The 142,141-nt window shown below is 46.3% G+C and overlaps 8 protein-coding genes across 11 annotated transcripts in view; 3 read left to right on the top strand and 5 right to left on the bottom strand.

The window, feature by feature from the left end:
• The window catches only part of LORICRIN (loricrin cornified envelope precursor protein), a 5,008-nt gene extending 2,305 nt beyond the window's left edge, over positions 1–2,703 (top strand). The window contains exons 1-2 of one of the 2 annotated variants that reach the window (XM_070367074.1): positions 1–1,049; positions 1,263–2,703. The exon at positions 1–1,049 is cut by the window's left edge and continues 2,305 nt beyond it. In XM_070367074.1, coding sequence (XP_070223175.1) covers positions 1,286–2,191 — 906 coding nt within the window. In that variant the 5' untranslated portion in view covers positions 1–1,049; positions 1,263–1,285 and the 3' untranslated portion in view covers positions 2,192–2,703. The remainder of the gene's footprint in view (positions 1,050–1,262) is intronic. The other variant, XM_005909575.3, reaches the window with a different exon arrangement.
• A 48,996-nt stretch (positions 2,704–51,699) lies between these two features.
• Positions 51,700–64,052, bottom strand: PGLYRP3 (peptidoglycan recognition protein 3). Its single transcript, XM_005909580.2, has 8 exons — positions 64,004–64,052; positions 62,490–62,597; positions 61,621–61,822; positions 59,406–59,524; positions 57,820–57,972; positions 56,400–56,598; positions 52,513–52,631; positions 51,700–51,878 (listed from the first exon to the last, which is right to left on the bottom strand). Exons 1-8 carry the CDS (start codon positions 64,050–64,052, stop codon positions 51,700–51,702), a joined length of 1,128 nt encoding a protein of 375 aa, XP_005909642.1.
• Positions 64,053–72,225: 8,173 nt separating this feature from the next.
• PGLYRP4 (peptidoglycan recognition protein 4) lies at positions 72,226–88,635 on the bottom strand. Of its 2 annotated transcripts, none has more exons than XM_005909573.2 (8): positions 88,587–88,635; positions 87,575–87,682; positions 86,613–86,811; positions 85,105–85,223; positions 83,228–83,380; positions 79,472–79,670; positions 73,558–73,676; positions 72,226–72,404 (listed from the first exon to the last, which is right to left on the bottom strand). In XM_005909573.2, exons 1-8 carry the CDS (start codon positions 88,633–88,635, stop codon positions 72,226–72,228), a joined length of 1,125 nt encoding a protein of 374 aa, XP_005909635.2. The 2 variants fall into 2 exon arrangements, with proteins under 2 accessions (XP_005909635.2, XP_005909636.2); XM_005909574.2 differs by having other exon boundaries at positions 86,613–86,824; positions 87,594–87,682.
• A 3,395-nt stretch (positions 88,636–92,030) lies between these two features.
• Positions 92,031–93,627, top strand: LOC102272431 (nucleosome assembly protein 1-like 1). Its single transcript, XM_005909572.2, has one exon. The coding sequence runs from the start codon at positions 92,153–92,155 to the stop codon at positions 93,326–93,328; it is 1,176 nt and encodes a 391-aa protein (XP_005909634.2). The 5' UTR covers positions 92,031–92,152; the 3' UTR covers positions 93,329–93,627.
• A 4,595-nt stretch (positions 93,628–98,222) lies between these two features.
• S100A9 (S100 calcium binding protein A9) lies at positions 98,223–101,044 on the top strand. Of its 2 annotated transcripts, none has more exons than XM_070363232.1 (3): positions 98,223–98,371; positions 98,676–98,895; positions 100,631–101,044. In XM_070363232.1, the coding sequence occupies exons 2-3, from the start codon at positions 98,746–98,748 to the stop codon at positions 100,949–100,951; spliced, it is 471 nt and encodes a 156-aa protein (XP_070219333.1). In that variant the 5' UTR covers positions 98,223–98,371; positions 98,676–98,745; the 3' UTR covers positions 100,952–101,044. The 2 variants fall into 2 exon arrangements, with proteins under 2 accessions (XP_070219333.1, XP_070219334.1); XM_070363233.1 differs by having other exon boundaries at positions 98,243–98,371; positions 98,679–98,895.
• A 10,972-nt stretch (positions 101,045–112,016) lies between these two features.
• LOC102271967 (protein S100-A12) lies at positions 112,017–113,481 on the bottom strand. The gene is made up of 3 exons (XM_005909570.3): positions 113,408–113,481; positions 112,720–112,876; positions 112,017–112,260 (listed from the first exon to the last, which is right to left on the bottom strand). The coding sequence occupies exons 2-3, from the start codon at positions 112,855–112,857 to the stop codon at positions 112,120–112,122; spliced, it is 279 nt and encodes a 92-aa protein (XP_005909632.1). The 5' UTR covers positions 112,858–112,876; positions 113,408–113,481; the 3' UTR covers positions 112,017–112,119.
• Positions 113,482–129,378: 15,897 nt separating this feature from the next.
• Positions 129,379–130,480, bottom strand: S100A8 (S100 calcium binding protein A8). The gene is made up of 3 exons (XM_005909569.3): positions 130,327–130,480; positions 129,728–129,890; positions 129,379–129,577 (listed from the first exon to the last, which is right to left on the bottom strand). Exons 2-3 carry the CDS (start codon positions 129,866–129,868, stop codon positions 129,449–129,451), a joined length of 270 nt encoding a protein of 89 aa, XP_005909631.1. The 5' UTR covers positions 129,869–129,890; positions 130,327–130,480; the 3' UTR covers positions 129,379–129,448.
• A 6,200-nt stretch (positions 130,481–136,680) lies between these two features.
• On the bottom strand, positions 136,681–139,237 carry LOC102274352 (protein S100-A15A). Its single transcript, XM_005909578.1, has 2 exons — positions 139,088–139,237; positions 136,681–136,857 (listed from the first exon to the last, which is right to left on the bottom strand). Exons 1-2 carry the CDS (start codon positions 139,235–139,237, stop codon positions 136,681–136,683), a joined length of 327 nt encoding a protein of 108 aa, XP_005909640.1.
• Positions 139,238–142,141: the final 2,904 nt, after the last annotated feature.

The raw sequence follows: 142,141 nt of genomic DNA, 5'->3' as shown, positions 1-142,141 counted from the left end.
AGCATCTCCTCTCCTCACTCATCCTTCCTGGTGCTTTGGGTAAGTGTGAGTTCTACTGGCTCTCATCTTCCAAGTCGGTCTCGCCCAGGCTTGCATGGGCTAGGTGGACCAGGGGACAGGTGGGCAAGGCCTCTCTCCCCTTTAGGACCTACAGGACCTCTGCTCTTCCAACTGCATCCATGTTCAGAGGGGCTTCAGGCAGGAAAGAGAGCTGAGCTACTGCTGTACAGATGGTGTTTCTGATCTGGCCAAAATGTAAATGCCACAAAGACAAGACTATCTTCCTGTCTCTCTGGCACCCCTATAAGAGACATGGCCTGTCCCTGGCATAGAAGTGCATTCTGCAGAGACTGTCCCAGCAGCCTGTGGATGGGCTGGATGGACTTTGTGGATTTGTAAGGAAGAGAGGTTGAGTGTACTTTCAGAGAACAGGAAGAATGATTCAGAGGATGCTGCAGATGGGGAGATGTTAGCAGTCATAAGAACCCATTGCTTGTTTTACACAAGATGTTCTGAGAGGGAAATGACTTGTGAGATGCTGGACACAATTCCTGCTAGTTTGGTCCCCTCAACCCAGCTTGCCTCCTTGGCAAGCATTGCTTGATATCTCCTAGTCAGAGATGTTGGTCCAAAGGATCACTGGGATCCTTTCTCCTGTTTCCAGACAGGAAAATGGGGAAGACTGCCTTTTCTGGTAACTGGTGGGTGATCCTGGCTGAGGTCAGTGGAACAGACCAAGAGTTTAAACTAATTCTGTTTTGCAAAGAATGGGGTGCAACAGCCCTCTAGCATTGGAACAAACCTCCCTCTGTTGTCCCAGGAGTGGATAAAATCCCCTACCCTAGGTGAGGTTTGTGGTAATTTTCCATTTGCACTCAGTGTTGGGATCAGAGAACAAGGAGTGAAATACTCGACCCATCTCATTTTACAGGAAATGAGGAAACAGAAAATGTGTGGGTCATTTGCCGGGAGATCACACAGCAGAGGCCTGAAGCAAAGCTGGGAAAGAAAGAGAAATGGGTACCACTAAGTGGGCTATTTAAAACTTGGTAAAGACTTTCTCAAGAGAAACACAACCCTTTTCTAAAAGCACTAATCCAGGAGTCCCAGCTGAATGCTCTTCCCAATCCGATCAGAAAGAGCATCAAGCCTGGCGGAGGCAGTGCTGCTCAGAGGATGATGGACGTTTCCATGGATGCAGCTGCCTCTGCCGCCGCATCCTTTTGCAGCTGGCCCACTGATGCTCTCTGCTCTCCTTCCAGGGTTCTGTTCCTCCTTAGACAAGATGTCTCACCAGAAAAAGCAGCCCACCCCTCAGCCCCCAGTGGGCTGTGGGAAAACCTCTGGCGGCAGCGGCGGCGTCTTCTATAGCGGCGGCGGCGGTGGCTCTGGTAGCTGCGGCAGCTCCGGGGGTGGTGGCGGCGGCGGCTGCTCAGGTGGAAGTATCAAGTATTCCGGGGGCGGCGGCAGCTCCGGCTGCGAAGGCTACTCCTCCGGCGGCGGCTCCTCCGGTACCGTCTGCTACCCCAGCGGCGGCGGCTCCTCCGGTACCGTCTGCCACTCCAGCGGCGGCGGCTCCTCCGGTACCGTCTGCTACCCCAGCGGCGGCGTCTCCTCCGGTACCGTCTGCCACTCCAGCGGCGGCGGCTCCTCCGGTACCGTCTGCTACTCCAGCGGCGGCGGTGGCTCCTCCGGCCAGCAGGTCCAGTGCCAGAGCTACGGAGGCGTCTCTAGTGGGGGCGGCTCCGGCTGCGGCGGAGTCTCCTCCGGGGGCGGCTCTGCCTGCGGCGGCATCTCCTCCGGGGGCGGCTGCGGGGCCATCTCCTCTGGGGGCGGCTCCGGCTGCGGCGGGATCTCCTCCGGGGGTGGCTCCGGATACTTCTCGTCCTCCCAGACCTCCCAGACCCCGTGCTTGCCCCAGCAGAGCTACGGAGGAGGCTCATCCGGCGCCGGCTGCGGCGGCGGTTCCTCCGGGGGCAGCGGCTGCTTTTCCAGCGGTGGCGGCGGCAGTGGATCCGTCTGCCTGGGAGGCTCCTCCGGGGGCGGCGGCGGCTGCATCTCTAGCGGTGGGGGCGGCAGCGGTTCCGGCTGCGGCGGCGGCTCCTCCGGGGGTGCTTCCGGGGGCGGCAAGGGCGTCCCAGTCTGCCATCAGACCCAGCAGAAGCAGGCGCCTACCTGGCCAGGCAAGTAAGGCCCCCCCGGACTCCACGGAGACGAAGAGGCTGGAGGTGTTCTCCGTGGGCGTCGATGGGCTTACCGCTCTCATGATATTGCCCTGAGGTTTCTCAGCCCTTCACATCTGAATCCACCATAAGAAGCCACTGAGCTCTGGAGCTGCGTCTTGTTCTGCAGTTTTCCCTCCCTAGTTTCTGTACAACTACCTCCTAATTCCAGTACCTTCTCAGTCAATAAATTTGCAATTCATGAGAATTTCTGCGTTTCCAGGCATCTTTGCAGCTTCTAAGTTCATTCATTCCATCCCATTCTCCTTTTATCCACTCCATTCATCCATAGGGACGTTCACGCAATATTTATTCTGTTGGGGGAGAGTGGGTGGTTAGATGGGAGTCAGCAGGAGAGGGGAGAATGGCTGGCAACCAAGGACCAAAGGCATGAATTATCTGATTTATGGTGTAAAATCATGAGGTGATCCCAAAGCACAAAAATCCTGGGAAGAGACTTCAGTAAACGGTACCCGGTAGGTTCGGTAGCAATCATGGGTCTCTTCTTTGAGCTCAGTGATTTTTTTTTTTTTTTTTAAGACAAGGCTGCCCTATTCCCAAAGCAACTAGAAAAAGAAGAACAACGAAAATCCTAAAATGGTAGAAGGAAAGAAATTATACAGATCAGAGCAGAAATAAATGAAATAAAAATTTTAAAAAAGAGAGAAAAGATCAATGAAACTAAAAGCTGGTTCTTTGAAAAGAACAAAATTCATAAACCTTTAACCAAACTCACCAAGAAAAAAAAAGAGAGAGAGAGCCCAAGTCAATAAAATCAGAAATGAAAAAGGAGAAGTTACAACTGACACCACAGAAATACACGACATCACAGGAGGGACTCCCTAGTGGTCCAGTGGTTAAGACTCTGCCTTGCAATGCGAGGGACTCAGGTCCCATCCCTGGTAGATCCCTCATGCCACATGTGCCACGGCTGAAGACCGAATGCAGCCAAATAAATATATATTTTTTTTAAGTAAGGAAAATTTGGGGGCAAAAAGATCATAAGAGACTACTATGGGCAATGATATGCCAATAAAATGGACAACCTCCAGGAAACTGGACAAAGATATAATTTCTGAAGACTGAACCAAGAAGAAGTAGAAAATATCAACAGACCAATTACCAGTACTGAAATTGAATCAGCAATTTTAAAACTCCCAACAAACAGAAGTCCAGGACCAGATATCTTCACAGGTAAATTCTATAAAACATTCAAAGAGTTAACACCTATTCCTCTGAAAAGTGAAAGTCACTCAGTTGTGTCTGACTTTATGTGACCCCATGGTCTATACAATCCATAGAATTCTCCAGGCCAGAATACTGGAGTGGGTAGCCGTTCCCTTCTCCAGGGGATCTTTCCAACCCAGGGGTCGAACCCAGGTCTCCCACATTGCAGGCAGATTCTTTACCAGCTGAGCCACAAGGGAAGCCCATCTATTCCAAAATATTGCAGAGGAAAGAATACTTCCGAACTAATTCTCTGAGGCCACCATCACCTTAATATGAAAACCAAACAAAGATATCACCAAAAAAAAATTGTAGATCAGTATCACTAATGAACATAGATGCAAAATTCCTCAACAAAATACTACCAAAACAACTCCAACAATATATTAAAAGGATCATATGCCACAATCAAGTGGGATTTATCTCAGGAATGCAAGAATTTTTCAACATCTATAAGTCAAACAATGTGATACACCACATTAACAAATTGAAGAATAAAAACCATATGATCATCTCAATAGATATAGAAAAAGGCTTCTGATAAAATTTAACACGAAAAATCCCATGGACAGAAGAGGCTGGCAGGCCACAGTCCAAAGGGTTGCAAAGAGTTGGCACTATTTACAATAGCTAAGATTTGGAAGCAACCTAAGTGTCCATTGACAGAACAATGGATAAAGAAGATGTAATATATATATATCTCATACACACACACACACACACATATATATATATATATGTGTGTGTGATGGACTATTACTCAGCCATAGAAAAGAATAATTCCATTTACAATGAGCATGCACACAATCTACAACAATGGAGGGAAGAATATACAGTGGAGAAGAGACAGTCTCTTCAACAAGTGTGGTGCTGGGAAAACTGGACAGCTACATGTGAAATAATGAAACCAGAACATTCTCTAACATCATATGCAAAAATAAACTCAAAACTGATTAAAGATCTAAATGTAAGACTGAGTACTCTAAAACTCCTGGGAAAATATAGGCAGAACCCTCTTTGACATAAGTCACAATGATCTTTTTTTGGAACCGTCTCCTCAGTTCAGTTCAGTTGCTCAGTTGTGTCCGACTCTTTGTGACCCCCATGGACTGCAGCATACCAGGCTTCCCTGTCCATCACCAACTCCCAGAGCTTGCTGAAACTCATGTCCATCAAATCAGTGATGCCATCCAACCATCTCATCCTCTGTCATCTCCTTCTCATCCTGCCTTCAGTCTTTTCCAGCATCAGGGTCTTTTCCAGTGAGTCAGTTCTTCACATCAGGTAGCCAAAGTATTGGAGTTTCAGCTTCAGCATCAGTCCTTCCAATGAATATTCAGGACTTACTTCCTTGAGGATTGACTGGTTGGATCTCCTTGCAGTCCAAGAGACTCTCCAACACCACAGTTCAAAGGTATCAATTCTTTGGCACTCAGCTTTCTTTATGGTCCAACTCTCACATTCATACATGACTATTGGAAAAACCATAGTTTTGACTAGACAGACCTTTGTCGGCAAAGTAATGTCTCTGCTTTTTAATATGCTGTCTAGGTTGGTCATAACTTTTCTCCCAAAGAGCAAGCATCTTTTAATTTCATGGCTGCAGTCACCATCTGCAGTGATTTTTAGAGCCCAAGAAAATAGTCTGTCACTGTTTCCATTGTTTTTCCATCTATTTGCCATGAAGTGATGGGACTGGATGCCATGATCTTAGTTTTTTGAATGTTGAGTTTTAACCATCTCCTAGAGTAATGGAAATAAAAACAAATGTAAACAAATGGGACCTAATTGAACTTAAAAGCTTTTGCACAGCAAAGGAAAGCATAAACAAAACAAAAAATAACCTACAGACTGTGAGGAAGTATTTGTAAACTATGCGACCAACAAGGAATTAATTTCCAAAATGTACAAACAGCTCATACAGCTCAATATCAAAAAAAAAAAAAGCCCAATCAAAAATGGACAGAAGATCTAATCAGACATTTCTCCCAAGCAGGCATACTGATGGTCAACAGGCACATGAAAAGGTGCTCAGCATCATTAATTAGTAAAGAAATACAAATCAAAACTACCAGGAGGTAACACCTCATACAGTCAGAAGGGCCATCATCAAAAATTCTACAAATAAATGCTGGGGTCAGTGCAGAAAAATGAACCTTTTTACAGTGTGTGTGGGAATGTAAATTGGTACAGCCACTATGGAGAACAGTATGGAAGCTCCTTTAAAAAGTAAAATTGGAATTACTGCATGATCCAATGATCCCATTCTTGGGACTATATCCAGAGAAAACTATAATTTGAAAAGATACATGCATCCCAGTGTTCATAGCAGCACTATTTACAATAGCTAAAACTTGGAAGAAACCTAAGTATCCCTTGACAGATGAATCCATAAAGAAGATGTGATATATGTACTTGTCAGAATATTACTGTCATAAAAAAGAATGAAATAATTCCATTTACAGCAACATGAATGGACCTAGAGATTATCATACTAACTGAAATAAGCCGGAAAGAGAAAGACAAATATCATATGATATCACCTATATATGGAATCTTTAAAAACGATACAAATGAACTTATTTACAAAACAGAAATAGACTCACAGACATAGAAAACAAACTTATGGTTACCACAGGGGAAAGAGGGAGATAAATCAGGAATTTTGGATTAAAATATATATACACTACAATATATGGAGTAGACAACCAACAAGGACCTACTGTATAGCACAGGGAATAGATTCAATAGCTTGTAATAACCTATAATGGAAAATAATCTAAACATGAATGTATATATATATACATATAACTGAATCACTTTGCTATACACCTGAAACTAATACAACATTGTATACAAACTATATCTCAATTTAAAAAATTTTTACAGACAGGACTGCCCTGAGAAGATGCCGTCTCTCATAATCTGTAGCCTAGTCTTCAAGGTCTAAAAGTAGGTGTCTGCACATTAGAAGCAACTCAAGTCACCCCGACTCACAGCAGAAAAAGCAGTCCTATCAGATATTTATGAGCCTCTACAGTGTGTAAGACCATTTACTAAGTACGTGTAGGGGCCGCAGGAAGTAGAGGAGCTATTTCTTGCTCTCATAGAGCTTTAGCCAACTTAAGAAAATATAACGTAAGCATGTGTTACATTATATTAAAATGTTAAATACCAGCACCAGAGAGATCATGAGGAAGCACAGGATGCATTCCCATTAACAAGGAAGAAGCTACTGTTGCTCTGTTGATTGTATAGCCCTCAAAAGAGATGTAAAACATCAGTCTGGTCAGGAACTCTGCAGGCCCTATTTCGTATCCTAAGTCTACCAGCTCAAGGCAAAAGCTAACACTGATTTACTCAAAGCAACATATCTGCTGCCTCAAGAAGCCAAGGTATCCTCCCTACCCAGTCACTGCTAGGGACAAAAAGACAGATTATCCCTCTTCAGCTCTTCTATTTATAGAGTCACTGTCATGGTCTTTATAGACCAGGACCTGGGGACTGGAGTTGACAAGAAGAGGGATGCAGGGGACTCAAGTCTCGAGTGAAACAAAGGTGCTTTATTTGCAGAAATGCATGTTTATATATCTTCATACAAGGCAGCTTTAGGCAGTAAAAAAAAAAAAAAACAGCAAAAACAAAGCCAAGCAAATAACAGTCTTCAAAGGGCCGGAAAGCATTCCATGTCCTGAGTAAGAGGGGCATAACTGAATAGATTACATTTAAGTAAGGTCACTGAAGGGAGTCATTGAAAGGAATCCAAGCATGTGCCCTCTCTCATGACCTCAGTCCTGAGAATTCCACACAACTCTGCTCGTTCCTGTTTTCAAGGAACTGACAAGGAATAGAGAATCCTTGAGAAACAGCACACAAAAGAAAAGAATAACATATTGGATCCCTTAAAGCTGAACATCCCCTGACAATTCCCTGTTTTTTATTTTTTCACAATTGGGGGTGACTGTAGATACTTTTGTGAAGAAGGCCCTCACCAATTTTAGTTTGAACAATTTTAGTTGAAAGGCATCGGATCAGATCAGATCAGATTAGTTGCTCAGTCGTGTCCGACTCTTTGCAACCCCATGAATCGCAGCACACCAGGCCTCCCTGTCCATCACCAACTCCCGGAGTTCACCCAGACTCACGTCCATCGAGTCAGTGATGCCATCCAGCCATCTCATCCTCTGTCGTCCCCTTCTCCTCCTGCCCCCAATCCCTCCCAGCATCAGAGTCTTTTCCAATGAGTCAACTCTTCACATGAGGTGGCCAAAGTACTGGAGTTTCAGCTTTAGCATCATTCCTTCCAAAGAAATCCCAGGGCTGATCTCCTTCACAATGGACTGGTTGGATGTCCTGGCAGTCCAAGGGACGCTCAAGAGTCTTCTCAACACCACACTTCAAAAGCATCAATTCTTGGCGCTCAGCCTTCTTCACAGTCCAACTCTCACATCCATACATGATCACAGGAAAAACCATAGCCTTGACTAGACGGACCTTTATTGGCAAAGTAATGTCTCTGCTTTTGAATATGCTATCTAGGTTGGTCATAACTTTCCTTCCAAGGAGTAAGCGTCTTTTAATTTCATGGCTGCAGTCACCATCTGCAGTGATTTTGGAGCCCAGAAAAATAAAGTCTGACACTGTTTCCACTGTTTCCCCATCTATTTGCCATGAAGTGATGGGACCAGATGCCATGATCTTCGTTTTCTGAATGTTGAGCTTTAAGCCAACTTTTTCACTCTCCACTTTCACTTTCATCAAGAGGCTTTTGAGTTCCTCTTCACTTTCTGCCATAAGGGTGGTGTCATCTGCATATCTGAGGTTACTGATATTTCTCCCGGCAATCTTGATTCCAGCTTGTGTTTCTTCCAGTCCAGCGTTTCTCATGATGTACTCTGCATATAAGTTAAATAAGCAGGGTGACAATATACAGCCTTGACGAACACCTTTTCCTATTTGGAACCAGTCTGTTGTTCCATGTCCAGTTCTAACTGTTGCTTCCTGACCTGCATACAAATTTCTCAAGAGGTCTGGTATTCCCATCTCTTTCAGAATTTTCCACAGTTGATTGTGATCCACACAGTCAAAGGTTTTGGCATAGTCAATAAAGCAGAAATAGATGCTTTTATGGAACTCTCTTGCTTTTTCCATGATCCAGTGGATGTTGGCAATTTGATCTCTGGTTCCTCTGCCTTTTCTAAAACCAGCTTGAACATCTGGAAGTTCACGGTTCACGTATTGCTGAAGCCTGGCTTGGAGAATTTTGAGCGTTTCTTTACTAGCATGAGAGATGACTGCAACTGTGCGGTAGTTTGAGCATTCTTTGGCATTGCCTTTCTTTGGGATTGGAATGAAAACTGCCCTTTTCCAGTCCTGTGGCCACTGCTGAGTTTTCCCAATTTGCTGGCATATTGAGTGCAGCACTTTCACAGCATCATTTTTCAGGATTTGGAATAGCTCAACTGGAATTCCATCACCTCCACTAGCTTTGTTTGTAGTGATGCTTTCTAAGGCCCACTTGACTTCACATTCCAGGATGTCTGGCTCTAGGTGAGTGATCACACCATCGTGATTATCTGGGTCATGAAGATCTTTTTTGTAAAGTTCTTCTGTGTATTCTTTCCATCTCTTCTTAATATCTTCTGCTTCTATTAGGTCCATACCATTTCTGTCCTTTATTGAGCCCATCTTTGCATGAAATATTCCTTTGGTATCTCTGATTTTCTTGAAAGGCATCAGTATACTACAAATATAATCACCGGGACAATTGTCAGCATTATAGTTCCAGATCCAATACTATGTGTAATGCTTTGAAACCATCCTTGAGGGTCCAGCCCAGATAATTGATCACTTAGCTGTTCAGCTAAGATTTCCAAATAGTTGGAAGAGGGTAGAGTCTTAGAAAAGGTTTCAAAACTTTCCTTTTGCAACAATTGTACATTTAAGGAAGTTTTATTATGTATATCTTGCAGATGAAATATGATTTGTTCCCAATTGTAAGCACTATGGTTGAATCGAACAGGAGTGATACAAAATTGAGTAGAATTCCAATCACAATTTAATAATATTTGTTTTTGTAAATCTATTAATTGGTCTCCAACCCAATGGATATTTTTAATTTCTGAATTTTATCCTGAACTTTATCTATCTGAGCCTGAGTGGCCCACATACTATGAGCATCTGTAGTCCAATTTTGAATAAAGTTTTGTGTTTGAATTGAAGTTTATAAAGCAATGCCTTTGACAGCAGCAGTGGTGCAAATGGCTATTAACCCCAAATGCCAAGAATTAACCATCCAATGAATCGTTTAGATCGTCAGAGTAATTTAGTGAGTAACCGGGAAGCAAGTCCTGCCATGGGACCCTCTTCCCAGGGTCGTTGGAGATCTACTGGTAACCACAGACTACGTCGAGATCAAAGGATCAAAAGGAATTTGTTTTTTAGAGAAATAGAGGAATTAAGACAAGTATACAATATGCAATCTATACAGGTCACACAACGTAAAGTTTATTAAATTGTAAGTTTCCTATGGCTATAACAAAAGGAAGGGGAACACAAGCTTGTATAAAGTATATGACTATAACGGAAGGAATAATTACTATGACTACGACTGGTCTCTCTGAAATATCTAGTCCAAGTTCCAAGTTTTTCAGTACTTGCAGCAAGTTTTCAGATGTCCCGTTGTTCAGGCCCAATTTGTTTACTGAGAATGATTTGAGGGCGAGAAGGTGCCATTTCACCATCAAGCCAGCCAAGGAGTCTTTTGTCATGGAAGTGTTTCATTGAACTGTTGGTAATCTTCTATGCTACTTGAGTAACATAATCACATATAGTACTATTAATGTCATCTGAGCAGTTAGATAGCCATATACCATGTGGTCCCCAATCAACAATGGTGTAATTGGCTACAAACATTTATTTCCCTGATTTAGACTGACATCTATCCCAATAAAGAGGAGTATATTTAAAGTCCTTGTAAGTAAACCCCTTACATTCCAACTTTTGTTCTTTTCCTAGAGTTTTGGTAGTATTGACATGGTTCTTATAAATGGACAAGGCAGTAAACAGTCCAAGCAATGTGCAGAAGTTCTTTTTTGGAGGCAGGACGAAAGCCCATGATTGTCGACTAACATTAATACATAATTCTACTGGGCCCATGCATAAAGGAAGGATTTCATAGCCTGCTGCTCCTGCTGCTCAGTCGCTTCAGTCGTGTCCAACTCTGTGTGACCACATAGACTACAGCCCACCAGGCTCCCCCGTCCCTGGGATTCTCCAGGCAAGAACATTAGAGAAATGTTAGTCTTCCTTCTTCCTCAGGATGAGAGGGCCCCTCCAAGCTCCAAAGAGGGAGCATATGTGTTCAGTCATTAATGGATACGAACAGTCCTATATCTGTCCATTCTGCAACCTGCAATAAAGCGGGGGGGGGTAGGTATATAAGCCCAATAAGTGTGATTAATCAAGTCAGCCTGAGTGGAGTAAGCAAAAGCAAGCAAAGCAAGCATAGCGACAAAAATATTTTCAGGATTCCGAGGTATTCCCTATTGAGAAACCAGATTTTCAGCTTGATTAGTAAGGGTTTTTATCTGTCCCCAAGTAGGGAGATCATAAGGTTGATGACGTCGAGTGTGGCGTTTCTTGGAAATTTTTAAAGCCGCCATGGCTTGTACTGGAAACTCCTCCTCCTGGGGATTTTGCTGTTTCTTCTCTATCTTGAATGTCGCTGGCTCCCCTGGGGCGGATTTTCCGAAGAGGGAGCCAACTGATTTCGTTGGATCCATCTGGAGAAATACAAGCATACCCTTTTCCCTGTAATGTTAATTTTCCAGATTTCCATTGTTTGGTCAACCCATCTTGATACCAAATGGGCAGAGGAAGGGAGGTGTCCTTCAGTGCCTCAAAATATTTTTCTGCTTTTGTCAAAATATCTCCTTGTGGTAAGTTTAAAAAAATTAAAGCGAATAAAGCTGTATTAACAATAGTTAAAGGCTTAAATGGTGAATGCAGCCATGAAATTAAAAGACACTCCTTGGAAGGAAAGTTATGACCAACCTAGATAGCATATTCAAAAGCAGAGACATTACTTTGCCAACAAAGGTCCTTCTAGTCAAGGCTATGGTTTTCCCTGTGGTCATGTATGGATGTGAGAGCTGGACTGTGAAGAAAGCTGAATGCCGAAGAATTGATGCTTTTGAATTGTGGTGTTGGAGAAGACTCTTGAGAGTCCCTTGGACTGCAAGGAGATCCAACCAGTCCATTCTAAAGGAGATCAGCCCTGGGTGTTCTTTGGAAGGAATGATGCTAAAGCTGAAACTCCAGTACTTTGGCCACCTCATGCGAAGAGTTGATTCATTGGAAAAGACTCTGATGCTGGGAGGGATTGGGGGCAGGAGGAAAAGGGGACAACAGAAGATGAGATGGCTGGATGGCATCACCGACTCGATGGACATGAGTTTGAGTGAACTCTGGGAGTTGGTGACGGACAGGGAGGCCTGGCGTGCTGTGATTCATGGGGTTGCAAAGAGTCGGACACGACTGAGCGACTGAACTGAACTGAATTGAACTGATAGGCTTAAAGAATATATTGCGTTGGAATCTAGTAAAGTCTGCTCTGGATAAGGAAGATAGAAGTGTTCCTGTGTATTCCCCCTTTTTTAAATTTTTTTTATTTGTAGTTTCAGTGTGTGATGTGCTTGTTTAACTATGTCTTGTATTTGTGGATTATAAGGAATGTCTGTAATCTGTCTAATAGAGAATGAATGTAAAATTGTTTGAATTGCCTAGAAATATAGGCAAGGCCATTGTCTTTTGATAGAATTAGGTGTTCCCATTACTGCAAAGCAAGCGAACAGGTGGGTTATAAAATGTCGTGTAGCTTCTTCACCTCAGAGAGGTGTGGCCCATATAAAAGAAGAATTTGTATCAATCGAGACATGTAAGAAGGAAGAGAAAGAAAGTTCAGAGCAATGAGTTACATCCATTTGCCATAGTTCATTGGGGGGGTTGTAATCTTTGAGGATTGATATCTTGTGTAATGGGTCGAAGATGTATGGGCCTATAAGTAGAGCAATTATTAATGATTGTTTTAGCATGTCGGTGTGGAATTTTCTAAATTTTATGTAATGAGCCAACATTATTGTTTAATAGAGCATGTTGGTCTTTAGGAGTAGCGAAAGAGACAACTTTATCAGCTTGTTCATTGCCATGGGCCATAGGGCCAGGAAGACAAGAATGTGCTCGAATATGGGTAATATAAATTGGGGAAGTACAGTTCCTAATAATAGATTGTCGTTCAAGAAAAAGGTGTTGGATAATAGATTGATTAGAATTTATGGTAGAAGTTTCTATATTTCTTAATACAAAACTGAATATAAGGAGTCAGAAACTATATCAATAGGATAAGAACGTAAGTGAATAACATGAATGAGAGGATATAATTCATTTTGTTGAGCAGAGTGAAATTTAGTATAAAAGACTTTGTATTCTTTGAGAGACCAGAATGAGGCTTTGGAGTTTTTAGTCCCATCTATATAGAAAATATCAGCTTGAGGTAATGGAGATTGCAGCTATGAAATTAAAAGATGCTTACTCCTTGGAAGGAACGTTATGACCAACCTAGATAGCATATTCAAAAGCAGAGACATTACTTTGCCAACAAAGGTCCGTCTAGTCAAGGCTATGGTTTTTCCAGTGGTCATGTATGGATGTGAGAGTTGGACTGTGAAGAAAGCTGAGTGCCGAAGAATTGATGCTTTTGAACTGTGGTGTTGGAGAAGGCTCTTGAGGGTCCCTTGGACTGCAAGGAGATCCAACCAGTCCATTCTAAAGGAGATCAGCCCTGGGATTTCTTTGGAAGGAATGATGCTAAAGCTGAAACTCCAGTACTTTGGCCACCTCATGTGAAGAGTTGACTCATTGGAAAAGACTCTGATGCTGGGAGGGATTGGGGGTAGGAGGAGAAGGGGACAGCAGAGGATGAGATGGCTGGATGGCATCACCGACTGGATGCACATGAGTTTGGGTGAACTTCAGGAGTTGGTGATGGACAGGGAGGCCGGGCGTGCTGCAATTCATGGGGTCGAAAAGAGTTGGACATGACTGAGTGACTGAACTGAACTGAACTGAACTGAGGTATAGGTCGTGATGTGACAATGTGAGAGATAATAAATTCAGTATTTTTAAGAAATTCCAGAGTTTGTTAGAAGGATAGTGAAATGAAATTTCTCTAAAATATTCCAGAGAGGCTATTTGGAAATCGCTATAAGTTTGTAATGCATTCTCGAATTGAAATTTATTAATAGATATTACAATTTTATGAGGATAGGAGCCTGTTAGAGTCTTAGCTCTATTTCTTCCATTGATAATGATTAGAGTGATCAAATCAAGATAGGATGTAAGTGATCTTGTCTCTCTAAAATGGGTATAGATCCATTCTATCGGGTATTCTTGTTGGGTAAGAAGTCCTGTGGGAGAATGGAGAGAGGGGAGTATAAATAACTCTAGAGGTAAATCAAGACTAATACGAGTAAGAAACTGCTTTTGCAATTTATTTTGCACCAGAGTTCTTCTCGTGTCTCTTGTGAAAGTGAACAAGGGCTATTTAAATCGGGATCTCCTTTTAAAGTGTTAAATAAATTAGTTGATAATTTGCAATGTCTAAAGAGGGTCTAATCCAATTTATGTCATCTAAAAGTTTTTGAAAATCATTTAAGGTTGATAATTTATCAACACGAATCTGTGTTAGTTGGGGAGTGATATGTTGTCTATTAACAATAAATCTCAAGTAATGGTAAGGTGTAGAGGTTTGAAACTTTTCAGGGGCAATGATTAATCTAGAATCTCTTAAGCATTTTTGAGCTACGTCAAACATTTGTTGAGTTTCTAAAACAGATGGAGCCGAAAACAATATATCATCCATGTAATGAATAACAAGAAAGTCAGGAAATTGTTTTCTCACAGGTTCAAGGGCTTTGGCTATATAATATTGACATATGGTGGGAGAATTCATCACTTTTTGAGGCAACACAGTCTGTTGATACCGTTTATGAGGCCCGACTGATTAGGATAAAGAAGAGAGAACGAAAATCTCTCTCACTCTAGAGGGTGTAAAGGTATAGTAAACAGCACTCTTTTAAATCTATAATAATAATATGTCAGTTTTGAGGAATAGTGGTAGGTGATGGAATTTCTGGTTGTAATGTACCCATAGGTTTCATAGATGTATTAACTTTTTGAAGATCTGTTAAAAGACACCATTTGCTAGATTTCCTTTTTTTTTAATTACAAAAATGGGAGAATTTCAAGGGGAATAAGATTCCTCAATATGTTTTAATTTCAATTGTTTATCTATAAGTTCTTTAGTAGCCTCTAATTTCTCTTTTGTAAGTTATTTTAATAGTTGTATCATTTGTTAAATGAGCAGTGGCCCCTAGGGAAAATGTGGAGTATATATTTGAGTTTGCCATTGCATAAGTAAATCTCTTCCTATTAAATTAAAGGATGCATCTATCACATAGGTCATAATGTTGTAGGCTGGCCTTCTGGTCCCTCACGTGGATATATCTGGACACTTTGATAAACCTCTTGTACTTTGGTTTGAAAAACTCCTGCAATTCGGCAATAAATTCTCTATATAGGCCAACATTTGGGCCATAAATGTTTGGAAATAATAGTAAGATCAGATCCAGTATCAAGAAGACCAGAAAATCTTTTGTCATTAATTTTGATATTTATATTTGGTCGTACATATTTAGATACTATTGATGTCCATAAGGATTGTTTTTTATTCTGCTGCTGCTAAGTCGCTTCAGTTGTGTCCGACTCTGTGCGACCCCATAAACGCAGCCCACCAGGCTCCCCCGTCCCTGGGATTCTCCAGGCAAGAACACTGGAGTGGGTTGCCATTTCCTTCTCCAATGCATGAAAGTGAAAAGTGAAAGTGAAGTCGCTCAGTCGTGTCCGACTCTTAGCGACTCCATGGACTGCAGCCCACCAGGCTCCTCAGTCCATGGGATTTTCCAGGCAAGAGTACTGGAGTGGGGTGCCATTGCCTTCTCCGTGTTTTTTTATTAGTATTACCAAATCCATCTATCTGTATATCATTAGAGGAGTTAATAGAAATGTAAGGTAAAAGAAGTAATTGGGCAATCCTTTTTTAAATGGCTCTTATCCCTACAAACAAAATATCTTTCATTTTTCTTTTTAAAGATAGCAGCCATTGCTTCAGTAACATTTGCATTTTCTAAGTTTTTGATCCTAAATTGTGACAAGCCTTTAAATAATCAATAACATTTCTGGTCTCATGCATTGGAGCGATGGCTCTCTGACATTCCTGATTCGCATTTTCATATGTAAGCAGTTTTTCTAATTGTACTTTTGCTTCCTCTCCGACAACATTATGGGAGATAATAACTCCCAGTCTAGCTAAAAAATCAGCACAGGCTTCATTAGGCCCTTGTAATATCTTTGTGTAGCTATCTTCAGGTTTTCTTTGAGGAGTAATTTGATCCCATGCTTCAAGGGCAATTTCTTTCAATTGTTCACGTAACAAAGGAGGGCACTGTATCTGAGCTTCCATTGAATTAAATTGCCCTGTATCGGTTAACATTTTAAAAGTAATTCAGTTTGGGGGAGTGCCAGCTTGAGCATTAGAACTGGCATGATCTCGGGCTACATCATGAAACCACATTATCTATTGAAGATATTCTCTTGGTTTAAGAAGAGCTTTTATCAAAATTTGCCAATCATAAGGAATAAAATTTTTAATAGAAGATGTCATAGCATTTAGAAGTTCTTTAGTGAAAGGTGACTGAGGGCCATACATAGTTACAGACTTTTTCATTTATTGTATGTGAGAAAAATCAATGTCTCCATATTGAGGTATTAGTTATCTTTGAGCATTAACATTTTTTAACATAGGAAAGGCAAAAAGATCATCTGCCTCAGAGACTTGAGATTGCAAATGCAGTAAATCAGAAAGCTTTTGTCGTGAAGTGGATCATCTGTATTCACAAATATGAGTGTGTGTTAGTGGCTTATCATTGTCATCAAAAAAAGTATTCCTGGCTTTAGTGTCAAAGAGAGCATCAGAAGAATCATCATCAGATTTATCTTGTCCTCAAATCGAGGGTGCCTTTGATTTCATGCCCATTATAAGAGGAGGAGAAGCGCTTGGGACAGCCGGAGCAGGGATGGTGGGAAAGTTTTGAAACATTTTATGTTGCTCTAATTGGGCTTTTTGTAAAGTCTTATCATTTAATTTATGTTTGTATAATGAGCATTCTGCTTATTGACAAATATCAGGGGGGGCTAGAATTGCCTTGAAATAGCAAGATCATGGCTTTAATGAGGGCCCACAAGGGCCAGAAATCTATTGGAATATTTTTTCCCCGTCTGTGGCTCTTTTTTTTTTTTTTAAACCCGGTTCCAAATTTTTAAATCGAAACTGTCTTCATCAGGGAACCAGGAATTATATTCAACCACTGTTTGGAGACAAGCCCTTATCCATTGACGTGAAACCAAAAGTCCTTGAACCTTAAATAAATGATGAAGTAAAGTAGAAAAGTGGTGGGGCTTTCCAGCCATTTGTCCCATAACCCCGCACTTACCAAACTCCGTAGGTCCTAACAGTCACTCCATCCGCTTGCCAAGGGCTTCCACCAGGTCCCTGTTTTGGGTGCCACTTGTCACAGTCTTTGTAGACTGGGACCTGGGGACTAGAGTCAACGAGAAGAGGGACGCAGGGGACCCAAGTCTCGAGTGAAACAAGGGTGCTTTATTTGTAGAAACGCATGTTTACATATCTTCATACACGGCAGCTTTAGGCAGCAAAAAAAACTGAGCAAAAACAAAGCCAAGCAGATAACAATCTTCAAAAGGCCAGAAAGCATTCCATATCCTGAGTAAGAGGGGCATAACTGGATAGATTACATTTAAGTAAGGTCACTGAAGGGAGTCACTGAAAGGAATCCAAGCAGGTGCCCCTTCTCATGATCTCAGTCCCGAGAACTTCATGCAGCTCTGCTTGTTCCTGTTTTCCATGAACTGATAAGGAATAGAGAATCCCTGAGAAATGGCAACAAAAGAAAAGAATATCATATTGGATCCCTTAAAGCTGAACGTCCCCTGACAAGTCACCATCACCTTTACCATTTAAAACAATAACTTACAGAAATCCAAAGAGGGAGCAATTTTCAAGGTTTTATTCTAATGGCACTCCACTCCAGTACTCTTTTTTTTTTTTTATTTTTAAACTTTACAATATTGTATTAGTTTTGCCAAATATCGAAATGAATCCGCCACAGGTATACCCGCGTTCCCCATCCTGAACCCTCCTCCCTCCTCCCTCCCCTACCCTCCCTCTGGGTCGTCCCAGTGCACCAGCCCCAAGCATCCAGTACCGTGCATCGAACCTGGACTGGCGACTCGTTTCCTACATGATATTTTACATGTTTCAATGCCATTCTCCCAAATCTCCCCACCTCTCCCTCTCCCACAGAGTCCATAAGACTGTTCTATACATCGGTGTCTCTTTTGCTGTCTCGTACACAGGGTTATTGTTACCATCTTTCTAAATTCCATATATATGCGTTAGTATACTGTATTGGTGTTTTTCTTTCTGGCTTACTTCACTCTGTATAATAGGTTCCAGTTTCATCCACCTCATTAGAACTGATTCAAATGTATTCTTTTTAATGGCTGAGTAATACTCCATTGTGTATATGTACCATGGCTTTCTTATCCATTCATCTGCTGATGGACATCTAGGTTGCTTCCATGTCCTGGCTATTATAAACAGTGCTGCGATGAACATTGGGGTACACGTGTCTCTTTCCCTTCTGGTTTCCTCAGTGTGTATGCCCAGCAGTGGGATTGCTGGATCATAAGGCAGTTCTATTTCCAGTTTTTTAAGGAATCTCCACACTGTTCTCCATAGTGGCTGTACTAGTTTGCATTCCCACCAACAGTGTAAGAGAGTTTCTCTTCTCCACACCCTCTCCAGCATTTATTGCTTGTAGACTCTTGGATCGCAGCCATTCTGACTGGCGTGAAATGGTACCTCACTGTGGTTTTGATTTGCATTTCTCTGATAATGAGTGATGTTGAGCATCTTTTCATGTGTTTGTTAGCCATCTGTATGTCTTCTTTGGAGAAATGTCTATTTAGTTCTTTGGCCCATTTTTTGATTGGGTCATTTATTTTTCTGGAGTTGAGCTGTAGGAGTTGCTTGTATATTTTTGAGATTAGTTGTTTGTCAGTTGCTTCATTTGCTATTATTTTCTCCCATTCTGAAGGCTGCCTTTTCACCTTGCTAATAGTTTCCTTTGTTGTGCAGAAGCTCCACTCCAGCACTCTTGCCTGGAAAATCCCATGGATGGAGGAGCCTGGTAGGCTGCAGTCCATGGGGTCGCTAGGAGTCGGACACGACTAAGCGACTTCAATTTCACTTCTCACTTTCATGCATTGGAGAAGGAAATGGCAACCCACTCCAGTGTTCTTGCCTGGAGAATCCCAAGGATGGGGGAGCCTGGTGGGCTGCTGTCTCTGGGGTCGCACACAGTCGGACACGACTGAAGCGACTTAGCAGCAACAGCAGCATAGTCCGTCTACTATATTATTTTTGTTTCTTGTCATGAAAGTAGGACTTTTAGTTTTGTACAGATAGAATAGATGCATTTCACCCTATTGCTCCTGCTTAGCATAACTAAAATATCTAGGCACAATATAGAACCCAAATATAAGCAGAGTCTGAAAGGTGGGGAGAAGAAAGCAGAGTAGCTAGAGTCCTCAGAACTTTAGGACTCGTACTGTGGTAAGTTCCTGACTGGGGAGGTGGGGAGTGGTCTAGAAAGTCTGCAACCAAGAAATGCCAATAGATGCAGGCAGAAAATAACCCCAAGAAAATCTGATTTCTCCATTCAAAGGACTGAATTAGAGGTGACCTCTCACAAAGCAAAAATCTTTTTTGACAATATCCACCCTACTTTAACCAACAATCTCAAAAAAAAAAAAAAAAGATTGGAAATATTAGACTTTAAACTATACCTAGTAGCAAGGAAATAACACTCCCCCATAACTCACTGGTACAGTATTAGCAGAGGAAGGCATGCTATAACAGAAGATTTGAATAAGATCCAGAGTCGTATAGCACAATGCCAAAAATGTCTAGCACACAATAAAAACTGACTCATCATACCAAGAACTAGGAAAAGCTCAACTTGAACAAGAAAAGATACTATTGATACTAACACTGAAATGGTACCAATTGAGGGATTATCTGACAGGGATTTTTTAAAGACATTATGAAAATACTTCAATGGGAAGTTACAAGCACACTTGAAACAAATGAAAAAAATGGAAAGTCTTGCCAAAGAAATAGATAATACCCAATGGCTCAGTGGTAAAGAATTTACCTGCAATGCAGGAGACCCGGGTTTGATCCCTGGGTCAGAAAGACCCTTTGGAGGAGGACAAAGCTACCCACTCCAGTATTCTTGCCTGGAAAATCCTATGGACAGAGGAGCCTGGCGGGCTACAGTCCATAGGGTCGCAAAGAGTTGGACACGAGTGAGCATGCATGCATACGCATACACAGAAATTTTTAGAACTAAAAAAACATAATAACCAATTGTAGAATGAATTTTAGAATTGAAAAATATAAACCTCACTGGATAGGCTCAATAACAAAATGAGATGACAAAGTAAAAGAATCAGTGATTGTTCTCCCTGAGTGTAATGCCTTTCTTTTCTCTGACTGACTTTTGAAAATATGTTCTTTTCATCTTTGGTTTTCAGTACTTTTGACTAAAATAGGCTAAATGCCATCTCTTTTGTATTTGTCCTGATTGGCATTCTCTGAGTTTCTTTGGTCTGTGGTTTGATGTGTTTCATTAACTTTTAAATATTTATTAGCCCATCTATCACCTGAAAGGTTTATTCTTCCCCTTATCCTCTGCCTCTTTTCCCTTCTTTCTGGGCCTCGACATATTTGTTGGCTAATCCCACAGGTCTTAAGCACTCTGTTATGTTTTATTCATTCTCTCTCCTTCATCTATTTCAGTTTGAGGAATTTCTATTGATTTTTTTTTTTTTTTTTTTTTTAGTCGCTCAGTCGTGATTACTTTTTGAGACCCTGTGGACTATAGCCTGCCAGGCTCCTCTGCCCATGGAATTTCCAAGGCAAGAATACTGGAGTGGGTAGCCATTTCCTTCTCCTTCTATTGATCTTTAAGTTCCCTGATTCTCCTGCTGAATTCAGTAAAGCTGATCTGCTGGATTTTTTCATTTAAATATTGTACTTTTTATTTTAGAATGTCCATTTGTTTCTTTTGTAAGAAGTCCATCTTACTGCTGAGAATTTACATCTAATTACCTATTTTGACCATTTTTTCCTATCAATTCTTTATCATATTGTTAACTTGTTTTAAAGTCTGCTAACTCTACCTGCTGGTTAATTCTTGATATACTTTTTTAGGGGGCTGTGCATGGAGCTACGTCTAGTAATGTTGGGACTTTTGGTTTTACTTTCTTTCTCTAGAAGACTGTTAATTTTTGCTCTGGCAGGCAATTACATTATTAGCAGATCACCTAAATTTTATGAAGCTGTTTTCCTTGCATTATAGTTATTTTTATGGGGAAAATATGTATTTTTGTTTTCTTTTATAAGAATTGTTAAATGCCTCACATATTTGAGGGGCAGTATTGTGTAGTTACAGTCTTAAAATAATAATGAAACAAATAGCTCAACAATTAAAATCTACTCAACACACATCTTAAGAAATAGATAATAACCAGTAGTTTGGAAACCTGTTGGGTACCTCTTTCCAGTAGCAACCTCTATTTCCACTTCACTTTGAATTTATGAAAATCATTTCAGTAAATATTGACAATATGTGTGATAGCATGTTCAAAAGCAGACACATTACTTTGCCAACAAAGATCCATCTAGTCAAGGCTATGGTTTCTCCAGTGGTCATGTATGGATGTGAGAGTTGGACTGTGAAGAAGGCTGAGCGCTGAAGAATTGATGCTTTTGAACTGTGGTGTTGGAGAAGACTCTTGAGAGTCCCTTGGACTGCAAGGAGATCCAACCAGCCCATTCTGAAGGAGATCAGCCCTGGGATTTCTTTGGAAGGAATGATGCTAAAGCTGAAACTCCAGTACTTTGGCCACCTCATGTGAAGTGTTGACTCATTGGAAAAGACTCTGATGCTGGGAGGGATTGGGGGCAGGAGGAGAAGGGGACGACAGAGGATGAGATGGTTGGATGGCATCACTGGCTCGATGGACGTGAGTCTGAGTGAACTCCAGGAGTTGGTGATGGACAGGGAGGCCTGGCGTGCTGCGATTCATGGGGTCGCAAAGAGTCGGACACGACTGAGTGACTGATCTGATCTGATCTGATGTGTAACATATACCTAAATCATATGTTTCATTTTGACCACATTTTTATGTTTACATAAATGGATTCATACTTTCTTATCTTCTATGATATGCTTATTTCACTCAATATTAAGTTTTGAGATACACCAATTTTAAAGCATAAAACTAATTTTCATTGATTTTCACTGCTGTATAGTATTCTGTGTTGTGCTGTGCTTAGTCACTCAGTCACTCTGCGACCCCATGGACTGTAGCCTGTTAGGCTCCTCTGTCCATGGGGATTCTCCAGGCAAGAACACTGGAGTGAGCTGCCATGCCCTCCTCCAGGGGTTTAATAGTCTACATTTGGCTATAGCACAGTATATTTTATTTATTCACGGTACTGTTGATGATATTGAATTATTTTCAAGTTTTAGAATGCTACTGTAACATTTTATTATATATTTATTTGTTACATGTGTAAGAGTTTTTCTAGAATTGGCAGAATTGCCAGATTTTAGACTACATACCTCTTCAACTTTATTCTTACCAATGCCATTTGTTCTTCAAAGTGGTTGTTACAATTTAAATCTCCATTAGGAGAAGGAAATGGCAACCCACTCCAGGACTCTTGCCTGGAAAATCTCATGGACGGAGGAGCCTGGTAGGCTACAGTCCATGGGATCATGAAGAGTTGGACACGACTGAGCGACTTCACTTTCACTTTTCACTTTCATGCATTGGAGAAGGAAATGGCAACCCACTCCAGTGTTCTTGCCTGGAGAATCCCGGGGACGGGGAAGCCTGGTGGGCTGCCGTCTATGTGGTTGCACAGAGTCAGACACGACTGAAGCAACTTAGCAGCAGCAGCAGCAGTGCTACATAAGAGTTCCAGTTCTTCCACGTCCTTATCAGTCCTTGATATTGTCAGATATTTTAACTGTTACTAATTTAGGCATGCGTGCTAAGTCACTTTAGTCATGTCTGACTCTTTGTAATCCTGTGGACCATGGCCTGCCAAGCTCCTTTGTCCATGGGATTCTCCAGGCAAGAATACTGGAGTGGGTATCTGTGTCCTCCTCCAGGGGATCTTCCCGACCCAGGGATCAAACCTGAGTCTCTTGCAGCTCTTATCTTGGCAGGCAGGCTTCTTTACCACAAGGGCCACCTGGGAAGTCCAATTTATGCATATCTTAAGGTTTTAACTTTAGGTTAATTCTGCTGTTGCTTTTTAAATGTCTCAAATTATATAGTTAGCTGATTATCAGCATAATAACTAATAAGACTAAGTTTCTTCATATATTTATTGGCCAGTGACATTTTCTGTTACAAAATGCCTACTCATATATTTTGCCCATTTTTCTACTAGGTTGACTGCTTTTTCTAGTTGAATCATAAGAGTTCTCTATATTCATGAACAGGGAGTTGTATTCCTGGAGTGAAAGTCAGGTTATTGCATATGATTTTTGTGCACTTAGAATACTAATAATTATCTTTAGGATTTTTGTATCTGTATACAATAAAGAAACTGGCTTTCAATTTTGTTTTATTGCCTATCTCTGGTTTTGATGTCAAGAATAACCTGGCTTTACAAAATGCATTCACATAAATGCATCACAATAAACTATAAGCATTTTTATACATCTAGAAATTTCTGGAACACCAGTAGAACATGCTAATACTAATACCATACATCTCTTCTGAGGCAATGACCTCTGACTCCATCTATTTTGCCCCCATTCTCTGCTGAAAGGAAAATCTGACTTAATTGACTACAATTAAAAGAGGGTCATGCACACATTCATAATGCTAAAGATTAGCCTTTCTGGTCAGTTTCTTGTCTTTTCTGGATTTATCTATTATGAATGCTTTTACTTCTTTGGCTACTCTTCTCCTGGTCTTTTGCTCCATATTCAGAGCTCTGATTTCATATGCACAACAATGCAATAACAAAGACAAAATGTACAAAGCACTTTCACAGCTATATCCCTCTTTGACTCCTGTGATGTACACAGAGTGGAAACTGTTGCCATTTTATAAATGACACTGAAGTCCAAAGTAGTCTAACTCATTTATCTAAGGTTACTCCTCAAGGCTGCATTTGGACCTAGAGCACTGGCTTGGATGACTTAAGATCCAAATCCCAATGCAAATTCAAGAGAAAGCTGTGTGTGCTTATACAAGTTACTCAGTATCATCTCTGAACCTAAATTTCTCAAGTGTAAAAAAGAAGCGATGAACTAGATCTGCACTTCTAACTCTTTGTGTGCACATAAAACTTTGTTGTTCAGTCACTCAGCCATGTCCTACTCTTTGTGACCCCGTAGATTACAGCATGCCAGGCTTCTCTGTCCATCACCATCTCCCATAGTATGCTCAGACTAATGTCCACTGAGTTGGTGATGCCGTCCAACTGTCTTCATCCTCTGTCATCTCCTTCTCCTCCTGCCTTCAGTCTTTCTCAGCATCAAGGTCTTTTCTAATGAATCAACTCTTTGCATCATGTGGCCAAAGTATAGGTGCTTCAGTTTCAGAATCAGTCCTTCCAATGAATTGTTGATTTCATTTAGGACTGATTGGTTGGATCTCCTTGCAGTCCAAGGGACTCTCAAGAGCTTTCTCCAACACCACAGTTCAAAAGCATCCATTCTTTGGCACTCAGCTTTCTTTATGATCCAATTCTCATGTCCATACATGACTACTGGAAAAATCATAGCTTTGACTATAAGGACTTTTGTCGGCAAAGTAATGTTTCTGCTTCCTAATATGCTGTCTAGGTTTGTCACAGCTTTTCTTCCAAGGAGCAAGCATCTTTTGATTTCATGGTTGCAGTTGATTTCACTAGCTGCAGTGATTTTGGAGCCCAAGAAAGTAAAGTCTATCACTGTTTGCATTGTTTCAAAGTCTGTCATCTATTTGCCATGGAGTGATGGTACCAGATGCCATGATCTTTGTTTTTTGAATGTTGAGTTTTAAGCCAGCTTTTTCCACTCTCCTCTTTCACTTTCATCAAAACTTAACCAAAGTGATAATAATAAACACAGATTTTCAACCTTTACCTCTCAGAGAGTCTGGAGTGGAACTTAGGAATTTAAATTTTAAAGATTACCCACAGTATTGTTGATATGTATTGACTTAAAACAAATAGAAAGCCAATTATTTGTCCAGGAAAAATGGGTTTATTCAGGATCAGCAAAGAATTGTCATTTGGAGGTTGCAACCACAGCAAGTTACGTGCATGTCCCCACATGAAGAAGAGGAAAATGCTTTTCTAGAGGGGGAAAAGGAATTTGGGAGGGCTGTAGTAGAAAAGAATCCACTGGAGAAACTGAGAGTTAAAAATATAGTGACTTTTCATTGGCTAAGTTATGACAGTCTCTCATTGGCTGAACTCTTGCCAGGCAAGAAGAGGAAGTTTTTCTTTTTCCAGTGGGGTGCCACTGTTGTTGTAAGGCCTAGGAGCTCCCCGTTCTGGTCTCATAACTTTATTTTAAGTTTCTCTTTATTAATTTTCACACTCAGATGATCCAAGGTGCGTTCTTTAAAAAACACAGTTGATTTTACCTCAGAGTGCCTCCATCTCTGACAATGGCTTGTTCTAAGATTTGACCTTCATAGGGCAGGGATGTTGGTTAATCTAGTGTTTTGTATCTTGGTGGCCAGGGGGTGAGACACAGCAAAAAGTTTTCTCAATGTGGTGTGAGAGAACTGCACTTAATTTCCCCAAAGGTCCTTTTCAATCACAAAATGCAGATAATCACTCAAATATAAAGGAAAATATGATATGAAATAATGTAGGTACAAGTACCCAGCTCATTGTTGGTGCTCAAAAAATATTAATTTATCAAAAGAGTTTAAACGTGTGTTTTCACTTCTATTGTGAGCTATCCCTTCCTTTAATCCCAAGTCTTCAGCTTCTCTCAGAAGGCCATCCACACCTTTCACCTGCTTGCCCCATCTCACACTAATCCCACTCACACTCTTTGCTCCCCAATCATGTCAAATGCTACCCATTCCAAGATACTCAATGGTTTTTCTTGATGGTTTCATATGAACCCTTCTCATCCTTCACCTGGTTACTTCCTGTTCTTCTAGGTTGACTTTCTCAATGTCCCAATCCCTCACCTATGTTACCTTAGGGCTTCATATACCTCCATGGTAGCACTTACCAGTCTGCATTGCTTGCCTATTGATATGTTTGCTGTATTCAACAGTCACATATTAGTGTTGGATTATCACTTAGAATAACCCTGACTGACAGATTAGTAAGAGTCCACACTGACCGATACCAGACTTGCCAGGAGTGACAAGCCAATCTTTGTTGCATTAAGACTCTGTAATTTGGAGGGCTTTGTTAGCTAGTGATGGAGAAGGCAATGGCACCCCACTCCAGTACTCTTGCCTGGAAAATCCCATGGACAGAGGAGCCTGGTAGGCTGCAGACCATGGGGTCGTGAAGAGTCGGACATGATGGGGCAACTTCACTTTCACTTTTCCCTTTCAACATTGGAGAAGGAAATGGCAACCCACTCCAGTGTTCTTGCCTGGAGAATCCCAGGGATGGGGGAGCCTGATGCGCTGCCGTCTATGGGGTTGCACAGAGTCAGACATGACTGAAGCGACTTAGCAGCAGTAGCAGCAGTTAGCTAGTGAAGTCTATCCTGACTAATTCAATTTCCAACCAACAGCATAGCAGAAAATGTCCAAACATATATGGTGGAAAGTTCAAATTCATACAAAGAAGAGAAGGGAGTTAATATCTGACATCAATTCTGATGTGTGAGTTTTCCAACACCACCAAGTGATTATCTGACACCAGAGCGTCCTAACAATTCAACTCAATTCTGACACTGATTGTGTGAAAGTCACTCAATTGTGTCCGACTCTTTGTGACCCAGGCCAGAATACTGGAGTGGGTAGCCATTCCCTTCTCCAGGGGAATCTTTCCAACCCAGGGATTGTACCCAGATATTCCACATTGCAGGCAGATTCTTTACCATCTGAGCCACCAGGGAAGCTTCTGACACCATCTATCTGGAAATGGCATCAGAGCTCACTGGTTAAGAGTCAGTCCTACAAGACTGCCATACTACCACCACTTCAGATGCCAATCACACATGCAGATTGTTGCCTACGCTATAGATTGGAGGTTCCAATGACCTCCAGTTGGATTCAATTACTAATATCTTGCTAGAGTGGCTCCCAGAACTCAGAGAAGCATTTTATTTACTAGATTACAGGTTGATTCAAAAAGGTGTAACTCAGAAGAGCCAGATAGAGGAGATGCACAGGGCAAGGTATGGGGAAAGGGTACAGAGCTCCCGTGCCCTCTCCAGGGTGCCACTCTCTGAAATCCCCACATGTTCACCCATCCAGAAGTTCTCCAAAGCCCAGTACTTCTGGGGATTTTATTTTATTGGAGTATAGTTGATTTACTTCCCTGATGGCTCAATGATAAAGAATCCACCTGGCAATGCAGGAGAGATGGGTTCAACCCCGGGTCAGAAAGATGACCTTGAGAAGGAAATGGCAACCCACTCCAGTATTCTTAGAATGAGAAAGACTAGAAATCTCTTCAAGAAAATTAGAGATACCCAGGGAACATTTCATGCAAAGATTGGCACAATAAAGGACAGAAATGGTATGGACCTAACAGAGGCAGAAGATATAAAGAAGAGGTGGCAAGAATACACAGAAGAACTACACAAAAGGATCTTAATGACTCAAATAACCACGATGGTGCAATCACTCACCTAGAGCCAGACATCTCGGAGTGCGAAGGCAAGTGGACTTCAGGAAACATCATTATGAACAAAGATAGTGGAGGTGATGGAATTTCAGTTGAGTATTTAAAATCTTAAAAGATGATGCTGTTAAAGTGCTGCAGTAAATATGTCAGCAAATTTGAAAAACTCAGCAGGAACCACAGGACTAGAAAAGGTCAGTTTTCATTCCATCCCAAAGAAGAGCAATGCCAAAAACTGTTTAAACTACCACACAATTGCACTCATTTCACATGCTAGCAAAGTAATGCTCAAAATTCTCCAAGCCAGGCTTCAACAGTATGTGAATGGAAAACTCCTAGATGTTCAAGCTGGATTTATAAAAGGAAAATGGAACCAGAGATCAAATTCCCAACATCTGTTGGATCATAGAAAAAGCAAGGGAATTCCAGAAAAACATCTACTTCTGCTTCATTGATTATGCCAAAGCCCTTGACTGTGTGGACCACAACAAACTATGGAAAATTCTCCAAGAGATGGGAATACCAGACCACCTTACCTGGCTCTTGAGAAACCTGTGTGCAGGTCAAGAAACAACAGTTAGAACCAGACATGGAACAACAGACTGGTTCCAAATTGGGTAAGAAGTACATCAGGGTGGTATATTGTCACCCTGCTTATTTAATTCATATGCAGAGTACATCATGTGAAATTCTGGGCTGGATGAAGCATAAGCTGGAATCAAGATTGCCAGGAGAAATACGAATAACCTCAGATATGCAGATAACACCACCCTTATGGCAGAAAGTGAAGAGGAATTAAATATCCTCTTGATGAAGGTGAAAGAGGAAATTGAAAAAGCTGGTTTAAAACTCAACATTCAAAAAAACAAAGATCATGGTACCTGGTCCTATCACTTCATGGTCAATAGATGGGGAAACAATGGAAACAGTGACAGACTTTATTTTCTTGGACTCCCAAATCGCTGCAGATGGTGACTGCAGCTATGAAATTAAAAGATGCTTGCTTCTTGGAAGAAAAGCTGTGACAAACCTAGATAGTGTATTAAAAAGCAGAGACGTTACTTTGCTGATGATGGTCCACATAGTCAAAGCAATGGTTTTTCCAGTAGTCATGTATGGATGTGAGAGTTGTACCATAAAGAAGGCTGAGCACCAAAAAATTAATGCTTTTGAACTACGGTGTTGGAGAAGACTCTTGAGAGTACCTTGAACTGCAAGGAGATCCTAAAGGAAATCAACCCTAAATGTTCTTTGGAAGGACTGATGCTGATGCTGAACCTCCAATACTCTGGCCACCTGATGCAAAGAGCCGACTCATTAGAAAAGACCCTGATGCTGAGAAAGATTGAAGGTTATAGAAAAAGGGGACAACAGAGGATGAGGTGGTTGGGTGGCACCACGAACTCAATAGACATGAGTTTGAGCAAGCTCCAAGAGATGGTGAAGGACAGGGAAACCTGGCATGCTGCAGTCCATAGGGTCGTAAAGAGTCGGACACAACTGAGCAACTGAACAACAACAACCAATATACTTCCTAGGAAATCCCATGGACAAAGGAGCCTGCTGGGCTATATAGTACATGGGGTTGCAAAAGAGTCAGACGGGACTTAGCAACTTAAGAACAACAATAGGATTGATTTATAGTGCTGTGGTGGTTTTTAGGTGTTCAACAAAGTGATTCAGTTATACATATAGTCATTATTTTTCAGACTCTTTAGCCATGTAGGTTATTATAGAATACTGAGGAGAGTTACCTGTGCTATATAATATGCCCTGGGAGGTTATCTATTTTGTATATAGTGGTGTATGTATGTTAATCTCAAGCTCCTCATTTATTCTTCCCTCTCATGTTTCCCCTTTAGTTCAATTCAGTTCAGTTCAGTCGCTCAGTCGTGTCTGACTCTTTGCGACCCCATGAATCACAGCAGGCCAGGCCTCCCTGTCCATCACCATCTTCCGGAGTTCACTCAGACTCACGTCCATCGAGTCAGTGATGCCATCCAGCCATCTCATCCTCTGTCGTCCCCTTCTCCTCCTGCCCCCAATCCCTCCCAGCATCAGTCTTTTCCAATGAGTCAACACTTCACATGAGGTGGCCAAAGTACTGGAGTTTCAGCTTTAGCATCATTCCTTCCAAAGAAATCCCAGGGCTGATCTTCAGAACGGACTGGTTGGATCTCCTTGCAGTCCAAGGGACTCTCAAGAGTCTTCTCCAACACCATAGTTCAAAAGCATCAATTCTTCGGCGCTCAGCCTTCTTCACAGTCCAACTCTCACATCCATACATGACTACTGGAAAAACCATAGCCTTGACTAGATGGACCTTTGTTGGCAAAGTAATGTCTCTGCTTTCAATATGCTATCTAGTTTGGTCATAACTTTCCTTCCAAGGAGTAAGCGTCTTTTTTCCCCTTTATTAACCATAAATCTCTTTTTGTAATCCGTAAGTCTGTTTCTGTTTTGTAAATAAGTCCATCTGTATAATTTTTATTAGATTTCACTCATAAATGATAGCATATATTTGTCTTTGACATGTCACTTAGTATGATAATCTCTAATTCTATCCATGTTGCTGAAAATGACATCATTTCATACTATTTTATGGCTAAGTAATATTATATTATATATATGTACCACATCTTTATCCATTTCTCTGTCAATGGACACTTAGGTTACTTCCATATCTTGGCTATTGTAAATAGTGATGTGTATGTATCAGAGTGCATGTATCTTTCTTAATTATGTTTTCTCTGGATATATACTCAGAAGTGAGATCGGTGGATCTTATGGTAGTTCTATTTTTAGAAATATCAAATGTGTAATGGACACTTTATTACACAGGCTTGGTTGGTTAAACATTAGCCATTGGTGACTGAACTCATTTTCCAGCCCCTCTACCCTCCCTAGAGATGGGGGCAGCACTGAAAGTTTGTTGGTTTTTTTTTTTTTTATGGGGGGGCCTGGGCCCGCCCTCGACCCCGCCCCCTCCTGCTTTAGGTCCCTGTAAAAGGCCAGCACTGAAAGTTTTAACTCTTTAATTACATGGTTTGCTCCACTGGCAAGCAAACCCCAACCTTAGGTGCTTTCTGCAAGTCCCCTAATTAATATAGCAAAAACACTTTTAAAGCTCTCATCACAGGAAATTCTGAAGCTTTTAGGAGCTCTGTGTCAGAATCAGAGATGAAGAACAAACACATATCTTATAAATCACAATGTTACAGAATATAACTTTATACTAATTGGTATCTGAACAGCTGTGGACTTAATTAAGTCCTCCTCTCCAAATTCAAATGTCGAAACCCTAACTCCCAATGTGACAGTATTTGGAGATGGGACCTTTGGGAAATAATTAAGTTTAGATGAGGTCATGAGGATGGGGCCTTTGTGATGGGATTAGTGCCCTTATAAGAAGAGGTGGGCTCTCTCTTCCTCTCTCTACCATGAGAGGACAAAGCAAGAAGGTAGCTGTCTGAAAGCCAGGAAGAGAGTTCTCCCCAGAACCTGATCGTGGTGGCACTGTTAGGGGAAGCACACTGACTGAAACCCACCCACCTTGCCCAGGCACAGTAGTAACCATTTGTGTGAGTTATTCTATTACAGGAGGTCCTGGTAAGGAACACAGAACTAATAAGTCGTCACTAACCAGGAGAGTTCAGGAAAGGTCAAAAGGAGACAGCATGTGTCCAACCACCTCCCAGAATCCTTCTCGCTGGCATCCATCTTGGCTGAGCAATCTGTGCACCACCAGGAAGAACTCTGAATCAGAATGATTGGTCAAAGATAACCCAGAAACTAATCCCGTTACCATAAAACCCAAGACTGTGAGCCATGTGGCAGAACAGTCCTTCTGGGTTCCTTTACCCTAATGCTCTCCACCTGGGCACCCCTTCCCAATAAAGTCTGTCTCCTTGGACAATTCATTTTTGAGTGTTAGCCCACTCTTGAGCCCTGGAAGGGGTCCCGCCTCCTGCAACAGCACCATTACTTCAGACTTCCAGCCTCCAAAACTGTGAGAAAAAAAAAAAATCTGTTGGCTAAGTCACCCAGTCTGTGGTATTTTGTTATGGCAGCCCAAATTGACTAAGACATGGACTTTGTAACTACTTAATAAATATCTCATATTATTTGATAAATGAATAAATAAAACCTTCCCTAAATTCTACAACTATCAGGAGAAGCAACACCAGAAAGTTCCCTACAAAACTGTTCCATCCGCTACTGAAGAAAGCATTTGGAGGTAATAAGCTCCTGATCACTGGGGATGTCAAATAAGGCCACTTCTGTGGTGGATTGTACAGGTAAATGAGTAAGTTGTGTCCAACTCTTTGTGACCCCATGGACTGTAGCCCACCAGACTCCTCTGTCCATGGGATTTCCCAGGCAAGAATACTGGAGTGGGTTGCTATTTCCTACTTCAGGGGATCTTCCTAACCCAGGGATCAAACCCATAACTCTTTACGTCTCCTACATTAGCAGACCAGTTCTTTACCACCAGCACCACTTGTATGTGGAAATGTCATATACACATTTGTAAAATTGTCAGATGTACCAAAGAGCCAGTATGATGTGCCAGAAACAGCCCAAGATGTGCAGCAAAAATTATTCTATTTGGGGACTCAGGATATGCAAGGCTATGTGACCTATGTGACCTATGCAAGGACAGATCACTCAACCTATCTCAGTCTCTGTAACATAGAGCAACAAAGTCCACCTCACATGGCCACTGTGGATCTCGCCTGACCCCTGCTGGTGAATGGCGGTACTGCACATTATTTTCCTCTTGGAGCCTCTGGCGGGCTACACAGTCCATGGGGGTCACAAAAGAGCTAGGTCACTGAAGAAGACCTAGCGACCAAACAACAACCCCAAGTTTGAGGTCTCCTTCCCACTCTAGCAAGTATTTGCCTCATTCAGTCTCAGGGTTGCACAGGCAGCCTCATGGGTGATTAGCATTCTCTGACAAAGGCTCAGTGGGATCAGTCACATTTTCCACACACATAAAAAAAGGGGCTGGGGGGTACAGTGTCCCCTGTGTCCGTAAGACTAGAGGATATTATACTAAGGAAAGTGCACTGGCTTTGAAGTCAGCCAGGCTTGAGTCTGCAGAGCTGTGCCTTTTCCAGCTGAGCCACTTTGGGTTCTTCATTGGCACTTATTGAGAGCCACTTGGTTACCTACTTTCTGAGGCCACTTGGTCTTTTAAGAAAATATCAAAATATTAAGAGAAATAGAAATTCATTAGCTGAGACTTTTGAGTTCAGTGGGAGAAGGAAAGGGTGGGATGATTTGAGAGAATAGCATTGAAAGATAGGTTCAGTTCAGTTCCGTCGCTCAGTAGTGTCCGACTCTTTGCGACCCCATGAATCGTAGCACGCCAGGCCTCCCTGTCCATCACCAACTCCCGGAGTTTACTCAAATTCACGTCCATCGAGTCAGTGATGCCATCCAGCCATCTCATCCTCTGTCGTCCCCTTTTCCTCCTGCCCCCAATCCCTCCCAGCATCAGAGTCTTTTCCAATGAGTCAACTCTTCGCATGAGGTGGCCAAAGTACTGGAGTTTCAGCTTTAGCATCATTCCTTCCAAAGAATACCTAGGACTGATCTTCAGAATGGACTGGTTGGATCTCCTTGCAGTCCAAGGGACTCTCAAGAGTCTTCTCCAACACCACAGTTCAAAAGCATCAATTCTTCAGCGCTCAGCTTTCTTCACAGTCCAACTCTCGCATCCATACATGACCACTGGAAAAACCATAGCCTTGACTAAACGGACCTTTGTTAAAATAGATAACCAGGGGTAGTTTGATGTATGAGCCAGAGCATCCAAAGCTGGTGCTCTGTGACAGCCTAGAGGGAGGGAGGTGGGAGGAGGGTTACAGGATGGAGGGGAACCATGTATGCCTATGACTGATTCATACTGATATATGGCAAAAACCATCACAATATTGTAAAGTAATTATCCTCCAATTAAAATAAATAAATTTTAAATAAATTATGTGTGTGTGTGTGTGTGTGTGTGTGTGTACTAAGACCAAAAAACAATTTCCTTTTGCTAAGAAGGTTGTCACTCCATCATTGTGGAAAACAGAGCAAATTTCTCACAGCCATGTTATAGACACAAATGAAGTTAAGGCCTGGAGAGACTAGCTAAACTATCCGAAATCACCAGGTTTACTTTTATTTCTATTGTTATTGTTGTTAAACTGTGGGCATCACCTTAAACTCAAGGAAAAACCCATAATGTTAGAGGAGGGGATGGTAGGTGCAGAAACAGGAAGCCGAAGGAAAAGCCAGGAAGCTGTTTCCCATAGAAGAAGATAATTCTATTCCAAGGAACCCCCATGAGAGTCTCTAGTTAGGGACTAACACAGACTGAGCCCCCACCCACAAAGTATCAGCCAAGCAGTTTTAGTCTGAGGGTAGCCCTGTGTCTTTATCCATGGTGACATTCAGCTCTCATTTTCCCACTCACTCACACAAGCTAATAAGCAACTATGACATTCAGGAACTCAGCTAGACACGGAAGACACAGAAATGAATGGCGCACAGGTCTTAGCCCTTTCTAAGTTCAGCTTCCAGTGGGAATACAATCAAGTCGACCAACAATGCTTTTAGTTCATTAATCATGCGGCAAATGTTTATTGATCCCTTAAAAATTGAGGCTGTATTATGAAATATAACAGAATGTAGTCTGTCCTCAAAAGCTCACAGGGAAATTAGAGAAATAAGTCAAAATCCAACACAACTCAAAAAACAATAGCTCCCAGGGTGTCAGATGAGGGAATTTCTGTCTTGGATGACTGAGGAGGGATGAACAGAAGACGTGATGTTTGTGCTGGATTTTTAAGAACATTTATGTTACCAGGCAGAAGAGCAACGGGAAGAACGCCCAAAGAGACAGAACAGCACATGCAAAGCACAATTAAAGGCACTGACCTGAAGGGTCTGGTAAGTTCAGGGAACAGCTATGTTGGCTGAGTCAGGAGAGAAACAAGGGAATGAGGAAGGGAGTAGATAGGACTAGGGGAGCTGAGCATGCAGAGAGAAGGGCCTGGTGTGCCAGAACAAGAAGTTTCGACTGTATCCTGTGGGTAGAAGGAAACAGCAAGGCCTGACAGAGAGTTTTTTGTTCCTTTGCTTTCCTTTTGTTTTTAAGAAAGGTTATATCATCCGTAGGATGAGAAATGAATAGCCAATAATATGACTCATGAAGTACTTGGGTGAGCAATGATGACATTAACTCAGGCCTTGGCATGAGAAAGAAAGGGAGTAGAATGAGGGGATGTTTCTGAGCTCAAAACCAGAAGACTTCCAGCTCATTGCTTGTAAATAATAGTTCATATTTGCTGAGGCTTCTTATGCTCTTGGTTGATATTAGCACTCCATCTGCATTATCCCATTCAGTCCTCACAGTAGCTTAGACGTCGTGCACTAGTATATTCTATTTTGCAGATCTGAGAACAGAGGCTTAGATTTGGCTCTGTCCAGCGTATAAGTATTGAACCAGTAACAATACTGCCTTCCACAGTGGATGTGGGTGGAAAAGAGGAGGGAAAAGGGATAAGGAGTTTTCCAGCTTGTAAAAGGCTTTTGGGAAGGAAGGTGCATTCACTGTTGGGCATAGGCACCGGGACAGCGGCCACACCGGCCACTGCATGTGTGACATAGGCGCCGGGACAGCAGCCACACCGGCCACTGCATGTGTGCACCTGGGGCTCAGCAAAGAATCGTGGCTGGACCCACAGAATTAGGCTTTCTCAATAGACAAGAGAGTAAAACTATGACAACAGGTGAGCTGGTCTGTGCACCAAGAGAGGAGACCGACAAGAAGGACAAGGACAGAACTCTGGAGAGTGCTGACACTCCAAGCAGCGAGAGGAAAGGGCCCTGTGGGGGAGGATGATCAGAGGCAGTCAGCGAAGCAAGAGGACAGCAGCAGAAGCGCGCCCCCTCACTGGGGCGCCTGTCCCTTTGGGTTTTCTCTGCCAAGGAAGTTTGTTATAATCTGCAAACCTGGATTTCAGAATACAATTCCAACTATCAATCAAGTGAACAAAAAAACACCCATGGCCTGTAAGCCCCTTGATGTTTCTCTGTTACTCCCAAGGTAAAATTTCAATGAAAACATTGAAATTACACCATTGTAGGGCTGATCTCTCAGAAATGCCACCTTTCATACCTCCCCTTTCATAAGAGCTTTGATTTCTGTTCTTAGGACCAACCCCAGCAAATGACAAAAAATAAGTCTCCCCTGATGCCACATTGAGCCGTTGGTGTAGAATGCTGTCAATATGTGCTTCAAAATCAGAAATACAATGTTTTCTTCAAACACAGGAAAAAAAAAAAGGTCTGTGTTCACAAATGGTGGGACTGTCTATGTAGAAAATCCCAAAGAATTGACCCAAGAAAATAAATAAATAAATAAGCATAGCATAGTCACAGAATATAAGGTTAATATACAAAAGTTAATTGTTTTCCTATATACCAGAAATGAAATGAAAATTGAATTATACAATTTACAATAGCAGCAAAACTGATAAATCATTTAAATATAAATCTAACTACATAGGCATAGGATGTACATGCAGAAAACTGCACAATTCTGATGAAATAAATCAAAAAATGACCTCAGTAAATGGAGAGATATTCTGTGTTTGTAGATTAAAATTTTGTTAAGATGTCCATTCTTCCCAACTTGATCTATAGATTTAATGCAATCCCAGTCAATATTCAGCAAGCTAATTTAGAAGTATTGCCAAACTGATTCTAAGGTTTAAACAGAAAGGCAGAAGACCCAGAATAGCCAACATAATAGTGAAGACTGTGTGGTACTTGCAAAAGAATGGATACATAGATCAATAGAACAGAAGAGGGAGCCTGGAAATAGACCCACGCAGGTAAAGTCAGCTTACTTTTAACAAAAGAATAAAGACAATTCAATTAACAAGAGATTGTCTTTTAAAGAAATTGGGCTGGAACCATTAGATAGTCTATATGCAAAAAAAAAAAAACCTAACCTAAATACAGACTTTACACCTTTCACAAAAATAACTCAATATGAATCCTTGACCTAAATGTAAAATGCAAAGCTATAAACCATCTGGAATAAGATAAAGAAAACAATCTATGTGACCTTGGGTTTAGCAATTTATTTAGGCATGACATCCAAAGCACAATTCACAGAAAAAAACTTAAAAACTGGACTACATTAAAATTAAAAATTTCTACTCTAAGAAATGGGCTTCCCAGGTGGCGTTAGTGGTAAAGAACCTGCTTGTCAGTGCAGGAGACCTAAGAGACGAAGGTTCAATCCCTGGGTTGGGAAGATCCCCTGGAGAAGGGCATGGCAACCCACTCCAGTATTCTTGCCTGGAGAATCCCGTGGACAGAGAAGCCTGGGGAGCTACAGTCCATACAAAGAGTTGAAAAGACGCTTACTCCTTGGAAGGAAAGTTATGACCAATCTAGATAGCATATTCAAAAGCAGAGACATTACTTTGCCAACAAAGTTTCATCTAGTCAAGGCTATGGTTTTTCCTGTGGTCATGTACGGATGTGAGAGTTGGACTGTGAAGAAGGCTGAGCGCCGAAGAATTGATGCTTTTGAACTGTGGTGTTGGAGAAGACTCTTGAGAGTCCCTTGGACTGCAAGGAGATCCAACCAGTCCATTCGGAAGGAGATCAGCCCTGGGATTTCTTTGGAAGGAATGATACTAAAGCTGAAACTCCAGTACTTTGGCCACCTCATGCGAAGAGTTGACTCATTGGAAAAGACTCTGATGCTGGGAGGGATTGGGGGCAGGAGGAGAAGGGGACGACAGAGGATGAGATGGCTGGATGGCATCACTGACTCGATGGACGTGAGTCTGAGTGAACTCCGGGAGTTGGCGATGGACAGGGAGGCCTGGCGTGCTGCGATTCATGGGGTTGCAAAGAGTCGGACATGACTGAGCGACTGAACTGAACTGAACTGAACTGAGTGTCTTAGCACTCTGTGAATGACAATGATAAGAGAATGAAAAGACAAATCCCACACTGGGAGAAAACATTTGCAAACCATGTATCTAATAAAGGACTTGTACCCAAAATAAGCAAAGAACTCTTAAAACTCAACAAGAAAACAAACAATCCAATTTTCAAATGGACAAAGTACCTAAACAGACATTGCATGCACTAAAAAAGAGATACAGATGATGAATAAGCATATGAAAAGATGCTATCATTTGTCACTAGGGAATGACAAGCTAAAATAATAACAAGATACCATTACACATCTAATGGAATGCCTAGAATCCAAAAAACTAAACTGATGAGGATGTGGAGCAATGGAAACTTTCACTCATTGTTCAATGTATCGGGAACACAAAATGATACAGCTCTTCCGTCACAAAGTCAGGGCTTCCCTTGTGGCTCAGCTGGTAAAGAATCTGCCTGTAATGCGGGAGACTTGGGTTTGATCCCTGGGTTGGGAAGATCCCCTGGAGGAGGAAAAGGCTACCCACTCCAGTATTCTGGCTTGGAGAATTCCATGGACTCTGTAGTCCATGGGGTCGCAAAGAGTTGGACATGACTGAGTGACTTTCACTCACTCACTCACTCACAAAATTAAGCTTGGGCTTACCATATTATCTGGCACTCATTCATCTAGGGATCCAACTGATTTGAAAACATATCCAAACAAAAACTTTCATGGAAATATTTATAGCAGTTTTGCTCGTAATCAGCAAAAACTAGAAGAAACCAAGATATCCTTCAATAGGTGAATAGTTAAACAAAATGTGGTATGTCCATACAATGGAATATTATTCAGCAATTAAAAAGAAATGAGCTATCAAGCCAGGAGAAAACATGAGTGACCCTTAAATGTATATTAATAAGGGAAAGAAGCCAGTCTGCAAGAGCTATATCCTATATGCTCATATGACATTCTGAAAAAGGCAAAACTACAGAGACAGTAAAAAGATCGGTGGCTGCCCTGGGTCCAGGGTTTTGGAAGAGAAGTTGAATAAGTTAACTACAAAGGATTTTCAGGGAAGTGAAACAATTCTGCATGATCTGCATTTATAAATTATGACTGTGCATTTGGCAAAATTCATTGTATTGTTCAGCACAACGAATGCTCCTAAATGCATGCAAACCTTTTTTTTTTTTTAATCATTTAGGCACAATTCCAAGATAGAACACATGTATTTTCTTTAACCTAACGGTGTCCTTTGGAAGGACTGATGCTAAAGCTGAAGCTCCATTACTTTGGCCACCTCATGCAAAGAGTTGACTCATTGGAAAAGACTCTGATGCTGGGAGGGATTGGGGGCAGGAGGAGAAGGGGATGACAGAGGATGAGATGGCTGGATGGCACCACTGACTCGATGGACATGAGTCTGAGTGAACTCCGGGAGTTGGTGATGGACAGGGAGGCCCGGTGTGCTGCGATTCATGGGGTCGCAAAGAGTCAGACACGACTGAGTGACTGAACTGAGTTGAACTGAACTGTATCACAAATGTATGAAACAGCCTAAAGTTGGAGTATGAAACACTCCTGAAGGGAGTGTCTGCTGGGTGCAAAAGCAGGTGAGCGAGGCTGGAGTGCAGTGAGAAAGGGGAGAAAGAGTAGGAGATGTGGTCAGAGGCAAAACTAGGAGTGAGGTTAAGTAGGACCTTTCAGGTCATAGTAAAAGGACATTGGCTCTTACTTTGAGTGACATGGGAGAGAAACCATCAGGGGGTCTTGAGTAGAGGAGAGACAGATCTGACCTGGTTGTATCTTAACAGGTTCTCTCTGGCTCCTGTGTTGAGAATAGACTCCAGGGCTAGGGGACGGGCTTCCCCAGTGGCTCAGCAGTAAAGAATCTGCCTGAAGTGCAGGAGACACAGGTTCAATCCCTGGGTCAGGAAGATCCCCTGGAGGAGGGCACAGCAACCCACTCCAGTATTATTGCCTGGAGAATCCCATGGACAGGACAGCCTAGCAGGCTACAGTCCATAAGTGTCACAAAGAGTCAGATACAACTGAAGCGACTGAGTATGCATACTGGGGGGCAGCAGGGTCAGGGAAACCAATTAGAAAGTGGAGAGTGAAAAAGTTGGCTTAAAGCTCAACATTCAGAAAACGAAGATCATGGCATCTGGTCCCATCACTTCATGAGAAATAGATGGGGAAACAGTGGAAACAGTGTCAGACTTTATTTTTCTGGGCTCCAAAATCACTGCAGATGGTGACTGAAGCCATGAAATTAAAAGACACTTACTCCTTGGAAGGAAAGTTATGACCAACCTAGATAGCATATTCAAAAGCAGAGACATTACTTTGCCAATAAAGGTCCATCTAGTCAAGGCTATGGTTTTTCCAGTGGTCATGTATGGATGTGAGAGTTGGACTGTGAAGAAGGCTGAGCACCGAAGAATTGATGCTTTTAAACTGTGGTGTTGGAGAAGACTCTTGAGAGTCCCTTGGACTACAAGGAGATCCAACCAGTCCATTCTGAAGGAAATCAGCCCTGGGATTTCTTTGGAGGGAATGATGCTAAAGCTGAAACTCCAGTACTTTGGCCACCTCATGCGAAGAGTTGACTCATTGGAAAAGACTCTGATGCTGGGAGGGATTGGGGGCAGGAGGAGAAGGGGACGACAGAGGATGAGATGGCTGGATGGCATCACTGACTCAATGGAGGTGAGTCTGGGTGAACTCTGGGAGTTGGTGATGGACAGGGAGGCCTGGCGTGCTGCGATTCATGGGGTTGCAAAGAGTCGGACACAACTGATCGACTGATCTGATCTGATCTGATAGCATTTCGAGTGATAGGGGATGCTGACTAGAACCAGAGTGTAAACCAGGGAGGTGCTGAGAAGTGGCTGAATTTAGAATTGTAATCCTAAATATATTTTGAAGGGAGAACCAATCAGATGAGGGAAATGAGAGAAAGAAAGGAGTCAGTGATGGCCCCGAGAATCTTCAGCCGTGGCAGCTAGAAACAGGACATTGACTTGCTGAGCTGGGGGAGATAGCAGTGGGAACAGTTTCAGAGGAAAGAGCAGAGAGTTCAGATTTAGACATCAAAGTTGTCGATGCTACTAGAGATTCAAGTGGAGATACACGCAGTTAGAATTTGAACCTAGTCTTAAGGAAAGGTGTTTAGTCTATAAATTATAAATTCAGCAGGTATAGGTGATGAGTTAAAAGAAGGATTCCAAAAGAGCATTAACAGGAGGAGACAGAGGAGAAGCAGAGAGCTGGATTTTGATAGCAGAGGGGACTCAGCACCTTCTGAGGCTGATGTGAAGGAAGAAAAAATGTGAAGAACAGCGGGTGGGAATGTGGCTGCAATTTCGAGGTCACAGGAAGTTGAAAGATGTCTTGCAGGATGGGTCCCAGTTTTCTCTGCTGAGAGTAAGAGGGGATGGAAGCCTGGGGAAGGAAGTGAAACATGGGAGCATTTGTGACGACAGTGGGAGCAGAAGCTGACCAAGAGCAAGTAGGAAATTTGTCTCAGGACAGTGCTGGAAACCCCTCCAGGAGCTTGGGTGGGGCTCCTCTCCGACCTCCAAGTCTCAGGACGCGCTGTCTTGCCACTCCACACCCTGATGTGCTGATTGGTCTTAAAACCAGAAGTACCAGGACTCCAACACCCAACACACCTCTGCAGCCAGCACTTGCATTTCTAGCCCTTTTCCCTTCCTTCCTGCACCTGTGCCAGCTGGGCAACCTGCCTCCTCACCCAGCAGGTCCAGACATTCAGCCCTGGCCAAAATGCACCAACTACACACACACCAGGGACTTCCCATGCCCCGGCCCCAACCAGGAAGTCACCTACTGGCCCAACCAGAGCAGAACTCCAGTTTCCTTCTGTTGCTGTTTCCTCATGTACCTTCCTCCACCAAGAGCCTCTGGAATTAGAGCCCTTACTGGGACCCTTAGACCCCAAAATATCTCAGATCTGGAAAATGCCCAGGTCACCTGATTTAACCCCACAGTCACAAAAAAAGATACTGAGGACATTCATTCAGTCCCCAAGTATTTATTAGGCTACTATTATGTGTCAGGGGTACACCAGGGAGGTCCCTGTCCTCATAAAGCTAACATCCATTGAGGAAGATGGGTACAAATCAAATAACAATAGAATTAAAGATTCAGTTCTGAATCGTGCAGTGCTGGGAAAAGGCAAGTTTCTGAATGAGTCTATAGCTCACGGGAACAGGGGTGGAGGAGGGTTTCTCTCTGAAGGCATGATATTTAGACTGGGAACTGAAGGATGAATAGAACTTGATGGAGGGGTGGAATGGAGAGGGCAGGGAGGGCATTTCAGACAGGGTTAAGCCCTGAGGTCCATACCCCATGACCACCTGACATCAGTTCCCTGGTGGGTGTCCTCCCTTACCTTGTTCCCACCTATCCCCTGATGAAGACCTCCCTAAGCTGAGGGTGGGGGTGGCAGGAAGGCAATATTGGTTGCCTTTAGCTTGCTCAGTGTGAGAGATGAGATTAGTCACTAAGTCGTGTCTGACTCTTTTGCAACCCTGTGGACTGTAGCCCACCAGGCTCCTCTGTCCATGGGATTTTCCAGGCAAGAATACTGGAGTGGGTTGCCATTTCCTTCTCCAGGGGATCTTCCTGATCCAGGGATCAAACCTGCATTTCCTGCATTGCAGGTGGATTCTTTACCACTGGTAAAGAATGGGTATTTTATACTTCAGCTTATGTGTAACATTGCAACTTCTCCCTCTCATTTTCCTTTAAATACTAATCTAGAAAATTTCATTATTACCTAAACTTGACAGAGTAGAAAACCAAGATGATTAAATAAGTATTGTTGGATTCACAGGAACTAGAATCTAAGCCAAGATTTCCTGTGATTTTTAAGCAACAGCCTGCCTTTAACTTCCTCAAACACTAGAAGCATACAGATCATGAAGCTCCATCAACCCTCTACATGCCATGCATTCATCAGAAAAGTCCTTGTACATGTCATATTTAGCTTATTATATAAATAAATGCTATGCCCATGTGCCTGCTTCAGTAACAGGCGAGTGTGCCCATAGTTAACTTGAAGAATTAAGGAGCCATGGTACTTACAATGTGAACCCCATCACATGCACACGAAAGCACTAACAGAGGGAAGCTAATTAAGAATGGAGTTAAGGCATATGCTTGCCTTTAGTGAAAAACAAAAATAAAAATTCCAAATTTGGGATGCATGAGAATATTGGTGGTTTTTGAAATGATGCCTGTGGGTGCTCAAAAATGAAAATAGGCTAATGATAGCAATGAACAATAGTATCTGCACACCACACATACACACACACCCCCCCCCACATACACACACATTCACACATTTCAGCCATAATTCCTCTCTCCCTCCAGCAGAGATTGAACGAGAGTATCTGTCACCGTGTTTGTGGTTGTCGTAATGAACAGCAGAGACTTGTAGCCAGTGGAGGTGGATTCCTGGAAAGACCATACAAGGCAGTAGTGTGCATGCAAGTGGGCACTCAGTTTAGTTCTGTTGCAGGAAAGGGGACCCCTTCCAAGGCCCGAAACTGGGCTCTTGTCTAACACTCAGAAAAGAATTGTCCAAGGAGACACATGCTGACAAAGCAAGAGATTTTATTGGGAAGGGCACCCGGGTGGAGAGCAGTAGGGTAAGGGGACCCAGGAGAACTGCTCTGCCGCATGGCTCGCAGTCTCAGGTTTTATGGTGATGGGATTAGGTTTTGGGTGGTCTTTGGCCAATCACTCTAATTCAGAGTCTTTCCTCGTGGTGCATGCATCGTTCTTGGGGCGAGGGGCAGAGTTGTTAGGGGAAGCACACTGATTGAAACCTCCCACCCTGGCCAGGCACCATAGTAACCATTTGCATGAGTTGTTTTATGACAGGAGATCCTGATAAGGAATGTGGAACTAATAAGCCACCACCAACCGGAAGAGTTCCAGAAAGGTCGAAAGGAGACACCATGTGTCCGTCCACTTCCCAGAATCCCTCTCGCTAGCATCCATCTTGGCTGAGCGATGCGTGCGCCACCAGGAAAGACTCTGAATTAGAATGATTGGCCAAAGACCACCCGGAAACTAATCCCATCACCATAAAACCCGAGACTGCGAGCCACACGGCAGAGCAGTTCTCCTGGGTTCCCTTACCCTACTGCTCTCCACCCGGGTGCCCTTTCCCAATAAAATCTCTTGCTTTGTCAGCACATGTGTCTCCTCGGACAATTCATTTCCGAGTCTTAGACAAGAGCCCAGTTTCGGGCCCTGGAAGGGGTCCCCTTTCCCGCAACAGTTCTGGAGCATGTCTTCTCAGTCACTCATCTATGAAATGGGGATCACAGTGCCCCCCTCACAGGTTCGAATGGGGCACTGTATGTAGGAGGGCCTGGGGCTCATTGCCCAATATATGTGGATGTTTGGGGAATGATACTGAAGGATTTGAATAAAAATGCTGATGATGAAGAAGTAAATGATGACTCACAGAGGATGATAACATTAAAATTCAAAAAGATTTCAACAGAATTTTACTATGAAGAAACACTATTAAGAGCACACTAAATCAAAACACACTAGAGTCCTGCATTTAGGTTGAAAAAATGTGCCTGCTGAGGGAATAATGGGGTGAGAGATGGGTTAACAGCAGTTACGATGGAACAACCCACTGGGTCAGTGGGGCTGTCAATGTGACCGAAAGGTAATACAATCTTGGACTGCAATGCTATTATTATTGATGTTGCTACAACATGAATTCAGAACTACATCATTTATATAGTTTTACATGTATCACCTTATTAATTGAAGAATATTGTTAGATCAAGGGAAGTAACTTCTCCAGTGAACCCTGAGTCAAGGGATCCTTGGGTGTTCTGTCCACTTCTAGTCACTAGCTGTAAAAATAGTATGAGTAACCAGAGGATAGCCTGATTTGTGCAGACAAAGGAACAGAAACTCAGCTCAGCAGCACCATGCATTAGCCTTGTAATCTTAAGAAAGTGACAGTCTCTCCAAGCTAAGCCTCAGCTCCTTCAGCTGTCAAATAGGAATGACGGCTCCTATCCTACTAACCTGTCTTGGGGATTAAATGAAATCACGTGTATCAGGTACCTAGCAGAGTCCAGAGAAAGGACCACTGAATGTTATTGGGAACCCAGCCCTCTCTATCAGCCATGTTTGGGTATCTGTTTCCAGGGTCTACTGCAATCTGGTTTGATTCCAGGCAAGTTGCCTCCTGGTCCCTCCATCTTCACACTCTGCATCCCCACCCCAATGTGATGAACCAGTGAGAGCTCAGTGGGGCCTGCAGAGAAACCAGCTACACTGGCCACCTGCTGTAAGACAAGTCAATAGACAACCACACCTCCTGTCCCCCCAGACCTTGGGATTCCACGTGTCTGGATGTTTCCTGAGCATCTGTTGCAGGGATAAAGTCAATTCTGACTCCATGTTGGAAACTGTTTCTTTGACTTGCTTTTATTGTTATAATTATACTCAATGGCTTGCCTGGAGGACCCTGCCCCTCTGCTTGACTGTAAACTAAAGCCTTTGTCAGGCTTATGGAGAGATAGTTTGTCCCTGCCCACCTGTGAATAGAAGAGACTAACACACCGCTTCTGAAGGCTGGACATCCCTTGGAGATGTTTTGCAAGACTGAAGACCCTTTCACTTTATTTCCCCACTGCATCTCCCTCTCTATTCTGCCTTTTGACTTTAGTTCCTCATTGTTTCTATCTCTCTGATCGATAAAAGAAGCTGGCATTCAGATCCCAATAAGATGGTTATTTTGAGGTGCTAGCCTGCCATCTTCTCAGTCTGCCAGCTCCCCAATGAAAGTCCCTTCTTTGCCGCAACACGTCGTCTCTCAGATTCATTGGCCTATCGTGCGGCAAGCAGAAAGAGCATGGACGCGATAAAACTACTATGCACCAGGAGCAGACAGACATGAACGCAGTGAGCATGATCTCCACTCTCGCGGCCCTTGTAATCTGGTGGGGAAGAAAGACAGATAATAAGATATGCACCTACACAAAGAGAAACACATGAAATAAATAAGGACAGAGTGCCAAAGAAGAAGAGAAGAGATTACTAATTTGGGGGCCTCGAGAGATGGACTCTCAGAAGAAGGGACATGTGAGCAGAGTGCTGAGGGTGCGTAAGAGATGCCCCAGCTCCCCTCTGTTGACTAAAAAAAATATAGTCACAACCTGAAAGTAGAGAGTTATTTTATTTTGTGGGATGTTTAGGACTCCAAGCCAGGGAGACAGCATCTCTGTAGCTCTGAGAAAACTGCTCCAAGGAGGCAGGGGGGGACGTCTGGCTATATATAAAAGTTGGCTACAATGGGAGCAGGCAGTCTGAACATCAAATATCAGGTATCAAGTTAAGGAATTTAGCATTCTATATGGAAAGATGCAGTCCTCTGGGCTCACAGAATCCATTCCTTTCATATGCTTCTCAGCTATCTGGGGCCAAATCCTGTTTCCTTGTTTACCTTGCTTCTTGAAATCAGGGTGGAAGAGATGGGAGTGGGCAGGGTGGCAGCATCCACTGGATCACAGTTTGGGGAGCTCTCATTCACATTTGAAGGCCAGAAATCGCTAATGGCTATGCCATTTCTTGTTTATTAATATGGCAAGAGATATTTTCATTTCACACCTCTCAGCAGGCAGCTTCATCAACCTTGGGTGCAAAGGCTCTTGGCCACCCTGAGAGAGAACCCCCAGCTTCCCACCTTGGGGATGCACTTCTTAATCCAGCCCACTGCAGAAAGTCCCCCCAGAGTCCCTGCCACCCCTCTCAGGGTCTCACACCCCTGCCCACCACTCCTCCCAGCTAATCACACCTTCCTCACCGAGCTGGCTCCTCTAATTAAAGCCCTGTCCTAAATCAGCTGCCCCAGCAGAACCTGCTGGGCCAGAAACACACCTGTCCATTCTTTGTGGCTCTAAGCTTCCAAAAAATGTGTGCCTTCCCCAGAGCCACCCCACCCCGGCCTTCCACCCCGACTTCCTCCTTTCCAGCAGGCCTGGCAGCCCTGGGACAGAGCAGAGCTTGGTGGAGGGCAGGGTCTACAGTACTCCAGCACCGAGCCCATCATCTCCTCCACGCCACCGCAGCCTAGAGGTTGATGAGAGCAAAAGAGAAAGGGCGAAGGCAGAGAGATACAGCAGTAGAAGGGTGTCAGAGAGAAAATGAGAGGTGTTGAGAGATGAAGAGGAAGGCAGCATTTGAAAAAGAGAGAGGGGGGAGGCAGGAGGGAGACAGCGGGACACTAGTGAGACACACAAGTGTGGGAAGAAAGAAGCCAGCGAGACGGAGGAAGAGCCAGGGAGCACAGGAGAGGCTGGGCAGAGACCTCGGGGAGGGAGCCTTTCCTGAAGGGCCAGCTCGTGGGGAGCAGCCTCAAGGCCCCACAGCGAAAAGGTTACAGAAGCCTCCAAGGGCTGGGGGAGCACTGGGGCTGGAGAAACTCTTCCCCCCAATCTCACACCAGTGGAGAGGCCACGAGAGTGCGGAAGCCACAGAGGTTGGGAATTAAGATGGAATTAATCTGTGGCCTCTGATGTGTTACAAAAGTGGGTGGTTCCTGGCAGCAGGCAGACACTGGAATTTTCCACTCTGTGACAAACATCCCAAGACCAGCCCGGGGATGGGCTGCCGCCCTTCTGGGCTGGGAACGCTGCCTCTGCTTGCCCTGCCCTGTACAGATGGGGCTCTTCCCTTTCCATTCCACAGACAGGCAGGTGCCACACCCCCACCCCAGTGCACCAGCTCTGGGCCAGGGAGGTGCAGGCACAGGTTCAGAAATCCAGGTCAGAAGGGAGAAGAGAGGGGAACAGCAATGAGCCACCAAGAGGAACATGCAAACGCCCCGGGCACCCAGTGGAGGGAGATGTCATCTCTGGTCTGGAGAAACAGGAAGCATCTGGAAAACTGGTGGAACTGGGGGAGTCACAAGGAGTGCAGGGACAGGTGGGCAAAGGCCCCAAGGTGGGCAATTGCGGGAGGAGAATCTGCAAATTGCCACCTAAGTCTCATTCTGTGCAAAAGGGTAGGTTGGAGTGATTGTGGAAAGCCCTAAATGCTGTGCATGCTAAGATGCTTTACTTTATTCTGTCGGAAAGGAGGGGTCATATGTGATTTCAACCAGAGAGGTGCAAGAATGGGGCTGTGCTCAGAATCTGAGGATTCCTAGGAATTCCCTGGTGGTACTGTTGTAGCCACACTTCCAGGAAACAAACTCAATCAGAAAGACAATGCAGATAGTGGAGTGCACTTTATTACACCGGAGGGCCCAAGGCAGAGTCTCTCTTAGCCAAGGACGCTGATCAGTCTTTGTAAAAACCTTGTATACCCTAAGTGTATAAGGTTCACTGAAACTAGTCTGAACAAAGGAAAAAGAAAGATACAATCAAAGTTAACCCTGATTCATATGCCTTAAGCCTAGGTAGTTAACAAGACAATTATCAATAGGCTTGTGGTCATACCCCAATAAGCATAATAGAATGTATGATTTATTCGGTTACACAGATAATTAGGGTATTCTTTTAGGCGATGGAGAGCCCTGGGGCTCTTCCTTCCGGGGGCCTGGTTTTCCAGTTGGTATGTTTTTTCCATAGATACTGGGCATATAGCTCAAAGTCCACAGTCTGGCCCAAGATGGAGTCCTGCTTTCAAGATAGAGCCTGTTCTGTTTCCTCCTTCAGTACAGGGATTAAGACTCTGTAATCCCAGTGCAAGGGGCCCAGATTCAATCCCTGGTCAGGCAACTAGATCCCACATGCTCTAACCAAAGATTCTGCATGATGCAGCTAAGACCTGGCACAGCCAAACAAATAATCTCATCCCTTAAAGAAAGATCAACAAAGTTAAAAAAAAAAAGAAGAAGAAGAAGAATCTGAGGGTTCCTCTTTTATTTAACTCACTGAATGAACTTAAGTCATCTGCCCTCTTTGGTTTCAGTTTTCTGGAAAATAGGCTTAAATCGAATTAGTATCCCAGAATCAGATAAAAGTTTTTGTGGCTTTTTTTTTTCTTTCTGAGCTTACAGTTGTGGAAAACAACTAACAGATGGGCTTAGAGGCCCTCCAGCCCTGAAAGTCCAGGGTCGTGAAGCCACTGTGTCCTTCCCGTACCAAGGGCTCCTTCACCTGTGCCCGACCTGTGGGGCTCCTCCCTGCTCTCACCAGCCTTTGCCAACTCCCCAGGAGGCTGAGACTGATGCCCACAAGGGTGTATCCCTCCTGCCAGAGTCAAACAGCAGTAACAGATTGCAACCACCACAACAGCAGCAACAAGAATACCATGATACAACCACTCAACTTTGGCAGGATCACATTATATCCAACCATGAGTCATAGGACTCTAAATTCACTTAATCCTCACAGCTAACCTCTGAGGAGGGATGTTAGTATGAACTCCACTTTTTTTTGGCCACCCCTCATGGTTTGCAGGATCTTAGTTCCCTCACCAGGGATCAAACCTGGGTCCCAGTAGTGAGAGCTAAACATCAGACTACCGGGGAGTTCTCTGAATCCCACTTTAAATAATTAAAGGGGAGCTGGAAAGAATTTCTGCACACAAAGGACTCTGAAGAGGCAACTGAGTGGAATTGGCTGCCTCAGGATTGACCTTGAAAAAGCATTTTCCTACTGAGTGCTCTGGTTTCACCTAGATTATGTGTATTTAAGACTAATAAAAGTAAATAATCCTGAAAAGACAATAATTCAGACCCTGCAATAATGCTGATTTGAGGAGGCCTTGATGAGCACTGATGGAGATGGGGGTGTCTGCAACCCACCACCACTCCCACCCCCAGGAAAGCCTGCCTGGGGCAGGGGCTGGGGAGGCTAGTGAGACCCTCAGGCCAGGAATGTGCTTTGAATCAAAGGCCAGAGACCTTTGGAGGGTGGTAAGAAAGGCAGAGAAAGCTGGAGGGCAGCTCTTTTCTTGGGATCATTTCTCATCACACATCCACCTTTTTGGCCACTCCCTGTAGGAAGGGCTCTGAAACTCACCCTGGAAGTTGTAAGAGAAGGGGAGACACACTTCCTGGCAAGTTGGGGAGGTTTCACCCCTAAGAAAGGACTGGGTTGACCAGAGCTTCTGGTCCAGTGACTCCCATCCCAAGGGGGTCTCCTCCTAGAGCAGCCTTCCCTCTCCCCCTGGCTCTGTAAATCAGAAAGGGGCATTGAGACCCCCCAGGCCTACTTGACTCTCTAGATAAACAATTCCTTCCCCTGCTTCTGTGCCCAGGTGGCCTGAGGATAAAGTGAATCCAGTGAGATTGGGGGACAGTCTTTGAAAAGCATGAACAGCTGTGAAAATGCAAGGTTGAACCTGCTTTGTTCTAAGAGCTGTGAAACACTCTAAAAGCAAAGACTCGTGTGAATACCGAAGGAGGGGGTGGGGAGTCCATGTTTCTCCCCTTCTTCCTCCTTTCCTTGTTTCCAGATCAGGAAAAACTAACCACTAGCAGGGAGTTTCCAGTTCCTGTGCTTCTAGTAAAGAGCAGTCAGTGTTTCCCCCACCTGAAAGGATGAGGCTTCACTTGGGGCAGAAGGAGCCCAGGGAGGGAGGCTGCAGAGCCCCCAAGCTCTGAGTCCCCACTCAGCTTGATGCCTAGCGGACCCGACCAGGGAAGGACAGAGAGCAGCGCTGTGTGGACACAGCCTCTGCCCTCAGGGAGCTCTGGGAGGATGGGGACACGGGACTCTGGAGACACAATAACCACTGCAGTTGAGCAACCAGAGCAGCTCTGAGTCTCAGACTGGGAGGCAACAGAACAGAGAGAATGCTGGTGGGATGAGGTATCATCCAGCAAGTCTTCCCCAAAAGGGGGATGATAAGCACATTGGAAAGGGGAGCAAGGACTTGGTCCACTCATTCATTTATTCATCCATTTCTCCAATAAATACTTGTAGCACCTTCCCTGAGAGCTCAGTTGGTAAAGAATCCACCTGCAATGCAGGAGACCCCGGTTCGATCCCTGGGTTGGGAAGATCCCCTGGAGAAGGGAAAGGCTACTCACTCCAATATTCTGGCCTGGAGAATTCCATGAACTGTGTAGTTCTTGGGGTCACTAAGAGCAGGACATGACTGAGTGACTTTCACTTTTCAGACACTGCTGAAGAACTGAGGACACAGACACAAATGAAACTGGACAAACTCACAACCCAGTGGAGAGAATTTCTATAAACAATCACTGCCCTGAAATAAGGGCTGCATCCGAATATGGACAAGGTCGTGTGTGAACAGAGAGGAGGGGCTGGGATGTTGACCTGGGTCACGTGTGAGGCTGGGAGCTGCCAGGCAGACGGTGAGCGAGGAAAGGAACAGGCCGAGCTGACTCCATCTTGAAAAAACAGGAACCTCCATCTTGCATTTTCAGTGAGCTTTGGACTATGTGCCTGGTAGCCATGGGGCTAACATACCTATGGCCGAACTGGCCTCCTGGACTGATAAACACCAGATTCCATACCAAGATTTCCCGTCACCAAAAAGAATGTAATAATCCCCTATGTAGTCAATCACCTTAATCTTTATGGAATCCATTGGTGTAGGCTTTAATGCATAACCAGCTGACCCTTCTGATGGTGAATCATGGCTGTAACCTGATTGTATCTCCCTTTAACAGTTTACAGGCTAGGTTTAAGGAATCTGGGGGTGTGGACTTGAGTAGTAGACTTAAGGTATATAAGGTTTTCACAAAAGTCGGTCAGCATCCTTGGCTAAGAGGAGACTTTGCCTTGAGCCGGCTGGTGTAATGAAACAGCACTCCACTATCTGCATTGTCATTCTGAGTGAGTTTGTTTCCCGGAATGCATGGCTACAACATCGGCAGGGGAAGGCACACCAGGAGAGGGGTGTGTACAAAGGGACAAGAAGGCTCAGCTGGGTGAGGAGGTGGGTACTGGGGAGAGGAAGGTGAGGAGGGAAGGAGGCTGGGTGCAGACTCAGAGGGCCGGAATGCCCCACTATGGAGTTTGATCATATGGAACTGACCCTACTAGTTAGGAAATGATCATACTAACCTGAAGCAGAAGAAACAGGATGGGGCTGGCAGGGAGGGGTTGCAGGTATTGAGCCAGGATGGAAGGTGAAGAAGGGGAGGCTCAGAAGCCAGGGTTGGGGAGGGGGTGGTATTGGAAGGAACTGGGGTTCCCTCATTGTCTGAAATGAGGCCAAGTCTTAATGATGTTGTACAAAGCCCGTCCAGGAGACAGAATATCGGTCACATCGCTGTGCCCCACCAACAGGTAGTTGGGGACCAGATACCCCTTGACCACGGAACAGTGGATCAGGCTCTGAGCTGCCTCCAGCGCTGCAGCATTCGGTGGTTTTTCTGCAAAACACATTTAGCCAAGCAATCACTAGGGTCTCAAGGTTACTTGCTTTGGGCAGGGACAAGCACCTAGCCCAGTCTCCCTCTATCCCCGACAACACCATAGCCAACAAATTCCTGTAAGTTTCTGCAGCCAGGCACATTGGGAAAGCAAGGTCATTGTGCTCCCTGATTCTGCCTTCTAGCAAGTTCAAAACCTCTCTGAAAAATAACTGCAGCTCAACACACCACTTCTCAACAGTCACCACAGGGCAGACATGGCAGCACCAGACCGTCCATTGCTTGTCCATAAGAGATAGTGGTGCTCCCCAATGCTGTGCCATGGCTACCAAGGAAGAAGCTACATTTGCCACCAGTGCTATGAAAACACCAAAGTTTGCAAAAGATTTTTTTTTCTCTCTTGCTCCATGCTTGCATTGGGCATGGCTCTAAAGACAGATAGAACCGGGTATTGGTACAGGTGAATTTGGAGGAAATGTTCTGCCTGAGAGGGACTCCTGGGGACCTGCCTCTTGCACTGAGAGTCCCACTGACACTGTCGGGCACCACAATGCATCTTATCCCCATTGCTTCCCAGATATTTCACATAATACTTCATCATCCAGAGTCCCTCTGCTCCATGTTGACCCCTTACCTACAAAGTTGCCTATGAAGGCAATTCCTAGGCCAATATCGTTGTATCCGTATGTGTGTGAGCCTTCCGTATGCCAGCCAACTCCTTCATACACACCACCATCCTGGCCCACCAGGAAGCTAAGGTCAGGGAAAGGAAAAGGAGAAAATTACTCTGGGGAGAACTGGCTTCATTCACTCCTTGAATCATCAATTCATCCTTTCATCCACTTACTATTATTACTATTACCATTTCTATACTCTTACCGTGTGTGCCAATGTGAACAGAGACAAAAAGGCAAAAGAAAAAAAAATAAATAGTCCCTGAACCTAAGAAATGAAGACAGACAGTGTCAAGCAATGATGAGAGCAGCATCAGTCCACTGCCACATGGTTACACTAGTAATGAAAACTGATTTTTATTCTGATCCTGTTGGCCACTAATTTCTTGATGTTTTCTCTTCCCTGGTTCTCCTCCCCTGGGACTCTGGTCTCATCCCTTCTCTCTTCTCACTCAACATATTCTCCCTGGACAACCATCCAGTCTGATAATTCCAATTGTTGTTGTTTTTTAGTCACTTAAGTTATGTCCAACACTTTTGACTGCTTTTGACTCATATCCGCTCATGGCCTGTAGCCCCCCAGGCTCCTCTGTCCTTGGGATTCCCCAGCCAAGAATACTGGAGTAGGTTTCCGTTTCCTTCTCCAGGGGATCTTCCCAACTCAGGGACTGAACCTGCGTCTCCTGTGTCTCCTGTTTGGCTGGCAGATTCTTTACCACTGAGCCAGATGGGAACCCATAGTTCAATTACAAGCTCTAAAAGCCAACATGTCCAAACAGACCCATCTTCTTCCACAACTTCCTTAGCCAGAAAATTGGGCATCAGACTGAATGCCTCACTCTCCCTCTCCCAGCCCCATCCAATCAACACTCAACTATTTCTCCTGTTTTAAATTTCTCCACTTACCTCTATGCCGACAGCTGGTATGCTGTTCCAGGTCACCATCACCTGTTGTCTGAATTACTGCAAAAGCTGTCTGCCCAGAGTTTTACCTCCTGGCAATCCATGCTTAAAACAGCCCCCAGAGTGGTTTTGCTAAATACAGATACCATCATAGGGCATGGATTTCCAGTTGCCTTTCAAGTAGAGTCAGCCTGTCAGGATCAATGCCCAGGCCCCTGTGCTGTGGCTCCTGTCAGCCCCTCCAGCCTTCCCTCTCACCAGTCCCCTCTTTGTAGTCTGTTTTAGGTAGGAGTTAAGCTTCTTTGTGGGCATCCCAGGGGGTGCTAATGGTAAAGAACACGCCTGTCAACGCAAGAGATATAAGAGACACGGGTTTGATCCCTGGATCAGGAAGATCCCTTAGAGGAGGCCATGGCAACCCACTCCAGGATCCTTGCCCGGAGAATCCCACGGACACAGGAGCCTGGTAGGCTACAGTCCATAGAGTCGCAAAGAGTCGGACGCGACTGGAGCAACTTAGCACGCAAGCTTCTTTCATTTGTGCTCTGTCTGGACTCCAGGCCCTTGTATATGCTGCTCCCTCTTGCCTGGAACACTCCGTATCCTTCTTTGCCTGACTGACCCCCACTCTGTACCCATGTCCCAGGGTGGATGCCTCTCCCTGCTGAAGCCCTGCTGTGATACCGTTCAGTCCTCCAAAGTCTTGCTAGAGGTCCATCCTGGGCACATTCTGTTACTCATGCATCCCAGTGCCAACACTCACAATGTCATGACCTGTTTATCCTCTCTCCTCCACAAGGGAAGGAGCCAATTCACCTCGCTGAGCACCAAGCACATAGCGTGCGTACATGCTCAGTTGCTTCAGTTCTGTCTGACTCTTTGAGAACCCATGGACTGTAGCCCACCAGTCTCCTCTATCCATGGGTTTTTTCAGGCAGGAATACTGGAGTGGGCTGCCATTTCCTTCTCCAGGGATTGTACCTGCATCTTCTGCATTGCAGGCAGATTCTTTATTGCTGAGCCACCAGGGATACCCCAATAAATATTGGTGAAAAAGTAAGAAATGATGAATGGGAGGGCCCTTTGTCCATTCTGAGCACAGTTGGTGCCAGAGCAACAGATGCTGTATCCTGAGGCTGCAGTGGGAGTGAGCATCAAAACAGGCTTCCAAAGTCAAGGGACAGGAATCAAGCCAGTCCCCAAAGGATGAATGTGAAAGGAAACTAACATTCCCTCAGATCCTGGCATTTTCCATTTGGAATTTCCACATTTAATTTTTTGTTAACTAAGCTTAATAACCATAGCAAGGCTGTGGAAAACCCTGTAAAATGCAGCCATAGTTTTCTCCTATTTACAAAGGCTGTTTTTAAAATGGGAGTTCAGAGGAGAAAGGCAGCCAGCCCAGAATGAGACATGTGCTTACTCAGTCATGTCCAACTCTTTGCAACCCCAAGGACTAGAGCCCACCAGGCTCCTCTGTCCATGGGGATTCTCAGGCAAGAATATTGGAGTAGGTTCCCATGCCCTCCTCCAGGGGATCTTCCCAACCCAGGGATCGAAGCCAAGTCTCCTTCATTGCAGGTGGGTTCTTTACCATCTGAGCCACCAGGATATATACAAAAGTAAACCCACCTGAGACTTCATAAAATTTGTTGTGATTAACTCACAGCTTCCCTATAGCTCAGTGGTAAAGAATCCACCTGCCAATGCAGGAGACACAGGTTTGACCTTGATTCGGGAAGATCTCACACACTGTGGAGAAACTAAGCCCATGAGCCATAACCATTGAGGCTGTGCCCCACAGCAAGAGAAGCCACCACAAAGAGAAGCCTGCATTGCAACTAGAGAATAGGCACCCCCCTGCCCCCCACAACTAGAGAAAACCAGCACAGCAAGGAAGACCCAGAAAGTGAAGTCACTCAGTCATGTCCGACTCTTTGCGACCCCATGGACTGTAGCCTACCAGGCTCCTCAGTCCATGGAATTTTCCAGGCAAGAGTACTGAAGTGGGTTGCCATTTCCTTCTCCAGGGGATCTTCCCAACCCAGGGCTCTAACCCGGGTCTCCTGCACTGCAGGCAGACGCTTTACCATCTGAGCCACCAGGGAAGCCCATGAAGACCCAGACCAGCCAGTAAATGAATCAATAAATTTTTTTAAATTTATTCTTTTATAGGTTATCACTGAATCACTTTGCTGTATACCTGAAACTAACACAACATTGTAAATCAACTAGATGCCAATAAAATTAAAATTAGTACTAATAATTAAAAGTTATCAGACTTTTATCTAACCCTAAACTTCTTCAAGAAAATTCCAAGGGAATGCCTAAGAAGCTTCCCACTGTTCTACTAGCTTACTGTGTTTCTTAATTATAGACTTGGCATTAAAGGAACCGAAAGAGAACATTTTTTTTCACTTTGTATTATCAAACAGATAAGGTATTGTTGCCCTACTGCAGAGAGGAGGCAAAAGAAGTCCAGAGAAGTTAAAGTTTCCTGTGTCTATAAATGGAGTAAGCAATACCAGAGGTATTGCAGGATTCTAACATCAGAGAGAGCAAGTTTGGGGTTTGGCTCAAGGGCAGCAGGGGGTGAACAGGGTCTGGGTTTCTGGCTGGTTGGAAGGGATTTCATTTAAAAGGCATGGTCCATTGACAGCCTCCCATAAGGGTCTCACAGTCTTGGTTTATCGTTATTGTTTTAACATCTTCCTTTCAGAGTCTTCCCAACCACTCATGGAGAACATGCCCAGGGGAGATAACTAAACCTTGGCTAGGCTCTGAAGAATGCTCAGGCCAGAATCCTGCACAAATAAAAAGATGATGTCTAATGTAAAGCGCCTGGCACAAAGGAAGAGCTTGGTAAACACCAGCTCCCTCCCCAAGCCTTCCTTCCAATAGCCCTGAAGAAAAGGAGGGTCAAGTGTGTACCAGTCGCACTTACTGATATCCGATGTCACAGAAGTCCTTTGCGTCAATGTGGTAAGATTGTATATCTCGGACGCGGATCCGACAGTCCATGGATACATTGCAGGTTGCCCCAGCGGTGTGGATGATGACAACATATTTGGCTGGGAGGCTCATTGTAGGGCAGTGTGTCTGTCTGGCTTCCCAAGCTGACCTTGTGATGATGTTGGGGCAAGCTGTGGTGAGGGGAAAAAACAATGAGATGCGAATTTGCCTGTTCCCACATGTGGACAATCTCACAACTGCAGGCTGGTAACTCCTCAGAATCCCCAACCTGTGTTAGTGGCACCCACTAACACAGCTTAACATGTGAGATTTTGTGGGATTCTGGGAAAGTCTAGATAGGGATTGTCTGGGTCAGGCAGCTGGAGCCAAGGGACAGAGGCAAAAGTCAGGTTCTGATAACAACTATGGAAATCAGCATGTGAGCAGAAGGGAAAAGACTACTGATATCTACATGCTTGAATATGCACTGCAGATAAATGCAGATATGTGTACTTATATGACAAGACCAGTGTGCAGAAATCAGCTGACTTTCTGAACTGATCACATGCATATGGTAATTTAAAATCTCTAAAGAATTCTACACACGTAAAACTGTTATTAATGAAGACAACACCAGTCTGAAAGCAAGACAAATTTTAAAGATTTGCAACTTGAAAAGCTTAATGAAAAACATTCTTGAGTCCTAGGCAAGACCCACTCTAGCAGAGAGTGTTAAACTATTGAAAGTGCTTGTAATTGTACTGGGTTTAGGTTGCTGCTTGTCTTTCCAAAATAGTGCATGATTTTTATTATCCAACTTCTTGGACTATTCACACTCATGGCAGTGTAATCTGTGAACCCAAGTTTTTCTCAGTGTGTTGTGGTCATGTGGAAGGTTGGCTTGTTTTGCTTTTAAAAGGTGCGTGTGAGCGAGGGAGAGTATGAGACAGAGATTGTGTGTGTATGTGTATTCATGTAATATACACAAATATATATATTTTACCCCACTCCATTTCCATGCTTTATTCTTCTCCATAACCCTGATGTTACATCTAACATCATATACCTTTTACTTATTGATTCTTCATTTTCTATCTTTCTCTACTTAAATGTGCAGTTTCATCGGTTTTGTTCACAGCTGCATCCTCAGTACCTAGAAGAGTGCCTGGTATTCAGTAAACATTCGTTGAGTGAAAACATGTGTACATATATATTTATGTCAAGAATGGTTCCATGGCTATATGGTTCCAGTGGAAAGGAGAGGCCAGAAAGGTGCCCTCTTAGAATTTTCCAGATCTCAGCAAGAGATGTTCTTGGTCTGAGAAACCAATGAATATCAATAAGAAAAGGCATTCCCTACTGTTGCTGGGTGGTAACTGGGAGGAGGATGAGGCAGAACGGAGAGGCTTTACCTTTCCTGGGCATCAGTGGCTGATGAGGGACCAGGCAGCTCTCTGCTTTCAAGAGAAGTGGCTGAATGTACCTGGGGGATAGGTGACCATTTTTTATGGCATAGAAGATCAGGTCCTCTGCGGCTGATAAGGCAGTGGGGCTGGGACTGCTGCCTGAGAGAGGACGACATGGAGCACAGAACTATTAGCAGAAAGTTCCAACCTGGTCTAGATGTAGAGGGAGGATAAGTTGACCCCTTGAGCCTAAATGACTGATGGATGAGAAGAGAAAAAACCAGTCCAGTAGCCAGGACAAAGAGGCTAAGAGACAAAGAAGTACTTACACACAGCTCTTAGAAACCAAGTTGGTGACTTCTTCCAAGTGCCTTATTTATCCACTCTATCACTATGTGGAGTCACTCGGAGACAGTGAAAGCTACATGTAGGAGGCCCACCTGACCAAGTCAGGAATGCCCTCGCTTGGAGGAAAAGGTGACTGTATTTATTTAATAGCTTCCACAATCAGACATGAGGCCAAGTGCTCTTCACATCCATTAACTCATGTAATCCTCACAGAAAACCTCTGATATAAATGCTATTACTAGCCCTACTACTTGGAAGATGAGGATCCTGGCAGATGCCAGTTAGTTGTTGTTGGCTCCTTTTTTTTTTTAATTGATTTGTTTTAATTAGAGGCTAATTACAATATTGTAGTGGCTTTTGCCATACATTAACATGAATCAGCCATGGCCTACTCTGTGCTCTCCTGTGCTTTGCAGAGGACTAGAAACCTGCAATGGCACCCCACTCCAGTACTCTTACCTGGAAAATCCCATGGATGGAGGAGCCTGGTGGGCTGCAGTCCATGGGATTGCTAAGAGTCAGACACGACTGAGCGACTTCACTTTCACTTTTCACTTTCAGGCATTGGAGAAGGAAATGGCAACCCACTCCAGTATTCTTGCCTGGAGAATCCCAGGGACAGGGGAGCCTAGTAGGCTGCCATCTATGGGGTCGCACAGAGTCGGACACGACTGAAGCGACTTAGCAGCAGCAGCAGCAGCAGCAGAAACCTGCAAACTACATTTCCCAGACTTCCTTGCTTGCTGGCCACTGGTTGGGCTCTACCAATGGGAGACACTGGAGGCAGAGAGAAGCCATGTTTTTCTGCCTCTGCCAGTTCCTAATTATCAACTTCAAGGCTTCCCTGATAGCTCAGTTGGTAAAGAATCCGCCTGCAATGCAGGAGACCCTGGCTCAATTCCTGGGTCGAGAAGATCCCCTGGAGAAAGGAAGTATTCTGGCCTGGAGACAAAGAGCCGAAGACGACTGAGCGACTTCCACTTTTTTCAGACTCTCAGAGTGATGGCAGTAACTATGAGCTCAAGCAGTATCAGTGGTGGCTTCAGCAGCCTCATGGGAGTACAGACCAGAGAGGAGAAAGAGAACTCCAAAAATGCCCCATCATAGAATCCAAGGGAGAAAAGAACTTCAAGAGAGGGGCCATCATCAGAGAGAACAACATGATGTAGGCTGAAAAGACAAGAGTCGGTGATGGAAGACAGTGTAGACAACTCTTGGTAGAGGGCCAGAGGGGTGACCATTACCTAGATTATTCCCAAAGAATGCGAGGCCCAGGGAGATGTTGTTGTAGCCCTGGGTGTGCATGCCTTGGATGTTCCAGCCAACACCTTCATACACCCTGCCATCGTTCCCAACCAGGAAGCTGCCAGGCAAGGAAACATGATTAAATGGAAAATTTCTGTAACAGAAAACTTCTCACCCATCGTCAGAATGCAAAAAGTTCTAGAGGCTCATATGTTACAGTGACCTAACAGTGAGACCGAGTGGAATAATGCATTTTAAACTTCCAAGAGATGCAGGAATATGTCTTTAATTTTCTTGTGACTTAGTTTACCTGTGTTTCCCAGAATCTCAATTTAAAAAGACTCATTTGGTTCAAAGTAGAATTTCAATGTGTGACTCTCAAGAACCTGAGAACTTTAGTTCAACATTTTTCAAGGGCATGAGAATCCATTCGTCATGTTTTTAAATTATAGGACCAAGCACTTGTACATTGAAAACAGTTGACCAGAATTTAGGGATTCCTTTAAGTTAACGTTTTCTTCAGTTTCTCCTTAGGAATCCCTAAGCTCTTTTTTATCACAGAAATTTGGTTAGGATGTTCCTTTTCCCAGTTTAGTTTTTGAGGCCAAAGTATTTTTTTTTCCTTCTACCTCCTCTTCTCTTTATAACTTTCTTGTCTTCCACATTCCAGTTGCAGTCTTAAAAACTTTATTTTCACAACTCTTACGTGTTCAGCTTTTAACAGGTCATGAATTTCCACAGCAAACTGAGCACAGAAAGAACATTTCCCCGAAGTCACCAAAGACCCCGAATGGAGTGGAACAGACCTCCTAGCCTGCAGTGACATCAGCCTGAGAACCAGGTGGGGGCCTCACTGTGTCCACTGTGTCCCTGGCTTTGCCACAGTACTTTCAGCTACTAAGGTACTCTGTCCCTGCAGCCTTTGGTCAGCCCAAAGTGAATAGTCCCTATGGCTACAGCAACTGCAAATCGTACAAACTAGAGACTGCTGCACTGTCACCCCAGAAACCTGGCTGCGAGATGTAGTGGCTGAAGCAGGCAACCCAGCAGTGCCACACCGGCAGAGTTGCGGGGGCACTCGTGGTAGGCTCAGCAGCTGAGCTGTAGTGAACACGGCACCCACAGAGGGCAGACGGGAAGACTCCAACCCTGGCCCTCGGGGGCTCTGGTGACCACAGTGGGGCTTCCAGCTGCTCTTACTTATTTGCAATCTCAATAAATCAAGGATAGGATGTGGGTTACCCTTTCCAAAGTGGATAATTCAGAAAGCATTTATACTTGTCCTTAGAATTCAGGCAAGAAGAGAAGGGGATGATAGAAGATGAGATGGTTGGATGGCATCACCAACTCAATGGACATGGGTTTGGGTGGACTCCAGGAGTTGGTGATGGACAGGGAGGCCTGGCGTGCTGGGGTTCGTGGGGTCGCAAAGAGTCGGACATGACTGAGCAACTGAACTGAACTGAACTTAGAATCAGGGAGGAGAGCACCATTCCCTCTCTCTCTCTCCTTCTATAAAGAAAAAGGGGAAAAGAGGAGGTTGTGGGCATCCACTCCACTGATAATCCTCAGAGAGCATACTCAGTACACAACACAAGCCTCTCCTCGCCTCACACACTTGCAGGCCCTCCTCCCTGCATCCCCAGTGGTACATCTCCTGTGGGATCCCAGTCTCACTGTGAGGGGGCCCTTCAGGGTACCTGGTGGAGAAAGCCCTGTCTGTGAGCAGAAGTGGAACAAGGCAGGACTAGCAGGCAGCCTGGGAAGAGTTCTGAGTTCACACTCCTTCTCTGAGTGACTTTCAGCAAATTCTCTAACTTCTCCAGACAGCATCCTCACCTACGACACAGGGGTGGTAATATTTCTCCAGCCCATTCCTCAGTGTGGCAGGGAGAGCCTACTTGAGTAATACCTGTAAAGACCTTCGTAAATTGAAATGTTCTTCGAGCGTCAAGAGGGAGACTGTACTTATCACACAACCTCCCTCGCTTCTTTCCTGGAACTCCTAGCAGCCAAGACCACATCTGAATATGTGGCTCACGGCGGTCCTCCTCATGACCCCTGGGAGACTTGGATTCTGTTTATATTATCATTTTTTATTCATTAGAAAAGCAACATGAATGGGAAATTAAGAAATGCAGAGAAGGGGGAACAGGAGACCCCCTCAAAGGGAGAACTCAAACGTGAGCTCCAGGGACCCCCCCAGCCTCTTACTTGTAGGCCACATCACACCAGCCTTTGGTGTAGACGGAACGGGACTGCAGGCCCCTCAGCTTTTGACTGCACGCGTTTTGCTCCTCACATTCCATCCCTGTGATCTGGTCCGTGATGACATAGGCCACGGGCCGGGTCAGCTGGGCCCTGCAGGTCAGGGATCTCGCTCCCCACTCCTTGCGGGAGACAATGGTGGGCACACCTGGGGGGAGGGGAGAGGGGAAATAGGCTGGCATGCTGAGGCCCTGCCATGCCCTCCATAGGCTGTCCAGGCCATCCTGAATCCTCTGTGATGGGAGAGGCCCCAGAAGGAGGCCTGCACCACCTCAGCCTCCCCTTCCCTTCTCCATCTCTTGTTTGAAAGTGAAAGTAAAAGTGTTAGTTACTCAGTCCTGTCCAGCTCTTTGCGACCCATGGACTGTAGACCACCAGACCAGGCTCCTGAGGAAAGTTCTGCCACTCTCCTCAAACCAGCAGCTCCCCAGCCAGTGCCTGCAGGAAGCCCCATGAACACTGGGGTGGGGGCTTCCCTCTTCCAGATGAACATGCACTGTGGGCAAGGCTGTGAGAGCCCCACCCAGGACCCCAGGACCCCCGAGGGTGCCCTCAGTATCCTTACTTGGGAGCTCCTGGGAACTGCCTGAGCGAAGTGGTATCTCTACCCTGAGAGCTAGAGACTGGGATCCTTGTCTTTTTTCCCTGGCTTTCCTCCCCCTTCTGGAACTCACCTTTGCCCAAGGACTCAGGACAATCCATGGGAGGAGTTGTGGTTCTACCCTACCCCATCCACCCCACCCAGCCATAGTGATGTTCTAAGAAACACTTCTGTCTCCCTAAAAAGCCTCAGGCAGCCCCTCCAAATGCCTCACCATTGCGACCTGTGTGAATGAGCTGTGAGATGCCAATAAACAGGTCCAGAAGCTCCTGTGACAGCCCCCTGGCTTGGGTCTCATTCCAGGACAACTCCAGGGAATCCCCTGCAAAGGAACACTGCGCTTGGTGCTGGTCCTTGGAAAATACCTGGACCAGCTCAGAAGCACAGGCTCCATGTTCCTCCTGTGACCCCACAGCCCACAGCCTCTCGGTCTCCCCAGATAACTTCCCACCTGACCCACCTGACTTCCTCTAGGAGACAAGAAAGAGGAAAACCACAGATGCATCTGGCCTCATCCTGCCTCTCACATCTGCCCCAGTGAGGCCTTTCCCTCTCCCACCCTCCCCAGCCTCCCCAAGCCTCCCTTCATTTCCAGTTCAATGCAGTCTCTCTTGTCTTCTCAGCTGGCCAGCTCATTCCCAGTTCACCTGTATATGTATTAATAGACCAGAGGGTCACATACCAAGACGGTCATCTTGGTATGTATTCATATGTTAAGCACCTAGTGATCCAGGCAAGGTTCTTGAAATACAGAAATTTACAGATCATTGTGACTGCCCTACCAACTTAATTTTTTTTTAAGATAGGATTAATGGAGGATTAATCACCACAAATGGGCTTCCCAGATGCCTCAGTGAGTAAAGAATTCCCCTGCAATCCAGGAGCCTCAGGTTCGATCCCTGGGTCTGGAAGATCCCTGGAGGAGGGCACGGCAACCCCCTCCAGTATTCTTGCCTGGAGAATCCCATGGACAGAGGAGCCTGGTAGGCTACAGTCCATGGGGCAGCAAAGAGTTAGTGCACAACTGAAGCGACTGAGTGCACACACACACACACACACTCATCACAAACATGCCTCATTCCCCTCTGTCTGTTCAGTACCCGAGGTCATGGGGGCACTGTCACTGGGACAACAGTGTCGCCCACAGACCAGTCTGTAGTTAACAAAGCATGTTCAAGGGCTCTATCACATTTGTGGCTTAAAAAATCTTTGTGAAATAAACAAAGCAAATTAACTACTCCCTCTATACAAATGAGAAACTGAGGCTCAGAGAGGTTATTTGTCTAAAATGCTATGGGTTTTAAGCTGTGGACTTGGATTCCAAGCCAGGCTGTCTGACCCCAGACCCATGTTCATAACCACTGGACTCTGCATCCACCCCCAAATTGTCAGATGACCAAGAGCAAGTCACTGCCACAATGGGGCCTGTTGCCCTGTCTACAAGACTAAGTTGTTAAGGGTCTCCATCGTGGTTCTGAGATTCTGTCCTTCTGTGAAATCATCAGGAGCAAATGCCTGACCATGACGCTGATACCAAGCTGTACCGGGCAGGCTGGAGAGGCTGCTGAGGACTGGAGCCCGTCTCAGCTGGGGTGGGGGCACCTGAGCTGGGCTCCGATAGGGAACACAGCTGATGGGGAGGACTTACCCTGGAGAGGATAGTTTACAAACAAAACCAGGCTGGAGCTGATGCCAAAAGCACTTGTGACCTAGTAAAAGAAAACTCACCCCAGGCTGCGAGATCCAAAGCAGACAAGACAAGAAACCATAGCAGCATCCTCATGAGGTCCTAGGTCACCAACAGGGAGAGTATGGATCACAGCCCTGGGAGAGACACCGATAGTCAGACTAATCATCCTCACCCTTCAAACAAAGCACCTACCAGTTGCATGGCCCCCGTCTGCCTCCTTGCCAAACTGAGAACCTCCTAAGGACCAGCACCTGGTGAGGCTTCTTAAGGTCCTCAGGACAAGGCTGACCCTTAGCAGATGCTCAGCAAAGGTGAGCTAACACCTCTGTCTAGCCACCAGCCTACTATTACCCTGAGAAGTCATGGTCCCTCCTAGGAGCCCGGTGCCTCATCTACAGATTTCCAGCACAGATAATAACAATTTCTAAAACTCTTGAGTAGCTATTTGAATAAACTCTGTGTGGACATTTTTACATCTTAGTGCTGCTATTTTATATTTAATTCTTATAAAATTCCCGTAAGATATTAGTAATCCTATTTTTAAATTTTTTTTAATTACGAAAGTATGATAACAGATTTACAGGAGGCTTGGAAAATACAGAACAAGGTTACATATAGTTCCACTATATATTAAATTATTTTTTAAGTAAATAAATTAAGACTTTTAGTTGGAGTTTCAATATCAAACTCTCAAAAATTAACAGACTGAATATACAGAGACAGAGAAGGTTATAATAGGCCTGAAAAGCCCTGTGAATCAACTGAACATAATTGAAATTTATACAATTTTCACACAACAGTAGGACACAAATTATATTCAAGTTCTCTTAGACTGTAAGCTAGGAGAAATACCCAGGGACATAAACAAGGTGCAAAAATTTCATGGTCTTGAAATCATATGGAGTCTGTTCTCTTATTACTGTGAAATTATCATAATCTCATTTTCACATGTGAGAACACTGAGGCTCAGAAAAAGCAAACTACAGTAGAGGCAGGGGGCTTCATTCGCAAAGATTCCTGACAGACGCTCACCTAACTTCTTCTCAAGAGAGAACGATACTAATAGCAGCATTTGCCAATTACTGATCACATCCTATATTCCAAGTATTTGCTGAGGTAGTGGTGGTAGTTTAATCACTAATTCATGTCCAACTCATGACCCCATGGACTGTACAGCCTGCCAGACTCCTCTGTCCATGGGCTTTTCCAGGCAGGAATATGGAGTGGGTTTCCATTTCCTTCTCCAGGAGGACTTCACAGTTATTCATTAAGTGACTTCACAGTTATTCATTAAGTATCTTCACAATGACTTATGAGACCTGTACTTATCATCAGGAAACTGGACTTCAGAGAGGTTAAGTCACTAGCCCAAAGTTACCCAGTTAGAAAGGGCAGATCTGTCTGATTTGAAAGCCTCTGCCTGGAATTTCTCCACAATCTACTTGAGTTTCTGATGATGGAGATTCACAACAAGGGCCCAGGAGGTTAACCTCCAGGATTATTATGTCCTTTCCATTGCAGAAATATTTTCTGCTGTGTCAGGCAGAAATGAACTGCTTGCTTAAACTCAATCCAAATAAAATATCGACTCCCAGTGATGTCAACCAAAACATCAACAGTTCTCCCAATTATCCTACTAAGAAACTGTAGAGGGAGGTTTGAGATCAAATGGGGTAGATGACTGCCCTCAAGAGATTTTATGTTATCATCAGTAATTCCCAGATGGAAAATGTTTAGAACCCCAGTTTAAAATGAGCATCCAAGAGCTTCCTGGATCAGGACAAGCAACCTCTCAGCCATTAACACCCAGGAATCCATTCATTCAAGAAAACTGTGTCCTGAAGACAAATGAGCCCTCCACAAAGGAAGGCAGTCACCTAATGTGGGAAAGTGTTGAGATTTCCTCTTTGGTCAAACAAGAGGCATGGATTCACTTGCCCAAAATGGAAGCCCCATAGGCTGGCCTCCCAGGAAAGAAGCTGGCATCTTGCAAAACTGCCTAGACACCAGCAATCAATTCTGGTCAACAGGAGGTCTAGACTCTGGTCATTTGATCATGGTGCTTCCCCAGCCATGAATGATAATGTAGTGAATGCTGTCCCGAGCTTGTCACATCACACAGCCGAAGTAGAAAGGCTTGAGCCCAACCCCTGATCATGCCAAGGCAGGAATTTCTGGTGTCTCCCACCCCTACCTCTAATTGCAAACATGGAGCCAGCAGGACAGGCTGCAGCCACAATTCGCCCACCATGGCTCACATTGCTATGTATTCTCTGTACTTAAAATGAAGATGAAATATTAGAACAGGAGACAAGTGAGATATAATAGATAAGGATTCCAGGCTAGTCAGAAAGGAAAGAAATTGGGTAGAGGTGATCCCAGGATCCACAGCCTGGGCAAGAAAGATCCAGGCATGGTGGAACCAAACCCATTTAGAACAATTTAGGTAGAGAGTTTTCTTATTTGGAGGAAGAGTTCAAGAGTAGAGATCAGGGGAACTTTCTCCACCATGTTAACTTTGTAACCTGACAGAGTCCAATCCCTCGGATAATAGAGGGGGTTCTCAAGAAGACACACACACACACACACTCAGAAATACCTGTGGATCCCTTGCTGTCCCAGTCCCACAGTCAAGCTGCAGCCGGCTCACCCCTCATTGGCTGGCAGGGCCTCCTTTCAGACTTGGCCTCTGGCCCTGCCCTCCTCCTTGGCCTTCACCCTCCCAGGCACTAGAGGGCACTCTCTCCCTGGGAACAGGGGATGGGCCCTAGCTTTCCAGAGAGAAGAGAAAGACCAGGAGCCCTAACAAAAGGGGGGTGGGGGGGTAGGAAGAGGAGGGCCAGGCTCTGCTCAGTCCACAGTCTACAGCAGGGAGAGGGAATCAGTGAGACCAGACAGGTGCTGACAGCAGGGGCCCGCCCTGTGAATAATCCCAGGTACCTCCTCCCTGGGAAAGGGTGCGGCTGCCCGAGGCTCCCCAGCTGCTTCCTCAGCCCCAGCCTCCAGGAAGCCCTGCCAGTCGGCTATCCCTTGCACGGGCTAGGTGTGTGGAATCCAGAGAGGAAGAAGACAGGGTCCCCACCCTCAAGGACCTCAAAGTCACAAGTGGGAGGCTAGGCCAGCACACCAACAACCACCCTACAAGCAGAGGCTGCACCTGACTGCTTGGAGACATGCTTTATTGGGTTTGCATATTATTTTTAGTTTCGTATTTCAATTAAGATAGACACTATTATTTTAAAATCTAGAGATTTAAAATAAAATATTGAGATATATAGGAGTCTTAGCTTGGGGTGCCATAAAATACCCTAGACTGAATGACTTAGACAGAAATTTATTTTCTCACAATTTTGGAGTCTAGAGTCCACAATCAAGACTCCAGCATGGTCAGTTTGGGGTGAGGGCTCTCTTCCTGGCTTGGAACTGTTAGGGGGAAAACTGGTTGAAACCACCCACCCTAGCCAGGCACCATAGCAACCCATTTGCGTGAGTTATTTTATGACAGGAGGTCCTGGTAAGAAACACAGAACTAACAAGTCATCACCAACCAGAAGAATTTGGGAAAGGTCAAAAGGAGACGCCACGTGTCCTACCAACCTCCCAGAATCCTACTTGCTAGAATCCATCTTGGCTGAGCAATGTGTGAGCCACCAGGAAGGACCCTGAGTCAGAATAATTGGCCAGAGACAGCCTGGAAACTAATCCCATCACCATAAAACCTGAGACTGTGAGCCACATGGCAGAGCAGTCCTCCTGGCTTCCCTTACCCTCCCACTCTCTGCCCAGGCACCCCTTCCCAATAGAGTCTTTTGCTTTGTCAGTACATGTGTCTCTTCGGACAATTCATTTCCAACTGTTAGACAAGAGAGCACTCTCGGGCCCTGGGATCTTCTCACTGTGTCCTGACCTAGTCAGGGGAAAGAGAGAGTGAGAAAGCTTGCTGATGTCTTTTCTTATAAGGACCCTAATCTCTTCATGAGGGCCCCACCCTCATGATCTCATCTAGCTCTACCTCCCAAAGGTCCTATCTCCAAATACCATCACCTTGGAGGTTAAGGCTTCAACACATGAATTTTCAGGGAGACACAATTCAATCTATTTTGTTGTTCAATTGCTCAGTCGTGCCTGACTCTTTGTGACCCCATGGACTGCAGCACGCCAGGCTTCCCTGTCCTTCTCCATCTCCTGGAGCTTGCTCAAACTCACATCCATTGAGTCACTGATGCATTACAACCATCTTATCCTCTGTCGTCCCCTTCTCCTCCTGCCTTCAATCTTTCCCAGCATCAGGGTCTTTTTCAATGAGTCCGTTCTACACATCAGGTGGCCAAAGTATTGGAGTTTCAGCTTCAGCATCAGGCCTTCCAGTGAATATTCAGGACTGATTTCCTTTAGGATTGACTGGTTGAATCTCCTTGCAGTCCGAGGGACACTCAAGAGTCTTCTCCAACACCACAGTTCAAAAGCACCAATTCTTTGGCTTTCAGCCTTCCTTATAGTCCAGCTCTCACATTCATACAGACTACTAGAAAAACCAGTCTATAGCAAAATTCAATCTATGGTAACTGGAATATGAGGAGATCCTTCTCACAATCCAGAAATCGAGAACATATATACATTGATTGATGAAACAAACATTGAGCTACCAGGGTGACCCAGTGCTCCTGACACCGTATTAGGAACTGGGGATATGCCAGGGAGAGAAACACACCCTGTGTCTGCCCCATGAGGTCTATATCCTAGGGGGAAAGAGAGACACAAAGCAATCGAATGAACACATCTCTAATGATGATGGCGCTGTGCTGAAAAAGCAGGGCACTGAGCACGTTTGTGAGAAAGTGATGCTGGATTGGGACATAAAAGATGAACAGATGTCTCCCAAAACTAGAGGGGAAGAGTGAGTGCATATGAGCAGACCCTGAGGTTCACAGCTCCATGACTCTTAGAGCACAAACCACCTCCCTCCAGCCCTCTTCTTCTCGCAAGGAAGGGTCTCTCCTCTTGAGGAAGGGAGGAACTTGGTGAATCCGTATATCAGTTCCCTGGCAAGTTCTCCCCACTCCAGAGCACCTACAGATGAAACAACCATGTACTATGTGAAAGCAAGAGCTTCACCTTTAGTCTAAACAGCCTAAAGATATGTGGACATTTGATTCTTTATCTTATTATATCCACAGTCTTCTAAGTTCTTACAATGTAAGTTCCCATCCCTTCTCAACTAGCCTTGCCCAAGGTATTTCAATATCATCATCATTTGATGTGAAAGTAAAAATAGAATGTATAAATTTGGCCTCACAGTAACTAAGATCTAAGCCGAGCTTCCCCAACATTTCTGCAGTGATAGGCACACTCTGAACTGTCCATAGATCACATATGTATCTTGTATATTTCTTATCCCAGACTTGGAATCAATTATTTCTCCAAGAACCTCTGTCCTCCCATCACAAGTAATGATCACCCGACAGTATCCTTTACAAGCGTCATGTTATAAGGGTAATACTAAAGGAAACACACACGGCTCAGGAACTGGTTAGTGTCTGACATTACTTTGAGGGCCTTTTCACCAACCACCAGGAAATTCACACTTGACATGTGAACATCTGGTGAAGTTTGGTGAAGTTTCTCTACCATTTGGTTATTCACTTGTGTTCTTTGTATAGGAAGAGCAGAATGGGGGCTTTTTTCTTTCCCCTTTTTACAGCTTTTCAAATAAATAAGTGGATTCAGGTTTTCCAAAGGTGATCGGTTAGGCATTTTGTATCATTATGAACTTATGAATTTAAATTTAATGAGCTCAGACCCATAGAAATTATTGTTGCTCTCAAAGCTCAGTTTGTCCCATTGGGTAGATAGTAGACATTGGAATTCTCCCATTAGGCAGCAATCTCCCAAGACCTTTTGACCCAAACTGAGAAAATGTTTTTTGGCTTCATTGTTATCTGATATGAGAAAATGTTTCACACTTATCTTGCACATTTTCTATCCCCAGACACAAAATCAGTTGTTTCTCCAAGAACTTTTGATTTCTTTTATTGGGATATTGTAATTTCAGCTCACAATCTGGTGCTAACTTATTGCTACTGGATTGATCATAGTTTCCAGACCTTTCACCAGACAGTGGTTAAAAACGTTAAGATGAAACACTTCATGAGTTCATAAGTACCTCGTGAGTTTATCCTTATATTTCAATTCAAATCCAGGGCTCTGGTATATTACTTAACCTCTTCTTTTTCCACCCTGAGAATCTTACTTTCAAAAACACTGGGGATGATGGAATTAGAATATCACATATTTACTCATTTGTTTGATCCCACATCTCACAGTAAACTTTCATGCAAAAACAATACAAAGATTAGCACCAACAATATAATTACTAAAATAGCTTAAAAGCAAATTTTCAGACACTCTTCTCATTCCCTCCACATTTTTTTTCAGTTCTATAATCTGCTGCATTGTTAGCACTCACAACCATTACATACTATACTCTCACTTTGATAATCTTCATTTAGTCTTAATTTACAAATACACATACATTAATATTTATCTCTGGTCATTATGTTAATGTCTTATTTTGGTTGTTTGAGGTCATTATCTTGTAGATTCCTAAGGAAGGGCTCATGAGACTATATTCCCAGAGTTCTTACATGTTGATGAGACTGTATCTGTGACCTTTGTATTTGAAGCTCAATTTTATTGACTATAAAACCCTTGGATCACATTATCACATTTTTTCCTTACATTTTAAATATATTCTTCCATTTTTTCCCTAGCTGAAAATGTTGTCATAAGTCTGATGACATTTTTCTCTTATTTGTCACATTTTTGGTTTTTATCCTGAATGCCCAAAGGAAATCTTTTATTGAAAACCCGTTAGTTTAATACACCCTGTAATTCATCTTTTTAATACATTCTTTTTAAATCATTTTTTTTAAATACAAAGCAAAGTAAAAACAAATTTTCAAAACTTTTTTTTCAGGAAGGTTTTCTAGAATTACAGTTTTTGTATTTGTCCTATTCCCTTATTTTCATTTTCTTGTTTAGGGACTTCAATTATACATACCTTGTAACTTCTTTGCTTATCAACTATATTGGTTACTTTCCATCTAGTTGTTTTACTCTCGTTTTTTATTTCTTTTGGATTTTTAATTTTTTTCCTTTATTTGATTTTCGTTTTCTTCTAAGGTATTATCTGTTATGTGCATTTACTTTTTATTTTCCTTATTTTGCCTGGTCATTTCTGAAATGGTTATTATATTTCTTACTCTCTCATGAGTTCTATTACCCAATTTCTCATATTTTACACTTGTAGTTAATTTTTCTTTCCTATCTTACATGATTTTCTTGATATTTTTAGCTGGATCTGAAATGCTAGTTTATAAATTTTTATCTCTGAGCATCTCCTGTGTGGGGAGGTGCTGGGTGGCCTGTGTGGACACAGCCTAGGCCTGGGTCTGGAGTAGTGCATGGTCCTGTCCTCACAGGGGTATGGGAGGATGGGGACATGGGACCCTAGAGACAAGCAACCAGAGCCGATTCTGAGCCTCAGATTGGAAAAGAATGGAACAGAGAGAGTGCTGGCAGGATGAGGGACTGCCCAAGGTCCAGCAAATGTTGCCCAAAGAGGGTATGTCCAGCAAATTGGAAAGGGGAGCAGGGACTTGGCCCACTCCCCTTTATTCATCCATTTCTCCAAAAAATATCTGTCTCATCTTCTGAATTCTAGACACTGCTGAAGAACTGAAGACACAGACATGAATGAAACTGGACAACCTCACAGCCCATTGGAGAGAATATCTATAAACAATTACTGCCCTGAAATAAGGGCTGCATTCAGATTCGGGCAAGGCAGCGTGTGAACAGAGAGGAGGGGCTGGGACATTGACCTGGGTCACACTTCATGAAGCTGGGGGCTGCCAGGCAGACGGCAGGGGAAGGCACACCAGGAGAGGGGTGTGCACCAGGGCACAAGAAAGCTCACCTGGCTGAAGACACAGGTGGCAGGGAGAGGAAGGTGAGAAAAGAGGAAGACTGGCCCAGGCTCAGAGGGCTGGGAACATCCAACCACAGGGTTTAAGGGGCTCTGGGAGATGCTGGCAGGAAATGATCATACTAACCTGAGGCAGGAGGGACAGGATGCGGCTGGCAAGGAGAGGATACAGGTGTTGAATCAGAATGGAGAGGAAGGGGAGGACCAGCAGGTGGGGTTGGGGAAGGGGATGGGGGTGGGGACGGGAATGGTCTTGGGCAGAAAAGGGGCTCCCTAGTGTCTGAAATGAGGCCAAGTCTTAATGATGTTGTACAAAGCCCGCCCAGGAGACAGAACGTTGGTCACATCACTGTGCCCCACCAGCAGGTAGTCGGGGACCAGGTGCCCCTTGACCACGGAACACCGGATCAGGTTCTGGGCTGCCTCCAGCGCTGCGGCATTGGGCGGGGAACCTGCAAAACACAGCAGACTCATCAGTTATAGGATTCCCAAGCTTGTTCCAGGGCAGGACACACTCCCAGATCCCCTAACCCACCTTTACCACCAAACTGGTACATTTCACCTTGCAGACAGATAGAAACCAAGTCAAGACTTTAGATTCCTCAGCATCAAAGTTCTTCCTGAGCCTCAAGAGCAGAGCCTGAGATACAATATGCAATCATTCTGGGGCTGTACAAAGCCTTTAGCCTGGTAGTTCTACAGGGGACAGTCTAACCCCCCAGGGGACCTTTGGCAATTTCTAGAAACACTTTTGGTTGTCACAGTGAGGGGGATGTTGTAGGTATCCAGTAGTTAGAGGCCAGGGATGTTGCTAAGTACGCTACAGTGCACAGGGCAGCCCCAATGAATTATCTGACCTGAAATGTTGATAATGCTGTGGTTGAGCAACCCTGCATTAGCCATGGAGTGTTTTCTTCACCTTCACATTCCCAGCATCATCCCCAGGCATATTCCTGGCTCACCCCTTCCCCTATCCAACGCCCGATTTAGTATTAGCCCCCAGGGACATAGCCTTCTCTTCCCAGAGATTCCACAAAAGGCCCCTGAGCTTAAACAGACTCTGATCAAATCTCTGAGCAATGGCAATTCTCAGCGTGCACTCTGGATGCAGATACGGGGCTCGTCTGTGTGTTTGGCAAATAAGGCAAGTGTCCACATGTGGATGTCATGGTAAAAATTTATCAGAAACATACACAAAAATCTTCTTTCCTTGTCTAATGTGTCTTGGATATCAGAAGAGAGAGGCATTTACTTGGGTGTGAAAGATGTAAATTTAGGGTGGAATTCTGTCTCAGAGGCCACCTCTCACACTGAACTTAGTTCAACATCAGATCTGAGGCGGGCAAGTCCAGCACTGCTTGCTGCTGCTGCTACTGCTAAGTCGCTTCAGTCGTGTCCGACTCTGTGCGACCCCAGAGATGGTAGCCCACCAGGCTCCTCCGTCCCTGGGATTCTCCAGGCAAGAACACTGGAGTGGGTTGCCATTTAAATCCAGCACACACAGCCACTAAAATGATACCTGTGTCTGACACCACTGTCTTTCATGCCAGATGCTTTCCCTCAAATACCACACAATGACCACTACTGCCATAAGCATCCACTTACCAGAGAAGGTGCCCATAAAGGCGAGGCCCAGGGCAATGTCATTGTAGCCAGAGGTGTGGGAACCTTGGACACTCCAGCCTACTCCTTCATAGATGATGCCATCCTGGCCCACAAGGAAGCTAGAGGACAGCCAGGGGAGATGGAGAAGGGCATGAAAGAGAGGCACTCTGAGACTGTTCCATTCATTCATTCATTCTTGTCTACTCATCAGACATTGATTAGCTTATCAAGTTTTAAACACTGTAACAAAAAAGGAGTCCTTGCCAGTGTCATGCTGGTCAGCCAGCTCTCATGGGCATTGATCTCCCACCATGGTTGATCTCAGCCTACCAATGATTTGACAAAAGTCTTAACAACAATCCTCTCTCATGAGCCCATGGGCCTCAGCACAGCACCACTGTCGCAGGTAGCTCACAGACTAGGAAGAGTGACAGCTTTCAACCCCTGCAGCCCTACCTCACCAGTGAAACTGCTGCCCCCAGATGACCTACACCTCCCCTCGACTAAGGTCACACAAAGAACACTTCCCCAACCTTGCCTTCCCTGGCCTCTCTGTTCAGGAGGTCCTGCCAATCCCTGCCTCTTCAAACACTCTTAGTTTCCATCACACCACACTCTCCCAGTTGCTTCTTCTCTGGCTGCTCCTCATCATCTCATCTTCCTGTGTCCTTCCCTGCACCTAGGGGGTTCCTTGGGATGCAGCCTTAACCCCCCTCTTCTCACTTGACACACTGTCCCAGGACTAACCCATCTACTTCCTTGGCTTCAGCTGCCATCCGGAAAGACCATGAACCCACACCTGGACCCACCTACTCCCCTTGCTGGGCTCCTGATCTTGGTGAGAAATCCCACCATTCCCTCCTCCTACTGGGAATAATTCTGCATAGCAGGGCCCAGCAAAACACATCCTGATGGGCAACAGATGTTGGAGGAAAAGTTTCCTCCTGTCTTGAAAACGGTGTTACTACCAGGGATTGGAGAGAGGAGAGGCAGTCAGCCCAGGAGTACATATCAAGCAGTGGTAAACCCATCTAAGGCAGGGTCCCTGCACATAGCTGTTCTGGGCTTGGGGACAAGTAAGGACTAAAATCCAGCTCCACTAGGGCTCCTTTGATTCACATGCACAAATATGCCATCTGGGTTACTAGAGACCCACCCTAAGATTTAAAATTCTGTGCAGTTGTTTCTGATAGGACTTGTTGTTGTTTTTCAGATGCTAAGTCCAAGATATTAGATAGTATCTAACCCCAAACATCTTATCTTCAGTCTCTGAAAGCATCCTTCAAAAAGTCTCCACTCTTCTGTTAGGTCAGTGTGTTCTTTATAAAAGGATTATAGACTTTGCCGTTAGAGAAATCCAAAGGTACTGTCTGGACAGGAGAACACTTCCCCGACCTTGCCTTCCCTCACCTTTCTGTTCCAGAAAGAAACAAAATGGAGTCACTCAGTCGTGTCCGACTCTTTGTGACCCCATGGACTGTAGCCTACCACGCTACTCCATCCATGGGATTTTCCAGGCAATAGTACTGGAGTGGGCTGCCATTTCCTTCTCCAGGGATCTTCCCGACCCAGGGATTGAACCTGGGTCTCCCACATTGTAGACAGATGCTTTACCATCTGAGCCACCAGGGAAGCAGCTATGCTATGCTATGCTAAGTCACTTCAGTCGTGTCTGACTCTGTGCGACCCCATAGACGGCAGCCAACCAGGCTCCCCCGTCCCTGGGATTCTCCAGGCAAGAACACTGGAGTGGGTTGCCATTTCCTTCTCCAATGCATGAAAGTGAAAAGTGAAAGTGAAGTTGCTCAGTCGTGTTCGACTCTTAGCAACCCCATGGATTGCAGCCCACCAGGCTCCTCCATCCATGGGATTTTCCAGGCAAGAGTACTGGAGTGGGGTGCCATTGCCTTCTCCGACCAGGGAAGCAGAGGTCCTGCCAATTCCCACCTCTTCAAACATTCTTAGCTTCCATTGCACCACACTCTCCCAGTTGCTTCTTCTCTGGCTGCTCCCCGTCACCTCATCTTCCTGTGTAAGGAAAGATGTCCTCCCCAAGGAGGCTGATACTTTCCAGATGCAAAGGAGAGTCTAACATGAGGGAGACAAACTTCAGGTTGGTGCTGAACTGAGAGACAGAGCCTAAGCTGAGGAGTGGGAGGTGATTATGTGAAAAAGGCATAATCTTTAGATGCTCCTTTCTACGGGTTTTACAATCTTCCCTGCATTTGATGTTCTATAGTACCTTTTCAGCAGAGCCTTGGTCTCCATCATGTCAATATCTGACCTTTCAAAAGGACACACAGTCACACTACTGTCCATAAAGGAGATAACCAACAACGACCTACTGTATAGCACAGGGAACTATACTTAATATTGTGTGGTCATAACAGACATCCTCTCCAACAACACAAGTGATGACTCTACACATGGACATCACCAGATGGTCAATACCAAAATCAGATTGATTATAGTCTTTGTAGCCAAAGACGGAAAAGCTCTATACAGTCAGCAAAAACAAGACCAGGAGCTGACTGTGGCTCACACTATGAACTCCTATTGCCAAATTCAGACTTAAATTGAAGAAAGTAGGGAAAACCACTAGAACATTCAGACATGACCTAAATCAAATCCCTTACGATTATACAGTGGAAGTGACAAATAGATTCAAGGGATTAGATTTGCTAGATAGAGTGCCTGAAGAACTATGGATGGAGGTTTGTGACACTATACAGGAGGTGGTGATCAAGACCATCCCCAAGAGAAAGAAATACAAAAAAGGTGGAATGGTTGTCTGAGGAGGCCTTACAAATAGCTGGAAAAGAAAAGAGGCTAAAGTCAAAGGAGAAAAGGAAAAATATACTCATCCAAATGCAGAGTTCCAACGAATAGCAAGGAGAGATAAGAAAGCCTTCCTCAGTGATCAGTGCAAAGAAATAGAGGAAAACAATAGAATGGGAAAGACTAGAGATCTCTTCAAGAAAATTAGAGATACCAAGGGAACAATTCATGCAAATATGGGCATAATAAAGGACAGAAATCATATGGACCTAATAGATAGCATAAGCAGAAGATATTAAGAAGAGGTGGCAAGAATACACAGAAGAACTATACCAAAAAAAAGATCTTCATGACCCAAATAACCACGATGGTGTGATCACTCACATACAGCCAGACATCCTGGAGTCAAAAATCAAGTGGGCCTTCAGTTCAGTTCAGTTCAGTCACTCAGTTATGTCCGACTCTTTGCAACCCCATGAATCACAGCACACCAGGCCTCCCTGTCCATCACCAACTCCTGGAGTTCACTCAGACTCACATCCGTCGCGTCGGTGATGCCATACAGCCATCTCATCCTCTGTCATCCCCTTCTCCTCCTGCCCCCAATCCCTCCCAGCATCAGAGTCTTTTCCAATGAGTCAACTCTTCACATGAGGTGGCCAAAGTACTGGAGTTTCAGCTTTAGCATCATTCCTTCCAAAGAACACCCAGGACTGATCTCCTTTAGAATGGACTGGTTGGATCTCCTTGCAGTCCAAGGGACTCTCAAGAGTCTTCTCCAACACCACAGTTCAAAAGCATCAATTCTTCGGCACTCAGCTTTCTTCACAGTCCAACTCTCACATCCATACATGACCACTGGAAAAAACCACAGCCTTGACTAGATGGACCTTTTTTGGCAAAGTAATGTCTCTGCTTTTGAATATGCTATCTAGGTTGGTCATAACTTTCCTTCCAAGGAGTAAGCGTCTTTTAATTTCATGGCTGCAGTCACCATCTGCAGTGATTTTGGAGCCCAAAAAAATAAAGTCTGACACTGTTTCCACTGTTTCCCCATCTATTTCCCATGAAGTGATGGGACCAGATGCCATGATTTTCATTTTCTGAATGTTGAGCTTTAAGCCAACTTTTTCCACTCTCCTCTTTCACTCTCATCAAGAGGCTTTTTATTTCCTCTTCACTTTTTGCCATAAGGGTGGTGTCATCTGCATATCTGAGGTTATTGATATGTCTCCCAGCAATCTTGATTCCAGCTTGTGCTTCCTCCAGCCCAGAGTTTCTCATGATGTACTCTGCATATAAGTTAAATAGGAAGCATCAATACGAACAAAGCCAGTGGAGGTGATGGAATTCCTGTAGAGCTATTTCAAATCTTAAAAGATGATGCTGTTAAAGTGCTGCAGTAAATATGTCAGCAAATTTGAAAAACTCAGCAGTGGCCACAGGACTGGAAAAGGTCAGTTTTCATTCCAATCCAAAAAAAGGCAATGCCAAAGAATGCTCAGACTACCACACAATTGCACACATCTCATACATTAGCAAACTGATGCTCAAAATTCCCCAAGCGAGGCTTCAACAATATGTGAACTGAGAACTTCCAGATGTTCAAGCTGGATTTATAAAAATCAGAGGAACCAGAGATCAAATTGCCAACATCTGTTGAATCACAGAAAAAGCAAGAGAGTTCCAGAAAAATATCTACTTCTGCTTCATTGACTATGCTAAAGCTTTTGACTGTGTGGATTACAACAAACTGGAAAATTCTTACAGAGATGGGAATACCAGACCACGTTGCCTGCCTCCTGAGAAATCTGTATGCAGGTCAAGAAGCAACAGTTAGAACCGGACATGAAAAAATTGACTGGTTCCAAATTGGGAAAGGAGTATATCAAGGCTGCATATTGTCGCCCTGCTTATTTAACTTAAATGCAGAGTACATCATGAAAAATGCCAGGCTGGATGAAGTATAAGCTGGAATCAAGATTGCTGGGAGAAATATCAATAGCCTCAGATATGCAGATGACACTACCATTTTGGCAGAAAGCAAACAGGAACTAAAGGGCCTCTTGATGAAAGTGAAAGAGGAGAGTGAAAAAGCTGGCTTAAAACCCAACTTTAAAAAAGCTAAGATCATGGCATCTGGTCCCATCACTTCATGGCAAATAAATGGGGAAACAATGCAAACAGTAGAGACTTTCATCAAAGCCATAGTTTTCCCAGTAGTCACGTATATTTGGGTTGGACCATAAAGAAAGCTGAGCACTGAAGAATTGATGCTTTTGAACTGTGGTGTTGGAGAAGACTCTTGAGAGTCCCTTGGACTGCAGGGAGACCAAACCAGTCAATCTTAAAGGAAATCAGTTCTGAATATTCATTGGAAGGACTGATGCTAAAGCTGAAGCTCCAATCCTTTGGCCACCCAATGTGAAGAACTGACTCATCTGAAAAGACCCTAAAGTTGGGAAAGATTGAAGGCAGGATGAGAAGGGGATGACAGAGGATAGGATGGTTGGATGACATCACCGACTCAATGGACATGAGTTTGACCAAGCTCTGGGAGTTGGTTATGGACAGGGAAGTCTGGCATGCTGCAGTCCATGGAGTCTCAAAGTGTCAGACACAACTGAGTGACTGAACTGAACTGAATAACTTATAAGGGAAAAGAATCTGAAAAAGAATATATATGTATGTATAAAACTGAATCACTTAGCTGTACACCTGAAACTAACAAAACATTATAAACAGCTATACTTCAATTAAAATAATAAAGACACACATTTTGAGAATGTGCTCAAGGGAGATGACCACCCCTTAGCTACATCCTAAATAAGGCCTACCCAGGGCTTGGTGAGGAATCCTTGAGTGAGAAGGACCACCTCTCCTATGCTGCTGCTACTGCTGCTGCTGCTAAGTCGCTTCAGTTGTGTCCGACTCTCTGCGACCCCATAGACGGCAGCCTACCAGGCTCCTCTGTCCATGGGATTTTCCAGACAAGAGTACTGGAGTGGGTTGCAATTGCCTTTTCCGCTCCTATGCTGGGCTCTCAGTAAATATTAGCTCCTCTTCTCACTCCTTTCACAGGCTCAGTATCCACCCCCATGGGAAGAGAAGCCTTCACAGCCTCAGGCACACTTACTTGTACCCAATATCACACGACTCCCATCTATCCATGAAGGAGGACTGGATATCTTGGACCAGCACATGGCATTCATCAGACTTGTTGCAGGTTCGCCCCGCGGTGTGGATAATGATGACATACTGAGCTGGCTGGTTCATCTTGGGGCAGTGGGCCTCCCTGGCATCCCAAGCAGACCGCTGGACAATAAGTGGGCAAGCTGTAGTGGGGCAAAAAATGGATGTGAGGATTTATTGTGCCTGCTCAGGTCACCCACCTCACTACTGAACATCCTGCCCACCCTCTTGGCATCCTGCCCTGACCATGACTACGGACCTGGAGAGCCCAGCAGCTCCTGGTGGCCTATCTGGGAACAGGAATTGTGTTCAAGATGCAGGAGCTAAGAATCACCAGTTACAACCCCAAAAATCAGAACCCAAAGGACAATGGGAATGTTGATCTTGAGGGGACATGGATGCTTTATCCCAAGTGCAAAGTATACTTATTTATCTGAACAACTGTCGTCTGTGTGTGTGTGTGTGTATGTGTGTGTAACAAGGTCTTTTTGGAGAAATCAATTGAATTTTCATCTGAAAACATGTCTTTAAGAATCACTTGTAACCTGTGGCGGATTCATTTTGATATTTGGCAAGACTAATACAATTATGTAAAGTTTCAAAATAAAATAAAATTAAAAAAAAAAAAAAGAATCACTTGTAGTCCACAAAACTCTGTCAGTGTAAGCAATTATTAACACTGACAGATGACACCATCCAAAGGCAGAGACCGAACTCACTCCAAGGTCTAATACAAAATTCCAATTTTCTTTAAAATTCTATTTAAGTCCAAGAAAAGGTGAATAGTGCCTATTAACTATACTGTTTGTTTAGGCCACACCATGTGGCTTGTGGGATCTAAGTTCCCTAACCAGGGATCAAACCGGGACCCCCAGGAGTGAAAGCACAGAGCCCTAACCACTGGACCACCAGGAAACGCCCTTCTAACTGTCCTGGTTTTGATGTTGCTGCTTGTTAAACTCCAAATCTGCTTTTAATCTTCCTTGAATTATGTTAAACTCTTCCTTTAAGTCAATACAAGTAATACCTTAAGCTCTTTGGTCTATTAATGCAGCTCTATTGATAATTTTTGTATTCAGAAAGGTGTGCATTTGTGCCTTGTGTTTGTATACCCTATCCCTCGCCAGGCTTTTTCCCCCTCATAGCACTTTCACCACTTCACCATGGAGCACACCAACTATCTCACTTGTTTGTGTTCTTATTGTGTTTCTCTACCATCTTGATGGAAACTTCACGAGGGCACTGCTGTTGCACGTTTGCTCTCTTGATACATCCTCAGTGACGCGCAGGTGCTCAGTAAGTAACTGATGTAGAAATGAGTGAATACACGGCGGACTATGCAGAGTGCCGTGCCTCTATCACTCTAGGAATCTGAGGGGCAAGTAGGTGACCTGGAGGGTCCCTCTCAAGGTTTGCCAGCCCTAATGTTTCAGAGAGTTGGGTGACCAGTTGCCTATCAGAGGACTCCAGTGAAAAAGACAGCTTCTTCAATAAGTGGTGCTGGGAAAACTGGACAGCTACGTGTAAAAGAATGAAATTAGAACACTTCCTAACATCATACACAAAAATAAACTCAAAATGGATTAAAGGCGTAAATGCAAGGCCAGAAGCTATAATGTTCTTAGAGGAAAACATAGACAGTACACTCTTTGACATAAATTGCAGCAAGATTCTCTCTGACCCACCTCCTAAATTAATGGAAATAAAAACAAAAACAAACAAGTGGAAACTAATAAAACTTAAAAGCTTTTGCACAACAAAGGAAACTAGACAACATGAAAAGATAAACAGCAGAATGGGAGAAAACAATTGCAAACGAAGCAACTGACAAAGGGTTCAGTTCAGTTCAGTTCAGTCGCTCACTCGTGTCTGACTCTTTGTGACCCCATGGACTGCAGCACTCCAGGCCTCCCTGTCTGTCATCAACTCCTGGAGTTTACTCAAACTCATGTCCATTGAGTTGGTGATGCCATCCAACCATCTCATCCTCTGTTGCCCCCTTCTCCTTCCGCCTTCAATCTTTCCCAGCATCAGGGTCTTTTCAAATGAGTCAGCCCTTCGCATCAGGTAGCCAAAGTATTGGAGTTTCAGCTTCAACATCAGTCCTTCCAATGAATATTTATTTCCTTTAGGATGGACTAGTTGGATTTCCTTGTAGTCCAAGGGACTCTCAAGAGTCTTTTCCAACACCACAGTTCAAAAGCATCAATTCTTCAGTGCTCAGCTTTCTTTATAGTCCAACTCTCACATCCATACATGACTGCTGGAAAAACCATAGCCTTGACTAGATGGACCTTTGTTGGCAAAGTAATGTCTCTGTTTTTTAATATGCTATCTAGGTTGGTCATAAATTTCCTTCCAAGGAGCAAGTTTCTTTTAATTTCATGGCTGCAGTCACCATCTGCAGTGATTTTGGAGCTCCAAAAAATAAAGTCTGACACTGTTTCCACTGTTTCCCCAGACAAAGGGTTAACCTCAAAAATACATAAGCAGCTCATACAGCTCAACATCAGAAAAACAAGCAACCCAATTAAAAAAAAAATGGCAGACATTTCTCCAAAGAAGACATACAGATGGGAAATAAACACATGAAAAGATGCTCACATCACTAGTTATGAGAAAAATACAAACCAAAACTCCTGTGATGTATCACTCATATCAGTCAGAATAGCCATCATCAAAGAATCTACAAACAGTAAATGCTGGAGAAGGTATGGAGAAAAGGGAACCCTGCTGCACTGTTGGTGGGAATGTAAATAGATACAGCCATTATGGAAGACAAATGGAATAGTATGCAGACTCCTTAAAAATCTAGGAATAAATCTACCATATGACCCAGAAATTCCACTACTGGGCATATACCCCAAGAAAACCACAGTTATAAAAGACACAAGTACCCTAATGTTCACTGAAGCAATATTTACAACAGCCAAGACATGGAAGCAACCTAGATGTCCATCAACAGATGAGTTTGTATTAAAAAAAAAAAAAAAGGTTGTGGTACATTTACACAATGGAATATTATTCAGCCATAACAAGGAATGAATCTGAGTCAGTAGCAGGGAGATAGATAAAGCTAGAGCTTCTTATACAGAGTGAAGTAAGTCAGAAAGACAAAAATGGGTATCATATAGTAACATATATATATGGAATCTAGAGGAATGGTACTGATGAACCTAGTAGAGAACAGACTTGTACACACAGCAGAGGACGATGAGGGTGGGACAAATTGAGAGAGTAGCATTGATATATATACACCATCATCGGTAAAACAGACAGTGGGAAGTTGCTAAATAACTCAGAGAGCCCAGCCCGGCACATTGTGATGACCTAGAGGGCTGGGGGGTGGGGAGGGATATATATAATTATGACTGATTCACATCGTCTTATGGCAGAAACCAACACAAAATTGTAAAGCAATTTTCCACCAATTAAAAAATAATTTTAAAAAAAAGAACAACTCCAGTGAGAGCCTGACTGAAAAAGTCACATCCAATGACATTTGGAAGTGAGTGGGAGTGAATGGGAGGGAGGTCCAGTAAGACTCAAGGTCTTAGGGACTTCCCTGGGGGTTCAGTGATTAACACTCTGTACTTCCAAGGAAGGCAACCTGAGTTTGATCCGTGGTCAGGGAACTAAGATCTCATATGCCTTGCAGCACTGCCAAAAAAAAAATTTTTTTTAAGACTGAAAGTCTTACCTTCCTTGAGACTTGCATTCTGCTGAGGGGACAGGCAGCTCTCGCCTTTCACAAGGAGTGGCTGAACATACACGGGTGACAGGTGGCCCTTGCAGACAGCAGAGGAGATCAAACCTTCCATGGCTGACAGGGCGGCAGGGCTAGGGCTGTGGCCTGGAAGAGAGTGATCCTTAGGAAGCCTCGATCTGGCCTGAGTTGCAGAGTTCTGTGGGGGAGGACGAGATGTCTTGCTAGCCCCCACATAGCTGATGAAGGGGGAGGAAGGGAAACAGGCTCATCCTGAGCGTCGGACAGCTTGGAACTCAAGGGTCTGTCTGGACAGAGCTTTGGTGATGAGAAAGACCTTTCCCAAAGACCCACTGAGACTTCATTCATCTGTCTCCCTGGGAAAGAGCTGGATGGCAGCCCCATGTTCACGAATGCCCCCTGGCTGCATTAGGGTTCCCATCACTAGGGCCCTTCCAGGCATGTGCCAGCCTCTCTGTCTGCCGTGACCACTGTAATCCTCACATCAAGCCTGTGAGGCAGATGCTATGATGAACCCCACTATTCACAAAGAGGAACTTGAGGTTGCCAAGAAGTACTGAGCTCAAGATCCCACAGCTCACAAGGTAACACCCAGGGGCAAAGAGTGGTCACAGAAACCAGCCAAGTTGAACATCGAGACTCCTCTGGCAAACCAGAAGCTGCCCTGGAGCAGAAATGGAAGGGATGAGCTTGTGTTCCTCTCCTTATGGCTATGTCACCTGGGTTACTTACCTCTCTGAAACTTAGGCTGTACCTACTGTAATTGTCAGAGAAAGCAATGGCACCCCACTCCAGTACTCTTGCCTGGAAAATCCATGGATGGAGGAGCCTGGTAGGCTGCAGTCCATGGGGTCACTAAGAGTCGGACATGACTGAGTGACTTCACTTTCACTTTTCACTTTCACGCATTGGAGAAGGAAATGGCAACCCACTCCAGTGTTCTTGCCTGGAGAATCCCAGGGACGGGGAAGCCTGGTGGGCTGCCGTCTCTGGGGTCGCACAGAGTCAGACACGACTGAAGCGACTTAGCAGTAGCGGCACTGTAATTGTAGTCATGAAACTTATCTGGGCCATCTCAAAAGATATTGAGAGGGGGCCATGAGAAACTAGACGTGCAGAGGCTTTGCTAAACTGTTGTTATTTAGTCGCAAAATCATGTCTGACTCTTTTGAGACCCCATGGACTGTAGCCTGCCAGGCTCCTCTGTCCATGGGATTTCCCAGGCAAGAATACTGAAATGGGCTGTCATTCCCTTCTCCAGGAGATATTCCCAACCCAGGAATTGAACCCTCATCTCCTGCATTGCAGGTGAGTTCTTTATCACTGAGTCAGCAGGGAAGCCCACTTATTAACTGAAAACATTCAGAAATTCAATGGATGTATGTTGGGATGCAGGTGGGCAGGGTGGCAGTAAGACTAGAGGACTGTGAAGGGGACTTGGGTTTGGAATCCCAACATGGCTTTTAAAAATTGCACAGAAAATCTCAGAGAGAGAGAGAGAGAGATGGAAGGAGGAAGTGGCTGGCCAGAAGCCAGGCCTGATGCTACAGAAGCATCTGAGCTAGAGAGAAGGTGTTCTAGTCTTTGATGCAAGAGTGAGAGTTGGAGCCCGGATCCTCCCAAGACCAGAGCGGGAGCAGAACTAGGGTGTGGGAGGAAGGATGGAGAGCCTTCCCTGAGGGGTGGCCAGAGGGCGAGGAGGCGGGGAGGAAGCCAGAGCAGGGGGAGGAAGACCGTTCACCAAAGTCAGGGGAGAAAATTCCAGGAGAGGGTGTGAGGAGGGTGGAGAGACAGTGTGAGACAAAGAACTAGCTAACTCTATGGAGAAGGACAGCTGGGGTGACCATTACCTTTGCTGGTGCCAAAGAAGGCGAGGCCCAGGGAAATATTGTTGTAGCCCTGGGTGTGCACACCTTGGACATTCCAGCCAACACCTTCATACACCCTGCCATCATCCCCAACCAGGAAGCTGTGGAGAGGGAAATCCAGGCTTGGTGGCTGGCCCCAGGCACACCCCTGCAAGAGGAACCCCAACCTAGCCTCCTAAGGGAGAAGGGCCAAACCAAGTTCATTAGAGGGAATTTGCATGGATTCATCCGAGACAATGGATAGACAAAGTGACTTACACTCATCCTTAGAAGGACCACTCCCACACTCCTCATCCCATCCCCAGTTCAGATGCTGGGTTTTATATAAATCATCCTGCACACGTGAAAGGGAAGGGGTCCTGGAGCTGCCACCCAGAGGCTCCCCCAGACCCAACCAAACAATGTAAGATTCTTCTCGGCCTCTACACTTCCTCAAACATGGCTCTCCTCCTGCTTCCAAAATGCTGTGTGTCTGTGATCTCCACACAGGCTGTTTGTGTGATTTCTCTCGGCTAGGGTAACCTCTTACATAGACTTCCCAGGAGGTAGCACCTCAAACAAGGATGTGGACGCAGGCAGTTTATTTGGGAAGAGACCCCAGAAGCCAGACTGAAGGGGCCAGAAGAGTGAGCCAGGAAGAACCACGACAATGTGTGAAGAATTGGGTTGGCTTCCCCATGGACACCTGGGGCTCAGCACCCCGTTCCTTGACATGTGACCTTCCAAGGAGAGAAGTACTTAAAATTGCCCCTTCAGAGGGCTGGGGACTAAGAAGTTAGCCACAAAGCCTGCCCTCCCGGGGGTTCACCGTCAGGGGCTTGGATGAAAGCGTGAAGCAGAAAAGCAGAGAGATGCAGGTGCTCTTGAGGTGGGAAGCCATTCCCACACACAGGAATCGTCCACAATGCACTGACATCAGAGGTGGGTGAGGAACTTGGTCCTGGGCACTGGGAGGGCCTGCTAGAGTGACCATCAGGGGAAGACGTGGATGCCTCGCTCAATAAGGTGAAAGCCCCAACACGCACTGTAGTGGAAGGATCAGAGGGCAAAGGGGCAATCCTGAGTCAGCTTGGGCCACATAACTTAGCAGCAGTGTGACCTTGATCCCCTTCCTTGGTCCCCCCGCCTGTAACATGGAGATGGTGACACCCACCCAGCCAACCTCACACTTTGTCAGGGGGCAAACGCACCCATGCACCCACATACGGGGAAGCCATTCCTAACCTGCGATGTGCTCTGTGAACCATTAGGAGGCGAACAGAAAGTACAGTCATCACTTAAAACTTCCTTGCTTCCTTTTAAGAGAGCTCAAAGTCAAGAACCTCACAGAAAATTTCAAAGGCTTTGGAATTTTATAGGATATTTTTTCATTGCACTCGTTATTAACCAGCTACAACCACAACCCAGAAAATGAGGGAAACAGAGAAGAGAGGGGTGAGGGAGGCATCCTTAGGAGCGCTGGGTCACACGCCCCCAGCCCAGCCTCTTACTTGTAGGCTACGTCACACCAGCCGTTGCGCACATGATGGCCCTGCAGCTCCCGCAGCCTCTGACTGCACGAGGTCTGGTTTTGACAGTCCAGCCCAGGAACGTGGTGCGTGACAAGGAAGTCCACCGGCAGGGCCAGCTGGGCACTGCAGCCAATGGCGTCTGCCCCCCACTGCTTGCGAGACACCATGGTGGAGACACCTGCAGGGGAGCCGTGCGGGTGTCACTTGGCACACCCTGCTCCACTGTTGCCACCTTGGGCCCCTGGGCCACATGCACCAGCTGAGGCCAGTTCTGCCCCGTGGTGGCTGCAGAAGAGCTGCAGGAGGAGGCCTTCTGTGGTCAGACAGGCACAGCCTCCTCTCCTTGCCTCTGTGTTTCCATTTCACTACTCACGCCAATGCAGGGACTGCGCCTGCCCAGAGCAGCCTAGGTGCTTGGCCCCCACACCTGGATGACCTTCTCTGGTTGAGGGTCCCTCCCTGCTCTGCTCCAGGAAGACTTTCATGTCACCATTGCCCCAGGGAAAGCCCCCAGGGGCCCCTCTCAGTTCCACCCCTGCGCTACTGCCCTCCATGTGCTCCAGGCTCACTGACAGTTTCTTCTGGGACTCTGCTTCTTTCGCCCTGCTCCCAGCGCTCCCGGAGGGGGGCATTTCCTCCTCAACCTGGGGGGCCCTCCAGGCAGGGCCAGTGACTCCCCTTCAGTCTGAGGACTCCCGAGGGCAAAGTGCAAGTCTCCAACCTCAGACTAGGGGGGCCTGAATGCAAAGACTGCACCTCCCCTTCCTGGGTTTCTGGCCCCTCCCAGCAGCACTCCCACTTCCCCTTTCCCCCCTCTTCCCTCCCTGCCAAGGCCTAAGACAACCCACCCAGGTGTTCCTGTGTCTCAGCCCCAACCACCCCATCCCACCATTAAGTGCCTGGTCCCAAGAGAAACCCAGCTGGTCCTCAAACCTCCTCACCACTGAGACCCCGTTTGTCTTTTTCAATGAGCTGGGAGATGTTGCCAAGCAGGTCCTGAAGTCCCTTGGACAGGTGTTTATCTTGTATTTTATCCCAGGAGGAATCACCTGTAAAGGAACATTCCATTTCGCATCAGCCCTCGGTACCAGTCCTTTGCGTGGCAGAGGCTCAGGCTCCTCTCCACAACCTTCTGCCTCCCCAGATCTCTGAGTCCTTTCAGAAAGCCCCTCTGGGGCCAGAGGACCACCTCCAGCAGTACCATGAGGCATGGTTTTCTCCAACACCAGCTCCAGGTAACCTAGGAAGTTAGTTAAACAGACAAGGGCAGGGGGTCGGAAATACTGTCCTTTTCTCATGAGCCACATACAACTGGCAAAATCAACAACAACAAAAACCACCTGGAAATGCATCCAGGCTCTTCAACACCACAGTCTTTCCTTGTAAGCATTTTGCCTAATGGAAGCAATGGGGCAGATTGTGCACAGAAGGGACTGGAGTTCCCTGCACAAATCAAGTCAGTTCCTCTGGGATTGATTTTGGGGGCATTTGCTATGCCCATGCTCCTGTGGGAGGGACTTTGGGGATTTCAACAGATTCCCACCCCGAAGGAACTTTCTCTTACTGACAACCATAAACCCCAGTCATAGGCTGACATAATATTGCAAATAGAATCATTGCCCCATTGCTCAAGTGCTAAGTCCTTCCAGTGCATTTTCCCATTCTATTCTCACGATAAATATAGATCATAACCTTATCTCAGGCTTCAGGTGGGAAAATTAAGCTTTCCAGAGGTGACTAACTTGTTTAAAATCATTGCTGGAGGCAGGGCAAGGATTTTCACCCAGGTCTACGGACTCCAAGTTCTGTGCTCTAAATGCAAAGCTGTCCTCCTCCTGCTGCTCTGGCTTTCTATCAGCCTCCTAAGGGAGAGCAGGCATTTAAAGATTTCTTGTTACGAGACTGTAGGATGATCCTTCTTAGTTACTCTCTAAGCCAATGAAGAAAACTCACCCCAGGCCCCGAGACCCAGAGTGGAGAAGACAAGAAGCCACCATAGCATCTTCACGTGATTCCAGGACACGGACAGGAGAGGCCTCAGCTCTACGAAAGACAATGATGGTTACCCCAACTGTGCTCACCCCTCAAATGGGGCACCCACCCTACTGCATGGCCCCTTCTGCCCTCCTGAAGGTTAGCACCTGAATAGGCTTCTCTGGGTCCCCAGCACACGTCAGGCGCTCATTGGATGGGGAAACACTCCCATCCTGTTTCCCTGGGCAACCAGATCTCATTGAGTGCCTACCATGTGTGAGGCCTGAGTAGACACTCGCACATGCTTTATTTAATCCTCACACCAAGCCTGCAATCTAGGGTTGCTAACCCCCACTCTTATAGAAGAGGGCTATAAGGTCCAGGGCTGAAAGTGAAAGTGAAGGTTGCTTAGTCATGTCTGACTTTTTGCGACCCCATGGACTGTAGCCCACCAGGCTCCTCTATTCATGGAATTCTCCAGGCCAGAATATTGGAGTGAGTAGCCATTCCCTTCTCCAGGAGATCTTCCCAACCTGGGCATCTAACCAAGGTCTCCTGCATTGCAAGTGGATTCTTTACCAGTTGAGCTACCAGGGACCGGGGGTAGCAGAATGGAAAAATACAAACTCACTTCGATGGGTCTAATGCAGAGAATTTCTTCCCAGCTGGGGATAGACTGCGATTGGGAAGAGGAGTGTATATAAGAGTTGGAGTGGGGGTTGGGGGGTGGTCCTATTTCCAGAGCAGAGCAAAAATCCTGATCTTTACACTCCATTTGGTAGAGTCCAGTCCTTCTGATAAGAGAGGGCTTCTCAAGAAGAAACATAGCTACACACACACACACACACACACACAGAAATACATGTGGAAATACCTGTGGGTCCCTTGCTATCCCAGCTCCACAGGTCAAGCTGCGGCCGGCTCACCCCTCATTGGCTGGCAGGGCCTCCTTTCAGGCTTGGCCTCTGGCCCTGCCCTCCTCCTCGGCCTTCACCCTCCCGGGCACTAGAGGGCACTCTCGCCCCGGGAACGGAGGCTGGGCCCTGGTTTTTCAGAGAGAAGAGCAAAGCCAGGAGCCCTAAAAAAAGGGGGAGAGGAGGAGGGCCAGGCTCTGAGCGGCTCCCTCTAACCGAGAAGAATCAAGACCAGACAGGTGCTGACAACAGGGACCCGCCCTGTGAATAATCCCAGATACCTCCTCCCTGGGAAAGGGTGCGGCTGCCCAAGGCTCCTAGGAAGCCTGGCGAACCCAGGGGTGCCTGTGGGACCTGGGGGTCACATACTGACCTCTGGGAACTTTCTGCCTGTGGGGACAGATCTGCTCCAGGAGTCTGAAGGTTCTGGATGGAGGTTGCTCCCCAACCCCCACCTCCCACCCCTTTCCATCAGCCCCACCAGCAGCGGCAGATAAAGTCGAAAAGTGTATCCCAGAAGGTGACGTGCATATGTGCTTATCGCTAGAACTGATTCCCACTCTGTGGCCAAGGGGCCCATTCACCCACCACCCACACCTCAGCATCAGACTGTCACCCACCCAAAAAGCCTCCCACAAGCCAAGACACTCCAGCCCCTCAGCCGCTGTCAGCCCAAAGCCACAGTTATCACCTCACATGTTTCACGTTTACTTACAGTCTGAGGCTCTGGTGTTGGGAGCCCTTGAGTCTTCGTGGAGGAAACTTCACGTGACACCTTGTGTGCATGCCATAGGACATGTGTCTCCATGGGGACCTGCAGGAGCTCCCTCCGCTCCATGGGTGGAGCAGCCTCCTGAGACCACTGAATGGACCCTTTTGAGGAAACACCTCAAATCTGGACAGGTTGTCCCGAGTGAAGCTATGGAGTCACCCTGAGGCCTGGGGTCCCCAGAAAACCTCCCTCAGAGGGGCCCCTTGAATACCTTGGTTCCATCTACTGTTCTCCCTTGTGGACCCACAAAGGCCCAGGGCTGTGAAGAAGGGCTCTGGGGCAGCAGAGTGGGGCGTTTCTGGTCTCATCTTGGGCCACCGGAGCAAGTGGCAGCAGCCCCAGAGATACTCGAGGGGGAGGGAGACCTGCAGCCTGGGGACTGACACTGCAGGGCCTGGGGCTTTCCTGAACCTGTGGACTGTCTCCCAGGCCTCCACCTCCCAGGCCTGACCCACAGTGAAGCTCTCAGAGAGGAGGCCTGTGGCCCCCAGAGCATCAGGTTAGGGAGAGGAGAATGGTTCCATTCTGCAGACGGGTTTGGGAGGTGGGAACCCTGAGGAGAGACTGGGTGGGTGGTGGCTGCCTGAGAGAGGAGGGCGAGCAGGTGAGCCCAGGTCCATCCTGAGACCAGAAAATTCTTGGAGACTAACAGGCTGAGGGGCTCCCTGAGGGAAAAACCCTGTTCTGAACAGAGGGTGTCAGGAGGGGGAAGAGAGCAGAGTGGGCTGCTGCTGCTGCTGCTAAGTCGCTTTAGTCATGTCCGACTCTGTGCGACCCCAGAGACGGCAGCCCGCCCGTCCCTGGGATTCTCCAGGCAAGAACACTGGGGTCTCACAGAGTCGGACAAGACTGAAGTGACTTAGCAGCAGCAGCAGCAGCCCACTCCGCTCTCTTCCCCTCCTGACACCCGCTTAGGACCAAAATCCTACCTGGCCTGCTAAGTTGACCAGCCCCACCCTGGTCGTCTCCCCCTTTCTCACCCTCCTTGGCTACCTTGCTGAGGGTCCTTGTCTCACTCCTCACCTGGGCCAGGAGGCCCCACATCCAGCCTGGCTTCTTCCAAGAGACCTTCTGTGGAAAAGAAGGAAGGAAAAAGAAAAGCAGACAGATAACACAGGCTGCTTCAAGTAACGTATTGCCTGAGACAGTGGTTCTCGAAGAACGTTCCAAGGAACCTGGGGGTTCCCAAGACCCTGCAGGGGCTCCATGAGGTCATGACTATTTCCAGTCATGATATAACATTGCAGTCCATGATAATACACCCTGAACCACCCACCACAAGAAGCCTCCCACCAACCAAGTATCCCCAGATCCTCCCCTTCCTCGCTGCACTGATATTTACCCCAGTGACCCTAGAACAACAGTGGGTCAGACTCTTCGTACGTTAGCGGGCACCAGGGAAGCGGCAGCACACTGCACTAGCAGCCCCTGCGTTCCTCATGCTGTATTCTTTCCAAATGAAAATGTGAAGCGACGGAAGCTATTCATTTCATTCGATCTCAACCATGATCGTCTCAAGGAAAAGCACTTGCGTGATTGAAGAGTAAGTTGAACTAGCCACTTTTTTCATAGAAACACAATTTTTACTTGAAAGGACAAATAACAGCTCAATTATGGATACTCACGCTACAGTATATAATGCAGACATCTATCTTGAAAATGAATAGAGTTAAACTTTTACTTCAAGGAAAACCAGTAGGATGTGTTAGTGTAATAAAACTGGAACTTTCCCTTTTTTTAGCGCCATCTGCTCGCGGCGCCGCCTCCTGCTCCTCCCGCCGCCGCCCTGAGTCACTGCCGGCGCAGCTCGGGCCGCTCGGCTCCCCGCGCTCGCCACCGATATTTGGCATTTGTACAACATGGCAGACATCGACAACAAAGAACAGTCTGAACTTGATCAAGATTTGGATGATGTTGAAGAAGTAGAAGAAGAAGAAACTGGTGAAGAAACAAAAATCAAAGCGCGTCAGCTGACTGTTCAGATGATGCAAAATCCTCAGATTCTTGCAGCCCTTCAAGAAAGACTTGATGGTCTGGTAGAAACACCAACTGGATACATTGAAAGCTTGCCTAGGGTAGTTAAAAGACGAGTGAATGCTCTCAAAAACCTTCAAGTTAAATGTGTACAAATAGAAGCCAAATTCTATGAGGAAGTTCATGATCTTGAAAGAAAGTATGCTGTTCTTTATCAGCCTCTGTTTGATAAGCGATTTGAGATCATTAATGCCATTTATGAACCTACAGAAGAAGAGTGTGAATGGAAACCAGATGAGGAAGATGAAATTTCTGAGGAGCTAAAAGAAAAGGCCAAGGTTGAAGATGAGAAAAAGGATGAAGAAAAAGAAGATCCCAAGGGAATTCCTGAGTTTTGGTTGACCGTTTTTAAGAATGTTGACTTGCTCAGTGATATGGTTCAGGAACATGATGAGCCTATTCTGAAGCACTTGAAAGATACTAAAGTGAAGTTCTCAGATGCTGGTCAGCCTATGAGTTTTGTCTTAGAATTTCACTTTGAACCCAATGAATATTTCACAAATGAAGTGTTGACAAAGACATATAGGATGAGGTCAGAACCAGATGATTCTGATCCCTTTTCTTTTGATGGACCAGAAATTATGGGTTGTACAGGGTGCCAGATAGATTGGAAAAAAGGGAAGAATGTCACTTTGAAAACGATTAAGAAGAAGCAGAAACACAAGGGACGTGGGACAGTTCGTACTGTGACCAAAACAGTTTCTAATGACTCTTTCTTTAATTTTTTTGCCCCTCCTGAAGTTCCTGAGAGTGGAGATCTGGATGATGATTCTGAAGCTATCCTCGCTGCAGACTTTGAAATTGGTCACTTTTTACGTGAGCGTATAATCCCAAGATCAGTGTTATACTTTACTGGAGAAGCTATTGAAGACGATGACGATGATTACGATGAAGAAGGTGAAGAAGCGGATGAGGAAGGAGAAGAAGAAGGAGATGAGGAAAATGATCCTGACTATGACCCAAAGAAGGATCAAAACCCAGCAGAGTGCAAGCAGCAGTGAAGCAGGATGTATGAGGCCTGAGGATAACCTGCACTGTAATAGCCTAAACACAGCTATTATTTACTTACAGCCTTATGTTTTTGTATTTTCTTGGTAGACTCAGAAGTTTTTTTTAAAGGAAAGGAACTGATATTTTAAAGACCAAATTTGTCCTAATTAGCATTTTAACTAGTTTTTCTGCCAGCTGCATCGAGTGCACAGAATCTCTCATGCATGTTTGTCTGTTGCTATATAGTTTGGTTCTTCTTGGAGTATTTTTATCATGTAACTGTTAGATTAAAGCTATGAAAATGAACAGAACTGTGAAATGAACCAGATTTTTTTGTCTTGCTAAGTTTTTTCCTGAAGAACCAAAGTATTTTTCAGCTGGTTGAATGGGTTTAAGTTTGCTTGCAAGAGCTGTGCCTTTCATTACTTTGTTACAGAAATACAATGACTTGCATTAAGACGATTCATCGTTCAAAAAGCAAAGCTTGTCAAGACAAGTATATGGTTAAGAATTTCCAGTAGGCCTACACCTGATAACTTAGATTAACAGGTTTTTGTATGTCAGGTGACACCATTTACTATAAGAAAAGCTTATTAACTAATAGTATGGTTATTGGTTATCTTAGGGAGGTGAATAAAACCTAGTATTTTCAGAAAAAATAAATAAAATAAAATAAAACTGGAACTTTCGAGCAAAAATTAGAATTTGAAAAATTTGGCTCTGCTACCATGAGTTTGACAGTCTCTCAAAACGTAAAGATTTTCTTGATGAGATCAGTGGTTTTATCAATAAATGTGATTTTTACATATGTCTATATATTAGATAATGAAATGTGCCAGCATTTGGAAGATGTGGATAACCCAGTGAATCAATCTTTTCCAAGTGACCAGTATATTAAGTTACAGAGTCATAGGAGACCTATTTATTTTTTTTATTTTATTTTTTAACTTTACAATATTGTATTTGTTTTGCCATATATCAAAATGAATCCACCACAGGTATACACGTGTTCCCCATCCTGAACCCTCCTCCCTCCTCCCTCCCCATACCATCCCTCTGGGTCGTCCCAGTGCACCAGCCCCAAGCATCCAGTGTCTTGCATTGAACCTGGACTGGCGACTCGTTTCATATATGGTATTATACATGTTTCAATGCCATTCTCCCAAATCATCCCACCCTCTCCCTCCCCCACAGAGTCCAAAAGACTGTTCTATACATCAGTGTCTCTTTTGCTGAGGAGACCTATTTATATTTCGTGATAGACCAACGAATTCTAATGTAACAAAGAATTGATTAATATGGTCTGAGATTCTAGGACAACCCTTTCAAAACTTCCACTTGTTGAGTTTTGGTGAATTATCAAAGAAGAATATTCACAACAAATTTTATTGTAATTATTTATATAAGTGTAGGCTCAGTCATATCTGACTCTTTGCGACCCTATGGACTATAGCCTGCCAGGCTCCTCTGTCCATGGGATTTTCCAGGCAAGAATACTGGAGTGGTTTGCCATTTCAGCAACAACTTTTAAAGACTATTAATATATTCTCCTCTTTCCAACTACTTATCTGTGTGAGGCTCAATTGTCTTCAAATCTTCAAACAAAAAAACAAATACCGTATATTAACACATATATATGGAACCTAGAAAGATGATGCTGATGAACCTAATTACAGGGCAGCAATGGAGATGCAGACGCAGAGAGCAGACCTATGGACATGGGGTGGGTTGGGGTGGGGAGGAAGTAGAGGGTGTATGGATGTATGGAGATGTATGGAGAGAGAAGCATGGAAGTGTACATGACCATATGTAAAATAGATAGCCAGTGGGAATTTGCTGTATGACTCAGGGAACTCAAACCAGGGCTCTGTAACCACCTAGAGGCCTGGGATGGGGAAGGAGGTGGGAGGGAGGTTCAAGACAGAGGGGGCATATATATACCTATGGCTAATTCATGTTGATATATGGCAGAGACCAATACAATATCGTAAAGCAACTATCCCTCAATTAAAAATAAATTTTAAAAAAGAAAAAGAAAACAACACATATAACAAACTGATTACAGAAGTAGGAAAGTCCTTTTGTCTTCATATAAGCCATGCATTAAAGAGGTGTGCAAAAATGCAACAAAAGATATCATTTTTCTCACTAGCCTTTTTTTGAAAATATAATTATGTCTCACTTTAAAAATATGTTACTAGATAATGGGCTTACTGATACTATTTTAAGTGAATTAATAAGTATTTTAAATTGTATAGTATTGTATATACTAGTAGATGTAACCCATATAAACAAAAACTCTTAGATACTCAATAATCTGTCAAGTGTCAAAGGGCCTTGAAAACCGAAAGGTTAAGAATCAGGGCCCAAGAAATGCAGCAGGCTGTCCTGACACAGATAGGCCACAAGGAGGCAGCACGAACTCTGATCATCCCAGGCTACCTACCGTTCACCCGCGGAATCTCCTTCATCTCCATATCTTCTTCACCCCTCCCCACTTCCTTGTTTTCCTTCTCTGCATTTTCCCGAGCTGCACAACTTCTTAATTACAGGAAATGATCATCTTCTCAGCGTAGTTTCTATCAAAGCCATGTCAGTCACATATTACTCTGCAACCGTTTATCAGATGCCTCTCAGATGACGTTAATCTTCCAGGGATGAGTAAAAGGAGTTAATAAGCTAGTGAGGGAGAGGGACCCCAAGGCCAGCCATTAGAACGCCAACGTGGTGATAATGTGACAGCTCTTTATTTCCTGTTTCAGAGGGATTCCCGCAAGGCAGAGGAGGTCAACAGGGACACGCTGAGATATTCATCAGGAATTTCTGGAAGGCTCTGGAACTTCAGGGACGCACTGAGAACAAAAACCAGGTTCCACAAGAGATAGGAGAGAAGGACTGGAAAAACGGGAGCCAGGGAACAGAAAATGGGGAAAGAAAACTCCCCAGAAATCACAGAGATTATGAGTGAAGACAGCAAGAAGGAGTCAGGGGAAAGGATTTAGACTTGGGACCCCTCTTGGTCGTGGCCTCAGGGGTGACCAAGCTCACTGATAGGTCTCGAGCTGCTGAGCGTCTGCCTGCTCCCTTGTTTGCTTGTGTGCTTTTAACACAGCTGAGGAAGCCATGCCCCCTGTCCAGAACCAGGAAAACTGTCCCAATTCATGCCCACTCAGGCAGCTCTGAATGTCTCTCTATGAGAAGACCCCACTTCCCACCACTGTTTCCTTCCAACCTCTGGCCTTGGTTGGCAATGAGGAGGCTGGGTGGGATCTGGGCACTTATTGACCAAGCCAGAAATAGCCAACCCAGGTCACAGCCTCTACAATCAGCCTCAGCCTCACCCAGGCCTGGGTTAGCCTGGGACCATGAGGTCTGCCAACCAAGGCCTTTTTTTTTTTTTTTTGCTGCACAGGCTCTGAGTTCTGAGATCTTTGATCTTCCTTGGGGCATGTAGTGTCTTTCAGTTGTGGCATGTGAACTCTTAGCTGTGGCATGTGGGATCTAGTTCCCTGACTAGGGATCAAGCCCAGGCCCCCTGCATTGGGAGCATGGAGACTTAGCCCCTGGACCACCAGGGAAGTCCCCTGCCCCTGCCACCGCCTTCTGCCATGAGGGAACTCACTGCCAAAGCAGGACCCCCAAGTGAGGACTCCCTTCTGTTTCGAAGCCCTGTCCAGCTGCTCACTCCACCAACCACCAACCCTTCTCTCCTCCTACCCATTCACTTCCATCCTAACCAACACTGCATGGTCCCAGCCAACATCTCTGCAGAAAGTCACGGGGCAACAAACAGACCTGTGTGTATTTCACACTCACTCATTTCCCCATTCCTGCATTTATTAATTCAACAACTGTTCATTCTACATTTACCGAGCAGGCTCTTGCTCCATCCTGGAACCGCAGAGGTGATTCAGGCCACATCCCTGGTTCGGGGAACCTCAGCAGAGTGGAGGAGAGAGACCTGAAACACAAGAACTTCAGGCGTTGCCCTGCAACCATGCTTTGTTCAGCGCATACCATGTTTCATAGCTAATGTTTTTATTTTCCTTTCAAAGTAGTTGACAAATCTTATAAGCAAGAGTTTTCACAGAAAAAATCAGATTTCCTGAACCTTTGAAAGGTCCGTTAAATGATCCACTCTCTCACGTGCTGCCTTCCCTTGAGGTTGAGTAACAGCGGCCCCCTCAAGTGGGGAATGCTGTCCTTTGCCACAGTCCCCACCACTCTCTAGTCTCTCCAACCCTGAGACCCACGTCTGCTGTCACAAGTCACACTACGGATGGTGCTCTTGGTGCTCGCCAGCCCACACTGCTTCACCACTTGGCTCCAGGACTCTAGCTCCTGTGAGCTTGGGTCTCGGATCCTTGGTCCAGAGCGAAACATGCCCTGATAGAGGCAGCAGAGGGCGCTGTGGATGCACACAGAGGGGCACCCAGGCGAACTTGCCCCATAGCCTAAAACAGAGATTCCCTAACTGAGGAGGGAACCGCGCAGGATGGCTGCAGGCTGTCGTCTGCACCACCTCCATCAGCTCAAACAATGGAGGCAGACCCCTCTCCCTCTTAAAAGCCAGAGCCAGACAGGTGCAGGAAGTTCAGCCATCCTTGTTGGGCTGCCACAGCGGGAGCCAGAGTGGGTTGGCCACCTCAGGGGTCCTCAGCCCACCACCAGCCCCTGGCTATCACAGGTGGGAAGCACAACCTTGGTGGTTGTTGAGAGAGGGGTCCCAGAAGAGAGGCAGCCTGCTTCCCACCTCACTCAGGGGGACAGGGGCGTGGGGTGGAGGGGAAGTGGACCAAGCCAACCAGCTTCCTCCCAAACCAGCTCCAGGCCAGGGCTGGGAATTTCACAAAAAGTCAAAAAGAGCTCTGTGAACACTTCCTGTCCTGGCCCAGCCCCCTTCCTGGCAGTGAAACAGCCCAGCCTGGGCTTACCACATAGGCTCACCTATGAAGCAATCTTCGCACGAGAGGGCTGAGTGTCTCGATCAGTGGTGTATAAAAACTGGGCCCACATCTTGCTGTCAAACCCTTCTGCGAGGCTTCTCGGCTTGGGTAAGTGAGCTGCCAGCTACCCCGGGGCCGGAGCCTGCCCACTGACTCTTCACTCCCCTTCCCCATCTTCCTTTCAAACCTGGACGCCCTCCTTGATTGACTGCTCACTTTAAAGCTTCCTTCCCTTTTTCTTAGGTCATGCTCTGCTGCAGTCTCCTATCCTCAAAGGCTTCTTTTTGGGCATTCCCTAGACATTCTATAAGCCATTCCTCTCATGTCTGGAACTGGGTCATCTCCCAGTTCAGTTGCAGTCCCCAATTTCTTTTCATTCTGTATTTTCCTCTTCATTCCTGTGTGCGGACAGTAGGAGGGTCCAAGGAAGCTTGACAGTCTTCTAAGCACCCAACTCCGTTGCTCAAACAGAAGGCGGGAAAATGGAGGACCAAATGTCACAAATGGAAAGCAGCATAGAAACCATCATCAACATCTTCCACCAGTACTCTGTACGGCTAGGGCACCCGGACACCCTGATCCAGAAAGAATTCAAACAGCTGGTGCAAAAAGAGCTGCCAAACTTTCTCAAGGTAAGGCTGGATTCCCGGCAGACCTGACTCAGTCTGGGCTAAGGATGGAGAATGGGGATACAGTCTGCAACCAGCAAGGAAAATGTTCCTGCCCCTCGACCCAGCCTCCAAAGGCAGTGGGCTCCGTGTTTAGAGCAGGATTTGGACCCTGTCACTAGAGGCGGTCCACAGTAGCTGGTACCAACAGCCTGAGCTTGTGCAGTGTGCTGGGTTCCATCCCAGGCGGGGCACGTAGTGGCCAACAGGGACCCACTGTCTTAAGGGGAGAGACTCATGGCAAATGTGTTGACCAATCAAGAACACAGAGAGATCCACTGCCAAAAGAGTGCTGTGGGCAATGTGGACTGGGCAGGAGACAGGGAACTAGTTAAATACGTGAAGGGTCCCTGCAAGGCGGTGACCTTTGAGCTGAAACCTGAGTGTTGGGAAGGGGCTAGGGGAAGCAAGTGACAACGACCCTTGGAAGGAAGCTAATGAGCCTCCAAGCGTCAGATGAACTTAGAAGACCCAAGAGGACTTTTCTAATCCAAAGGCTCTCAGGTAGGAAACAAATAAACAGCGTGTGGGAAGGGACCCAGCCCAGCACCAGTGTGGACAAAGCGCTCCATAACATGTTAGTTTATTTCCCTGATCTGAAAATGATCCGGCAGCTCTAAGAAAAGGAAGATTCATTCCACTGGATCTTTTTGTTTTCTTTGCAAATTTGGTGACTTGGGGGACACAGATGCTGTGCTCAGAAGGCTGGGACATGTAAGTCCCAGTCTCAGTTCCATTTCTGGAGCAGGATAGCCCAGAATAGGTGGCCAGCACTGCCTGGGCCAACCCCCCCACCTTTGTAAGATGGAGAATTGCAGTAGACAGAGCCGGGGTGATGCTGACAGCTCCCCGCAGGGGCAGAACTCAGCAAGACAGACTCTGGGTCAGGGGGGACAAGAGACGATACAGCCAAGATGTTGTGTGGGCAAGATTCTCTGTGTGACCCCTGCTCCACCCCATCCACCACCCCCAACATACAGAGCAGATAGGCCAGGAGTGAAAGCCAGGTCCCTGCCCGGGGGCTGCTCAGGAGTGACGGCTCTGCCAGGACAATGGCAAAGGTACAGAAGAGGAGATCATGGTGAAGCATTGCAAGAGGAGACTCAGCAAAAGTGCCCAGCCAGTGGGTGGCAGAGCTGGAGCCCAGGGGGGCCTGGATCCTCCCCTCATGCCCTTCCTTGCACACTTATCACACCATCTCATTTCCTTCAGATGCTTTCCCACCCTACAGGTTGAAATGAGGGTCACTAGCCTGGAGAGGGAGGGGAGGGGAGGCTGTGAGAACGGGACAAGTCCAAGCTCTGGGTCAGATTGTAACGTGGGTGTCCTCCCTTCCACTCCCAAGCCTTGGCAATCTGCACGAGCTAGTTACCCTCTGCAAGACCATTTTTGCAAGTGTTCCTCAGGGAATTCCAAGTCTCTCTATAATTGTCGTAAGAACCCAGTGAGGAGACATCGCCGTACTTACTGCGTGACCTTGGGCAAGTCACTTGACCTTGGATCCTCTCCTGTATAAGGGAGAGAATCGTGGTGCCCGGGTTATGTGCGGAAGGAATTAGAAAGTATCTAATAGATGCTGAAACTGAGGCCTGGAAGCCCAGTGTCCCTATGCCTCTGCCATCGGGTCACTTGCAGTGCTCTTACCTGTCCCCAGCCCTGACCACACCCAGCCCTGACACCCTGTGTCTCCCACCTGCAGAAGCAGAAGAAGAATGAAGATGCTATCAATGAGATCATGGAGGACCTGGACACAAATGTAGACAAGCAGCTGAGCTTCGAGGAGTTCATTATGCTGGTGGCCAGGCTGACGGTAGCCTCCCACGAGGAGATGCACAACACCGCACCCCCAGGAAAAGGCCACAGGCACGGGCCAGGCTACGGGAAGGGTGGCTCAGGCTCATGCTCTGGCCAGGGCAGCCCTGACCAGGGCAGCCACGACCAGGGCAGCCATGGCCATGGCCACGGCCACAGCCATGGAGGTCACGGCCACAGCCACGGCGGTCATGGCCACAGCCACTAATCAGGAGGCCAGCCACTGCCCACCTAGGGCCTCAGGGCTGCCTTCGCTGTGGGGCAGGGTGATGGGGGTGAAATAAAGTCTTCCTCCGAGTCAGTGCTCTGCGTGCTTCTTCCCCCTCCCGCCTCCCAACCTGACCTTCCCAGAAGTCTGGGCATCAGACAGTCCTGGGCCTTAATTGGGCCTCAACTTCTTCATGCAGTAATAACAAAAAAAAGAAGCAGAGAAACTGTGAATCTCTTCTGGGTCCCTTGGGCTCATCTCCTGAACCATCTCCTCCCCAATGACTCCAGACTCCACTGCTCAGGTGCCCCTTACTCATCCCAGCTCAGGACCTCCCAGTGAAGTTGGCCATTGTCACCACAGAGAGAAATAGGTGTCATACCTTCCCCTCGACCTTCCAGCCATGTCCCAACCCAGCCCTACCCCCTCTTTGCCCAATGCTGCCCACACAGCCCTCTCCTACTAGAACCTTGAGTGTGTGAGTGCTGTGTGTTGTCATGTCTGACCTTTTGTGACCCCATGGACTGTAGCCTGCCAGGCTCCTCTGTCCATGAGCTTTTTCCAGGCAAGAATACTAGAGCCAGTTGCCATTTCCTTCTCCTGGGGATCTTCCCGACCCAGGGGTCGAACCCACATTTTCTGCATTGGCAGATGGATTCTTTAGCACTGAGCCACCTGGGAACCAGAACCTAGGCCTCTGGAAGTCCTCCAGATGTGCACACAGACACAGCGTGTCTGAGGAAGAACGCTGGAGTCAAGGACAGATGGAGTTCTAAATCCATGGGGGTGTAGGGCATCTCTAGCAGATGCAGCGTCCTTCCTGTGGACACAAGGGAAGGCGTGCACACAGGTAGGGAGCAGGGCCCTGGCCCCAGGAGGATGGGGGCGTGAGAAGGGCCCAGCCTATCCGCTAGAAGAAACCAGAGCCATCCCTGGGTCTGCAGCCATGAGGCCGAACCACTGCCATGAGGAAGGACACTGGGTCCGGGGAGCCTCCCAGGCCTGCAGGTTCTGATCTTAAGATTCCAGGTCAAGCTGAGCTCCTGGAGGGGTCGGGAGTTCCTCTGGGCCTCGTCGGTAGCTAAGAGCTCAGGTCAGCAGAAGCCCTGACTGCCCTGTGAACCTGCAGCCTGGCCTGGCTCCCAGGTTCCCTGCCTCAGCAGCCTCCAGACCCAGGCGCTCACCTCAGAGACACCCAAGTGACTCCCCTGCCCTCACTGCTTGCCCTGTGCGCAACCTCTCCCGGGTCATCACTGGCCTGGGGTGAGCCTTCCAAACACCAGAGCCCGAATCAGGGTCGTCCTCCTGCACTGTGCTTTCAGCAGAGAGAGAACTCTGGCAGGATTAGGATGGGGCACAGGGCAGGAAAAGATGAACAGCATCTGTCCCCTGGGTTACAAGTAAAGAAAGTGAGGCATAGTGTGCAGAAGGGTCAGACAGTGGTGGTTGGTGAACATGGCAGAGAGCCTTGAATCCATCTTCTCTGCAGCCTGGAGCTTGCAGCTCCTTCCCCAGTGCTGAGCACGAAGCAAGGAACCAGGCTCAGATTCCAGCTCCCTGCAGCCTGCCTGCCATGGACCTTACAAATCCTGTTTTAAGAGTCTTTGCTATGGCAACAGGGATGTCAGGGATCCTGCTTGAGAGTATGGGGGTGTTTCCAGGAAGCACTCCAGGCTGTGAGCTTGGGGAGCAGAGTTCAGAAGGTCCCAGTCCCTTCCCTGCCTAGGAGACCCCATAAATGGGGAGACATCTCCTGACAGCCATTCTAAGCCACCCTCAAGTCCCTGCTGTGCAGCTTGGTGCAGGAGAAAGAGAGCTGGCCTGGCAGCTGGGAGGTTTTTTCCGTCCCTAAGTCACGTCTGACTCTTTGCAACCTCATGGACTGTATATAGCGCGGCAGCCTTCTCTGTCCTTCACCGTCTCCCGGACTTTGTTCAAATTCATGTCCATTGAGTCAGTGATGCCAACCAACCATCTCATCCTCTGTGACCCCATTTTCCTCCTGCCCTCAATCTTTCCAATGTCAGGGTCTTTTCCAGTGAGTCAGGTCTTCACATCAGGTGGCCAAAATACTGGAGCTTGAGCTCCAGCATCAATCCTTCCAATGAATATTCAAGGTTGATTTCTTTTAGGATTGACTGGCTTGATTTCCTTGCTGTCCAAGTGACTCTCAAGAGCCTTCTCCAACACCACAGCCCAAAAGCTCAACTCTTCAGTGTTCAGTCTTCTTTATGATCCAACTCTTACACCCATACATGATTACTGGAAAAACCACAGCCTGGGTACTGGCCCGGACTAGATGCCTCGGATAGAGTAGGCTCCCCCTATCCCGTGCATCCACCATTACCTATTGCAGTGTGCCAGAAGTATGTCTTTGACTTTGCTTCCCCACTGCACTGGGAACTCCATGAGGGCAAGTCATGGCATCTGTCTTATTTTCTAGTTTATTCCCAGCCCCTGGAGTAGTGACTGATACACAGCAGGTTCTCAAACAATACTGACTGTACAGCTGTCCTAAAATACTCTACATGCTCCACAATCCCTTTCTGGGGGGTAACGTGAAGAAAGGAGGGAGAAGAAGTAGGATTAAAACCAGCAAAATGTCCCCAAAGCCTCGATCACCGGGGGAAAATATTGAAGGTTCTGTATATCATTATGGCATCTCCAACAGGAAGATAAGGGCAGTGAGGGGATGGGATTCTGGAGCACCCCCCCCAGCTTTATTCAGTTCTTACCAGTTCTGCCTTCATCTTCTGCACACTAGAAGCTTCCACCTGAATAAAGTAGTTTGTTCTGAAAAAAGTTTGAACATTACTGGTTTAACCCCACCTGTCCCACCCTCACACTTGAGTGATTCTCTCCCTGCCAAGAAGTTGGCCCCAGCCTGCCCTAACTCCTCCGGGAAAGGGAGTGTCCTCCTTTGGTGCTGACACTAAGACTTTCTTTACACCAGCCAAAATCCATCTCCTCGTGCCTGCTGAGCATTAACCATGGTTTCCTCCCACACCACTGGGGGCACAGAATAAATCTAACTCCGTCTATGCACACAGCTACCCAATCAGTTCTTCAAAACATTTTCCCTAAATCACATCCCGGCTATCCCCAGGCTCTGCACAATTGCACCAGGAATGCTCTCCTCGCCTTGAGGTCTCTAATGAGTCCCTTAATGGCCATGAGGGCCTAGAGCCTGTGTCACTGCCCACCCCCCCCCACTGCCCCCACTTTCCTGACCACCCACCTTCCTGAAACACACGGGGGCTTGTTCCTCCAGGCCCGTAGGACTCTCCAATATGTCTGCACGTGCACTAGGGAACTGTAACCCCTTATCTAGAAGCAGGGGCAATGGCGACTGCCTCCAGGTCAGCATGGAATAAACTCTCAGGAGCACTTTGAATGAGCAAGGGAAGGTATGATGGTCCTAGGGCCCCGTGGAGCTGGAGGGTGACGTTGGGGCTGTCTTGGGGAGAGGGTGAGGTGGGGACCACTTTGGGCATGAGGGTGTACCAATGGTCTGGCAACCTGAAGGCCAGAGATGATGGAGCAGCTGGGCTCAGAACAAAAGGGACAGAGCTTCTTAGACACCAAGGGTTCCACTTTTGCCTTATCTCTTTGTTAGCTCGGTCTGAGAGGGGCAGGCTGCTCTAGATCCCAGGGGGGGAGGTGGTAGCAAACCGCTCTTGCAGAGCCCTGTGAGATCTTGTTAAAAGAGCTGACCTGAAGGAAGGGTGACTTAGCTTCTCCTATTCCAAAAACGTGGTTCTATGGAGTAGAGGGGAGTCATCTTCTTCCCTCAGACAAAGAATGAGAGCATCAGGGTCAAGGTTAAGATTCCCATTCCAGGTGAGAAATGCTGACTACCTCTATGATTGAGTTCTTTCAAGAAACAAACACTTTGGGGTTTCCCCAGCATTATGCTGATTGAAGAACAGAAAGCCTGTTGTCAGATGCCTGTCCCCCGATTCCTATAAGAGGGAGTTGCCCTCCTTGGCAGAGAAACCTGAACTTCTGCATACCTTTCTGGGAGGGGTGAGGAAGTACAGGGGCACCCCCCACTGCAGGACACTGCACGGAGGCTCAACGATGCTCAGAATATGCTCTGGGACGTGGGCGGTGCCCAGAGGCTCAACGATGCTCAGAATATGCTCTGGGACCTGGGCGTTGTGAAATGCTTCCAGAACTGGGCATGGAGATTAATTCGTTTGTCACTCACTTGTCTTCTTATTCACTCGAGAGACGCTAACTACACACTTATTGTATGTCAGGCTCTGTATAAGGCTCTGAGGGGTCCCTGCAATAAATAAGGCTTCACTCTGTCATTTAAGGAACTCCCAGGACTGCAGGGCTGACAAGACAGTCTCTTAAATGAGTCTGATATAGAAAATCAAAGGTCAGAGAGGGATGAAGTTCTGTGGGGCTTTGATGGGAGGGCTGCCGTTCGCCTGGGTGGTCTCCTGGAGGGCTGAGTTAAAGCTGCTGGCTGCAGGCATCCTCAGATGAAGCTGCAAGTGCTTCAGAAAAAGAGCACATGTGCAAAGGCCTGGATGTACAAGAGAAGGAGGTGGGAGATGAAGAGGAGAGCGGGGAGATAGAGGCCAGGGAGCTACACTTTCCAGAAAACAGAGGGCAGGAGCAGCAGTGGAGATTTGGGGAGGGAAATGATATATACATACTTTGGAAAAGTCTGCTGTGTGGGGATGATTTGGGGCAGAAGTGAGACAGGTTTGGAGGCAGCATGATGGTCCAAGTGAGGCTAGGAGAGCCCGAGGTGGTGCTTCTCAGAGAAATAATGCTTTCAGCCAGGATCTCAAACTACCTGGACCATGTCAACAAGGCAAGTGTGTCTCACCACCTCTACAGGAAAAAGAAGAGGATTGTGTGATGTTTCCCAAGACCTTACTGGGAAGGAAGGCCTCAGCTTTCACCAGCCGGCTGAGGCAATCTTACACAAGCCTGACACAAGCCCTGCCATGAAGTAAACTCCAGAATCCAACCTCAATGCCCTGTCCCCTCCCACAGTTGCTGAAAACCTGTGTTTTAGAAAGCCCTGTGTCATGGATTTTGACACTTGAATTACCAAAGTGACAGCAGGTCTGAAACAATTGGTTGCTCAACTCCTGCTTCCCCTTGGGACTCGGGCTAAAACAATTCCTCTACCCCAAGACTCTGGTCAATCCCCTGGCTGAACTAGACCCCTAGCTTCTGTCCTCAGAGGTCCCGGCCTGCACACGTCAACCAGGGAAAGTGGTCACCGGGGTAGGGGGAGAGACTGGCCTCCAGTGAGCATTCCCAGGGTTTCCCTGTTCTCTGTGAGTTCCCTCACTCTTGCCCATGAACCCAGAATTGTCTCATGTACGGTGAGATTGCACAGTGAGGAGGGGGACTATTGCCAGTGTTGCAGGAAAGGGGGATCTCTTCCAGGGCCCTAAAGGGAGCCGTTGTCTAACACTCAGAAATGAATTGTCTGAGGAGTCACACGTTCCGACAAAGCAAGAGACTTTACTGGAAAGGGGCACCTGGGTGGAGAGAAGCAGGGTAAGGGGACCCAGGGGAACCACTCTGCCACATGGCTTGAAGTCTCGGGTTTTGTGGTGATGAGGTTCGTTGCTGGGTTGTCTCTGGCCAGTCTCTCTGACTCAGGGTCTTTCCTGGTGGTGCACATGTGGCTCAGCCAAAATGTATTCCAATGAGGAGGATTCTCGGAGGTCAGTAGGACGCTCATCTCCTTTTGACCTTTCCTGAAGTCTTCTGATTTGAAGTGGCTTGTTAATTTCATGTTCCTTCCCAGGACCTCCTGTCATAAAAAAGAACTCACAGGAATGGTTACCACGGTGCCTGGCCAGGGTGGGCAGTTTCAGCCTGCGTGTTTCCCCTAACACCAAGACTGAGGCAGGCAAGGGGTGAAGCAGAGAGTGGTGGGTGTTTGCACCAGGGCAGCAGGATTCCAGCATAGGGCGCAGGGCAGAGCAGCCCACTTCCATCCATCCCTCTCCTCTCTTCCTTCTCCTCTTGGTCTGCCGTCTCTTTCTCTTCCCTTCCTACAATATTCTCTCTGTGTCTCTTTCTGAATCTCCTTCACAAGGCGCTTTCTGCCTCTTGATCTCAGGCCTGAGGTGCAGTCTCAAGTAAGTAGGGTATTGTCAGGGAGGGGAATGCCTTTGAGGTATAATCAGGGTCATATCTCACCGGGGATGCTGCTACTGCTAAGTCACTTCAGTCATGTCCGACCCTGTGCGACCCCATAGACGGCAGCCCACCGGGCTCCCCCGTCCCTGGGATTCTCCAGGCAAGAACGCTGGAGTGGGTTGCCATTTCCTGACACCTCCTAAACAAGATGTTCAGCTTCTGAGATGCCCGTTAACAATGGAAGGAGATTACAATGGGAATCAGTTATAGATAGGGCTGAGGGTATTGAGCCTGGAAAAGAGAAGCTGGAGGGGGTTGTGACAACTGCCTTCGAATATTGCCGAGGTCTGGAGAGAGGGGTCCTCTCCACAGCGAGGACTCCAAAGCCCTCAGTGATGGGGTGTACTTGCCGTAGGGTCCCCCCACCCTCCCCACCGCCGCCACAAGCATCTCACTTTCATTTTATAAAAGCTGTTGTTCCCCTCAGTTAGTAAACAGTAACTTGATTCTACTAAACCAATAGGCATCACTGAATAACGGAAGGGGCAGGACACTGCCACAAGCTCACAAAACACAGCAGGTCCCAGCTCGACTGGAGTTTCTGCTTAGGGAAAGTCAGGCAAGAAACAAGTCAAGGAAGAAAGAACAGATCGTTGCAGGTGCGGACGAGTGCCGCAGTAGAAGGAAGACACGCTAGAACAACTGCTAACTGAGCTGGGGAACCAGACAGGGCTTCCCAGGAAGGTGACAATGAGAATGAGACCTGGATGACAAGAAGCACTGGAAAAAGTCTGCAGGGTCTTCACCAGGTAGTGACGCACTGTGATTTATGTTTGGGCATCACACTGGCTATTGCATGGACAAGGGATTGGGGAACCAGAGTAAAGGAGCACAGGAATCAGTCTGGAGGCTGTTATAGGGACTTACTGAGCCTGATGTTTGTGTCAAACACTTTGCAGGTCCCCTGCCTTCAAGGAACCTTTAACCTAACAGGGGCAAGAGACACCCAAATAGCTATTTTCCATATTAAGTTGTGGCTGTAAAACAAAGGCGATGAGAAGCACAGGGTGCCTGGGAGCACAGAGGAGGTGCTTTTCATTAGTCTTCTTGGGTGGAGCAGGTATGGGGAGGAGGGAGGATTAAGGAAAGATTCCTCAGATTAATGCTGAAAGGGCAAGAACTGAACTTCTGCTTACCCGGGGCTGAGTTAAGTAACAAGGGAAATCAGAGAAGCAGAGGAAGTCAGCTCTTGCCCATCAGATTTTCACAATCTGGTTTGCTTCCTTTTAACATTGAAGACTTTTACATATGGGCCAAGTTAAATGACAAGTCCTAGCCATGCTAGCCCCAGAGGCTCTTGGTGGCCATCTCACTGAATCCAGATTCTTCTCCTGACTTCCAAAGTCCCAGTGTGCAAGTAAGCTTAGCTCACGGTGTGCGGCAGTGTGCTGGCCCAAGACATCCTCCTGAAGGGCAGGGGTGCACTCAGAGCCCCTGGAAGGTGCACTTTGTGTCCCTTAGCTCACAATATGGGCTCAGTCACACAGTCGTGTCCGACTCTCTGTGACCCCATGGACTGTAGCCCACCAGGCTCCTCTGTCCATGGGATTTTCCAGGCAAGAGTACTGGAGTGGGTTGCCATTTCCTTCTCCAGGGTGTCTTCCCAACCCAGGAATTGAACCCACATCTCCTGCATTGGCAAGTGGCCTTCCCATATAAATTAGTATTTTACTACTAGTGTTAATACCTACTGAGTGCTTACTTGGCATCAGACGCTGTGCTAAGTGCTTTGCATGTTTTGTTAGGTTATCTAATCCTCACTTCAACTCTGGGAAAGATGCTGCTGTTATTTCTACTTTATTGATGGGGAAACTGGGGCTTAGAGATTTTAAGTAACGAGTTCAAGGTCTCACAATTAGTAAAAGGTAAAACTAGGATCTGAATCCAGAAATATAACTTTAATCCTCATACTTAGGCCACCATCATTTCTTTGCCCAAGAATACCCTGCTTCCCATCTTTCTAGATCTTACTTAAAGTTCTCCATCCCATCCAAGTATCTCAGAACATTAAAGTTGAACTATACCTGAGTGTCCACCTAGTCTGAACTCTTCAAATAAATTTCCAAAACTCCTTTGAATTCTTCAAATATGAAGAAGACAGAGATCCAGAGAAGCAAAGTGATTTTCCCAAGGTCAGTCAGCAAATGAGGGCTTTCCCTGAGTGGTCCTCTTTTCTCATTCAGTGATGGAAGCCTTCATCCCAAGACCACCTTCTCTGGGTCCTGAATTCCTTCATCTTCTGCCAATCCCACTCCATCCCCATCTTCATCCTCTGCCCCGGCCTCATCCCCAGGAGAGGTCTCCACAGGTTCCTACTTTCCACAATCCCTTCCAGCCTCAACTTTGCCTCAGATCCACATCACAGACAGAGTGCTTTCCTCTGATGGACAGTCCAGCGAACCTCCAACCCTGGGGCCTCTGGGGCCAGGACTTATCACTTCCTGGCCTCAGTCCTGAATCCAAGCTTTCTACACATCATCTCTGCCCGGCTTTGCACCAAAATACAAACCCACCCCTGCCCCAATGTGAAGTTTCTCTTCTCACTTTTCCTCATATCGGTCATACCTGGGCTCCAGCAAGTTATCTAATCTTTTAAAATGGTGTCATAAACTCTGCCCTCCTGGCCTGTTCCTGCTGCTGAAGAGGAGGTAGATGTGTCTGTCAGAGCCTAAGGCTGTGCCCTGGATGCTGCTTTCATGGTATCCCAGCCTGCTCAGGCTGCTATAACAAATGCCCTAGACCAGAGGTCCCCAAATGTTTTGGCACCAGGGACCAGTTTCATGGAAGACAATTTTTCCATGGACAGGGTGTGGAGATGGTTTTAGGTTGATTCAAGCACATAACATCTGTTGTGCACTTTATTTTTAATCTAATTCTGCCACTGGTCTGACAGGAGGTACCAGTTCGCAGACTGAAGGTTGGGGAGCCTTGCCATAAACTGGGTTGCTTAAACAACAGACATTTAATCTCCCAGTTCTAGAGGCTGGAAGCCTGAGATCAGGCTGCAAGTAGAGCTGGGGTGTGGTGAGGGCTCTCTTCCAGTCTTGTAGACTTGCTGTGTGCTCAGATGGCCTCCTCTCCATGTGCGCTCATAGAGAGAGAGAAATCTTTATTCTTCTTCTTATAAGGGCACTAATCCCACCATGAAGGTCCCACCCTCATGACTAATCTAATTACCTCCCAACGGGCCCATCTCCAAACACCAACACACTAGGGGTTAGAGCTTCAACAAATGAATTTGGGAGGGTACACGCACCCATAATGTGCGGGTATTCTAACCACTTAACAAAATGGACCTCTTGACATCTGGACTAAAGGGGCATGCCATCTATCCCAGATCTGACTCAGCACTCGACAGGGGATGGTAGACAGGGAGGCCCCCACTAACTTCTTCCCATTCAGATGGATGCACTTTTCACTAGGGAACCCAACACTTGGCCCCTAGGGAGATTACTCCATGCTCCTTCCTGTTTTCCCCTGGACCTTTTATAGGGGATCAAATCAGTAGCCTATTAATTTCCATGAGTTTTGAGCAAACTCCCAGAGATAGTGAAGGACAGGGAAGCCTGGTGCACTGCAGTCCATGGGGTCAGAAAGAGTTGGACATGACTGAGTGACTGAACAACAACGATCTCCATTCATTCATTCATTCATTCATTTTTTTTTTTTAACTGCACTGGGTATTTGTTTCAGGATGAGGGCTTTTTGTTGTGAGCCCTGTTGTGAGACCCAGGATGGTACCTGGGTCCCCTGCTTGCAATGGAAGGCAGATTCTTAACCACTGGACCACCAGGTAAGTGCCCATACGTTCACTTCTATAAAAGATATTTCTGAAATAACTGCTGCATGCCAAGCACAGTGCTGATGACAGAGATGCTGCACCTCCGTGCACACACCCCCATCAATGCAGGAGACAGACATTAAACAAATAAGCACCCAGTGGATACAGAATCTCAGCAGGAGAGAAGAGCCCGACAGGAGAGCAACACAGTCCTAGGGGAACATGTCACGAAGAACCTGGCCTAGATCAGCGTGGGGAGGGAGTCTGGCCTGAGAAGTCTTCCCTCCCCCGTACCTCATGCTTGCCTCCTGCTCCCGTCTCCCTTTTCCCCACACCTTTTATCATGCCCCAGGTTTCATGATCCATACAGGAAGAATAAGTGAAATCAACTCACTCGCTTGCTCAAAACCACCTGTGACTCCTTAGCACACTTGGCACCAAGTCCAAGGTCCTCCCCACAGACTGTAAGCCCCTGCTCCCTACACCTGCTTCCTGCAGGCGCTCATCTCCCACCAGCCCTGCCTCAGCTCTGCACCCGCCATCGTGCTGGCCATCGGGCAGGTCAGGCTCGAACCTGTCTCAGGGCCTCGACCTCCCTCTACAGGACTCTTGACCCCAGACATCCGCAAGCTGTGGATCTTTTGCAGCTTTTGCATCCTTTGCAGATCTCTGCCCAAATGCATCCCTCTGTCAACATATTTAAACCAGGAACCCTGTCCTTCCCTCTACCCTATATTCCTTTGCTTTAGGTTTCTACATATCTCTTTTCATTACCTACCAGTGTATCACAGGATGCACTGGCCTGCTAATACTTAGTCGTTTGTCGGTTGGTTCATCTTCAATTCCCTCCCTATTAGAATGAAAACCCCAGAAGGATGAGGACTTCATGTCTTTGATCTCTGGCTATTATAGATGCTCACTAAATATTTGTTAAATAAATGAATACATGAACAAATTAGAGAGATTTAATAAATTGTTGGTGAACAAACGAGCAGACAGAGAAGCGGGTCTCGGAGGTCTAAACGGGGCTTGTCAGAACAGCAGGGGTGAGGAAGGATCAAGTTTGGTAAAAGAAAAAAAAAGGACACAGATTCTGCTAAGAACTTTGCCAAAGTACGTTTATTAATTCTCTCTTCCCTCAGGTAAGGCAGCCTCAGGGAGGAGAAGGGTAAGTCTTCTTGGGGACATTGCTGGAAAGAGCTTCCTACTCTTTGTGGATATCTATGTGGGCTGTTTTCAGCACCCTGGACACCAGGACTACGAATTCCTCAAAGCTGACGGCTCCGTCTTTATCGGCATCCAGGTCTTGGAATATTTTGTCAATGGTAGGTTGATCTTTGGTGTTCTGGGAGAAGAGAAAGCAGGGTCAGTGAGTTCCCCTTTCTTTAGGCCTCGCATCCCTCAGAACTCAGCCCAGGGCAGCCAGGGAACAGTAACTCATGATCCAAAACTATGTGGGAGAATCCAATATGAGAAAATGAAAGGCAGACAGAAGCAGCTGTCTTAAGCCATCCTAGAACCAAGTCTTAACCTAGAAGATGTTGTATAGTTCAATAATCCAACCCCGCCCAGCCCTGCCTCTCTCCACTTTACAGAGAAAGGAAGGCATGATCTAAGGTGATGGAGAGAGCTATTCAGAGAGAGCGGTGGGCCCCTTGTACCACAGCTGGGAGGGGCTGGGGAACATCCTTGGAAGCACAAACTGGGGTGAACCCACCCCAGTCCTTGCCCCCACCATCATCCTTCAGACCACTGCCCTCAGCGCAAGGGGGTGGGAAACTGCCAAGAGAGGGGCCTCCCATACCTGGAGGGTTTGGGGAAGTTCCTTTGTGATCAGCTGCTTCAGCTCACGCTTGTTGAGGGTGTCGAAATGCCCCACCCGAACGGAGTACTGGTGGAAGATGTTGATGATTCCCTCCAGGTGATCTTCCAGCTTAGTCATTTTACCAAACTACGTTCACCTTCAGGAGACAAGGGAGGTCTAGAGCAGCGCCTCCCCAGCCCCACGCTTCCACTGTCTCCTCCTTCCTCATTAATGGTTTAGACAAGGGCTACTATCCCGGGTCTGCTGCTCTGTTTGACCCACGGTGAATGTTCTTATTTGTGGATAGAATAGGGGAGAAGGACATAGGATACCACCTAAAGTATCAAAGAATCAGCCCTAACTGCCACCTGTTCCGTGGGCCCCCGTCTCCTGGGGAGTATAATTCAGAGAGTGCTGGTCACTCAGGCTCACCTGGGAAGGGTTCTGTGGTTGCCAGGCTGTTTCCTTTCCCCAAGTGACGGTACTTTAGGGTTCTTCCACATGCCGGCCACCCCTCCCACCTTGGCCATTCCCAAGTCCTGAGACTGGGTCTTCCTATCAGAGCAAGAGCTGGTACCCTTGGTCCCAAAATGCAGTCAGCCAGAGGGGGTTCAGAGGGCAGTGAGTTGTGGCTCCCACCATCCTGCCAAGTGATCCCCGAGGGCTGAGTCGAGGAAAGGACACTTACCCCTCTGCACAGAAGTGTGGAATGCCAGGAGAGTGCACAGCAGTGGTGAGGAGCCCTGGGGTAGGGAGGTTTTTATAAATCAGGCTGCACCTTTGACCTCTGGTGAAGAAACATCTCTGATTCATCTTGGGCTGAGCCCTGGTCAATACTCTGTTGCTCAAGAGAAGCTTCAGACCTGTGGCTTTGACTGCAATGAAGGCAGCTCAGATTGCACCCATGGCACATGCCACCTGCCACCCCCCGCTCAGCCTGAAACAGAACGCCCATCCCTGCCACACCCACACTTCCCCCACCCCATCGCCCCAACACACACACACACACACACACACACACACGTGCCCACCACGTTTCTCAGCCCTGGGGCAGGACGCAGCCTGCAGGTTGAGCTCTGTTCCCTGCTTCCTGTTAAGAGGCTAAGAAAACAAGTTTCAACACCTACATAGCTCCTACCCAGAAAGGGAAGGGCTGGGGAGAGGCGTTTGCTAAGTGTCTGTACAACAAAAACGAGAATGGTAATAAAAAAACAATCAAAGTGGATGTGTAACCCTGAAACAGGAAAAGGACACTGGTTTAAAACTAAAGAAATCTATCCCAAGGGTCAGGCAGGTTGGGCTGTGGGTGCAACAGCTGCCCGAGCAGGAGGGCGCACAGCTGTGTGTGCACCGCGGGCGTGGACGCTCCGCTCTCCTCCCCTGTCGGCGGCCCCATTGTGCTGCTTTCGCAGAGCAGGAACTCTGGCCCAGGCTGGCTGCCCACGGCCCAGCGCTGGGAAGAGTACGTAGAGTTATTTCCTCTTCGTTGTGTGCTGTTTAGTTTGCTCTGCTTTTGACAGTTTTATTTTATTTTTGATGCCCGCTTTTGGCCGTGTAAACTATTTCTGGTAATTACATATTTTTATTTATGAATAAAGAATGCCATTTCTCATACCAAAAAAAAAAACCTAAAGAAATCTGAATATAAAGCTTAGAACTCAGTTGATAGTAAAGCGTCAAGAGTGATTGATTAATTGTAACTTATGTACCACGCTATGTAAGATGTTAACAATAGGGGAGGCTATGCAGGACTATGGGAACGACTAAAGCTGTTTGTTTTAAAGCCCGAAGTCTTTGTTTTTGTTTTTTGGCCATGCTGCCCAGCTTCCGGGATCTTAGTTCCCCGACTAGGGGTTGAATCCAGGCCACAGCAGTTGACAGACCAAGTCCTAACCACTGGACCACCAGGGAAATCCCCTCCTTTTAAAAGTGGGCATGTGTTGGCCGCTCACGTCATGCCAGGCACTGCCTTACACAAAACCTCACCTAATTCTCCAAACAGCCTTCACTCCAACAGTGGGGTGAGTGCTAATGGTTTGCTCATTTGAAGATGAAGAAAAGGATTTTGGAGAGGTTAAGGAACTTTTCTAAGTGCCAAATTCAAGACTGTTTGCTTTCAAAACCTTTGCCATTTTGTAACTGTTCCTTAAAATGAGAATGGTTGTTTTTTTCTTGTAAAAATAATACATGCTCATACCTTTTATAGAAAAAAAAGACTAATTTTTGGAAAATGATGCCGTCTTGTATCTGACTGATCTTTTTCTTCCTTTTTTTTTTTTTAACACAGTCAATTCTTGATTAGCCTTTTTAAAAATCCTTTCTTCTGTGCTCCTCCACAACCCCCAACTCACTGTGCCAGACCTGGCCACAGAGAGGCACCAATTCCGTGGTTGCCTTCCAGGAATTTGGAGTCTGATGGGTTCAGACACCTTCCTGATCATAACACACACAGTTCACCGCACATGGAGGTTGGAGATTTCTGAGCACTAATCAGGCCAAGACTAGTGACTTGGATTCCACACTGGAATGGGGCCTGCACCCCTCTATGAAGTTAGTTAAAATACCACGACAACAGTGGGGAACCCAGCACATTAAAGAAAATGTTAACTAACAAAAACGTGAATTCTTTCTAACTCTTCTAACCTCAATGAGAAATAAATACATGCTCTAAAGTAGAAGATAGATCTTCAAAAGAATTAAACTGAATGTGATCATGTAAATACCTTGTCGATGTATATTCACTAAATTTTCATAATGCATGGAAACAGTGAATTAAGTTGATAAATCTGAGTAAAGCATATATGGGAATTTCTTGTACTGCACCTGTAATTTCTCTGTGAGTTTCGAATTATCAAAGTAAATTACATCAAACTGAAATTATATCCAAGTTTAAAATCACCCACAAAGTACTCAGAGCAGCTGAAATGACTTTGTTAGTCACACTCAAGACATGGGGAGGGGCACACACAGAGCTGAAGGTGAGGCAGGGTGATCAGAAGGGGCAGGTTGCAGCCCACCAAGATGGGATCACCCTCCAAGTTATCCCAGAGCCAGCTCTGGGTAGAGACAATAAATATGAGTGCCTGCCCTTACACAAGCACCCTCTCTAAAAGATGCTTCTCTGGGAGGGAAACACACTCCCAGGTAAGCAAGGAGAGGGGGGAAAAGAGGATGACATCACTTTAAGGCAGTGGTCCCCAACCTTTCTGCCATCAGGAGTTGGTTTTGTAGAAGACAATTTTCCCATGGACCAGGGTAGGGGGATGGTTCCTGAATGATCCAAGCTCATTACATTTATCGTGCATTTTATTTCTATTATTATTACATCAGCTCCACCTCAGATCATCAGGCATTAGGTTCCAAAGGTTGAGGGCCCCTGCTGTAAAGGATGGGAAGTTCTGGGTCTAAAGGGATTCCATTCCTGGAGATGTGGAAGCAGGCTCAGATCAACTCTAACCTCTGAGCAGTGGTGAGCAGAAGGGCAGCGTGGGTTCCTTCACCTGGCAAACACCTCCTAGCCCTTCATATCTGCTGGTCACTGCTGGGCAGGCACTTGGGAAAGCAGCCACAAACAGAACAGACATGAACCTGCCCTCACTGAACAGCCTAGGGAGTTCTAGGATGGGAAAGGCTCTCTGATAAGGTGGTGATGGAGCTAAAAAGGGCAGGGAAGCAATTGCTTCTTGTTGTTTGAACAAAATAATCAGCCTTATCTTCAGTTTTGGCAAGTGGACAAAAATCTTTTCTGTCTGTAAGGGAAGGGAGACTTCTCCCTCAGTTTTTTCTAGAATGCAAAGCTAATCACTGGAGCATTTTTCAGAAAGGATCCAAGGGTTTTCAGGAACTGAGACACCAATCCCTCTATGCCTCCCCCCCACTTTACCATCACAATTCCCGAATTTGGCTGTTAGAGAAGCTGTCAAGTTGGGCTATGATGACCAGGATCAAAGCTCCAAGGTAGGAAGAGGTTATCAAGGATTCTGAAATAAAATCTTTTTGAAATCTAGCCTAGTGATCTCCATTCAGTACTCTAGACTCCACTACATGCTTTGTAGTAACATGGTTACCATGGCAACAGGTACTGCCTAAATGAGGACCCAGACCACCCCTGTAGCGCATCTCTGCAGTAGTGGGCTAGCAATTTGTCCCTAAAACTGCCCAGACCAGGAGGTTTCAGTGGCCACACCTTACAACCACAAGAAGCAACTGCTTTGGGGGAGGCAACTAGTGAGACCCTAGATCCCTATCTCCTTGGCTTGTGAAGGCAGAACAGATCCTACCAATGGACTAAGAAAGCCACTGGAGTGTTTGGGCATTTCAGGAATGGGGAGGCTGCAGAAGGAAGAGAAACTAGATGGGTAGGAGCCAGATGGCAAGAAAATAAGAGACTTGTAGTGCTGTGTTCATCCTGAACTGAGCAAATCATGTCACAACTCTATTTTGAAATCACATCCAGATTACTCAGTGTCATGGGCTACTTTACCCCTTCTGAATTAGACAACCGATGTTGATACAAGGCTGTGATTATGTTAGGAAATTGGGTGTGGCAGAGCCTGTCCAAGGTCACTGCTCCCTTTCTTTTTACTTTTTCCGGTGAAATTAACTCTATTTTTTAAACAGCTTTATTGAGGCATAACTGATATACAAAAATGGCACATATTTAATGTGTAAAACTTAACGAATTTAGACATTTTCAAACACCGGTGATACCATCACCACAATCGAGGTCAAAAGCACATCCATTACCCCTGACAACTTCCTTGAGTGCCTTTGGCTTTGTTTTTGGTTTTTGTGGTAAGAACACTTAGGGTGAGATTACCATCTTAACACACACTCGAGTGCACGATGTTGTTGTTGTTCAGTCACTAAGTCGTGTCCAACTCTTTGTGACCCCAAGAACTGCAGCACACTAGGCTTCCCTGTCCTTCACTATATCCTGGAGTTTGCTCAGACTCATGTCCATTGGGTCGGTGATACTATCTAAGCATCTCATCCTCTACTGCCCTTTTCTCCTTTTATCCTTCCCACCATCAGAGTCTTTTTCAGTGAGTCAGCTCTTCACATCTGGTGGCCAAAGTATTGGAGTTTCAGTATCAGTACTTCCAATGAATATTCGGGGTTGATTTCCTTTAGAATTGACTGATTTTATCTCCTTGGAGTCCAAGGGACTCTCAAGAGTCTTCTCCATCACCACAATTCAAAAGCATAAATTTTCTGGTGTTTAGCCTTCTTAATGGTCCAACTCTCACATCCATACATGACTACTGGAAAAACCCCAGCTTTGACTACATGGGCCTTTGACTATACCACCAAAGTGATGTCTCTGTGTTTTAATATGCTGTCTAGGTTTGTCATAGCTTTCTTTTCTAAGGAGCAAACATCTTTTAATTTCATGGCTACAGTCACTGTCCACAGTAATTTTGGAGCCCAAGAAAATAAAATCCACCACAACTTTTTCCTTTCTATTTGCCATGAATTAATGAGACCAAATGCCATATTCTTAGTTTGTTGAATGTTGAGTTTCAAGCCAGCTTTTCACTTTCCTCTTTCATCCTCATTAAGAGGCTCTTTAGTTCCTCTTTACTTTCTACTTTCTGCCTTTAGAGTGACATCAGTTGCATATCTGAGGTTGTTGATATTTCTCCCAGGAATCTTGCTTGATTCCAGCTTGTGATTCAGTGCATGATACCGTATCTTTAACTGTAGGCACTATGTAGGCACTGAAGCTGAAGCTCCAATCCTTTGTCCACCTGATGCGAAGAACTGACTCATTGGAAAAGACCCTGATGCTGGGAAAGATTGAAGGCAGGAGGAGAACGGGATGACAGAGAATGAGTTGGTTGGATGGTATCACTGACTCAATGGACATTAGTTTGAGTAAACTCTGGGAGTTGGTGATGGACAGGGAGGCCTGGCATGCTGCAGTCCATGGGGTCGCAAAGAGTCAGACATGACTGAGTGATGTGAACTGACTGTGTTGTACAGCAGATCCCTAGGTCTTTTTCATCTCCCAGGACTGTAACTTTATACCACTGAGCAGTAGTAGTCACTGCTGCCCAGGAGGATACAGCTCGAAGGGGTGAGACTGCTTGAAGAACTCCAGATGAGCGCTTCTTTCTTGTTTTTGTTCCCCCGCTTACTACTGCATTCCATATCATTTTGAGACATGCAAAAGACTATACATAGCATATAAGTTCATTACAAGGCAAAATAAAGCAGCAAATACCTGTGAATCTATAGGAAGCCTTTAGTACTCCGGACAGAAACCGAGTGATTAGTAAAGTATTCCAGAAAGCAGAGAAGGAAGAAACTAAATAACTTTTTTGTTTGCTGAAAAATGTAATTCTCTGAGAGTCACCAGACACGCTAGCAGAGTAGCCAAGAATGCTTTAAGAATGGTTGTTACTAGCCATGTCCATGGACAGATGAGTGGATAAAGAAGATGTGATATGTGCATACAATGGAATACTTCTCAACCATGAAAATGAATGAAATAATGTCATTTGCAGCGACATGGATGGAACTAGAGATTTTCATATTAAATGAAGTAAGTCAGAAAGAGAAAGACCAATACCATATTGTATCACTTATACGTGGAATTTAAACTGTGGCACAAATGAACCTACCTATGAAACAGAGACAGACTCAGGGACGTAGGAATAGACTTGTGGTTGCCAAGGGGGAGGGGTGGGGGAGGGGTGGGCTGAGAGTTTGGGATTAGCAGATGCAAACTTATGACATAAACAACAGGGCCCTACCGTATAGCACAGGGAACTGTATTCAGTACCCTGAGAAAAATCATAATGGGAGGGAAGAGAATATGTGTGTGTTTGTGTGTGTGTGTGACTGAATCACTTAGCTGTACAACTGAAACTGATACAGCATTGTGAATCAACCATACGTCAATTTAATAAAATAAAATGCCTTTTAAAGAAAAAAAAGTGATTTGCTCCTACAAAAAAAAAATCCGTAATTTTTAAAAATTTTTATTTATTATTTTGGCTGCCCTGGATCTTTGTTGGTATACAAGGGCTTTCTCTAGGTTGTGGCAAGCCGGGATCACTCTCCAGCTGCAGCTTCTCATGGTCATGCCTTCTCTTGCTGCAGAGTGTGGACTCGCAGAACGTGGGCTCAGTTTAGTTGTGGCACATGGGCTTAGTCGCCCAGCAGCATGTGGAATTTTCCAAGACCAGGGATCAGACCCACGTTCTCCACATTGGCAGGCAGATTCTTAACCACTGGACCACCAGGGAAATCCAAAATTATTTTAAATAAAGCAAATACTACATATTGTGCTGGGTAGGGGGTGGGGGAGAATGATTTGTTAGCTTTTCTACCTCAGACTGAATTTCTTAAGATTCTGAGCCCCTTCCTAGAAGGGGGCAGGCACACATTGCTTGGATCAGTGGGTTCTGGGAATGAGGCTACACTGAGGCTCTGACCCAACCTAGAGCGATTGGTGGAGCCAGTCCGCTGTGAAGAGGGACTGTGGTTGATGAAAGCTGACATTACAGCCTCAGGGGAGCATGCATTCCAGGCAGGACTGGGAACCTGGCTGAAAACTGTAAGAGAAAAAAAAAGAGATGAAGGAGGTCAAGAGGCTCTGCAAGAACCATATGGGCTTCATGTAGAAAAAGCGTCCGTAACTGTGGTGGAGAAGCAGAGGCCACAAAAGGTGTACTTGGAGCTGTGCAGAGTTACATGGCCCCAGTGGGATTTCCCAGAAACCTGAGAAGGTGACTGTTGTTGCTAGACCCTGTGCTCCAGAAACTGCTGGAGGAGGCATCAGGGCCCAAGGGTGCACCAGGCAGGCTTGACCTGTTCGAGTCAGGGGAAAGGGGGACACCCGTCACAAAAGTCTCTGGGCTGAGGCCCTCCAGACTGACTTGTGTCCCAGAAGTGGGGTGAGTGAGGGAGCAGGCAGTAATCTCTGGTCCACAGAAGGAGGGAAAAGAGAGACAGACACATCTCACTGGAGAAAGCAGCTAAGGGCCCCATACAGGCCAAGGCACCTGACTGGGACTTTGAATTCCACTCAGGGCATCAGCCAATGGGAAATTCCAAAGCTCTGAAGATAGGTCTGAGAAGGAGCTTTTTCTGAGACAACCTCTAAAAACCTTGAGAAAATGAAAATGGCCATCCTCTCACCTATCTGTGAATAAAATGGCTATTTTCTGGTGACCTGATCCCATATGGTGAATCTGTCTATAGTGTCCCAGAAGCTGAGGCTGACATACATGGGAGATGAGGCCTCTTGAGAAGTTTTCAGCCCCACAGGATTCAGCTCAGTAATCACCAGGGCCTTTTCCTACCCCGGTGCAGAAACACTAGAGGAAGACAATAAAAACTCAGGTCGGGGAAAGGCAGACATCCAAAAGAAATTCAGCAGAGGTCTCTGCTCCCTCCAGCTGCATCCCCCATCAGAGAACAAGCGAGGAAGCGAGAGGGAGCAAGGGCCACCCCTTCCCAGCCTGGAGAGCCCCAGAACTGGAGAAGTCCACAACCCTACAGGTGAGAACTGCGTGAGTGATGGATCAGCCACAAGTGTCCAAATACAGATGGATTAAAGCCTGAAACAGGAGCTGTTTACCTGCTTTCAGAATAGGGAAAACAGAGAGCTATCTTGAAGCAGTTCTGCTTTGCTCCGTGGAGCAATGGCACTGAGATACGTGCCCTCTGACCCTCCCCCACCCCCACCCCGGTAGGCAGTTAGTCAACATCACTGCTGGCCCAACTGGGGAAGAGAAATCTCCTAGAGATATGAGGCAAGAGAGACATTTGGCCCCAGTCGGATCCACAGCAGGAAAACTTTCCTGAAACCAAATTAATATGGTGAGCAAAAGGGGAGATCATGCCAGTGACAAAGGAAACACAAGAACAATAAAATTGATGGAAACTCTTCCAAACCCAACCTTCCCATGTGCTTTGGGTGGCAGTGTCCTCTACAGCGGCCGCAGTGCCTGGCCTTTATAGAGGGCTTCCCAGCAGCTTGCTAGAAATGCATCATCCACAGAATTGTGCAGATGGCCTTCAACATCAGCTTTTATAACGAATAGAAGCAAACACAAGAGACTACTGCTGTTCATGAGAGCAGAATGATCCTCAGACTCCCACTGGCCTGAGTGAGCCCCAGGCTCAAGAAGCAGATACCAGACACCCTCTTAGTATGATTTGTGGAAACTTGAGCAATTAACTGGGAAAATAAAAACAGGTAGTTGTAAATGATCATACTTATTGCATTTGGAAGTTCCTTGGAAGATCCTCATCTGCCTTGTGGATCAATTGATTTTCCTGGAATTTGGAGCCAGTTGCGTTTTGAAACAGTAGCTGGAATTGTGTCAGAAGTCTGGTTAATGGGGCAGATGTGATGTTGACTGTCAACTGTCTATGCTGGAACTGGCTGAGTTTGAAGGATTTGTACAGGATACCTCCAAACCCTTCAACAGCATGGAATAGTTGGCAGAATATTTCTGGAGTAAAAAGAAGGCAGATTAAAGCATTTTTTAAAAATTATTGAAAAAGTAATTCTCTGTGAGACCCAGAATAGATAACTGAAGAGGGGAATGCATCAGAAATGATTTCTGAGGTCCCTACTTCAGACTGTAAATTTCTAAATTTCTGAACCTTTTCCTAGAGGAGAGGATTCAGTATTAATATCTGATGACCTCTGGAGTCCCAGAGTATAGCACCCTCTATTCTGTGAGTTTGAGTGAACTCCAGGAGATGGTGATGGACAGGGAGGCCTGGCGTGCCGCGATTCATGGGGTGGCAAAGAGTCGGACATGACTGAGCAACTGAACTGAACTGAACTGATTCTGCTCCAAGCCTGAGTGTTCCGGATGCAGGCTGCAGAAAAAGCCCTTCAGCCTCCAAAGAAAACTAAGAAACACCAGCTAATCAGTGTGTTTTCCAGTAATGACATTAATAGCCTCAAGGGAAGAACTAAGTCCAACTTGGCTGGACACATTCCTGAAAAAATATACAAGAGTAGCAGTTATTCAGATGGAGAAACAGAGGAGGTGATGAAATTCAGAGACAAGAGTGCCCCGTGGGGTATTGGTTTGCTCCACAAGCTCAGTGTCTCCAGATCTCCCATTACTTCTCATTTAGTTTTTCTTGTCTTATAGCACTGGCTAGGGCCCCACAATACTAATATTAGATAGAAGTGGTAATGGAGGCATCCTTGTGTTTTTCCTGTTATTAAAAATTAATGTCTGTGGAAACAGCCTAAATGTCCATCAAAAGGTGAATGGATAAGGAAGGCGTGGTATATATTTATATATATTGTGAAATATTACTTGGCCATGAAAAAGAATGAAATGGTGCCATTTGCATCAACATGGAGGGATCTAGAGATTATCATACTAACTGAAATATATCAGACAGAGGAAGACAAATATATGATATTACTTATCTGTGGACTCTTTATAAAAGGATACTAACAAATTTATTTATGAAACAGAAATAGACCCACAGACATAGAAAACAAACTAATGGTTACCAAAGGGGAAGTAGAGGGGAGGGATAAATTGGAAGTTTGGGATTAACATATACACACAACTATACAGATGACCAATGAGGACTTACTGTATAGCACATAGGAACTATACTCAATATTTTGTAATACCCAATGGGGGAAAGGAATCTGAAAAATAATATATATGTATGTATAACTGAATCACTGTGCTATACACCTGAAACTAACACACCATTGTAAATTAACTATACTTCAAAAAAAAATAAATGTCTAATGTTTTTCCTTTAAGTATGACATTTATGATGGGGTCTTAATGAATTACATTATAGTGGAGAGTTCTAGGACCAAAGCAGGAAAGAAATCCAGAGCATTTTATTTGTGTTTGATATTTTGCTCTGGAAAGCGCAGAAGAGAAATATGCCATAACAAAGCAAGATGCTGAGCAAGCTGAACCGAGTGGAGCCCTTACTGGGCTAGGCTGATGAAGAATCTCTGACTCTGGATGCAGGATATAGTTCTATGCTTTCTGCTGCTAATGAGGTCCCTTTAGGAGGAAGAAGAAACTTCTGCCCACTGAAAGAGCAATGGGTACAGATCATTTGAAAGAGTTGCTAAAGGTCTATGCCCTGACCTAAGCAGCCAGTTCAGACCGTGATTTTGCAAACAAGACAATTATTCACATGGAAATTTTCACCACTCCTAAAACTAGAAGGAAGACTCCTTAACCGAAAAGGAGGGACAGTCCCTAAGAGCTTATGGAACACAAAATGTTAATCCCCAGTTCTACAGTCATTGTCTGGAGGATTGCTCATACCAGGAAAAAAAAAATAACCACAGTAATTCAGGCCCAAGTGAGGGTGAGGACCTGGAGACAGAAGAAAGAAGTCCAAGAGAGAAAGTTCGTCCCTGTAAATGCAGGGGGCAAGGACAAAGAGACCAAGAAGGGCAGAAGAGGAAGGGTGGGCCCTCTGCAAACACAGGTTGGAAATCAACTAGAAGAAAAGCACTTCCATGTCTGAACCGGGGTTTCCTGCCTGGAGACATCCGCAGATCTAATCCTAGCTTTGCCATTTGCCAGATTAATAAATTTTGCTGAGTTTCTTAACTTCTCTGAACCTCCTTATGTGTAAAATGGAAATAACAAGTATCAGTCTTATAGGGGTGTTATAAGAAACAAAAGAGATAAGCTATCACAAAGTCTAGTACTTAAAAGCAAAAGTATCAACAAATATAGTGAGCCTGTGTCAAAATTCTTGTTTTAGTTCATTAATGAGAGAATCAGCAAAGATTTTTAAAAGCTGGTTTGAAGAATATTTGAGAATATATAAAGACATTCAGGAAAGGAATGACTAAGATTTTTAAATATGACTCAAGGTTTAATAGGGAGATAAAAATCAAAGCAACAACCTCAAATGTGAATGTCTTGATTTTATTTTATGATGACTGTATCTATAACAGTTCCTGTTTCCAAAGCTAAACACTGGAATAATACTGAATTGTCACTTAATTTAAGATAAGTAATTGCTTCTAATGACTATTTTGTTTCAGTGTCATGTATATATTTGAGTTTTTCTCTTTTGCATAATATTATTTGAACAAATGTAGATAGTTTATATGGGGCTTCCCAGGTGGCACTAGTGGTAAAGAACCCGCCTGCCAATGCAGGAGACGTAAGAGACACAGATTCAATCCCTGGGTCAGGAAGATCCCCTGGAGAAGGGCATGGCAACCCACTTCAGTATTCTTGCCTGGAGAATCCCATGGACAGAGGGGCCTGGTGGGCTACAATCCATGGAGTCGCAAAGAATCGGACATGACTGAGCGACTAAGCACACACACACATACAGAGCTCACATGCTGCCTTTTTCAATTCAACTTTGCATGGCCTCAAAGTCGGCTATGGAGTATGTCTCATGTGGAAATAAATAGAGGTTTAACATCTCTGCCAAGCTATAGAATCATATTACCACACCAAGCAGATGTGAACTGCCTACTTCTTTATCCATTGTGACCTGTTAACCAAACATACTGTGCTGACCATGTTACACTTCCCAAAGTGCCAGATGATGGAAGGTTAACAAGCAGCGAAGACTTGCTTCTACTCAGACAAACTCTAGCCTGAGATCAAAGATTTAAGCAATCACCATTTTGTCTTTCTCCAGGTTCGAGATGATTTTTTTTTCCTTTCACACTGCCTTCCAGAAGGATAGCACCTTCCCTCCCCTTCTGGACTTCCCTTGTGGCTCAATGGTAAAGAATCCACCTGCCAATGCGGGAGACGAGGGTTCTGTCCCTGGGTTGGGAAGATCCCCTAGAGAAGGGAATGGCTACCCACTCCAGTATTCTTGCCTGGAGAATTCCATGAACAGAGAAGCTTGGCGGGCTACAGTCCATGGGGTCACAGAGAGGTGACACAACTGAACAAATAACACTTTTTTCCCTCTTCTCAGCCCATCTGAATTTAGGCTGAATTCCCTAGGTCAGGAGGCCAGAATCTAGGCTGATATCTGGACCCAACCAGAATCACTGTGGCTCCCAAGTAGAAGGATGTACAAGGAAGTCTTCTCCTCTGGAATAAGCTGTCTGTTCAGCTCCTAGACACCAGTTGCCCAATTCCAAATACTCCCCGTGCTCTTTAATAATTCTGTCACAACTGCAAGGCATTTGGCTGAAGTCAGGAGTCTTGGGTCTTGGGTGGGGAGCCTGGGTGGAGAAGTGGGATTTCAGACAAGTCATCCTTTAAGGCCGGATCTGCCTCAACTGGCGAGCCAAGTTCTTTGTGGGTTCAAAATGACATGAGGCTTCCTACTAAACCACCTATTTCTCAACTTTCCACCACCTTGTTCTTCTTTTGCTGCTGCAGCAACAGGAAACTGAAACACCTTGCTCTGGGCTACAAGCCCTGCCTGACTCTGCCCAGTAGGTCCTGTAATGGGCACAGCCTTGTTTGTACATGACAGTCTGCAAGCCTGCCTCCTCCACAGACCTTCCAAAGATGGCTTCACTCATCTTCACCTCATCCTTCAGGTGGCCAGTGCCAGCTGGTCTACCTCCCACATTCAACCATGAGCTTGGGTATCAACCGTTTGACATCTCAGGGTCAATACAATTCTTCACAATCACTGGCCCATCACTTATGGTGAAACTCCAGAGGGCATTCTGGGCTGCCTTCGCCATGGTCCTCTGAGAGGACTCAGAGAAAGTGGACTCATTGGACTTTCAACCAGCAGAGCACAGTTAACAATAGTAAAGCCCCCACCATCACCCCACCCAAAAGAATCCATTAGCAACAAGTCTAACGTGCATTTTCAAGGAGAGTGAAGCACTGGGATATGTTGCCCCTCACCCTCACTCAGACACATACAAATATCCACACAAATACACACACACACACACACACACACACATATACACACCACCACCACCAGTGTGGATAACTGAGGCAGAATGGGGCTGCCCTCTCCTTTTGTGCATTCACCCATTATGTTCCCTAAATATTGAGTGAGGCCTGGGATGCTTCTTGGTGAACCATGACAACCTTTCCCATCTTTTTTGCCCTGGGCCACGTTTGGACAAGCTGCTCACGTTTAAAGGTGCCTCTCAGAACTGCAGTGAGAGCCTCCTCCATGTACAGAGTGTGTTCACACTCCTGAGTTGGGTGAGAGTCAGACACAGCTGACCGACTGAGCACGCACACACTTGGCTTTGGGGAATAGATAAAGAGATCCTCCAGGAAAACTGAGAAGGAAGAGCTTTTGTCTCCAACCTTCCCACGCCTGCACAGAGGGAGCCCACCTCCATATTTAGTGACTAGATCCCCCATCCCATTCTATGCCCCAGTCTCAGTTCTCTGCTGACTGCCAACCATTTTCACTAATACATTAGCTGATAACAAAGCTAGCTGGTAATTAAAGACTTGCTCTGTGAATAAGGGTTTAAGCTGTAATCTTTCCCTGTTCATTTGCATTTCTGTATGAGTAAACCCTACCACAAAGGGAAAGCCCAGTGATCTGGGGTGAGTAATCTTCAGCATTGGGACCCAGTTCATCTGAGTGGCATTTTCTTGGGTGAGGGAGAAACTTGCTTCTCCTGAAATCCAGGGGGTGGGGGGGTGGGGGGTGGATTGGCCAACTCCTTTTCTCCTCCTGGGGTTGAAGCACTTTCGCCTTCACCAAGGGTCCCCTCCTTCCCCCACCTTCACCCTCACAGAGTTGGGTTCCTCTACAGCCCAGGCTCCTGGAGTTAGAGGCACACAATCATCCCAGGGAGGGTGGAAGGCTCCCTGCTGTTTATGCAGTGGTTCAGTGCCTGATGCACACAGAGGGACTCCAAGCCAGCATCCATCTCCTGGGACACAGTGCCCCCACCCCAGCTTCACAGAGCAGAAGAGTTGTGAAGGGGTGGGGCAGCAGCAGAGAAACTAATTTAGCCCTTAGCAGCACATGTTCCCCACCAGCTACCCACCCCACCGAGTCTAGCCACAAACAAAACAACAATAATGGAAATACACACTCTACCTTTCATTACTAAAAATCCAGAAGCCAGAACAAATGTTATTAACATTTGAGGGGTGTCTGCATCCTTTTTTAGTGATGAAAGACTCAGAGGAATGAGCATATACACATACAATCAGAATGGTGTACTCAACTTCAGTTCTGTTCCAGAGATGTACCATGCGTGCAAGCTTGCTCAGTCATTTCAGTTGTATCTGATTCTTTGTGACCCTATGGACTGTAGCCCGCCAGGCTCCTCTGTCCATGGGGACTCTCCAGGCAAGAATACTGGAGTGGGTTCCATGCTCTCCTCCAGGGGATCTTCCTGACCGAGTCTCTTACATCTTCTGGGTTAGCAGGCAGGTTCTTTACCACTAGCGCCACCTAGGAAACCCCAAGATGTACCATAGTAAAGTAAAGTCGCTCAGTCGTGTCTGACTGTTTGCAGCCCCATGGACTGTAGCCTACCAGGCTCCTCTGTCCATGGGATTTTCCAGGCAAGATAGACCAAGTCAAAATCCCTGGTGTAGAGACTCTGGTGACAGCTCCCAACCCCCTTCTCCATAACTAACATCACCACCCCTTCTGCTAAGTGAGGACAACGGTAAATGTCCCAAAGATGCAGCATGGAAACTCAGCTTGCTGGCTGGGTTCTGGTGAGAGATGCCCATTCATTTTCCGGCCCTCCTGTTTCACCAGACCCTTGGAAACCCGGAGTAATGACGGGGAGATTATTTTAGATAAGTCACTGATTATCGAAGCATTCACCCCACAGGGAAACAATTGAATACCTTATTCTTCACATTGTGTTTTATTAATGTATTAGCCTATCTGGACTTTCCTTTATTTTTTAGTATCTATTTATTTATTTCACCGTGTTGAGTCTCAGTTGGAGTCCCAGGGCTTCTCGCTAGCTGTGGCTCAGGGGCTCTAGAGAGGATGGGCTCAGTCGTTGTGGTGCGTGGGCTTAGTTGCCCTGCGGCAGGTGTTATCTGCTGGACCAGGGATCAAATCCATGTCTCCTGCATTGGAAGGCAAATTCTTAACCACTGGGCCACCAGGGAAGTCCTTTCTTTATTATTGAATAAAGTTAAGAGGTTGGAAATGGAGAGAGAAGGAAAGCTTCCTAAACCTCTTTAGAAGAAATTACAAGTGCGGAGGCCAGGGGGCTTATTAGTGTTACTTAACGTAACATCCACCTAAAGTCACACCACAGCATAGAATTACTCTCTCTCTCTCCCTGTCTCTCTCTCTCTCATACACACACACACACACACACACACACTTCTACATAGCTATCTCCCTAACTTCCTAAAAGTCACATCTAAGACATTTTGCTGGAAATTAAAATTTAGAGAGTACTCTGAGTTTTCTTTATGTCTCCCTGTTCTCAAATCAACCATGTCATATATCACGCATATCACTCATATTACAACTATAACATCTTGGACTTTCTAGAATCCTTAAATCCTGGAACTCAGGACTCAGGATTGTGGGGCTGGAAAGGCTCAGGAATCTCCTGGGAAGAACACGGGGAGGAGAGCAGACTGGTGGCAAGCACAGAGGGCTGCTGATAGATGGGTAGCGGGGGCAACACAGGTTCGTTTCTCTTCCTTTGGGTTTTCCAACCCTCCCTCCACCCCCACAGGAGCCTCATTCCACAAACAGAAAGCGCAATCAGGAGAGACCTGAGGTATCAACTATTTTATTACTCTGCAGGGATGAGTCCAGGGGCCTAGCCCCAGGCCCAATAGCTCTGCTATTCTTTGTGAATTTCTTCATGGGCTACCAGGCCCACCTTTATCACCAGCACGAGGAACTCCTCGAAGTTAATTCCACCATCCTGATTGATGTCCAACTCTTTGAACCAAGTGTCCGCATCCTTTTTCTGTGAAGATTGGAGAGAGAGAAGTCAGAGGGTAAAGATCTCAGGGAAGCTGAGGTATGGCTGTCTGTTCGGAGCCACGCAGGTGATCAGTGACCCAGGGCTTCATCAAAGCCAGGCCGAGAACCCCAACCACACCCAGTCCCTCCTCACCTTCATAAATTTAGGACACTCTGTCTCTAACAGTTTCTTCAAGTCATCCCTATAGACGGCGTGGTAATTCCCTTTTTTCAGGGAGTACTTGTGGTAGACGTCAATCAGGGAGTTAATGGCACACTCCAGATCCGTCAGCATGGTGTCCAAGGATTTGCCCCACCTGGAAGACGGAGCACCCGGGCAAGCCCGAAGTGGGCAAGGTGCCTGTGGGGACACTCAGGAAGCTCCTACCCCAGGGGATGGCTTTGCCTTGGATGACACCATCCAAGTAGCTAAAGCCAGCAGAGGGCTATGGCTACAAGGGGAAGGGGTGGGATGATGTAGATGAGGGTGTGGGAGGCGGCAGGGTACCCAAGCACACACAGTGCCTGCCAGCTCTCCCCATGGCCTCATCCTCTGCCCAGGAAGGGCCCAAACGTGCCCTCACTCAAAAGTCCTAGAGCCCTCGGCCCCTTCTTCAACCCCAGGCTCATGTTCCTCTGGACCCTGTCCAGATACCAGCGAGCTTTCTCTCCCCTCCTCTGAGAAGGCTGCTGCACTCCTCAGCCCACCCCAGGGGAAGCCCTCAGTGACGGACAGACCACAGTTCCACTTACCAGGTCTCCCCAAAACAGAGTTGCCAAAAGACATGCAGGACTCAGTGTCGGCTCCCTTTTATAGCAGCCAGGATTGGCCAGCTGCCCAGGGCCTCGGGCCACTCAGAGGCAGCTACTCCCTTCCAGTGTTGCTACAGCCTCAAGTTTCCCAACAAGGAGAATGGGGCAATCACCGTGCAGAATGAAAAGTCCTGAGGGGGAGCACAGGAAAGGTAGAAGGAGGAAGGCAAGTGCCAGGCAGTGATGCCCAGGAGGAGAAACCAGGAAGAGGGCATGGTAAAGATTCTGCCTGTGGGCTGCTAGCGTCCCCTGGCACGGCCAACCATGGAAGCTCACTCCTAAGTCCCTCCCACTGTTGCTGTGGTTATTTGCAAGGCTTCTCTGTGCATCTCGGAAATAGAACTGAAGTTGGATGCCTCATTTTAAGTGCATGCACATAAGCGCATTCCTCCACAGCATTCATCACATTGTCAAAGGGTCCAAAGGCCTTCAACAGGTTAAGAACACTTGTCCTAGTTGCTGGGTTTTTAGTAACGGAAGGTGGAGTATTTCCATTATTGTTGTTATGTGTGTGGCTGGACTCAGTGGGGATGTGGGCTGCTAAGGGTTAAGTCCGTTTCTCTGCTGCTGTCCCCACACCTTCACAACACCTCTGTTCTGTGAGGCTGGGGTGGGGCGGCACTGTGTCCCAGGAGATGGACTCTGGCTTGGGGTCCCCCTACGAGCATGAGGCACTGAGCCGCCGCATAAACAGCAGGGACCCTTCCATCCTCTCTGGAGTGATTACGTGCCTGTGACCCCAGGAGTCTGGGCTATAGAGGAAAACAACTCTGTGGGGGTGGGGAAGGAGGGCACTTTTGGAGAAGGCAGAAATGCTTCAACCCTAGGAGGTGGGCGATTCCCCCAGGATTTCAGGAGGAGTGAGTACTTCCCCCCAACCTGGGTTCCAGTGCTGAAGATTTGTGATCATTTCTCTTCTACAGAGTACTTGACATTCATGTAACCTATTCAGACCCTCAGAACATGCCTATCAGAAAGTCGGGGCACAGAGCCCCCTCAATCTATACACACGGAAGCCGAGACCTAGAAAGGTGAAGCGGTTCACACAGTTTCGCAGTGCAGATGTGTCAGAGCGCAGACAGGATCCCAGGCTCCAGGGCATGATCTGACAAGAACATGACTCTGCTGAGAAAGCCCCTCCCATCTCTCCATCCTTCATACATTGAACCAATATTTTCCTTATGCTTCTCCAAGACCTAAGCCATCATCGCCTCCTAGAGGAAGCAGATGGGATTAGCCTCTCTCTACTTCATGTTCCTGCAGCCCTTTGGGCTTTATTCTGTCATTAACTTTGTAGCTGGGTGACCTTGGGCTAATTACTTACCCTCTCTGTGCTTTAGTTAGCTCAATTATTAAATAGAGATCACAATAAAGTCTACCTCCAACCTATAGGAGAGAATATTTGCAAATCGTATATATGAGAAAGGGTTAATATCCAGAATACAGAAAGAACTCCTACAACTCAACTCCAAAAGAAAACAAATAACCCAATGAAAACTGAGGTGGGAGGGAGGTTCAGGATGGAGGGGATATATGTATATATGTATACATCTACTGCCAACAAAAACAGAAAATAACAAGTCTCGAAAGGGACGTGGGCACTGCTGGTAGGAATGTAAAGTAGTGAAGCCCCTGAGGGAAAATAATAGAGTGGTTCTTCAAAAAATTAAAAACCAAATTACCGTTTGATGCAGCAATTCCACTTCTGGGTATATACCCAAAATAATTGAAAGCAGAGTCTCAAAAAGATATTTGTACCCTCATGTTCACAGAAGCGTTATTCACAACAGCCAAAATGTGGAAGCAACCCGAGTGTCCATCCACAGATGAATGGATAAATAAATGTGGTGTGTACATACAATGGAGTATTATTCAGCCTTTAAAAAGGAAGAAAAATCTTGACACATGATACAACATGGGTGAACCATGAGGATAGACAGTGAAGTAAGACATTCAAAAAGACCAGTATCTCCATTTATATGAGGTACCTGGAGTAGCTGAACTCATAGAAACAGAAGTAGAGTGGTGGTTTCCAAGGTCTAGGAGGAGGGGGCTGTGGGGGTAATTATTGGGTACAGAGTTTCAGTTCCAAGATGATGAGCGTTTTGGAGACCAGATGCACAACAAAGGGAATACATTTAACACGACTGAACTGGACACTTAAAGACTGGTTAGGATGGTAAATTTTATGTTAGAGATACATATATATATATGACTTCCCTGGTGGTTCAGATGGTTAAGCGTCTGTCTACAATGCAGGAGACCCAGGTTCAATCCCTGGGTCAGGAAGATCCCCTAGAAAAGGAAATGGCACCCCACTCCAGTACTCTTGCCTGGAAAATCCTATGGACGGAGGAGCCTGGTAGGCTACAGTCCATGGGGTCGCAAAGAGTCAGACACAACTGAGTGACTTCACTTTCACTTTCATATTTATATAGCTCAGTCGTGTCTGACTCTTTGTGACCCCATGGATTGTAGCCCAGCAGGCTCCTCTGTCCATGGAATTTTTCAGGCAGGAATACTAGAGTGGGTTGCCATTTCCTACTCCAAGTTATATAAATATATAAATATATATAACCACAATTTAAATATTTTAAAATCCTAAATGCTTCCACTCCCCCAAAATAAAATCTGCCTGATAGTGTCGTTGTGAGCATTAAAAATAGATGCAAAATATTTATGACTTGTGGGCTTTTATTAATAGATATTATATTTTAATTAAAAGTTTCTACACAAAAAAACACGTGAGGCTTTTAAAGCAGCACATAGTAAGCCAGCACTGTGTGAGCGTACACCATGATCACTGCCCTGTCGATAAGTCCGACTCCCCAGCTGGGCTGTGAACCCTTGAGGACCCAGACTGGGTCACCTGTGTCTGCCTCCCTAGGACCCAGCTCAGTGTCAGCTATACACTGTAACAGCAACGACAATCAACAAGAACAAACAATAGCAAAATAATGATTGGTATTTATTGGGCTCTTACCATGTGCCAGGAACCACTGTCATTGTTTAAGAGCTTTATTTACATCAATCCATTTAACCCTCATATAATCCAATGAAGTATGTTCTATCATAATTTCCACTTTACAGATGAGGGAACTGAGGCCCATAGAGACACAACGTTCAGAGCCTCAAATGACCTGGGTGATATGACCTACTGTGACATCATCCATTTCCTGCACTTGACTGGAATACCTCTCTGCCAATAAAGTGCTTCTCATCCTTCCTGACCCAGTCCAGGCACCATCTGCTCTGGTCCATTGCTGACTCTCTGTCCCCCACCTCTATCAACGCTGAGTGAATCCTCACCTCCATGCTACCAAGCTCTTCTGCATCACGCATTTGCTCTGCTATATTGGAGTTCATCTGTTTATTGCCTGTCTTTTCTTTGAGACTAAGGGCCCCTTTAGAGCAGAAACCCCATCATATCCTGGGGTCTGGTACATACTAGGTACTCAATTAATACTTACTGAGGGAATAAATGAATGAAGAATTGAACACTTGATCGAGCCCTTATCCCAGGCAGAAATTCCCTTTATCATACCCAGCCACTTTAAATTATAGTGTTTTGGGAAAAAAGGAGGATATAGACCCACCCACCAAATACAGTCTGCCTTCCTTGATAGTCAACCTCCTGATAGGAAAATAGGGCTGTTTATGACGTCAAATACGACAAGTTTTCAACCAATGATCAAGCACTCGGCACCTACCTTCGGTTGTCCAGGCCCACTTCTCAATGACCTGCACAATCACATCTTAGCCCAAATAGCACATCATATTTTCAGAGTGTTTTTGCATCCACTAACTCATCTGATAGCACTGTGAAGTGGACATCACAGATATAACTCTCCCTGGGTGACAGATGAGGAAACTGAGGCCTGAGGTCCTACGGGCTTTGTTTTGGTGCTTACATGCCAAAAGCACACTTTAGAACAAGCTGGCTTCTTCTGAGATTCTTCTTCGGGTTTGTTCACTAGCCCAGGATGGCATTCACGCTGACCTCTCTCAAGGAGGGTGATGGCGAGATTGACGGAGATGATGTTTTTCCAGGCCTGGACCCCTCAGGAGATGCCTGCCTTGAAGCCACTCCTGAGAACATCCGGGTGGAAACAGCTTCCTTTATCCAGAAAGGACAGAAAACAGGCCCCAGGTCCAGTGAGGGAATCATAAACCGTGATCCCCTCCAGCATCGGGTGCTTGTCAGTGGAGCCTGCTGGTCAGCAAGGCCATGAAACATCGCCCCAGAAAAGCTCTCCCTGGACAGGCAGCCTTGGGGGCTTCTGGGAGAGCAGGAGCCAGGCTGAGCTGACCCAGAAGGAGATAGTGTCAGGAATTGGGCAAGCACAAGGGGAAAAAGGTAGCGCCTGTAATCAGACTGGCGGACATGGGGCAACCTGGGGGAATGGAACTTAGTCCTGTTTACAGGAAAGAGCTCAGTCTTGGCTGTGTGTCTCAACACCAGGCCCAAGCCCGTGGCTAAGGAAATGAGGACAGAGCATGCAGGGCCGGTGGAGAAACCCCCAGGAAGGGACAGGAGGGCTGGGCTGAGCCACCGCTTTGTAATCAAATGCCTGTGCAACCCAGTACATTTCAGGTGAGACAGGCAGGGAGGATCCCCCTGGGCCTGGGGCAAGGGTGGCCTGCGTCACCCTGCCAACTGTCTCCCAGTCTCTGGATGTGACTAAGGGCCTGCACGAGGCAACGTAGACCCCGGTCATGGGATTCCAGCCCATAGGCCCCACTCCTGCACAGCCCCAGCTCCACTCTGTGTGCTGACGCTGGGCTATGTCACAGAGATGACAGGACGGGGTCCCTGTCTTGGAGGAGGATACAGACAGCTACACATAACCTCAGTGCAGCAGGATAAGCACTTCCACAGGGGAGGTCCAGAGGGAAAGTGGGGCCAGTGGCACTGACCCCTAGATGATGATAATTGAAGATCAGCCAGTATGTGAACGTGGCGTCCACGGAGGGCCTGCTTCTGAGCGCCACTGATCAGGAACAAAGGCCTCCAGTTTGGCCTGCAGGGTGCTGCTCCCCATGTTTGGTTCACAGGTCCAGTTGGCAGAGGGAACCAAACCAAGTCCTTTAAATAACTTGATTGGGGTATCCAATCACCTGCATAGGGGTGCAGAAAATTACCCATCACTCCTTCAAATAACTCATTGTTTCTATCACAGTGCACTCAGGACATGGGTTCTCAGACCATCCTCAGAGAAGAAACCCACCAAGATGGACCCAGCAGGACCTAAAGGCAGACGAGACCCTCCCCCAAGAGACTGTGCATCAGCTTCCTGGGCTTCCAGGGAGAGACAAAAACAAACAACACAGAGAGAGGGCAGGGGCAGGTCTGAGCTGGGAGGGATGAGGGAGTCACAAATAGCCCAGAGTCAGAACAACACCCATATCCATCATCATTTATTTATTAACAAAACAAAACCAAACCCTCCTCTCCCCAGGAAGCTTTCCCTGATTGATAGTCACCCACATTCCACTCATCAGTCTTCCAACTTTAAGTTTGACCCATCTCTGACTCAATGTCTGGAAAACCCACCTCACAATCTTCCCTCACCGACTGGCCATGGACCTGCCACCCATGCCAATTACCAGCATCATCTTCCCCACCCTGTCCTGGGCCCTTCCCAGTCCCGGCCGCTCCGCCTTTGTTGGGGCTCTCTTTTGAAGCTGGGAGAACTTCTTCCCTCGTGGCTCCTGTCCAATCAGGTATGTGTAGTGAATGAGTGACCAGAACATCAGTGGTGAGGCCTGGCTTCCTTGTCAGAGAGCTGACTCCCCGAGAGAAGAGACTCCACCCTCTCGGACAAAAAGCTGGGGATAAGGGCTGTCTCCCTGCTCAGACAGGGGCTCCTGGGGCAGGGGCTATCTCCCCACTCAGACAGGGGTGCCTGGGGGCAGGGGCTATCTCCCCACTCAGACAGGGGCTCCTGGGGCAGGGGCTGTCTCCCCATTCAGACAGGGGTTCCTGGGGGCAGGGGCTGTCTCCTCACTCAGACAGGGGCTCCTGGGGCAGGGCTGACTCCTCCCTCAGACAGGGGCTCCTGGGGCACAGACTACCCAAAATGACTGATCCTCAGAGTAGGACCAAATCTTTCTTTCTGGGCCCAGAGCAGATCCACGGAACCAGGAACTGAGCAACATCCAGAAGTCTTTACAAAGTTGCTTTATTCTCTTCCCTCACAGTGTTCACTGCACACACACACACACACACAGCTCTGTCTTCAGCTGCCCACAGCTAGGTCACACCTGCTCCCTAGACAGGCCCCTGCACTCCCCCTAATAGAGGCTGTGCTGGGTGCAGTAATGGGCACACAGCTGCCGGTGGTACTGCAAGTGGTAGTCCTTCACCAGCTTGCCCAAGATGTAGAGAAACTCCTCAAAGCAGATCTGGTTGTCCTGGTTCTTGTCTGCTGCCCGGAACAACTGTGTGATGTAGTACGGCTCCTTCCGGCCCTGAGGAGTGAGCAGAGGGTCAACCATGCACCCCAGCACCACCCTGCAGTGAAGGCCAGGCGCTCCTCGGCCTGCTGGTGGGAGGACAGGGGCAGTCGGTGGGAGAGTGTGGCCTGGCCCTGTCTGGAGGGGGGTTGCAGGAGACAACTCCTCATTCAGTCAGTGCCCAGGACCCTCTGTGCTGCAGAATGTTCAGGCAGCAGTGTCGGGGGCACCTCAGCTAACTGGACCTGGGGCTGCATGGGAGACAGAGAGTACAGGCAGGGCTCCATGTGCTGGTTGACTGGGCACGCCCAACACAATTCACCTTTGCCCATCATCAGGGGCTCTGGGCTAAGTCGGTTCAGTCATATCTGACTCTGTGCAACCCCATGGACGATAACCCGCCAGGCTCCTCTGTCCATGGGGATTCTCCAGGCAAGAATACTGGAGTGGGTTGCCATGCCCTCCTCCAGGGGATCTTCCCAACCCAGGGATTGAACCCGGGTCTCTTGCATGGGCAGGCCGGGTCTTTACCACTAGCGCCACTTGCCTATCTCTCCACTAGCTAAAGTGCCAGCTCCCCTGCAGGGACAGCCCAGCCCAGGGGCGTCAGGGTAGAAGGCTATGCCTTCCTCCTCCACAGTGGGAGCCTCCAGGGCAGAGCCCCCTGCCCCTCATGTCTGCATCTCCAGAGCTACTGCTGGGCCAGCACCAGGTGGGGTCAGATATCTCCATGCAGTATCATCTGCCTGGGAACTATTTAGGACTCTGTGCCCGTGTCACCTCCAGAAAGCACAAAAGACGGGAAAGGCCAGAGCTAGGGGCCCTGGAGTTGCTGGGACGTCCCAAGTAGGCAACGCTCAGGGCTGGCATAGGGAGGAAAGGGGCATTTGAGGTGGAAGGGACAGCAGGGAGGAGTCCAGCTCAGAGGGTAGGTGCAGGCAGGAGGCTCACTGAGCAGTGGGGGTGAAGCAGGTGTCAGCAGGATTTCGCTGGTGGGCACAGGAAAGCTGGGGTGAACCTCTCAGAAAGCCTCCAGGAAGGAGGTCGCTGCAATTGTCAGCAGCCGTGGGCCTGGGAGCAGTCCTCATCCCTGTGGAAATTCTCCCCTTCCATCTCCCCCATGGCCCCACCATCTACTTATTGTCTTATCTCCTCTGCAAATTTGGTTGACCTGAGAAACGGGAGGCCTCCGGCCTGGGGCAGGCACGTCCGGCTTCCCTCCTCTCAGACCACGGCCCAGGCTGCTACGTTTGCCCAGTGAGTCCTCCAGTGCAGGTTCTGGGGTCCTTGCACAGCCGCATGACATTGGCAACTGGCCTTGGAAAGAAAAGGTTTTCCCAGAAAGAGGGACTAGCCAGTCACCCTGGTCCCACTGCCCTGTGACTCTCGAGGCTGCACTCCAATAAACAGAGGGTGAGGCTCTCTCCTCCGACGTGTCCCAGAGGCCGGCAGGGGACATGAGATGTGACCAGGGGAGGTGACTCTCCTGGAATGGAGGGCCTTGAGTTGGGCACCACCTGAAGTACTCTGGACGTGACAGTCCAGAGACCCCGGGGCTGGGCGCCAAGGGCCAGGAGACAGACACTTCCGCCAGCTTTGCAGTCCCCAAGGAGCTGGGTAGTCACAGGGCTGGGGCTGATGACAGAGGAGAGGCACAAGCCTGAGGAGGTGGCTGAGCCCAGCCTGAATTCCAGGGCTGGGCCCCCAGGCTGCTCGGAGGGACTCTGTTGGCCTCTCAGATGGGAGAGGAAATGACATTCCCAGCCCCGCAGGTTAGCGGCAGTCACCACAGCCCAAACTGTCCTCCATTGGGACCAGGAGGTGGATGAGAGAGGCTTGGATAGACCCCAGGAGAAGGGCCTAGGGTTCAAAGGTCAGGTGTGGGGCAAGGTCGCTGACCGAACTAGCTTGTGGGCAGAGGAAGGATTTAGGTCCTTTTCTTTCCAGAAGCAGGTCAGGCAGAAGAACAAACAGGTTTGGGGTTAGGACTGAGTTTCAGGGATTAGCTGTGTTTGGTCTGGAGTGGGGCCAGGCAGAGAGTTTCAGGAGAGGGAAGGACAGAAAATAAACCCAGGCTGGGCCACGCTTCTCCCACAAAACATCCTGCCCTCCGCCCTCCCGCACACCCCCTCCCCTAGCTGGAAGTGCTCCTAAGAGATGGCTTCCCGCACCTTCACCCACCCCAATCGCTTCCAGCCCCACAAGCAACCCCATACTTTATGTATCCGCACCCAGCCCCACGCACCAAGGTCTCCATGAAGCGGGGCACATTGTCCATGAGCAGAGCCTTCAGCTCCTCCAGCGACAGCGTCTCTGCATCCCCTTCCCGGGCAGCGTACTCGTGGTAGCAGTGGATGATTTGGAAGAGGGATTCCTCCACTCGTGTGTCCGTCATGGTGGCTGGGCCTGGGCCCAGGATGGGGGCAACTCAGGAGATGCAGGGGGAAGCAACTGGGGACAGTGGAGAATCTGGGGGCAGGGAGCACAGCAGAGCAGGCCAGGCAGAGGCCAGGCCACAACAGGTGGGTGCTTCCTCCAGGAATCTTCTGCCCACCTGTGTAAGGGCCCCTCTCTGCCCTCCCCACCTGACCTCTTGCAAACTTGGCTCAGCCTCCCTGCCCTGCAGGAAACTGCCACAAGCTCAGGACAGGGCTCTGTCCCTTCCCCGAGCCAGCAGCCTTCCAGGAGACAGGATCTGTGTCCTGTGTCCCACCCCCAACCATGCCCTCAGCTTAGGAGCCCTCAAAATCGAGAAATCAAGGAGCCCTCAAAATCAAGAATGAGAAGAAATTAGACTCTTGGAAGCAAGATGACATATCCCAATGGAAATATTTTTAAACCCCTTGAGAAGGCAAGATACCCACTACCATAAACTATTTTGTAACACAAACAAAATATCGAGATAACTGTCCTACCCAGAACCCCAGACGTACTCAAATATTGTTTTCCTTTTGGGGCTTAATACAGACGGCACAGGGACCCTCATCTTGCTCCCACTCCTGCCCTGACTGGCCCTCTCTGAAGGGGTCTGTGTGCCATCTGCATGCCCCCGGGGCCCCCAGAGTCTCTGTGTGTGGGGCTGTTCAGTGCCCAGTGTCAGGGGCAGGCAGGGGTGCCGCGGCCTCTCCCAGTCACCCCAATCCCCATCCAGGTGCTCTACATGGGTGAAGGCAGGTGCCCTCAACCCCCTGCTCCCCACTTCCTTTAGAGATGAGAGCCCTGTTTTCAGGAGGCAGGGCTGTCCAATAGTATCAGCTGTCCTCCCTGGATTCTGGGCAGGTAAGATTCAGGACAACTGGTTCCAACTCTTAACAGAGTCAGCCAGGCCCTGGGCAAAGCAGTTTATGCACAGTATCCCATGCAATCCTCACAATGACCTTATAAAGTAGGCATCACGCCCCCACCCTATCTTCCTGAGGAGGAAACGAAATCCAAAAGGCCTAAGTAAATTTCCCCAAATCACACAACTGACCATTTGGAGCTGGAATCAGTCAGTGTCTTTGGGGTTATAAGACATGTTTTTCATTTGGAAGTCCTTAACCCTTTTGAGGCCCCAGTATGCTACTGGGACATCCATCTACAAGGCACACATCCTCCAAAATGGGTAAGCAACTCCTTTCAGCTATCCTGGACCTGTGTAGGATATCCTGGACCCACACAACCCAGCCCACCCCCACAGCTCTCTCGGACCAGGCGCTGACCTGTTGCTGCTGGGGTGAGGCTGCTGCTGATCCACAGTCTTGATCTGTTTTATCCTAGAGACTCCTCGGTGCTCAGGCAAGAGGCAGTTTGAGAGCAGGGGCTCCTCTGCCAAGTCCCACATCCTGCCCATCCTCAATGCCTCCAATTATGGTAGCCAGTGCTGTGACTCTTAACTGGTTCCTCAGCAGCACGACTGAGCCTTAATTGCATTCCTGAGATGACATCACAGGACACTGCTTTCTATGATTAACTCAGTTTCAGGGACCCACCTGCCCTCAGAGCCTGATCTAAAGCATCTCAGAACCACAGAAGATCATGTTATCCATCTCCCCACCTCAGAGCTCATCATCACAGCTCCAGGGCTCATTCGGGGTCAGACACACAACTTAAATACAACTTTGGGGATGTCCTCCCACAGTTAGCAAACCCCCAAACTCCAGAGTCACGAAGCACATTCATTCATCCAACAAATATTTCTCAATCAGTAGGCCCTCTCTAGGCAATAAAGAGTAAGACATGAGGCCAAGTCACAGGGTGGGGACACTTGGAGGGGACAGAGTCACACACAGTCAGAGAGCACTGTGAACACTCCTAGTTTAGGGGCATAAACAGGGTACTCTGGGCACCCAAGGAGTACCTCTGCCTTCCTGGAAAGCTGAGGAAGGTTTCCTCGGGAGATGCTATTTGCTGTGGCACTTGAAAATATGGTTGCAAGGAGATGCATGGAGAACCAGGCACTCCAGACGGAGGAAAAGGCTTTGCCCAGGGGCAAAGGCTCAGGTGCATCAGAGAGAGTGGCTTGCTTGGGGGGGTGAAGTCCACAGGGTATCCGATGAGCAGTTAGAAGAAACAAGACTGGAGAGGCAGGATGGAGACCAAATGTGAAAGGCCCTGTGTGCCAGGCTAGAGCTGCAACTTTATCCTGCACAAAGAAAGTAGCTGACGGGGGATTTTTAAATGGGTTGGGTGATGGGTGAGAGGTGACAGAAGTAGTAAGGACACCTTTATGACCAACCTAGATAGCATATTAAAAAGCAGAGACATTACTTTGCCAACAAAGGTCCATCTAGTCAAGGCTATGGTTTTTCCTGTGGTCATGTATGGATGTGAGAGTTGGACTGTGAAGAAAGCTGACCTCCAAAGAATTGATGTTTTTGAACTGTGGTGTTGGAGAAGACTCTTGAGAGTCCCTTGGACTGCAAGGAGATCCAACCAGTCCATCCTAAAGGAGATCAGCCCTGGGTGTTCTTTGGAAGGAATGATGCTAAAGCTGAAACTCCAGTACTTTGGCCACCTCATGCGAAGAGTTGACTCATTGGAAAAGACTCTGATGCTGGGAGGGATTGGGGGCAGGAGGAGAAGGGGACAACAAAGGATGAGATGGCTGGATGGCATCACTGACTCGATGGAGGTGAGTTTGAGTGAACTCCAGGAGTTGGTGATGGACAGGGAGGCCTGGCCTGCTGTGATTCATGGGGTTGCAAAGAGTCAGACATGATTGAGTGACTGAACTGAACTGAACTGAACCCACTGCAAAGAGGGAGTGATCTACTCTAAAGGAGTCCTGACGTGTAAGCTTGGCCTCCATTCAGGTGCC

Source organism: Bos mutus, chromosome 3 (assembly GCF_027580195.1).
Source record: "Bos mutus isolate GX-2022 chromosome 3, NWIPB_WYAK_1.1, whole genome shotgun sequence".
In the NCBI taxonomy this organism is placed as follows: Eukaryota; Metazoa; Chordata; class Mammalia; order Artiodactyla; family Bovidae; genus Bos; species Bos mutus.
This window is presented reverse-complemented; position numbering and strand designations above follow the sequence as displayed.

Bases quoted from the DNA above. Each gene is read 5' to 3' on its own strand.
- PGLYRP3 (XM_005909580.2), bottom strand. From the start codon at position 64,052: ATGCTGCTATGGTTTCTTGTCTTGTCTGCTTTGGATCTCGCAGCCTGG. The intron at 52,632-56,399 runs GTAAGTGCGACT...CCCTGACCTTAG, and splicing joins TTCTGTGACATCGGATATCA to CTTCCTGGTGGGCCAGGATG. The intron at 51,879-52,512 runs GTAAGGGGTCAA...TGTGTTTTGCAG, and splicing joins CTTCATAGGCAACTTTGTAG to AAAAACCACCGAATGCTGCA.
- PGLYRP4 (XM_005909573.2), bottom strand. From the start codon at position 88,635: ATGCTATGGTGGCTTCTTGTCTTCTCCACTCTGGGTCTCGGGGCCTGG. The intron at 85,224-86,612 runs GTAAGAGGCTGG...CCCTCTCCACAG, and splicing joins TGGTGTGACGTAGCCTACAA to CTTCCTGGTTGGGGATGATG. The intron at 73,677-79,471 runs GTAAGTGTGCCT...GCTGTCCTCTAG, and splicing joins TCGTGTGATATTGGGTACAA to CTTCCTTGTGGGCCAGGATG.
- LOC102272431 (XM_005909572.2), top strand. From the start codon at position 92,153: ATGGCAGACATCGACAACAAAGAACAGTCTGAACTTGATCAAGATTTG.
- S100A9 (XM_070363232.1), top strand. From the start codon at position 98,746: ATGGAGGACCAAATGTCACAAATGGAAAGCAGCATAGAAACCATCATC. The intron at 98,896-100,630 runs GTAAGGCTGGAT...TCCCACCTGCAG, and splicing joins AGCTGCCAAACTTTCTCAAG to AAGCAGAAGAAGAATGAAGA.
- LOC102271967 (XM_005909570.3), bottom strand. From the start codon at position 112,857: ATGACTAAGCTGGAAGATCACCTGGAGGGAATCATCAACATCTTCCAC. The intron at 112,261-112,719 runs GTATGGGAGGCC...CTCTTCTCCCAG, and splicing joins AACTTCCCCAAACCCTCCAG to AACACCAAAGATCAACCTAC.
- S100A8 (XM_005909569.3), bottom strand. From the start codon at position 129,868: ATGCTGACGGATCTGGAGTGTGCCATTAACTCCCTGATTGACGTCTAC. The intron at 129,578-129,727 runs GTGAGGAGGGAC...CAATCTTCACAG, and splicing joins AGTGTCCTAAATTTATGAAG to AAAAAGGATGCGGACACTTG.
- LOC102274352 (XM_005909578.1), bottom strand. From the start codon at position 139,237: ATGACGGACACACGAGTGGAGGAATCCCTCTTCCAAATCATCCACTGC. The intron at 136,858-139,087 runs GTGCGTGGGGCT...CTCACTCCTCAG, and splicing joins CCCGCTTCATGGAGACCTTG to GGCCGGAAGGAGCCGTACTA.